Below are 144,179 nucleotides of genomic sequence, written 5' to 3'. Positions count from 1 at the left end.
CTACCTAGATCTCTTTTCATGGGGGCTCCCAATTCCCATCTAGGCTACAGGTACTTTGAGGTTCCAGGTGGGATTTTTTCCCCCATTTTTAAAATTGAAGCATAATTTATGTGTGGCAAAATGCACACATTTCAAGTGCACAGCCCAGTAATACATGCCTACGTGTTTACAGTTGTATACACCCATATAGTAAGTTATATCCTATTTCCGTCATCCCCCCAATTTTCCTCATGCCTTTTCCCAGTCGCTACCTTTCGCTCAACCACCAGTTTTGCCCATTTTAAACTTCATATAAGTGGAATCATATCATAGATGTTCTTTTGTGTTTGGCTTCTTTTGCTGATGTTTTTGAGATTCACCCATGTTGTCGCTTTTATCAATAGTTTGTTCTTTTTTTGTTTTCTTTTTTTATTGTGGTGCACTATTCCATTGTAAGAATGTACCACATTTGTTTATCCAGTCTCCTGCTGATGGGCATTTGGGTTGTTTCTAGTTTTTGCCTATTTTGAATAAATCTGCTATGAACAAGTCATTTCTCTTGGGTATATACCTAGAAGTGGAAATCCTGGGATATAGGGAAGGTGTATGTTTAACTTTATTAAAAACTGCCAAATAATTTTCAATGTGGTTGTACCATTTAAACTCCGTTGACAGTTCATGAGAGTTCTGAATGCTCCATCCACTTTCACACTTGGTTTTGTCAGTCTTTTAAATTTTAGCCATTCTTGTGGTTATATAGTGTATCTCACTGTGGTTTAATTTGCATTTCCCTAATGAGTAACAATTTTTGGGACCTTTTCATGTGCTATTGATTATTTGGATGTTTTCTTTCATGAAGTGCCTATTTAAGTCTTGCCCCCTGCTCCCTACTTTTATTTTTTTCTTCTGTTCTGGAAATTTCTTTATATATTCTGGATATGAGTTCCATCTATCTACTTACTTATCTATCTATCTATCTATCTATCTATCTCTTTATCTATCTATCTCTCTAGTCTATCTATCATATTTTCTCCCAATCTATAGCTTGTCTTTTTACTTTCACAATAGGCATTTTTTGATGAGCAGAAGTTTTTCATTTTGATGAAGTCCATTTTTTCTTTCATAGTTATTGCCTATGACATGTTTTAAAAATATTTATCTACCCTTAGGTTCAGGAATACATCTTCCTGTATTTTCTTTTAGATGCTTTATGGGTTTAGCTTTTACATTTAAATGTATGATCCATCTGTGAGGGACGGAGTTCAAGTTTCTTTTGTTTTTCTTTACAGACTGCTAGTTGCTCCATACTACTTACTGGAAAAAACAAAACAAAACAAAAAAACCTTCTTTCACCACTGAATTTAATCAATGCAGTTGTTGAAAATAAATTTACTATATAAGTGTAGATCTATACACTTACTATTAAGTGTCTCTTTCCCATCAGGTCCTGATAAGTCAAGAGAAAGGGGAAAAGGGACTTCCCTGGTGGTGCAATGGTTAAGAATCTGCCTGCCAATGCAGGGGACACTGGTTCGATCCCTGGTCCGGGAAGATCCCACATGCTGCGGAGCAACTAAGCCCACGCACCACAACTACTCAGCCTGTGCGCCGCAACTACTGAAGCCCGTGCGCTCTAGGGCCCGTATGCCACAACTACTGAAGCCCAGGTGCCTAGAGCCTGTGCTCCACAGCAAGAGAAGCCACCGCAATGAGAAGCCCGCGCACCGCAACGAAGAGTGGCCCCTGCTCGCTGCAGCTAGAGAAAGCCCACGCGCAGCAACGAAGACCCAACGCAGCCAAAAATAATAGATACATTAATAAAATTAAAAAAAAAAGAGAGAGAGAGAAAGGGGAAAAGGCAGCAAATTTCAGGTATCTTTCCAAGGAAATCTAGATCTATAGAGTAAGGCACATGGAAGGAAATGGTGCATGTTTGTTAAGTTTGTCCTTCCCTTGTCCCTAAGAACTATATTCCTATAATGCATATAGTTCTTCTGTTGGTAAAGGCATTAAATGCCAGGTTTGTAACCAGATTATGTGAATTTAGGGAGTGACCTAGCCTGTGACCGAGGCTCTCAGATTTTCATCCTTTCCCCAATCCCCTTTGCTGTTATTATACTCACCTACTTTCCCTGTCTCATCTATTAAAATTTACTCTTAGGAAAGAATCTGCAAATCTCTCACAAAAAGGTACAAATGACTAACAAAAATCTTTCATGGATGTTGACATTCTGGCTGGAGTAAGTGCTTTGAGATGAAGAAATACAATGGTGAAATTTTATATATGAGATGAGCAAATACATTTTGGGAAGTATTTGTAGTCTATTAATCTATTAATCACACCAGTTAGGTGATCACCTCCCCTTTTTACAGATAAAGCAGTGTTTCCTTGATTCAAAAACTTGTTCTGGCTTTGCTAAACCACAAATGCCTCTTCTACCTCCATCCTTCTCCAGGGACCCACCTTTATCCATTCCAACAACCTAAAGTTGGCGGAAGTTGCTCACAAGAGAGGAGGTAGTTTTATAATATGGGAAAAACATGTTGGATTGAACAATTCTAGAGAAGAGCTGAAAACTTCACAAAAAAGTATCTAACTGTCCCCATGTGTTTACATTTTCTTAAAGTTTCACTAGATTTTAAACTCTATTTAAATATACAATTTAGTGATTGGTGTCTGCATTAAATCTTCTTTAATATTTTTTTCATCTCTTTCTTAAGGTATAACTAGTGAATAAAATTGTAAGGTATTTAAAGTGTACATTGTGATGATTTGATATATATGTACATTATGAAAGGATTCCAGCGTCGAGTTAATTAACACCTCCATCACCTCAAATATTTACCTTTTTTGGGTGGGGGTAGTGAAAAACTTCAGTCTACTCTCTTAAAAAAATTCAACTATTCAATACAGAATTATCAACAATAGTCACCATATTTCTCATTAGATCTTCATACCTAGTCATCTCATAACTGACAGTCTGTACCCTTTTACCCTCCTCTCCTTACTTCCCCCATCCCCAGCCTCTAGCAACCACCATGCCACTCTCTGTTACTATGAGTTCAATTGGTTTTTTTCCCCTTAGATTCCACATATAAGTGATACCACGTGGTACTTGTCTTTCTCTGTCTGGCTTATTTCATTTAGTGAATTGCCTCTACGTTCATCCATGTTGTTACAAATGGCAGAATTTCCTTCTTTTTAAAGACTGAATAATGTTCCATATATCTCTATCTATCAATATATCATCTATCTCACATTTTCTTTATCTGTTCATTTGTTGATGAACACTTAGGTTGTTTCCATACCTTGAATGCTGTGACTAATACTGCAATAAATATGGCAGTATTCTTCGAGATAGTGATTTCATTTCCTTTGGCTATATACCCAGAAGTGGGATCGCTGGATCATATGGTCACTCTATTTTTAATTTTTTGAGGAACCTCCATACTGCTTTCCATAGTGGTTATACCAGTTTACATTCCCACCAGCAGTGTACAAGGGCTCCCTTTTCTCCACATTCTCCCCAGTATTTGTTATCTCTTGTCTTTTCCTCCCAGCTTTATTGAGAAATTGTTGACATATAACACTGTGTAAGTTTAAGGTATGCAAAGTGATGATTTGATGTATGTACATATTGTGAAATGATTACCACACAATAAGGTTTGTTAACACAACCATCACTTGACATAGCTGCCTTTGTGTGTGTGTGTTGAGAACATTTAAGATGTATTCTCTTAACAACTTTCAAGTATACAATTACAGTATTGTTAACTATAATCACCGTGCTGTACATTACATCCCCAGAACTTAGTCATCTTATAACTGGAAGTTTGTACCCTTTGACCACCTTCATCCATTTCACCCACGCTTGCCCCTGGCAATGGCTGATTTACTCATTGACTCTGTTTCTATGAGTTTGGTTTTTTAAAAATTTTGTTCTTTTTTTTTGTTTTTTTAGCTAGCATATATAAGTGAGGCCACAAAGTGCTTGTTTTTCTTTGTCTGACTTATTTCACCTAGCATAATGCCCTTGAGGCCCATCCACGTTGTCTCAAATAGCAGGTTTTCCTTCTTTTTTAAATGGCTGAATAACATACACACACACACACACACACACGCATACATACATATATATATATATGCTTTATACATACATAATGCTGTAATAAACATGGGGATGCAGATATCTTTTCAAGATAGTGATTTTGTTTTCTTCAGAAAAACCCAGAAGTGAAACTGCTGGATCATATGAATTAGAATTCAAGAATAAATCTTTCAGCAACCTGCAGCTTTTCTCACTTCAAAAGGGAGTGTAGCATCGATCATCTTCTCCTTCTCTGCAGGACAAAGGAACTGTGATCTCAGCAAACCCAGTGGCTTTTGGGAACTCTCAGAACAATGTAGAAAAGCTTGTATGACCTTTGCTCAGTAGCTTGGTTTCTGAGTTACATTGTGTTATTGCCCTTTGAGGGGACAGGGAAGGGAATTATAGGGGTTTACACACCCTGGATGCTCATCAAGTGACCTGGCAGAATTGGAGTTGGCTCAGTCAATTTTCATGACAAACGATAAATGCCAAGGTGGAGTAGTATTATGCAATCAATGTTACTACGCCTCTCCCTAGGGAGAAAATTCTGTCCTGCTGTATACTCTAGGATCATAGGCGTCTCCCAGCATGGCTTTGTGTCAGCTTACACCCTGGGAAAAATGGACTCATACATAAACTTAAGGCTGTGCTCTCGAAGGTTTCTTGTTATATGTTAATTTATGAGTTTGGCTTGGCATGGGCTAATTGTGCTGCCGGTTCAAGTTAGTAGTGCTTTCCACCATATGATCTGGGGGCCACCTACACCAGAATCCCCTGGGATGCTTGTTCAATGCAGATTCTGAGCCCCATCCCACACTTATTAAATTACAGTCTCTGGGGTGAGGCTTCGAATCTGCATTTTAAAAAAGCTCCCCAGGCAAGTCTTGTGTGCATTAAATTGAGAGACCTAGCAAATAACAATGTTGGTGTCCTAAGCTTACAGATGTAGTAGGGCAGTGAAAAGGAGGAAATCTGGAAGGCCAGTCCATTGCTACTTGGAAGCCATTTTTACAAAGAGAAAACAAATGAACACAGCTCAAGGAAAGAGCTAAAGCAGATGTTGGTAATGTGTTGTTCATATCAAGGTAAAGGCAAGTCAATTCTGGGTTTCATATTGTAGTCAGCTGGGGGCATGTAATGAGCCAGTCCTTAAAAGTGCTTGTCCTAGTCCAATGGCCATGGCCCCAGTCCTAGCTGAGGATTCTGTGACCAGGCAGGTTAATTTATTTTTGGCTGTGTTGGGTCTTCATTGCTGCACGCGGGCTTTCTCTAGTTGCGGTGAGCAGGGGCTACTCTTTGTTGAGGTGCGCGGGCTTCTCATTGTAGTGGCTTCTCTTGTTGCGGAGCACGGGCTCTAGGTGCCCGGGCTTCAGTAGTTGTGGCACGTGGGCTCAGTAGTTGTGGCTCATGGGCTCTAGAGTGAAGGCTCAGTAGCTGTGGCTCACGGGCTTAGTTGCTCCGTGGCATGTGGGATCTTCCAGGACCAGGGCTCGAACCCGTGTCCCCTGCATGGCAGGCGGATTCTTAACCACTGAGCTGCCAGGGAAGTCCCAGGTGGAGCTGTTTAATCAGCAGAGGACAGAAGATGATCATAGCCCCACTACATTGTTAATCAAAAGTCAAACTGATCAATATTTCTCTACAATCTATGGAATCCCTTTGCCTACTGTGTCATTTCCATTTTAACTTTTCTAGTGTTCCCTTTCCCCTGCACTGACTCAGCCACCCTGGGAAAGAAGGTAAGACAGAGTTAAACATTAAACCTTCTCTTATTTTACATCCATTGATATTTAGAAATACTGTATTCTTATAGAGGGCCTTCTAAAGACTGAAATGGAGCGTTAGCAACCCAAACCTAGCATTAAGCTGAATAAATGAGGTCTTGGCATAATATTATTGAGATCCTGGAAAGCTAACTTAAAGGCTCAATTGCACAGAAACCCAGGGGCAATATTGCTAGGAATTACTGAAATACACTGGCAGTTTATGACTTTACAAGGTCTCTCAAATTCACCCTTCCTTGATTTCACAGGTATCACTCCATCAAAACTGTCCTCATCCCCTTACTGGATTATTGCTGACGCTTCCTAGGTGGGTCTCGCCCTTCTAGTTCCTCCTGAAAATCAAACTCTTTCTCATTCACCATAAAAAATGTTGCTCCATAACTTGGGAATTTCCTGTCATCTATCAAATCCACCCTAAGTTCTTAAGAATCGCACTCAAGTACTCAAGATCCTTCTTGAGCCAGCCTCCTCCCTCGGAACTCCCCTCCAGGTGAGTCCTAGTGTCTCTCATACCCCTTCTTCATTCTCATTTTTGCCTCCACGTTCTTGCTCGTACAATGCCCCTTCACATGGATGTTATTCTTCCTCTCCTCCATCAGTTTATGTTCCGTACTGCTTTCAAAAACCACACCACCCAGAGCTTTCTGCTTCCCCTTAGCTTTTGGTTTGCACTATATATTCCTGTTCTCGCAGGTATTACACTTATATTTTGTTTATTTTCTCCACAATCTGATTGTAATCTCTTCCATGGCAGACCCTGTTGTCTTGGCTGCTACCCGTTGTATTTCCGAGGTTATCAAACACAGCATCTGCCTAGCAAATGTGTGAGAAAATTCATAAGTCTCGCCACTTTCATTTCGGGAGAAGGGGTCAACCATCCACCATAGACCTCTGGAGTCCTTGAAGGTCATTTGCTGAACATGTGTTGGTCAAGTTCTCCATTTTTCAGTGGAGGAAACTGAAGATCAGTTTGGGTTCACGGTGCTTGTTAATCATAGGACTGGGACTGGACTTAACTACCAGTTTAAATGATCTTAAAAACCACAAAGAAAGAGAAATTCAGTCAATCACTTTGCCGGCAGGCTGTAACACCTTCTGGTGTCTGTCTGCTTATTTGTGTCTCTCTCATGATAAAACATAGTTTCACATATATAAGAATGATAAGGGTCACATTCTTCTTCTTTTCTTGTTTCCCTTTCTTTCTTCTCTTCATACAGAGAAGCTGGGCTTACATTTTCCAGATAAGCTGAAAAATGTTTTCTGTATTTTCATACAGAAAATGGTTGGGCTCTAGAGAGACTGATAACTTAATGGCAAGAAAAGCAGGACACCCCTGGCAACTGTGGGTAGCCAGAGCCTTGGCGATCTCTGTCTTGGGCAGCAACTGAGGGCTAGCCAGGAAGCAGGTCAGAACTGATAAATCTGTGGAACAACTGAAGCAGGTTTCAAGACTGCAAAGGGAACCCTTGTTTGGCCCTGGTTATCATTCCTTACACATCTGGGTTTAAACAACATTCATCAACATTCATACAACAGCCTTCAATTTTCCATCTTGAACTGATTATCTATTCCACCCTGCAATATTCTAAAAAGGATTCCAATCAGCCTGCCCAGGTGCTTAAAACACATCAACAAGATAAACATGTACCATATGTAATTAAAGAAATAGGGAATGGAGGAGGGAAGAAAAATAAGGGTAAGAAGAAAAAAAATATGAAGCCAAGGTGAGGTTATTACACTAAATGCTAGCATCTCTAAGGTAGGGTTAGTTGCTGGAGACAAACTACAAATTTGGCTTTTAAGGTCCTTGGAGCCAAAGCGAAGAAGGAAACAGGATTACTTACACGATTCATGGAGATGAGAAAATAAGCTGAGAAAACCATAACTCAAAAAGACACATGTACCCCAATGTTCATTGCAGCACTATTTACAATAGCCAGGACATGGAAACAACCTAAATGCCCATTGACAGATGAATGGATAAAGGAGATGTGGTACATATATATAATGGAATATTACTCAGCCATAAAAAGAAATGAAATTGGGTCATTTGTAGAGATGTGGATGGACCTAGAGTTTGTCATACAGAACGAAGTAAGTCAGAAAGAGAAAAACAAATGTCGTATATTAACGCATATATTTGGAATCTAGAAAAATGGTACAGATGAATCTATTTGCAGGGCAGGAATAGAAACACAGATGTAGAGAACAGATGTGTGGACACAGTGGGGGAAGGGGAGGGTGGGATGAACTGGGAGATTAGGTTTGACATTAATACACTACCATGTGTAAAATAGCTAGCTAGTTGGAACCTGCTGTATAGCACAGGGAGCTCAGCTCAGTGCTCTGTGATGACCTAGATGGGTGGGATGGGGTGCGGAGGGAGGTCCAAGAGGGAGGGGATATATGTATACACATAGCTGATTCACTTCATTGTACAGCAGAAACTAACACAACATTGTAAAGCAGTTATACTCCAATAATAAAAAAAATATGAGTTTCTAATGATAAGCATATCTGTTTCCTGATAGCAAGGCCTGATAGACTTTTCTCCCATGGGCCTAGAAAGAGAAGTTATGTAAAGCAATGAGGGCTGTCTTCAACACATCCTTACGGTAATTGCAAGTTCCACAAGGCTTACGAATTCTGTTTCTTATATACGGATGGAAGGGCAATGCAGAAAAAAGCAATTTTGGACTTCCCTGGTGGTCCAGTGGTTAAGACTATGTGCTCCCAATGCAGAGGGCATGAGTTCGATTCCTGGTTGGGGAAAGTCCTGCATGCTGCATGGCGTGGCCAGAAAAAAGAAAAAGCAATTTAAAAAAAAAAAAAAAAATTTATTTATTTATTTTTGGCTGTGTTGGGTCTTCGTTTCTGTGTGAGGGCTTTCTCTAGTTGCGGCGAGCGGGGGCCACTCTTCATCGCGGTGCGCGGGCCTCTCACTATCGCGGTCTCTCTTGTTGCGGAGCACAGACTCCAGACGTGCAGGCTCAGTAGTTGTGGCTCACGGGCCCAGTTGCTCAGCAGCATGTGGGATCTTCCCAGACTAGGGCTCGAACCCGTGTCCCCTGCATCGGCAGGCAGATTCTCAACCACTGCGCCACCAGGGAAGCCCCGAAAAAGCAATTTTGAGAATCAAGTTGATCAGTGTAAAAATCCCTTGAGTTAGTTTAATCCAAAGATAAAATCAAAGAATCTAGAAAAATAGATCCATTGGATCTTCCCTGAAATAACAGCAATAGCTCCCCCCTGGTCTCCCCCTTCAACCATGCTCCTCTTTTTTTTTTTCGGCCGTGCCATGCTCAGCATGGGGGATCTTAGTTCCCTGACCAGGGATTGAACCCATGCTCCCTACATTGGAAACATGGAGTCTTAACCACTGGACCACCAGGGAAGTCCCAACCATGCTCCTCTTTAATCCATTCTTCGCACAACAGCCAAATATGAAACAGCAAATCTGATCATATTGTTTTCTTAATTAAAACCCTTCAGTAGCGTTCCATTGTCCTTAGGATACAGTTCTCCCTCTTTAACATAGCTCACAAGCACTTTCTGATTTGGTTCCTGATAAATTCTCCTAGAGTGGCTTTCTTGCCGCCTCTACTCATGCTGGAAACCTCTCCCAGTGCTTCCATTTGGCTGGCTGATTCTTCTTTATCCTTCAGGCCTGTTATGGGCTGAAGTGTGTCCCCCCTAAATTCATGTGGTGAAGTCCTAGCCCCCAGTATCTCAGAATGCAACTGTATTTGGAGACAGGGTCTTTAAAGAGGTAATTAAGTTAAAATGAGGTCATTAGGGTGGGCCTTAATCCAATATGGCTGGTGTCCTTATAAGAAGAGGAAATTAGCACACAAATATATAGAGGGAAAACCATGTGAAGAAAAGGGAGAAGATGGACATCTAGATGCCAAGGAGAGAAAACAAATTTCTATCGTTTAAGCCATCTGGTCTGTAGTACTTTGTATGGCAGCCCTAGCAAACTAACACAAGACCTAAGCCCTGGGGACACGATCTCCCCCAGCTCCCCCTCCCTCAACTTCCCCTCCCCTCACTGCCAACTGTATGCCTCTGCTAGGTACTCCTATGGCACTTTATGATTGTAATTTCTCTATCAGAGCTTTTACCACAGTGTATTGGAATTGCCTGTTTTGCTTTTTTTAGATTGTTTATTTTTCTTATTAGTTTTTTTTTTGGATTGTTTATTTTGCTTTTGTTTTTTGGTCTGCGCTTCTATCTAAACCATAGCTTCACAGGCAGGGACCATGTCTCTTTTGTTCCCTACATCATCCCCAGTGCCTAGCATAGTGTCTTACACATTCCAGGCATTCAATAAATAGTTGAATGAATGAATGAATTGAGGATGGTTAAAGTCCTACAAGTTAAACTAATGTTAATTAAAAGTCGCCTAGACCTAGAGGCTCAGGATGTAATTTTGAGGCTTTCTCTGAATATTCAGTGTCAGAGATCAGCTAAAAGAACATTAACCAGCACAAGTCATAGAAATCAACCCTCTTCTACCATTCTGGTTACACAATAACCCTGAAACCAAGCAGAAGACACTAGAGGATGACATTGTTGATTGAAACAAACCACCTGATATCTCCAAATGGAGCTAACTGATTCAGATAGAAGAAAAAAAAATAAAGTGCTTATAGGTGAAGTCAGGCCCAGATTCAGCAATGGCAAGCGGGTTCTTATCCTTCATATCCATCATTCTGCACTAGACATGCCTCAGCCAAGCGCCATTCCTCCTTCTGAATATCCCTGCTTGACCTCATCTGCTCTGCAAGCCTGTGCAAGAGGGTGGGGATGTCGAACAGCCAGAGCAGAGCTCTGAGGATGGAGTCAGGAGCTAGGAAGTCCAGGACAAGTAGTCAGACCAGATTTACCCACCAGGTTCTCGATGACTCACTTAACCTGTGATCCAGGACATTCATAACCTGTATGACATATTCTGATTACTTCCTGGTTCTGCAGTCAGCTGTGGGGAGACTGCAGTACAATTTCCTCTTTGGATCAGTAATTAGTGTACATATGGTTTGCAAAATACTTTTCTTAAGCACAGTAGTATATGAGAATTAAAAAAAAATAAGGAGCACATTTTCCATGGGATAGCCAAGAAATTTAATTAGTACAAAAGATTTCTTTGGTGAGCAAGGAAGCCCAGTCAGGGCTGAGATCATCTCAGGAGATGTTTCTTTTCTTTCTTATTCTCCTTTTTAAAGATCTCTGCTCTTTTTTATTTTCAAAAATCTTTTTATTGAGGTATAGCGTATACGTGGTACACAAATCATAAGCTCAATAAATGCTTAGTTTTTCAAGTAACATTATTTCTCTGATTATGAAAACAACATATGTGCATTGTAGAAATATTTAAAAATATGGAAAGGAAATAATTATCGTTAATAATCCCATCACACAGAGATCCCTTTTAACTTTCCAGCCTTTTGCTATAGACTCTATTCAAGTATGTCCTTCATAAAATTGTGACTGTATGGTTCATATTGCCTTTATTATTTTTATTGTGACTAGTTCCCTATATTATCACATATTCTTCTACAACTTGACATTTAACTGCTGCATAGAATTTTATCATGTGATCTTACTCTATTTAAACAATTCTCCATTATTGAGCATTTAGGTTGTTTCAATTTTTTGCCAATATAAATAATGCTGCATAAACATTGTTCAATATAAACTCCTGCCCACATATGTTTATTGATTAGAGGATGTTAGTGTATCAATTTCCTTAGTGAAGATGATCAGATGCCCTGATTTTTGGGGTTAGGTTTAGTTTATATTTTCAAGTCCCAGGATCCTTGGTATTACAGAAATACAGGGACAAAGTAGAGAGAATACTCAATTGAGAAAAATGGGGTTAAAAGTAGAAATTAAATTTGCCAACTTAGTTAAGTAAGTGGGTTGATGACACATACAAAATTGTGCAAGCAAGGCATCTAAGAGCCGATGTAAATACTGAAAAATAAAAGAATGGCCAGATAGTATTTCAGATATTTATCTGTATTTTTGCTCTTCTTATACATCTCCCCTGCCCATTCAAGCTAGTGGTCACCCTGTCCTCATTGTCTTAAGGAAGGGATGTTGCATGTCAGAAAGCAGAAGTCTGCTAGACTTTCTGGCTTCTGTTTCTAAGAGGTTACGTTCTAGAATAGGGAGAGGTAAACAAGGTGTTTGAAACCAAAGTGAGACTTGAAAATATTGTCCTGGCTAAGGGGAAGGGAAGTGATGAATGAACAGAGATCGTGGGGCCCTGGAGCAAAGGAGGGTGGTAGCAAAACCCTAAAGAGGAAGCAGCTTCAAGGTGCAGCCAGGCATGTGGGATGCTAGGCAGCCTTGCAAAGATCCCTGTGCCCAAGTGAGGGGTGGGAGCAGAGGGGCAGGCTGATTGGAATGGTGGACATCTCTGTTGAGACTTGGAACCAGATTGTGACCCGTATTCCCCCATCTTCGGCATCATGTAAGGTTCTGGAACAACAGCACAACCCAGAGGAAGTAAGGGAAACCCCCAAAGAGTTAAAGCTGTTTCTCTGTGAGATGAGAGCTCAAAATAGGAATAGAAATACAGAAAATCAAGTTATATTTCTTTGATATTTAGACTATGGTTTGAAATTTATATCCACTCATTTGTTTTTCTACTTTCTGTAGAAATTAATAAAATTTTCCAAAATGCTAACAAAAGTACTAATGAGAAACAGGGTCATTCTCAGCTACATGGCTTCAAATCCAGGCACATATTTTTATGGGGCATAAAGCTTTATGGGGCAGAATGGTAAGATATAATCCATACAACATCTGATAATATCATGGAGTTAAACGATATCTGACATTCCTTCACAGTATTTCAAAGGAATGAAGCAGTGATTTGGATATTTTAAGAATTAATTTATAGTAATCAGAAACTTTAGGGACTTGCCTTGTGGTCCAGTGGTTACGACTCTGTGCTCCCAGTGCAGGGGGCCCGGGTTCGATCCCTGGTCTGGGAAATAGATCCCGCATGCCGCAACGAAGATCCCGTGTGCCGCAACTAAGACCTGGCGCAGCCAAATAAATAAATATTAAAAAATAAAAAGCTTTAGAACTTTAAAGTATACTTTAGTTTTTATTAACTTTCAGTCATGTTAACGATGTCACGTTTTATAATTCAGTAAAGTCAAAGAGTGGCTTATCAGGGTCTCTAATGTTCTGACTTGATCTAATAGTCAAACTTGGAGTATTGAGAGCCTGAGCTCCACTCTCTCTGGCTATCCTGCAAAAATAACATTTCTCATAACCAGGTTTGTGATAAGGATTGGATAGAGAACATTGCAGGTAAGATTATCTGGTAAATTCCCAGTGGACAACTTCTCTTTGGAGTCTTTTAACCTGGTTTGATTGGCCAAATAACTCCTAGGGGACTTTAATTATTCAAACATAAGTGACCTAATGCTTTCCAGGGAGGAGATGTTGAGATGAGATAGGTACATAGATAGCTAGACTGGACAGATGGATATGATAGAGAGACAGACAAATAGAATGAATGGATAACAGCTTTTCTAGGCAGGTCTGAATTGAGTCCTAGCCCCTCCTTGGTACAGGTGAGCTGGGGTAAGTGGGTTAAACCTCAAGGCCTCATGTGCCCCAGGGTGCTAATGGTCTGCATGGACTTCACACGGTAAACAGGCTCACAGGAGAGATGATGTGACCCAAAGCTGCTCTGCTGGCTCACCTTGGGCACTCAGTATTCACGCCCCCAGGGCATCTTTCTGATGAGGCTCCTTAACGGGGAAAGACTTATTTATGAAGATGGGCCATTTTGTAATGTCCCATCCTTCCAGGAGAAGTTTTAAGGCTGCTCGTCACCAGGTAGGGGTTTAAAAGCAGCTAACTTCTTTCTCTCCTCTACAGTTTAAAGACATTTTATGCAGATGGACCGTAACTGTAGATCCCCTACGTTTTATTCTTGTAGCGATTGTAACCAGTTACGTGGTCATCAAGCTGATCAGATCTCGTCTCATGGTCTTAGGCGAACAGGGGAGACGGGCAAGTGCAGGAACCCTTGCTCCCTCTCATACTGTGGATTCTGACAACGTGGAAGAAAGGAAGGACTGAGAGGAAGTGAAGTCCAGGTCTTACCTGGAACCCGCTGGTCCACGGAGAAAGCTTAAGTTAGCCATCCTCCCTTACACAGGAGTTTGTGGAAGAGAGAGAGAGAAAGGGGAAAAGCCAGCAAATTTCAGGTATCTTTCCAAGGAAATCTAGATCTATAGAGTAAGGCACATGGAAGGAAATGGTGCATATTTGTTAAGTTTGTCCTTCCCTTGTCCCTAAGAACTATATTCCTATAATGCATATAGTTCTTCTGTTGGTAAAGGCATTAAATGCCAGGTTTGTAACCAGATTATGTGAATTTAGGGAGTGACCTAGCCTGTGACCAAGGCTCTCAGATTTTCATCCTTTCCCCAATCCCCTTTGCTGTTATTATACTCACCTACTTTCCCTGTCTCATCTATTAAAATTTACTCTTAGGAAAGAATCTGCAAATCTCTCACAAAAAGGTACAAATGACTAACAAAAATCTTTCATGGATGTTGACATTCTAGCTGGAGTAAGGGCTTTGAGATGAAGAAATACGATGGTGAAATTTTATATATGAGATGAGCAAATACATTTTGGGAAGTATTTGTAGTCTATTAATCTATTAATCACACCAGTTAGGTGATCACCTCTCCTTTTTACAGATAAAGCAGTGTTTCCTTGATTCAAAAACTTGTTCTGACTTTGCTAAACCACAAATGCCTCTTCTACCTCCATCCTTCTCCAGGGACCCACCTTTATCCATTCCAACAACCTAAAGTTGGCGGAAGTTGCTCACAAGAGAGGAGGTAGTTTTATAATATGGGAAAAACATGTTCGATTGAACAATTCTAGAGAAGAGCTGAAAACTTCACAAAAAAGTATCTAATTGTCCCCATGTGTTTACATTTTCTTAAATTTTCACTAGATTTTAAACTCTATTTAAATATACAATTTAGTGATTGGTGTCTGCATTAAATCTTCTTTAATATTTTTTTCATCTCTTTCTTGAGGTATAACTAGTGAATAAAATTGTAAGGTATTTAAAGTGTACATTGTGATGATTTGATATATATGTACATTATGAAAGGATTCCAGCGTCGAGTTAATTAACACCTCCATCACCTCAAATATTTACCTTTTTTGGGTGGGGGTAGTGAAAAACTTCAGTCTACTCTCTTAAAAAAATTCAACTATTCAATACAGAATTAGCAACAATAGTCACCATATTTCTCATTAGATCTTCATACCTAGTCATCTCATAACTGACAGTCTGTACCCTTTTACCCTCCTCTCCTTATTTCCCCCATCCCCAGCCTCTAGCAACCACCATGCCACTCTCTGTTACTATGAGTTCAATTGGTTTTTTTTCCCTTAGATTCCACGTATAAGTGATACCACGTGGTACTTGTCTTTCTCTGTCTGGCTTATTTCATTTAGTGAATTGCCTCTACATTCATCCATGTTGTTACAAATGGCAGAATTTCCTTCTTTTTAAAGACTGAATAATGTTCCATATATCTCTATCTATCAATATATCATCTATCTCACATTTTCTTTATCTGTTCATTTGTTGATGAACACTTAGGTTGTTTCCATACCTTGAATGCTGTGACTAATACTGCAATAAATATGGCAGTATTCTTCGAGATAGTGATTTCATTTCCTTTGGCTATATACCCAGAAGTGGGATCGCTGGATCATATGGTCACTCTATTTTTAATTTTTTGAGGAAACTCCATACTGCTTTCCATAGTGGTTATACCAGTTTACATTCCCACCAGCAGTGTACAAGGGCTCCCTTTTCTCCACATTCTCCCCAGTATTTGTTATCTCTTGTCTTTTCCTCCCAGCTTTATTGAGAAATTGTTGACATATAACACTGTGTAAATTTAAGGTATGCAAAGTGATGATTTGATGTATGTACATATTGTGAAATGATTACCACACAATAAGGTTTGTTAACACAACCATCACTTGACATAGCTGCCTTTGTGTGTGTGTGTTGAGAACATTTAAGATGTATTCTCTTAACAACTTTCAAGTATACAATTACAGTATTGTTAACTATAATCACCGTGCTGTACATTACATCCCCAGAACTTAGTCATCTTATAACTGGAAGTTTGTACCCTTTGACCACCTTCATCCATTTCACCCACGCTTGCCCCTGGCAATGGCTGATTTACTCATTGACTCTGTTTCTATGAGTTTGGTTTTTTAAAAATTTTGTTCTTTTTTTTTGTTTTTTTAGCTAGCATATATAAGTGAGGCCACAAAGTGCTTGTTTTTCTTTGTCTGACTTATTTCACCTAGCATAATGCCCTTGAGGCCCATCCACGTTGTCTCAAATAGCAGGTTTTCCTTCTTTTTTAAATGGCTGAATAACATACACACACACACACACACACGCATACATACATATATATATATATGCTTTATACATACATAATGCTGTAATAAACATGGGGATGCAGATATCTTTTCAAGATAGTGATTTTGTTTTCTTCAGAAAAACCCAGAAGTGAAACTGCTGGATCATATGAATTAGAATTCAAGAATAAATCTTTCAGCAACCTGCAGCTTTTCTCACTTCAAAAGGGAGTGTAGCATCGATCATCTTCTCCTTCTCTGCAGGACAAAGGAACTGTGATCTCAGCAAACCCAGTGGCTTTTGGGAACTCTCAGAACAATGTAGAAAAGCTTGTATGACCTTTGCTCAGTAGCTTGGTTTCTGAGTTACATTGTGTTATTGCCCTTTGAGGGGACAGGGAAGGGAATTATAGGGGTTTACACACCCTGGATACTCATCAAGTGACCTGGCAGAATTGGAGTTGGCTCAGTCAATTTTCATGACAAACGATAAATGCCAAGGTGGAGTAGTATTATGCAATCAATGTTACTACGCCTCTCCCTAGGGAGAAAATTCTGTCCTGCTGTATACTCTAGGATCATAGGCGTCTCCCAGCATGGCTTTGTGTCAGCTTACACCCTGGGAAAAATGGACTCATACATAAACTTAAGGCTGTGCTCTCGAAGGTTTCTTGTTATATGTTAATTTATGAGTTTGGCTTGGCATGGGCTAATTGTGCTGCCGGTTCAAGTTAGTAGTGCTTTCCACCATATGATCTGGGGGCCACCTACACCAGAATCCCCTGGGATGCTTGTTCAATGCAGATTCTGAGCCCCATCCCACACTTATTAAATTACAGTCTCTGGGGTGAGGCTTCGAATCTGCATTTTAAAAAAGCTCCCCAGGCAAGTCTTGTGTGCATTAAATTGAGAGACCTAGCAAATAACAATGTTGGTGTCCTAAGCTTACAGATGTAGTAGGGCAGTGAAAAGGAGGAAATCTGGAAGGCCAGTCCATTGCTACTTGGAAGCCATTTTTACAAAGAGAAAACAAATGAACACAGCTCAAGGAAAGAGCTAAAGCAGATGTTGGTAATGTGTTGTTCATATCAAGGTAAAGGCAAGTCAATTCTGGGTTTCATATTGTAGTCAGCTGGGGGCATGTAATGAGCCAGTCCTTAAAAGTGCTTGTCCTAGTCCAATGGCCATGGCCCCAGTCCTAGCTGAGGATTCTGTGACCAGGCAGGTTAATTTATTTTTGGCTGTGTTGGGTCTTCATTGCTGCACGCGGGCTTTCTCTAGTTGCGGTGAGCAGGGGCTACTCTTCGTTGAGGTGCGCGGGCTTCTCATTGTAGTGGCTTCTCTTGTTGCGGAGCACGGGCTCTAGGTGCCCGGGCTTCAGTAGTTGTGGCACGTGGGCTCAGTAGTTGTGGCTCACGGGCTCTAGAGGGAAGGCTCAGTAGCTGTGGCTCACGGGCTTAGTTGCTCCGTGGCATGTGGGATCTTCCAGGACCAGGGCTCGAACCCGTGCCCCCTGCACTGGCAGGCGGATTCTTAACCACTGAGCCGCCAGGGAAGTCCCAGGTGGAGCTATTTAATCAGCAGAGGACAGAAGATGATCATAGCCCCACTACATTGTTAATCAAAAGTCAAACTGATCAATATTTCTCTACAATCTATGGAATCCCTTTGCCTACTGTGTCATTTCCATTTTAACCTTTCTAGTGTTCCCTTTCCCCTGCACTGACTCAGCCACCCTGGGAAAGAAGGTAAGACAGAGTTAAACATTAAACCTTCTCTTATTTTACATCCATTGATATTTAGAAATACTGTATTCTTATAGAGGGCCTTCTAAAGACTGAAATGGAGCGTTAGCAACCCAAACCTAGCATTAAGCTGAATAAATGAGGTCTTGGCATAATATTATTGAGATCCTGGAAAGCTAACTTAAAGGCTCAATTGCACAGAAACCCAGGGGCAATATTGCTAGGAATTACTGAAATACACTGGCAGTTTATGACTTTACAAGGTCTCTCAAATTCACCCTTCCTTGATTTCACAGGTATCACTCCATCAAAACTGTCCTCATCCCCTTACTGGATTATTGCTGACGCTTCCTAGGTGGGTCTCGCCCTTCTAGTTCCTCCTGAAAATCAAACTCTTTCTCATTCACCATAAAAAATGTTGCTCCATAACTTGGGAATTTCCTGTCATCTATCAAATCCACCCTAAGTTCTTAAGAATCGCACTCAAGTACTCAAGATCCTTCTTGAGCCAGCCTCCTCCCTCGGAACTCCCCTCCAGGTGAGTCCTAGTGTCTCTCATACCCCTTCTTCATTCTCATTTTTGCCTCCACGTTCTTGCTCGTACAATGCCCCTTCACATGGATGTTATTCTTCCTCTCCTCCATCAGTTTATGTTCCGTACTGCTTTCAAAAACCACACCACCCAGAGCTTTCTGCTTCCCCTTAGCTTTTGGTTTGCACTATATATTCCTGTTCTCGCAGGTATTACACTTATATTTTGTTTATTTTCTCCACAATCTGATTGTAATCTCTTCCATGGCAGACCCTGTTGTCTTGGCTGCTACCCGTTGTATTTCCGAGGTTATCAAACACAGCATCTGCCTAGCAAATGTGTGAGAAAATTCATAAGTCTCGCCACTTTCATTTCGGGAGAAGGGGTCAACCATCCACCATAGACCTCTGGAGTCCTTGAAGGTCATTTGCTGAACATGTGTTGGTCAAGTTCTCCATTTTTCAGTGGAGGAAACTGAAGATCAGTTTGGGTTCACGGTGCTTGTTAATCATAGGACTGGGACTGGACTTAACTACCAGTTTAAATGATCTTAAAAACCACAAAGAAAGAGAAATTCAGTCAATCACTTTGCCGGCAGGCTGTAACACCTTCTGGTGTCTGTCTGCTTATTTGTGTCTCTCTCATGATAAAACATAGTTTCACATATATAAGAATGATAAGGGTCACATTCTTCTTCTTTTCTTGTTTCCCTTTCTTTCTTCTCTTCATACAGAGAAGCTGGGCTTACATTTTCCAGATAAGCTGAAAAATGTTTTCTGTATTTTCATACAGAAAATGGTTGGGCTCTAGAGAGACTGATAACTTAATGGCAAGAAAAGCAGGACACCCCTGGCAACTGTGGGTAGCCAGAGCCTTGGCGATCTCTGTCTTGGGCAGCAACTGAGGGCTAGCCAGGAAGCAGGTCAGAACTGATAAATCTGTGGAACAACTGAAGCAGGTTTCAAGACTGCAAAGGGAACCCTTGTTTGGCCCTGGTTATCATTCCTTACACATCTGGGTTTAAACAACATTCATCAACATTCATACAACTGCCTTCAATTTTCCATCTTGAACTGATTATCTATTCCACCCTGCAATATTCTAAAAAGGATTCCAATCAGCCTGCCCAGGTGCTTAAAACACATCAACAAGATAAACATGTACCATATGTAATTAAAGAAATAGGGAATGGAGGAGGGAAGAAAAATAAGGGTAAGAAGAAAAAAAATATGAAGCCAAGGTGAGGTTATTACACTAAATGCTAGCATCTCTAAGGTAGGGTTAGTTGCTGGAGACAAACTACAAATTTGGCTTTTAAGGTCCTTGGAGCCAAAGCGAAGAAGGAAACAGGATTACTTACACGATTCATGGAGATGAGAAAATAAGCTGAGAAAACCATAACTCAAAAAGACACATGTACCCCAATGTTCATTGCAGCACTATTTACAATAGCCAGGACATGGAAACAACCTAAATGCCCATTGACAGATTAATGGATAAAGGAGATGTGGTACATATATGTAATGGAATATTACTCAGCCATAAAAAGAAATGAAATTGGGTCATTTGTAGAGATGTGGATGGATCTAGAGTTTGTCATACAGAACGAAGTAAGTCAGAAAGAGAAAAACAAATGTCGTATATTAACGCATATATTTGGAATCTAGAAAAATGGTACAGATGAATCTATTTGCAGGGCAGGAATAGAAACACAGATGTAGAGAACAGATGTGTGGACACAGTGGGGGAAGGGGAGGGTGGGATGAACTGGGAGATTAGGTTTGACATTAATACACTACCATGTGTAAAATAGCTAGCTAGTTGGAACCTGCTGTATAGCACAGGGAGCTCAGCTCAGTGCTCTGTGATGACCTAGATGGGTGGGATGGGGTGGGGAGGGAGGTCCAAGAGGGAGGGGATATATGTATACACATAGCTGATTCACTTCATTGTACAGCAGAAACTAACACAACATTGTAAAGCAGTTATACTCCAATAATAAAAAAAAAAATGAGTTTCCAATGATAAGCATATCTGTTTCCTGATAGCAAGGCCTGATAGACTTTTCTCCCATGGGCCTAGAAAGAGAAGTTATGTAAAGCAATGAGGGCTGTCTTCAACACATCGTTACGGTAATTGCAAGTTCCACAAGGCTTACGAATTCTGTTTCTTATATACGGATGGAAGGGCAATGCAGAAAAAAGCAATTTTGGACTTCCCTGGTGGTCCAGTGGTTAAGACTATGTGCTCCCAATGCAGAGGGCATGAGTTCGATTCCTGGTTGGGGAAAGTCCTGCATGCTGCATGGCGTGGCCAGAAAAAAGAAAAAGCAATTTAAAAAAAAAAAAAAAAATTTATTTATTTATTTTTGGCTGTGTTGGGTCTTCGTTTCTGTGTGAGGGCTTTCTCTAGTTGCGGCGAGCGGGGGCCACTCTTCATCGCGGTGCACGGGCCTCTCACTATCGCGGCCTCTCTTGTTGCAGAGCACAGACTCCAGACGTGCAGGCTCAGTAGTTGTGGCTCACGGGCCCAGTTGCTCCGCGGCATGTGGGATCTTCCCAGACCAGGGCTCGAACCCGTGTCCCCTGCATCGGCAGGCAGATTCTCAACCGCTGCCCCACCAGGGAAGCCCCGAATAAGCAATTTTGAGAAGCAAAATAATCAGTGTAAAAATCCCTTGAGTTAGTTTAATCCAAAGATAAAATCAAAGAATCTAGAAAAATAGATCCATTGGATCTCCCCTGAAATAACAGCAATAGCTCCCCCCTGGTCTCCCCCTTCAACCATGCTCCTCTTTTTTTTTTTCGGCCGTGCCATGCTCAGCATGGGGGATCTTAGTTCCCTGACCAGGGATTGAACCCATGACCCCTACATTGGAAACATGGAGTCTTAACCACTGGACCACCAGGGAAGTCCCAACCATGCTCCTCTTTAATCCATTCTTCGCACAACAGCCAAATATGAAACAGCAAATCTGATCATATTGTTTCCTTAATTAAAACCCTTCAGTAGAGTTCCATTGTCCTTAGGATACAGTTCTCCCTCTTTAACATAGCTCACAAGCACTTTCTGATTTGGTTCCTGATAAATTCTCCTAGAGTGCCTTTCTTGCTGCCTCTACTCATGCTGGAAACCTCTCCCAGTGCTTCCATTTGGCTGGCTGATTCTTCTTTATCCTTCAGGCCTGTTATGGGCTGAAGTGTGTCCCCCCTAAATTCATGTGGTGAAGTCCTAGCCCCCAGTATCTCAGAATGCAACTGTATTTGGAGACAGGGTCTTTAAAGAGGTAATTAAGTTAAAATGAGGTCATTAGGGTGGGCCTTAATCCAATATGGCTGGTGTCCTTATAAGAAGAGGAAATTAGCACACAAATATATAGAGGGAAAACCATGTGAAGAAAAGGGAGAAGATGGACATCTAGATGCCAAGGAGAGAAAACAAATTTCTATCGTTTAAGCCATCTGGTCTGTAGTACTTTGTATGGCAGCCCTAGCAAACTAACACAAGACCTAAGCCCTGGGGACACGATCTCCCCCAACTCCCCCTCCCTCAACTTCCCCTCCCCTCACTGCCAACTGTATGCCTCTGCTAGGTACTCCTATGGCACTTTATGATTGTAATTTCTCTATCAGAGCTTTTACCACAGTGTATTGGAATTGCCTGTTTTGCTTTTTTTAGATTGTTTATTTTTCTTATTAGTTTTTTTTTTGGATTGTTTATTTTGCTTTTGTTTTTTGGTCTGCGCTTCTATCTAAACCATAGCTTCACAGGCAGGGACCATGTCTCTTTTGTTCCCTACATCATCCCCAGTGCCTAGCATAGTGTCTTACACATTCCAGGCATTCAATAAATAGTTGAATGAATGAATGAATTGAGGATGGTTAAAGTCCTACAAGTTAAACTAATGTTAATTAAAAGTCGCCTAGACCTAGAGGCTCAGGATGTAATTTTGAGGCTTTCTCTGAATATTCAGTGTCAGAGATCAGTTAAAAGAACATTAACCAGCACAAGTCATAGAAATCAACCCTCTTCTACCATTCTGGTTACACAATAACCCTGAAACCAAGCAGAAGACACTAGAGGATGACATTGTTGATTGAAACAAACCACCTGATATCTCCAAATGGAGCTAACTGATTCAGATAGAAGAAAAAAAAATAAAGTGCTTATAGGTGAAGTCAGGCCCAGATTCAGCAATGGCAAGCGGGTTCTTATCCTTCATATCCATCATTCTGCACTAGACATGCCTCAGCCAAGCGCCATTCCTCCTTCTGAATATCCCTGCTTGACCTCATCTGCTCTGCAAGCCTGTGCAAGAGGGTGGGGATGTCGAACAGCCAGAGCAGAGCTCTGAGGATGGAGTCAGGAGCTAGGAAGTCCAGGACAAGTAGTCAGACCAGATTTACCCACCAGGTTCTCGATGACTCACTTAACCTGTGATCCAGGACATTCATAACCTGTATGACATATTCTGATTACTTCCTGGTTCTGCAGTCAGCTGTGGGGAGACTGCAGTACAATTTCCTCTTTGGATCAGTAATTAGTGTACATATGGTTTGCAAAATACTTTTCTTAAGCACAGTAGTATATGAGAATTAAAAAAAAATAAGGAGCACATTTTCCATGGGATAGCCAAGAAATTTAATTAGTACAAAAGATTTCTTTGGTGAGCAAGGAAGCCCAGTCAGGGCTGAGATCATCTCAGGAGATGTTTCTTTTCTTTCTTATTCTCCTTTTTAAAGATCTCTGCTCTTTTTTATTTTCAAAAATCTTTTTATTGAGGTATAGCGTATACGTGGTACACAAATCATAAGCTCAATAAATGCTTAGTTTTTCAAATAACATTATTTCTCTGATTATGAAAACAACATATGTGCATTGTAGAAATATTTAAAAATATGGAAAGGAAATAATTATCGTTAATAATCCCATCACACAGAGATCCCTTTTAACTTTCCAGCCTTTTGCTATAGACTCTATTCAAGTATGTCCTTCATAAAATTGTGACTGTATGGTTCATATTGCCTTTATTATTTTTATTGTGACTAGTTCCCTATATTATCACATATTCTTCTACAACTTGACATTTAACAGCTGCATAGAATTTTATCATGTGATCTTACTCTATTTAAACAATTCTCCATTATTGAGCATTTAGGTTGTTTCAATTTTTTGCCAATATAAATAATGCTGCATAAACATTGTTCAATATAAACTCCTGCCCACATATGTTTATTGATTAGAGGATGTTAGTATATCAATTTCCTTAGTGAAGATGATCAGATGCCCTGATTTTTGGGGTTAGGTTTAGTTTATATTTTCAAGTCCCAGGATCCTTGGTATTACAGAAATACAGGGACAAAGTAGAGAGAATACTCAATTGAGAAAAATGGAGTTAAAAGTAGAAATTAAATTTGCCAACTTAGTTAAGTAAGTGGGTTGATGACACATACAAAATTGTGCAAGCAAGGCATCTAAGAGCCGATGTAAATACTGAAAAATAAAAGAATGGCCAGATAGTATTTCAGATATTTATCTGTATTTTTGCTCTTCTTATACATCTCCCCTGCCCATTCAAGCTAGTGGTCACCCTGTCCTCATTGTCTTAAGGAAGGGATGTTGCATGTCAGAAAGCAGAAGTCTGCTAGACTTTCTGGCTTCTGTTTCTAAGAGGTTACGTTCTAGAATAGGGAGAGGTAAACAAGGTGTTTGAAACCAAAGTGAGACTTGAAAATATTGTCCTGGCTAAGGGGAAGGGAAGTGATGAATGAACAGAGATCGTGGGGCCCTGGAGCAAAGGAGGGTGGTAGCAAAACCCTAAAGAGGAAGCAGCTTCAAGGTGCAGCCAGGCATGTGGGATGCTAGGCAGCCTTGCAAAGATCCCTGTGCCCAAGTGAGGGGTGGGAGCAGAGGGGCAGGCTGATTGGAATGGTGGACATCTCTGTTGAGACTTGGAACCAGATTGTGACCCGTATTCCCCCATCTTCGGCATCATGTAAGGTTCTGGAACAACAGCACAACCCAGAGGAAGTAAGGGAAACCCCCAAAGAGTTAAAGCTGTTTCTCTGTGAGATGAGAGCTCAAAATAGGAATAGAAATACAGAAAATCAAGTTATATTTCTTTGATATTTAGACTATGGTTTGAAATTTATATCCACTCATTTGTTTTTCTACTTTCTGTAGAAATTAATAAAATTTTCCAAAATGCTAACAAAAGTACTAATGAGAAACAGGGTCATTCTCAGCTACATGGCTTCAAATCCAGGCACATATTTTTATGGGGCATAAAGCTTTATGGGGCAGAATGGTAAGATATAATCCATACAACATCTGATAATATCATGGAGTTAAACGATATCTGACATTCCTTCACAGTATTTCAAAGGAATGAAGCAGTGATTTGGATATTTTAAGAATTAATTTATAGTAATCAGAAACTTTAGGGACTTGCCTTGTGGTCCAGTGGTTACGACTCTGTGCTCCCAGTGCAGGGGGCCCGGGTTCGATCCCTGGTCTGGGAAATAGATCCCGCATGCCGCAACGAAGATCCCGTGTGCCGCAACTAAGACCTGGCGCAGCCAAATAAATAAATATTAAAAAATAAAAAGCTTTAGAACTTTAAAGTATACTTTAGTTTTTATTAACTTTCAGTCATGTTAACGATGTCACGTTTTATAATTCAGTAAAGTCAAAGAGTGGCTTATCAGGGTCTCTAATGTTCTGACTTGATCTAATAGTCAAACTTGGAGTATTAAGAGCCTGAGCTCCACTCTCTCTGGCTATCCTGCAAAAATAACATTTCTCATAACCAGGTTTGTGATAAGGATTGGATAGAGAACATTGCAGGTAAGATTATCTGGTAAATTCCCAGTGGACAACTTCTCTTTGGAGTCTTTTAACCTGGTTTGATTGGCCAAATAACTCCTAGGGGACTTTAATTATTCAAACATAAGTGACCTAATGCTTTCCAAGGAGGAGATGTTGAGATGAGATAGGTACATAGATAGCTAGACTGGACAGATGGATATGATAGAGAGACAGACAAATAGAATGAATGGATAACAGCTTTTCTAGGCAGGTCTGAATTGAGTCCTAGCTCCTCCTTGGTACAGGTGAGCTGGGGTAAGTGGGTTAAACCTCAAGGCCTCATGTGCCCCAGGGTGCTAATGGTCTGCATAGACTTCACACTGGTAAACAGGCTCACACGAGAGATGATGTGACCCAAAGCTGCTCTGCTGGCTCACCTTGGGCACTCAGTATTCACGCCCCCAGGGCATCTTTCTGATGAGGCTCCTTAACGGGGAAAGACTTATTTACGAAGATGGGCCATTTTATAATGTCCCATCCTTCCAGGAGAAGTTTTAAGGCTGCTCATCACCAGGTAGGGGTTTAAAAGCAGCTAACTTCTTTCTCTCCTCTACAGTTTAAAGACATTTTATTGCAGATGGACCGTAACTGTAGATCTCCTACGTTTTATTCTTGTAGCGATTGTAACCAGTTACATGGTCATCAAGCTGATCAGATCTCGTCTCATGGTCTTAGGCGAACAGGGGAGACGGGCAAGTGCAGGAACCCTTGCTCCCTCTCATACTGTGGATTCTGACAACGTGGAAGAAAGGAAGGACTGAGAGGAAGTGAAGTCCAGGTCTTACCTGGAACCCGCTGGTCCACGGAGAAAGCTTAAGTTAGCCATCCTCCCTTACACAGGAGTTTGTGGAAAACTGGTGTTCTTTTCCAGCAGAAAGGAGAAGTGAGGCTTCTGGGGGGGGCTTTCCCACTGGGAGTTTTCAAGTCTAAGCAACTGTAAGGCATTGATTTTCAAATGCACGAGCACAAGCCTTAGAATCTCCTTGTGGTGAGTTGAGAGGAAGGACATGTAAAGTTGAAAACCCATATTTGTACATGTTTGGGAGACCAAAGTTAGCTACCTTTAAAATATCGTGAACTACAGGGACTTCCCTGATCGTCCAGTTGTTAAGACTCCGCGCTTCCAATGCAGGGGGCGCTGGTTTGATCCCTGATCCCGGAGCTAAGATCCCACATGCCATGCAGCCAAAAAGAAATTGTGAGCTACATATGATGTGACATCTTTCTAAATCTTCTCTAATGGGATGTGAGTAAATAAAGCTTGAGAAACTGCTTTAGGTTGTAAAAGAAGGTGTAAAAGAAGTATAACCCCAGTGCTAGTTAAGTAGGGAATCAACAGCAGTTCAATCAACAGAGACAGGGGGCTGGAAGGGAGCTCAGAGGCCATCCAGCCCGGGGTCAGCAAATTACAGTTGTAAAAAAAGAAAAAATCAAAAGAAGAATAATATTTCATGACATGTGAAAACTATGTAAAATTCAGATTTCCCACTGTCCATAACTAAAGTTTTACGGGGACACAGCCCTGCTTATTTTTTAATGTAATGTCTATTGCTGCTTTTGTGCTACCATGACATGGTTGAGCGGTTGTGACAATGTGTGGCCCACAAAGCCTAAAACATTTATTAACTGACACTTTACAGGAAATTTGCTGACCGCTGATCTAGCTTAGGGTTCAGGCGAAGAAAATGAGGCCCTGATAGGGTAACTAGCTAGCTCAGATGGCTAAACAGTAAGTGGGCTCTTAATATTATTCATGACATCTCTTTTCAGTCTATATCTTTTTAGTTATCATTACTATGTCAGCAGTTCTCTCCTCCCTTTGAACCTTTTCTAGCTCCAAAGATCTTTCCTAATGGAATGTTCTAGAATGTATCCATAACTGTTTTTAACAAAGACAGGATATGTTTTCTTTCCTTCTAATGCCCTTTTAAAGAATATTTGGGATTGTGCTAACCTTTCCAACTAAAGCACCTTGTGACCTGCATGAAATGTCTTTATAAATTAGTTTCCAAATCCACCCATTAAGGACTTTAAGACAATTAGGATCTGTTGCCACCAAGTGGCCAGTGGCACCTTGGTTATGCTTGCCAGCTGAGCTGTCAGAGAATTATCATAGTATCACAGGGTTTCATCGTTGGAGCCAACCTTAAATTCCAGCCCCTTAATAGTGAACATTGATTAAAGAGTTCATAATGCTGTCTAGTCAAGTGTTAGAAATAAAAATAGAGGGTTTTTTTTTTCTGTTTTGTTTTGTGTTTTAGAAAAGCATAGTCCTTAGTCCTTCCTTACTCACTTTTAAAGCCAGATGTAAAGAAATGCAAAATCACAAATACAATTTGGTGATATTTTGTCATTAATCATTGATAAAACTGACCCTGTTGTTAGGCTGTACCACAGCTTTCTAACTCATTAGGTTGTTTTCAATTAAGTACCACTCAGAGGTGTTTGAAACACCTGATATTTTTTAAAAGCCATTGCAGCTAGCTGGTATTTATTGTTTTTTTTTTAAAGTTTATATATATACATATATATTTTAATAAGTATTTTAATTAATTAATTTATTTATTTTATTTTTGGCTGTGTTGGGTCTTCGTTTCTGTGTGAGGGCTTTCTCTAGTTGCAGCAAGTGGGGGCCACTCTTCATGGCGGTGCGCGGGCCTCTCACTATCGCGGCTTCTCTTGTTGCGCAGCATAGGCTCCAGACGTGCACGCTCAGTAGTTGTGGCTCACGGGCTTAGTTGCTCCGCGGCATGTGGGATCCTCCCAGACCAGGGCTCGAAACTGTGTCCCCTGCATTGGCAGGCAGATTCTCAACCACTGCGCCACCAGGGAAGCCCTATTGTTTTATTAAAAGAGAAGTTGGTGGCCTCTAACTCTGCTTATAAACCATCAGGAGAAGAGCCTGCTCATCTTTACAGCCTTTTCCTTCTCTCACATTAGGGTGAATTGTGTGTTCATATCTTTTGCCTATTTTTATATTGGGTTTTTGGTCTTTGTTTTCTATGATTTCTAAAAATAATTTATATATTAGAGATACTGCCCATTATCTGTGATATATGTTGCAAATATTTTCCCCTCAGTTAGTGATTTATCAATATGACTTTACTTTTGGTATTTTTTTTTGTGATGTGACAATTTTTTATTTTTATGTTGTCAACTTTATCAGTATTTTACTGAATCTAGATTTCAAGTCATAGATAGAAAGCCTTTCCCCACATTCAGGTTAAAAAAAGAATTCACCATATATTTCTTCTAGTATTTTTATAATTTTATTTTTTACATTTAGAACTTCTGATGCATTTGGAGGTTAGTCCTGTGTATGGTTTGAGGTATAATCCAATTTGATCTTTTTTGGAATGGTTATCTGGTTGTCCTCCCATCATATATTTATTTGCCCCAGAAATTTTTATTTTTTATTATTTTAAATTTTATTTATTTTTGGCTGCGTTGGGTCTTTGTTGCTGTGTGCAGACTTTCTCTAGTTGCGGCGAGCGGGGGCTACTCTTCGTTGTGGTGTGCGGGTGTCTCATTGCGGTGGCTTCTCTTGTTGTGGAGCATGGGCTGTAGGCACGTGGGCTTCAGTAGTTGTGGCACGCGGGCTCAGTAGTTGTGGCTCGTGGGCTCTAGAGCGCAGGCTCAGTAGCTGTGGCGCACGGGCTTAGTTGCTCCGCGGCATGTGGGATCTCCCCGGATCAGGGCTCGAACTCGTGTCCCCTGCATTGGCAGGCAGATTCTAAACCATTGCGCCACCCGGGAAGCCCTGTATGATTCCATTTAAATGACATTTTGGAAGAGGCAAAACTTTTTCCTTTCTGGTTATAGACGGGGTGCCAGATCAGCCTGAAGCAATGCCTTCTTTCACTGGAGAAGCTGGTCCAGAGTCTGAAACTGCTAGTGTTAGAGGGTCTCCTGCAGAGGCGGGAGGGGTGGCTGTGGCTCACCACGGGGACAAGGACACTGGCAGCATAAGTTCTGGAAGTCTAACTAATTCTATTCTTATCTATGGACTGACAAGAATGCTATTCTTTAAATCCTTCCGATGTTCTCTTGTAGTAATATGTCCATAGGAAGCCGGGTAACATATTTCTTGCAATTTCCTTCTGCTTCTGGTTCCAGGTTGTGGAGACTCAGGGAATAATTTTTTGTGCCTGCCTTCTTTTACTTGTCCATAGTTTCCACTTCTTATTTTCAGGGTTTCACTTTTATTCCTTCTATTGACAAAATCAAGAAATGAAAATCTCTGACCTGCTGAGACCAAAATCCCCATTCCACCAGGTGACTTTCTTCAATTAGAGAGCAGTAACTTTCCACTGATTCATAGGATGACATTACTTTTTTCCCATCAGCTTTCTAACTGGAAACTCATTTAAACTATTTTACATATGATGGTACTTATCTTGCCACATTCTAACCACAAATCTGAATTGCTACAAATAATTTTAGAAAGAAAGTTCTATGCATAGAGGGCACTTTAAGCTAAAATGTAAAGTTTCTGAGCAGTAGCTTGACAAACATTTATAAAGTTTTAAAAAATAAATTCCTAACTTTTATCGTAAAATTTCTACACATTCAGAAAAATAGTGCAATAAACACCCCACAGCACCACTCAGAGTAAACAATTATTAATATTTTGCCATATATTTCAATATGTATCTATATTTTTTATGAAACATTTAAAAGTAAGTTGCAAATACTGTGATCATTTACCCCTAAACAGTTCAGCCAGCGTCTCCTAAAAATAAGGACATTCTCCTACATAACTATATCATCACCCCTAAAAAAATTAACAATACTTCCTTAATTTCATCTAATAACCAGCCCATATTCTCATTTCCCAAATTTCACTCAAATTCAAATTTCACACATTACTTTTGGTTGCTATTTAGAATTTTATAATCTACAAAGGCCTTTAAAAATGATACTGACTTTTCGAAGAGACCAGGACATTTGTCTGACTTTTCCTCGCAGTGTCATTTAACTCTAAGAGTAGATTGTCAAATTAATTTTATGACAACCAATTCCTATTACCATGTGAAAGTTTTCAGAAGCTGCAGTGGTTTGAAGCCACAAAAATCTTTTGGTCTGACTCATTCTTTCATGGCTCCTGAAGGTTTGCAGCCATAGAATGTTGAAGCCAGAAAGCCCACCCGCCACTGATGCGGTAGAAAAGGTAAGTGTAATAGTTTCCTATTGCTGCTGTAACAAGTTACTCCAAGTATAGTGGCTTCAAACAACACAAATTTGTTATCTTCCAATTCTGGAGGTCAGAAGTCCAAAAAGGGCTAAAATCAAGGTGTTGCATTCCTTTCTGGAGACCCTAGGGGAAACTCTGTTCTTGCTTTTCCCAGCTTACTAGAGGCCACCTACATTCCTTGGCTTATGGTCTCTTCCTATATCTTCATAGCCAGCAGCATAACATCTTCAAATCTCTCTTTAAAAAAAAAAATATAGTTTTAAAAAATTGAAGCATATAGTTGATTTACAATATTATATTAGTTTTAGGTATACAACATAGTGATTCAATACCTTTACAGATTATACTCCATTTAAAGTTATTATAAAATAATATCTTTATTCCCTGTGCTGTACAATATGTCCTTGTAGCTTATCTATGTTATACATAGTAGTATCTTCAAATCTCTGACTCTGACCCTGACTTTCCTGCTTCTCTCTTCCATTTATAAGGACTCGTGATTACATTGGGCCCACCTGAACAATCCAGAATACTCTCCCTATATCAAGATCAGCTGATTAGCAATTTTAATTGCATATACAACCTAATTCTCCCTCGCCATGTAACATAACATATTCACAGGTTCTGTGGATTAGGTCATAGACATCATTGGGGGCCATTATTCTGCCTATGACAGGAAGTGGCTTAATAAAGATTCATTACTTACAGGAGTCCCACTGCAATCTTATATGTTTGTTTGTTTTGCATTGGAATTTAGTAAAAGATGATGCTATGTTGAACCCTATGCAAGAGAATTTAATATAAGAGGCATTAGAAGGTTTTTATCACAAAATTACATTCCTATAACCAGGTGGAGCCATAATTTGGTTCTGGAGGATAGTGCTGGTTTGTGTATCTGATTTATCTGAAGTGAGATAGTTTCACTTGCTAGTTTTGTTTGATTTTGATAGGGAAGTTGTGTTTTCTTTGACTATAAGTAAGAGAATCCAAGTGGCGTAAATCCTATAGTTTGCTTCAACTCAACATCTTAAATTCTAGTTATCTTCTTCTATCACTTCAAGGTACAGTAAGAGTCCAAAACTGTAGGTTTGGGGCGGGGGTGGGTCACATGCACCTCCTCCTGGGTTATCTGTTAAAGTCAGATCTGAGGTGGGTCATGCTGTTGACACCCAGACTCGTATAGTGTCACGGCGTAACACTTTACTAAGAGTTGAGGTTCTGGAGCCTTGCTTGTTCAATATGATGGTTACAGTTGAGAAAGTCCAGGACAGAGATGTCAGGTGCCTTCATTAGCATGGGGGAGGGGAGGAGGGTCAAGAGACTGAAAAAAGAGGAGACGCTGAAGAATGCCAATAACTTTTTCTTTGTTTCATATTTGGTTTAAAGTTTACTTACCACATCTGTATAACGAAGTGATTTTTAAAGTTTTTCTTTGGATGTTTTATCTTCTACCTTATCTAAGGTCACTTAATATTGGCCAGGGTGTTGGGAAATGGGTTAATGCTCTCCATAGCCTATCCAATCAAGAATTCTGGTGGATTTAGCCTGCAAGTGATTTCTTCTAATCTACTGTCCATTGTATCTTGGCTTTATTAGTCCTTAAATCATAGCTGAAGTACCTCAGGTAAGGCTGTGTTTGTTCCTCTTCTCTTCCTGCCTCCCTCATTTCAATGAAGTTATGTAACTTTACAAATGAAAGAAGCAAACAATAAACTATTTTCCTCCCCTGTATTCCCTCCTCTTCTTTTCAATGAAACTTTATTCATGTTATTCTGTGTGGACATACTATTCTGTGTCCTGCCCTCCCCCTTACTATTATTTCTAAGCTTGATTACCTGCTTTGACTTAGTGCACTTGCCTGTCACATCTGATGTTTGTGGGTGGGCTCTCCTGCAATGGGATCATAGCATAATTTCCTCAGCCATCCCCTGGGTGTTGGGTGTCTGGACTCTTTCTTATCTGCATCTCGGGACCTCAGCAGTGTGTCTGTGCTCCCCTGGGTTCAGGCCTCCCCGCATGTGGCCCCAGTGGGGGCTCATGTAGTTGTAACACATGTACTAATTAATTTTGCTGCCTGTTGGCTTATTTCCCTGGGAGTATATTCGTAAAAGAAAAATTACTGGCACTAAAGCTAAGAGGGATCTGTTAAACCTATTGTCCGAGGACAATCCAGAAATCTTGAACCAGCCCACAGCTGGTTCATCTAAGGATAGGATCATAATAGATCATGTGAAGATCCAGGAAGACTTGTCTTTCATCAAGCTCCAACAAGGCCTTTCTGATATACTCCAGAGAATTGCTTTTTGAACCTTGTTGTAAAGGTCTTACACTAAAATTTTTTTGCTTTTCAACTAAAATTTTAGCTACTTGGCAGACTTTCAGGTTCTTTTTGTTTGTGTGTTTGATGGACTAACTTCTCTTGTGATGAATAGGGCCATTCAAATCACTGAAATCTTTTGTGTGATTTTTTGACTGGTGAATTGTTTTTTATCCTTTGGCTGGTTTTTAACATTAATTTTTTAATGGAAATTTTAAAAATATTTAAAAAATAGGAGTAGAAAAATGAAGCTCTATGTACCTATCACCCAGTTTCAACAACCATTAACTAACTTTCTGCTGTTCTTTCTTATCTTTCTCCCTACATCCTTATTTCCTCCCCCATTGTGGTATTTAAAACAAATTCCAGGCATCGTATGATCGCAACCATAAATACTTCAGTGTGCATCATATTTTGTTAAATGATCACAGTGTTGGCAACAAAGCAAATGTGGTAAAATGTTAATAATAAGTAAGTCTAGGTAGAAGTAAGTTTGAAATGATTTCTAAATAAAAAGTAAAAAAAAAAAAAAAAGAGCAAACAAAAAACATGACCATAATATCATCACATTTGATAATCCAAGAAACAGATTTTTCTTGTTTTACTATAAGTCACACTCCTGGAAAAAAACCAGAAAAAATATTAAAAAGGAAATAAGAATCACTCATAATTCTAACCCAGACATAATCACTATTAAACGATTATGTATCTTTCTCCAGGCTATTCAACAAACACAGACAGACAGACACACAAACTTTTGCATATCATTTAAAAAGTCCAATAGTGCTAATGAGCTTATAATCAAATTCCCATCCTCCCACCCCTCCAGTCCCACCCCCTGCAGTGCTGGCCCCTGCTTGCTCTCTCTTACCTGCCAGCAGCCTCTCTTTCATGGCAAAATGCCGGCTGCAGTTCTGTCTTCAGCACAGTATCTTTCTGTTCTATCTACCACAGCTGTTAAGATGAAAGGGAATCAAATTTTGCTTATTTTTTCTCAGCAGAGTGTGTTTTTCATTTTGTGTTTAACCTTTATTTATTTTTTAAAGATTTAATTTTATTTATTTTTGGCTGTGTTGGGTCTTTGTTGCTGCACACGGGCTTTCTCTAGCTGCGGTGAGCAGGGGCTACTCTTTGTTGAGGTGCGTGGGCTTCTCATTGTGGTGGCTTCTCTTGTTGTGGAGCATGGGCTCTAGGCGTGAGGGCTTCAGTAGTTGTGGCACATGGGCTTAGTTGCTCCGTGGCATGTGGGATCTTCCCGGACCAGGGATAGAACCTGTGTCCCCTGCATTGGCAGGCGGATTCTTATCCACTGCGCCACCAGGGAAGTCCCTGTGTTTGATCTTAAACATGCTTTGTTTGTGGGCAGTGGATACTGCAGACTGGCTCATTCATCATCCACCTTCTTCCAGCACGTTTTCCTGTACTCCAGAGGCTGAACAGCAAAGGCCACTTTTCCAGACTCTCTTGCACATAGAGTTCTGCATGTGACTGATGGGAGTCTTGGAAAGTTGATATTAATGGGGCTAAGCACAATGGCAGAGGACTTTGGTTCCTCCAGCTGCAATGAAGGTTCTAGTGTCCGGTTCCGTGGGTCACAGGTGCTGAGTGCAAGGCATGGGAGGTAGTAAGGTTTTTGCCAAAACGACCCCATGGAGGAATTAAGCATTTCTTCTGGTTGCATTGTTCCTGATTGTGTAGCATCCAAGCTTGGATCATTAGAAGTTTATAAGCTTCCTGAGAATTCCCTAGCAGTCCAGTGGTTAGGACTCTGTGCTTCTACTGCAGGGGCCCGGGTTCGATCCCTGGTTGGGGAACTAAGATCCTGCAAGCTGCGTGGCACGGCCAAAAAAAAAAAAGGTTTATAAGCTTTCTTATACCCTATAACAAATCCCCTTCTGCTTAAAGTAGCTAGGGTGGATTCCATTGTCTCTAACTAAGAAACTTGATAGATGAAACCATTGAATTCCATGGTACTTCTTTTTTTTTTTTTTTTTTGAGTATTCAAAAGCAAACCCTCTTAACTTCAGTCACTTGTAGTGTTAATGATTTTCCATAGCTTTCCCATGTTCCTGAAAGTGACTTTACATCAATTATTTTATTTGGAAAGTAACAATAATTGGTAATTATGACAGGTGATATTATATTCACTTTATATAAGAAACCGAGAAAAAGAAAGATTAAGCAACTCATCCAAGGACATATAGTCTATCTGCTATGCTGCTTAGAAGCTCACTCCTGGTTTTACTCTATTCCATATAGTGGAATAAATAAAACATGAGTAAATAAAACAAAAAATATTTCCGTAGAAGTCCTGGGACCAATTAGAGCTCTAGCAAAACTTTATAGGCGTGGCCACTGACCTAATAGGGTGATTCTTATTTAATATGGTATGCTCATCTGTTTAAAACTTCATTACATGGTATAAGTATAGTTACTCCAGCTTTCTTTCGATTTCCACTTGCATGGAATACCTTTTTCCATGAAATCTCTGCTTATAATTTGAATATTTTCAGAGATAGAAACAAAACATTTAAAGAAAATCGGGAAGTTTTGAGCAATAACCACATCTTTGGGCTGATGTCAAGGAGAACAGCCACATTCTTCAAAAAACATTTCCTGATGGTTTTGTCAGGAATCAAATCCTGTACCAACCCTGAGAATTATTCTCTGGCTTTGATCTCTTACTTATTTTCACTATGCTCTCAGGCATTTGCCCTCCATGCCCTGGGTACTCAGTCCTAGAGTTAATTGCTTATATTAGTTCTAGCCTCCTACCCTAGCTAGTTACTCAGACAGCCAGTATCCAAATTTCAGAGGGAGGTAGCTTGTGATATATTTCTATTTCTACTCCCTTCCTCCAATCCAGCTCTTACTATATAAACAGGTACCCCTACCTCCACTCCAAACTCCCTCCACTCCAGTGCGGGACTTGGGGGAGGGAGGGATGTGGTGGTCATTCCAACAGAAAAGAAGGTGCTCTTAGCCCCGCTTGATGCTTGGGTCACAGTTGTCCCTCCAGTTCCTAGATGCACTTTCATGATGGTTCTTCCCAGTTTCCTGCCCCTGCCTGGCCTTCTTTGAGTAGTTCACTTCTCTTACCACCGGCTGAGCAGTTCCCATCAAGGCTAAAATTCTCCGTATCCTCGGAATGCACCTTTATTTCCATGGCTGGTCCTATCCTGTATGTATATCTCTGATCCGTACCTCTCTTTCTTTCTTCCTTTCTTTCTTCCTTCCTTCCTTTCTTTCTTTAATTTATTTTGGCTGTGTTGGGTCTTTGTTGCTGCGCGCGGGCTCTCTCTAGTTGCAGTGAGCGGGGCCTACACTTCGTTGCGGTGTGCAGGCTTCTCATTGTGGTGGCTTCTCTTATTGTGGAGCACGGGCTCTAGGTGCATGGGCTTCAGTAGTTGTGGCATGCAGGCTTCAGTAGTTGTGGCTCGCGGGCTCCAGAGCGCAGGCTCAGTAGTTGTGGCTCGTGGTCTCTAGAGCACAGGCTCAGTAGTTGTGGCGCACAGGCTTAGTTGCTCCGTGGCATGTGGGATCTTCCCGGCCCAGGGCTCGAACCCATGTCCCCTGCATTGGCAGGCAGATTCTTAATCACTGCACCACCAGGGAAGCTGCTACCTCACTTCTTGCACAACAGCAAAATTCATTCAAAGTTCTTGTCCAGGGACACCTAAATGTCCATTGACAGATGAATGGATAAAGAAGTTGTGACACATATATACAATGCAATATTACTCAGCCATAAAAAGGAACAAAATTGAGTTATGTGTAATGAAGTGGATGGACCTAGAGTCTGTCATACAGAGTGAAGTAAAAGTCAGAGAAAAACAAAGACCTTATGCTAACGCATATATATGGAATCTAAAAAAGCGGTACTGATGAACCTAGCTGCAGGGCAGGAATAAAGACACAGACGTAGAGAACGGACTTGAGGACATGGGTGTGGGGGGAAGGGGAAGCTGGGACAAAGTGAGAGTAGCACTGACATATATACACTACCAAATGTAAAATGGATGGCTAGTGGAAGCTGCTGCATAGCACAGGAAGATCAGCTCGATGCTTTGTGATGACCTAGAGGGGTGGGATAGGGAGGGTGGGAAGGAGGATCAAGAGGGAGGGGATATGGGGATGTATGTATACATATAGCTGATTCACTTTGCTGTACAGCAGAAACTAACACAATATTGTAAAGCAATTATAGTCCAGTAAAGATATATTTATAAAAAAAAAGTTCTTGACCAATCTCTAGTATTTTTCCATGATTAGTGACAGGAAATACAGGGTCTCCTGGAGGCAAGTGATCTCACTATAACAACTTCTTTCCACTTACCCCAATTCCAGCCAACTTTGGGAGATGCCTTTGTCTCCAGCGGACTCCTGAAATAACTAGCCAGGCTCAGAGCAATGCAGGCCGCCTCCTCCAGTGATTAACCAGCGCCCCTTACCGATGTTCCCTTGCTCTTCCAGCACTAACGAGTTCAAATGCAGGAGATCAGCAGAGGGAAGTTCTGGCTCCATGCAGAGCCAGCCCACAGCTTATATGGCTTTAGCCAGGCCAAGAGGAGAAATAATGTTGTCCTGAAATGCAACTTCTGGAGTCAGAAGTAGGGCAGTCCTAATTGCCCCCAAATAGAAACTAACGCAATTCAACAAGTTTTGATGATCATAGGGACTTTCAGGGTGAAATGTTATATGTTGATCATTACCCCTAAGTTCCAATGTAAATTCTTAGAATCTGCTAAGAAACTCATTTGAGTGAAAATCCTTCATAACTATATAATTCATTTTTATTTTCAAAAGAAAGATTGTCTCCCATTGCCAACGGACTCTAAAGAATCTTTCCAAAAACTTTTTTTTTTAATATTTACTTAATTTATTTATTTGGCTGCGTTGAGTCTTCATTGCGGCACATGGGATCTTCCTTGTGGCATGTGGGATCTTTTGTTGCACTGTGGACTTCTCTCTAGTTGTGGCGTGCGGGTCTTTTTCCTCTTCTCTAGTTGTTGCGCACGGGTTCCAGAGCGTGTGGGCTCTGTAGTTTGTGGCAGGCAGGCTCTCTAGTTGAGGCGCACGAGCTTAGTAGTTGTGGCGCGCGGGCTTAGTTGCCCCATGGCATGTGGGCTCTTAGTTCCCCGAAGAGGGATCCAACCCTCATCCCCTGCATCGGAAGGCAGATTCCTAACCACTGGACCACCAGGGAAGTCCCTCCAAAAACTTCTGACTTCCTTTATACAAGAGAAAAACAAACTGCTTTTTTGAAGCTATTATTTTTCAGGTTTCTGCTACTAACAGAAAATAGACTGGGAGAACACGGCCATTAGTTGTCTAAAACCAAAGCCCAGAAAGACTCGGAACACAAGGTTTATACTTCCCCAAGCAGATAGGAGGAAGGGAACTGTGGAGGAGAGAGAGGGAGCTAGCTGGAGGGGAGAGCGCTATAGCAGGAGCAGGTGTAGCTCTCTGAGAAAGGCTGTGGCCTGTTGCCCTGAGCTGCTGAAGCTCAGGAAAGGAGATGACAGTGAAAACGCTGTATATATTAGTTCCCTGTTGCTCCTGTAAAAAATTACCACAAACTTAGTGGCTCAAAACAACATCTATTTCTTAGGTTTTATTTGTTTATGTATCTAGGTTTATTACAGTTCTGGAGATCATAAGTCCATAAAAGGTCTCACTGGGCTAAAATCAAGGTGTTGGCAGGGCTGGTCCCTTCTGGAAGCTGTGGGGGAGAGCCGGTTTTCTGGCCTTTTCCAGCTTCTAGAAGCCACCTGCATTCCTTGGCTTATGGCTCCCTTCCATATTCAAAGGCAGCAACAGTCAGCGGAGTCTTTCTTTCATGGTATCACTCTGACGCCGCTGCTTCTGCTTCCCTCTTTTACGGAGATGTAGTTACATTGGGTCCGCCTGGATAATTCAAAATAATCTCCCTATCTCAACGTCAGCTGATTAGCAACCTTAATTCAATCTGCAACCTTAATTCACCTTGCCATGTAACTTAACACAACCATAGATAGGTTCTAGGGATTAGGGCGTGGGCATCTTTGGGGGACCATTATTCACCCTTCCACAAAGGCTTGTACAGGTTTGGCGATAAGCACCCTGTTCCTCCTCTGGCGCTTTGGAAGCTTGTTAGCCTCTGTGACTTCTCCATCCCGTCATGGGGAGGCCGCCGTCAAGCAGACATGGCAGTGGAGGGGCCAGGAGGGAGGGGCCTGAGAGCTGCCTGGTCATTCCCAGGCCCCAGGGCTGTCTCATGAGAGATCTGGCAGGCCCGGGAGGGGCCTCGTAGTTGGGACAAAGTGATGCAGCAGTGAAAATCACTGTGGCTCCCACGACTCGGGATACATGGGGATGCGATGCCTCAGAGGATGCCAGTGTGGAGGCATAACAATTACTGAGGGTCAGATAAGAATGTTCTCAGAGATGTCAACAGGAGCTGCAGATGTTTGGGGAACACCGCCTCCTTACGCTACAAAAACCTTCCTGTAAGCGGGAAGGAGGAAACCTCTGAACAGATCCCCAGAAATCTAAATTGGTTCAGAAAGCTCTGAAGTTACTGAGAAAAACCCAGTTTGACTAAGATGAAGCTTCTGTCATTAGGCTGAATGGGAATTTGAGAAAGAAACTAGGTTGTTACAGAAAAATAATGAAGGTTCATATTTGACACCCTGGTTGTGCGCTGAGAGTTGTGCCTGCTACGTGTGACTGAGGACAGTGATGCCGTCTCCCTTTCTGACAAGGACGTGGGGAGAGATGACTTCATCTGCAAGCACTTGGTGAAGTGAAGCTCATTGTAAATGGTGTGTGTTTCCCCCGACGAGCCTCTTCCTCCAGCTCAGCCACGAGGGTTAGCTGTTTGTCAAAGCTGGGAAGTGTGAGCTTGAGTGTGCGGCACTCTGCAGAGCAAAGTAGCTGTTTCCACATAGTTGTTTTGACCAATAAAACAAAAACCCAGCCATCAAATTTTCAGCCATTTCTTAAAAAGTCCAAGTAAAATGTTAAATATAAATCTTCACTCAGCTCTGGGCCTTGCTCAGGCGTAACCAGGGTGGGAGCGGCAGGCTGGGCCTGGCTTGAGGGAGAAGGTGCCTCACCAGGTCTTCCTGTGTGACACCTTCTCCGTGTCTCACAGCGGTGCTCCCACATGGCGCCCTCTAATGCCTTTTCATCCAGACTGACAACCATCATTTCCACAAGTCACTTTAAAAATCGTGGAAAGGTGGCCCTTTGGAGAAAAATGGTCAGAGGAAGAAGTCATCAGGACCTGTACACTTCGTGGCCTCACACAGATTTGATTGCTCTACCTGACCTTGGCTTAAGGGCAGCATTTAGAGTGACCTGGGAAACTAATGCCGGAATGGAATGGTCTCCCCTTGGTGCTAGAGATCTGGGTCTGGCACCACAGAGGTGGAGGTAGCATGGGGCGCTTGGGGGAGTGACCTTCTGGCTTCACCATGAGCAGTGTTGCTCAGGACCACTTGAACTGGGCCCTAGAGTTCTAGGGCTTAGTATGGAGGAAGTTATTGGGCTCAGTGAGCTTGTTGTTAAAATCTGAATGGTAAATAAATGTGTTGTTTTGTATTTTAAACACGTGAAAAAAATTACAATAACAGGAATAATATTAACTAATATTTATTGACTGCTTATTATGGGCTAGGCACCATGCTAAAGTACTTTACATACATTTATCTCATTTAATCCACATAAGAGCTCTGAGGGAAAAGAATGATTATTACCCCCATTTTAGACACAAAGAAGCTGGGGCCGAGTGAGGTCAAGGTTCCCTGCCTATGGTCACGCAACTTGTCAGTGACCAATCCAGTGCTTGAACCCAGGTCTCTCTAGCTCCGGAGCCTGACTGTTCAGCAGCATGCCGTTCAACATTCAATCCTGTAACTACCCATGGGCAGACTCCCACTGCTGGAGGGAACGTAGGTGCAGCATTTGGGGGGTAGAGTGCCAGGGTAATACCCCATGAGAGCTCTCTCAGAATCATATTTTCTTACCCCAGCAACTGGTAGGAGGCCAGTGACCTGGGAGCTTATTCTTCACGGGGGAAGGCATGGATTTGGCTTTAGGAAGCCTTTGGGGCAGGGAAGCAGGGAGCTTCTGGATCCCTGGGGCCCTGAAAGGACTCACATAGGGCTTAGCTCATGGGGGTGCGGGTGGTGGGATGGGCAAGGAAAATGGAGCTCAATAATACTGCCTTATATAAACCAGACTGGGGCATTTTTTCCCAGTTTATATTGTCCACGGACTATTACAACAGAAGGATTTTCTTAAGGATAAAGCTACATATGGCAATATTAATTACAGCTACAGCTCATTGGATTCATGCAGTCCCTTCCCAACAATCTGAGGTGATTCTTGTGATCATGGAATCTAAACATGACATCACTAACCCATTCTGGACAAAACCAGATGTCCTGGTACAGGAGGGATGCTAACCTTCTCGATGTCACATGATAGCAGCAGCAAGTAAGAGTCTAAATATTTTATGGTTTTCATAAATAGGAGGGGACACATTCACCTTACAGTTTTGGACATTTCAAGTTCTTTCCATCGTCAAGGTGTTGGGCAGTGCTGGTGACATTCTGTCTTTCAGACTCAACTCTAGTGGTGGTCAATCTGATGTTCTGTCACTCTGCACAGTTTTGTCTCTGGACCAGGCTGTCTGCAAAGTTCAGGACAGACGTTTCAATATTAAAACCAAAAACCAAAACCCAAAAAACAGGGGGAGTAGGTGGGTAATTTAAAGCCTTGGTTTCATCTCTGGGCTGTTGAGCAGGATAGAACAGAGGAGGAGAACAGAGGCAGGGACATGAACAGCGAACCTGACTATGGGGATCTCAGCGCTCTGACAAATCCAACCACAGAAGCACACAGCTCTCCTCTTTCTAATTTTAAAGGGAACATTAGTAAATTCACTGTCGTTTGTGGCAGTGCAACTAAGTTCCAGGCATTTGGGGTGTCTTATTCCTCCTTCCTGGAGGAAAGGAGTCTGGGGCGATTCCTCATCCCTGTCGGAGACCGTGATCCCAGGAAACCTCTCTGGAATTCCGCCTGGACTGGCCTTCTCCTTCCGTTTTAGGAACGCAGCATGTTTTCTGTGACAGTGCTGCCTCCACCGCTGATGACAAAGCTCCGTGAATTAGACACTACAAGTGCTGGGGACATCTCTTCCGGGTCCTCCATCTCTGGCTGGTGGTCCCCACCCACAGGCCCCTGCAGGTCTGTCTCCTGGGCGGTCAGTTCCGAGTCTGTCTCCCCGCACTGCAGCGGGAGTAACGCCTGGTGCCTGGTCAGGGCGTCGTTGTTCTTCTGGGCCTCCAGGGAGTTCTGGTGCGTGGAATTCCTGTGAGCCATGGCGCTCTTCTGCGGCTCGTCAAAGCTCAGCGAGAAGGTGACTGTGCCACTGCCGAAAATGACCTTCTGCTTGCATCTGGGTTGCTGCTGCGATTGCTGCTGCGGCTGCGGGGTCGAGGGCGGCCGCGGCTGCGGCTGCTGCGCGCACTGGGTCAGGGCCAGCGGCTGCTGCTGCTTCTGCCTCTCGGGCTGCGGGAAGGGGTCCTCGCTGTTGCTCTTGCTGCTGATGGAGGAGGAGGGGGTGGATCCCGTGGAGCCCCCAAGGCTGCTGGACCGCTGGCGGGAGACATTGCTGCGGCGCAGCGTGGCGCGGGCCGCCACCTTGAAGGCGTGAGCCGCGGTGCTGCAGCGCACCTCCTCGATGGTGTTACGGGACGGCTTGAAGAGGATGATGTAGACCTTGTTGAAGAAGATGCAGGCCAGCAAGCCAAAGCTGGCCGCCAGGATAGCGATCACCTCCACGGCAGAGACAAACTTGCCGTAGGTGCTGGCGTAGGCGGGAATGAACGAGATCCAGACGATGAAGAAGATGAGCATGCTGAAGGTGATGAACTTGGCTTCGTTGAAGTTCTCCGGCAGCTTCCGGGACTTGAAGGCGAAGAAGAAGCAGATGGCAGCCAGCAGGCAGGTGTAGCCGATCAGGAAGCCCAGTGCCATGAGCGAGCCCTCGTGGCAGGTGATGAAGATGATCTCATCCTCCAGCTCGTGGTTGCGGTAGCTCGAGGGGGGCGCGGTGTTGAGCCAGATGGCACAGATGACGATCTGCATGAAGGTGCAGAGGAAGACCAACAGGAACTGCAGGTTGAGCCCCCACCACTTGCGGTGGAAGCTGGTGGGAATCTTGGCCTCAAACACCAGGAGGACGCGGTTGGTTTTCACCAGGATGCACGAGATGCAGAGCACGAAGCTGATACCAAAGGCCGGCTGGCGCAGGCGACAGGTCCAGTCCTGGGGCTCCCCTATGAAGAACAGGGAGCTGGAGAAACAGCAGAGCAGGGAGAAGAGGAGGAGGTAGGAGAGCTCTCGGTTGGTGGCCTTGACAATGGGCGTGTTGCGGAACTTGATGAAGACGCCCAGCACGAAGGCAGTGAGGAAAATGCCCAGCACAGCAAAGAGGGTGAGTGCGATCCCAAAGGGCTCAGTCCAAGACAGAAACTCAATCTCCTTGGCAATGCAGGAAGTGTGGTTCTCATTGGACCAGAAGTCATCAGGGCACTTGTCACAGGCACTCGCGTCTGTAAAACGTCCCAGTAAAGGGTTAGTACTATGTGGCGAAGACTGAAATTTGTGAGTGTGAATGTGGTGGTGAGGGCACTTTAAATTTCCTTTATTGATGAAATAATTGTGATTTTTACGTTATCAAATAATGTATTGAACCCTGACTTATGCTTAATAATATACTTAATATCATGTGTCTTTGATGGTTCTATTATTTTTTTCCTTTGTACATAAGGGGGCTACTTGTTTCCTTTAACACTCCTTGCTGATGGTTTGTAGCAGAGAATGATTAGTCTTGCTGGGTAGGTGGCTGCCCTGCACGCTAAGGGTCTGGCACTGTCCACCAAATTTTACAGTGCTTCACGCTCAGCCTGACTCATTTTGGACATAAGGATGGGCTTTGTAGACATGCCAGAGCAGACTTCTTAGATCAAGGCAAAGTATTCCACGCATGTGACCTGTGCCTTCCTCATCCACGGCTTTCTAGTGAGGGAGTCTACAGACTCATTTGACCAACAAATGTTTATTAAGTCTCTGCTATGTCTCACGCAGTGTGCAGTTTTGGGGAGTGAAAGGAGCATGGGCTTTGCAGTCAGAGATCTGGATGGGAATCCTGGCCCTGCCATTTATTAGCTGTGTGACTTTCATCAGGCTACTTAAACATTCTGAGCCTCAGTTTCATCATCTGTGAAATGGAGGCAATAATAACCCCATTATTGTGGTGAGGATGAAATGAGTTAAAAACAATGATAAAATAATAATAGTTCATATTTATAGAGTGCTTCCAATATGCTAATCAAGGTTTTTATTTAACAAATATTTATCCATAATTTACCATGTGCTTTACCAATACTAACTCAATTAATCCCCCAAACTCTATAAGATAGGTTTATTATTATTCCTACTTTATAGATGAAGAAACTGAGGCACAGGAAAAACATAAGTAAGACAGTAAGTACAGTGCCAGTCACTCAGCAGGCAATCTATCATGGCCTATTAACTCTGGAGACTGGAACAGACAGAACTTTGTCTATTCAGGATCATTGAGCTATAAGAAAAAGAAAACAATATTGGAGAGCAGTATCGAAGTAAGAGAAAGATGTGTAACAGGTGTGTTTGTAAGCTTTTATGGTATTACAGAGACTAACATTCCTCTTCTTACCCCCTCAGTGCCCAGCCCAGCGTGATGCTCAGACACACCTTGTTAAATGAGAAACCGTGCTAAGCACCATCTCAGCCCAGCCCTTCCAGGGACTTCGCTGATCCCAGGGCCCCAGAGTGAACTGAGCTCTGCATGGTGTCCACGAGGGGCTGCTCCTTTACCTGTCTCATCACTATACTCCCCATCGGGACACTCCACGCACTCAAAGCAGCAGGTGGGTTCCCCCTCAATGATTCCTTTCCTGGTCCCTGCCAGGCAGTCTCGGCTGCAGTTGGAGAAAGGCACCTGGAGGACAGAGATCACAACAGTGAGGGGCTGCAGCCGCAGGATCAGTCTTCCAGCTCCACTGATACGTGTAAGATGGAGGGGCTGGGCACTAGGACCAGTGCGGCAGACTCAGGCCCAATCCAGGCATAGGAAGATCCAGAGGTCTTTGTTCCTGTTACCTATGAAAGGGAGGGATGCCTATGGGCAAGTGCAGGCGTGCGCGCACACACACGCGCACACACACACGCACACACACACCTCAGTGGGATTCTAGAAAGATTAATTGTTGGGGGTCTACACAGTGACAAAATCCTCCTTAAACAGTCTTCCCTTCCATCGTCTCCAAGTCCCGTAATGAGACATCTGTTTACTTTCCATAGAAGTAAAAGTTTGAAACAAACTAAAAGACACAGGGACATGGACCTACACACAGAGGGAGAGTCACAAGGGGAGATGCTGAGACGAAGGGAAATTTATTTGAAAATGAGACTTTGAACTTTGTAGTGAATTGCAATTCCTGCAATTTTCTTTTAGGCTTTATAGGGTGATTTCTGAGATCCTTGCAACAGCTCAGTGAGGCAGGCAAGACAGGCATGGAGGAGTCGGAAGTAAATGGATCAGAAAAACATATCAGGTAATTACTAACCAAAAGAAAGCTTCAGTAGCTACATTAACTTCAGATAACATAGATTTTATTTTATTTATTTATTTCCGTAGTGGACTTCAGGTGCACAGAACTTGATTAATCATAATCCTTGTTTCTTTCCATCATTACTTGTTCATGTTTGAACCACTTTGGTGAGTCATTTTTAATGACTACCATCCAAGACAAAAACTAGGACTAGGGCAGTAACCTACATCTAACTATACACTCCCCTTTCCACTTACTTCCTCCTCACCACATAGTCATACCTGAGATGACCATCGTCCTGTGTTCACCACAGGCAAGTAGTACTAAACTCTCAAGGAATAGAGCAACCTAATTTTGTACAAACTCTATCAGAGATCAGGAAAATAATTTTTTTTTTTTTTTTAAAAAGGAGTACCCTCCAACTCAGTCGTGTAAGGCCAGTATAATAACCCTGATTCCAAAACAAGACAAGGACAGCATGAAAAAGAAAAAAAAAAATTACAGGCCCATCTCACTTATTAAGTTGTCTTCAGAAGCAGAGCTGAGTTGAGGATTTGTGTCCAAGTGATTTATAAAGAAAGTTCTCCCAAGGGAACCAGGAAGAGACTAGAGGAAGTAGGACATAGAAGGGAGGAGAACAAGCAAGGGTGTGATCCCGAGCAAAGTCTTCTGCCTGATCCCCCAGGGGAGCTCTGGACTGTAGGTTATACCCCAGAGCTGTCCTGATCTGAAGAAAAGGGCTAGGGCTTTCACACTTCCACACCACTCACAGGTTAAGGGAAATGTAAATTCCTAGGCTCTTCTGAGGTTCTCCTTTGCCTCTCTGAGCCTGTGAGGAAAATGGGTTCCATTAGCCTGCAGCCAGTCTTCTGAAAAAGAGCATCAAGTTCTGGTTATTGGAAGTAAAATTGTACAGAAGTCCTGGAGATACATGCAAAGTGTAAGGAATCTGAAAGGATCTGGAAAGAGTACAACTACTTTCTACTACTCGAAAATAGATGAAAAAAACTAAAACTCAAAGGATATGAAAAAGAAAATATACCATGATCATGCTGAGTTTATGCCAGGAATGTAAACAAGTTTAATATTAGAAAATCTGTGTCATTCACTGCAATAATAAATTAACACAGAAAAATATGATCATCAATGGATGAAAAGTATTTGATGAAATTTAACACAAACTAGTGATAAAAACAATGAAAGAGAGTAGGAAGAAATACCTTTACTTTGAAAAAAACCCCCAAAATTCTTAAAAATCATTCTATTCTAATACACAATATTAAAAGCATTTACTTTAAAACAAGGGTGCTCAGTATCACCACTATTATTATATATTGCACTGGAGTTCCTAGCTGGTGGAAAAAAACAAGAAAAATAAGGGCAAACATATTGGAAAAGGCTAAATAAAACTGTTATTTTAAATAAAACTGCAGATGATATGATTGTCCACATTAGAAACAATTGGAGAGCAGCCCCACGCTAAAATGCCCAGAGTGCCGCTGTTCTTACCTGAGTTTCATTAGTTTTTCTTAAAAAAAAACCTTCACCTTTTGATGTATGCTATTGGTTGATTTCTAGGTTCTTAAATGGTTGTTTTTGACAGTTTTGCCCAATTTACCATTGCTTCACCATTTCAGAAGTCCTGCTTCTATCTCATTCTCTGATCATGCCAGGTAACTGAGTACTTACTCTAGAAACTTATTGGGTATTTACTACCTAACAGTCTATGTGTATCAGAGATAATAGATGTATCATAAGAATGAAGTATACTTTGCAAAAGCATATGTTTCTTGAAGGTGGGGAGTAAGTCTTCCTCATTTTTGTAGCCCCAGTTACAAAGCCTTGAATAATGCTTGATATGTGGTAGGGCTCATACTATTTCCAAAATATCTCTATAATAAGACTGTCCCTGCCCCCACGACTGCTTGAACTGGAGACATCTTACAAAGTTAAACACATGGAAAGCAACAAAATAATTATCATTGCTTCCAGCAAAAAAGAAATAACTGGCTTAACAAGGAATTTCAAAACACTTGAACAGAAGATGATTGGCACTATTTTCTAATGAAAGAGGAATAGAAATGGCTGTATCAGACCTGATGATTGCTAAGACTCTCAGGACCCTGGTTCGAAGGAAAGGAAAGGAAAGGAAAGGATAAACTACATCTACAAACATTACAACGTTGTAATGTTTGGCTATCATTATGTTCCTGTAAATTCACTGCAAACTCTACTGGATCACGATATATATTTTATACATTGGTGGTCCAAGTCTGTTGATATTTTATTTAGGATGTGAGCACATCTATGTTTATAAATTGGCCTATAATTGTCTTTTCTTATACTGTTATTGTCTGTTTCTGGTGTTAAGATTATATCAGCCTCATAAAATGAGTTTAGTAGCTTTCCCTCTTGGCTTCTGTTAGGCTGTGAGTGGCAAAAACCTCAAAATAACAAAATAAAAATGGTTCAATCTACACCAATTAGAGACAATCAATAATGTGCATCAATGGAGGTAAAATATAACCTGGATGAGTCAACAGCAGGGAAGACTTGATAATATAGCTGATCAATTTAGACTTCAGTCAGTTGAAACTTGTGATAATTTAGACAAGAGTATAATTAGTGGGCAGAGGGATATAACCTCTGGAACCCCAAAAGCTCTGTCTGGAAAAGGTTATGGCATGTTTATAATTGAGAATCCACCGTCTGAGGTAGAAGCTAAAAAAGACTTGCACACTGTGGACGATATTTGCTATCTATAGGAGACCTTCTCATGGGTAACTTATCCTATATATTGGGAAACAGTGAAATTGTAGTATTTCATCAGAAACCCATCAACCTAAGAAGCATTTGGTAAAAAGATGAAGTTGAATTTTTGGTCATGTTATAAAAAGTGGTTCAAGACACTCAAAGGTGATAATAAAAAGGCAAATGCAAAGAGAAATGTAGTGGGTCTCATCCAGGCTTCCTGGGAGAGTTAAAGGGGATGCCCGGTCCAGGGTCTGTTCCTACAGAGGATCTGGGTCCTCAGCAGCCTACTATATTCTAGGACACAACCATCATAGAATGGTTATTATTTCAGCATATCATGTGTCTTTTCCTTAAGTGCATATTCATTGGGTAATGTGCTTCTGGTTATTAATCAAGCTTCTAGATGCAGTGATACTCATGGAAAAGGGTCCTGATCATGGTCACAAGCATCCTCCTATTTGTTACAGGTCTCCCATAGCAGGAGAATAAATTGTCCTTTTGACTTATACGTCAGTCCTGAGCTATCTGGATGACAGGGAACTACCTCTTTGTGAATTGTCCATGCCCTGCCTTGAGTGATGTTTTGCTATGGTTGGGGAAAGTTTTAGCCAAGGAAACTATTATTAGCCAAGGAGTCAGATTTGTAAAGAATAAAATTGTTTCAATATAATAAGTATGGGGCTCAGGTTCTGAAGATTCTCTTCTGTACACTAAACACTCATGGATTTCACAGGGAGCCCTGGCAATGCAGTTAGTGAGTTGAGGGAAGTGGACTCATGATTCTGGAAGTCCAGTGGTGAAGTCCAAGGCCCTCCCAAAGCCCAGCGCAGTTTCTGCCTGTGGTGGAGGCATCTGGTATCCTGATGCACAACACATACCTCCCTTGAGAATCCACTCCATAGGATTTTCTCCTCATTGATGAAGAGCCTTTCTCCTTTCTTGGCATAGACATTGTAATATCCAACTTCCTTAAACACTATGGAGCCATCCTCTGGGGAGAGGTGCCAATTGATGATGGAATAGTTCCCTGCCAGGTCTCCACATTCATCGAAAGTTACCTGCTCCCCCATATTGTTGGTAAAGTTTAGGTGCCGTAGGTGCTTCAGGACCTAAAGAACAGAGATGAATATTCTGAATATAAGCCACAGGCTGCCATGTATGGTTATGTAGGTTGAGCGCTACACAGGACAGTAAACTATCTTGTTCAAACAAAATGGAAGGAACATGACTTGAAGAAGAGAGGCCTTTTTGCAATCCACACTAAGGTACTTATATGTGTTAATGGCAGCCCTGGTAACCCATGAACTTTATTTGATACTCAACTTTATTTGATACTCAAATTGTAACTGGGGTAGGAAACACTTTCTTGAAGTCAGGAAAGGAAAAGGAATACATCTCACCATGGCCAGTGGCCAAATCAAGACTTTTGCAGGTACACCATCACCTGGTGGTGTCCAAGAGTGGGGCAGGGTTTGTAAGCCAGAGCCATCCCTGGTGTCTTCTGAGATGGGCTTTGGAAAGAGTAAGTACTCTTACGCTCTGCACCATCTTTCCCTATGCTACTGCTTCTGTAGAAGTATCTTGTTGCCAAAGATCACAGAGAGAGGGTGGAAGGAAGAAAGAAACAAGGCTGTGAGTGGAGTCTTGGCCATCATTGTTGTAATAATCATGGCCAATCCTTTACTTTTTACAGGGTTTTATGGGTCACAAAGCCCTTGTACAAAAAAAGTAATGATAATAATTACTAAACCTTACTAGTCATTTTATTACCTTTGAGGCACAATGCTAAATACTTTATATTCCTTATCTAATCTTCACAACAAATAGTACTATTACCCCCACTTTATTGATGGAGAAACCGAGGCACAGAAAATAGAAGTATCTAGTCCAGGGTCACACAACTAGCAAGTGGTGCCAAGCCTGCGTTTGTAGTGGCTCTGCTCCACTGCAGCATCATTAGGCTCCTGCCTCTGCTTCCTGTGTGCCCCTGACTTTGGTCAAGAGGGAGCAGTGGGCACTTTGCAGCTTATCTTTCACGCGGGACCTGCCCAGGGCCAGGGGGTCATTGAGGCACCAAGAGAGAGTGAAACACACACGGTCCAGACTGTGAGAGTAGGGTTGCTCACTTCCACTGTACCTCACGACTCATGGGGCTTTCTCACTCTCTGGCTCTGGGTGCGTTTCCTCACCTGCAGGATGAGAGGGCTGGGCCAGAGAGGCTGCAGGAATCTCCCGGTTCTAGTATGAACTTCTCTCTGTTCTATGGTTTGGCGTACCCCATGAGTACATTTAGAGGTCCCTCTCCCTTTTAGCATAGCTTTTTTATTTTTTTGGCCGCGCTTCGCGGGATCTTACTTCCCCAACCACGGATCGAACCTGCGCCCCCTGCAGTGGAAGTGCAGAGTCCTAACCCCTGGACCTCCAGGGAATTCCCTAGCATAACTTTTAAGGTACCTAAAAAAACAACATCTGATCTGACACTGGGAAAACTTTGGGCTCAGCACCTATTATCCACGTGTGTGACAAAGGGAGGCACCTTTCATGTTCCACTCCACTCCAGAGATGACACAGCTTTTAAACAATTTATATCTGTATTGACTTTATTTTAAAGTAAGCATTTATTGTAAGGAAAATCAAATGAAGAAAAGGAGCCACCTGAATTTGCTCATAAACAGCCCTGGGATGAGTTTGGGGATAGAGTCTGTGGCCGGCCACATGTGTGCACGGGCACAGCACCCTGGGTGCCTGTGTGATTACTGCTGTGTGTGGTTACTCCTTTAGTGCTCTCACTGCTGCCCTGGCAGATGCTGGCTGCCCTGATTTTTGTCCCAGGCCTGTGGGGGGAAGGGGACCCCTTACTCCCTGCTGCCTGGCTCTTCTGTTCTGCAACCAGAGCTGCTGAGTCATCCTCAAAAAAGATGGAGAATGAATCCTACCAAGGATTCATGCCACCCATGTTCTCCCAAGCCTTCCTCAGGGGTCATCAATCTTACTTTTTTCCCTTCATTTTTACTGAGCCCTTAAAACATTCCTCAGAGAGGTGGTGCCACTGACATACTCCTTTCGTATACCTCCAACCCTCCTCCCTTTGTCCCCTTGCTCTTGGGATGATCTCCTCCTATGCGGTGGGGCACATCCTTTTGTCTCTACCCTAACACACCCCTGTCCTGATACATCTCCTTCTCTTAGAGGAACACACGTTCCTTCTGCTCTATGAGGCTGACCCCTCTTGTAGTACTGAGAACCTCATTCTTCCCACCTACTCTGGAACTTTTCTGACATGAACAATCCACCCTTCTCCATTCCATAACTATGCCCCTCCTACTTCCTACTGGGGACCTACCATGGTTCAGATGAAATATGCTTCAACCTTCTCTAGGTAGCTTCCTAAGCCTTCCATACTTTGGTACCATGTAACTACCACTACTTGTTAATGCAAATGTTTTATCCTCATCATATCCTTTCCACATGTCATGTTAACTCTGCCTTTGCCCTGATGTGTATAAAAGATGAGAAGAGTGGAGAGGTAGGGGACTACCTCTTATTTACACTTCCTATGTGCCAGACATTGTACTAATGCTTTGCACATACTATTTCATCTAATCCTCATAACAAATCTATGGATAGGAACTATTAATATCTTCATTTTATAGATGAGGAAACTGAGGCATGGAGAGATCAAGAAACTTGCCAAAGTCATAAGCTAGAAAGTTCTCCAGCTGTGATTCAAACATGTGCTTTTTGCTACACCCTCCTGCCTCCAATATAAATTGTTGAGAGTGTTGATGGCAGGTATTTGTTAGTAATAGTTCCTCATTAAATATATTTTTAAAAAGCATCATTCTTGTTTGAAGAATACTTTAAAAAGCATATGCAGCAGTAAAGCTAGAGTAGTTAGCATAAATTTTCTTCCTCCTATCTAGGTTTCAATTCCTAGGTTCTTATTCTCCAGGCAACAAGCTCCCTCTCTCCTTTTCTCAGTCTACAGCTTCTCTGCAGTGAAACTCTCCAGACAACCGTGGGTGAATTGGAAGGGGAACTGGAATAAGATCATTTCATAATTAAATGGTCATATCTTCCACATTAGATTGGACAGAAAAGTGACTCAAAGATCATCACTGGCTATAATTCTTCTGCATTGCTATTGGCACAGGCTAGCGATTTCTACCATAACCTACCTTGAAAGAAAAGGGAACCAATCAAAATCATTTAAAATTTTTCTATTAAAAAACTCATTGTAAATACAAGGTTAGATTTGTATACTGTTAGAATCAATCAACAAACAAATATTTATAGGTTATCCACTGTGTGTTCTGAACTGGGCTGCAGTAGTATAGGATGTAATAGTAATAAAGTTCTCATGGAGTTTACCTATGGATTAGGGTGATAAGATATAAGACATTGGATGATAGAGCCAACAGTGCAAGATAAAATACAGTTAATGTCTAACTTATGGGGTATCAACTCTAAGTACAGAGAAACTCAGGGGAGATGGACATTAAAAAGGGCTGAAATGGTCAACACAGGCTTGAGGCATGGTAGGAATTTGTAGTGGCAAAGGACAAGGGGAAGAAAGGTGTTAAAGACAGTGGGCACAACATGGGAAAACAAGTATCTATATTATGGAGGCAGTGAAGAGACCAACTTCTCAAAATTTATGTAAGTGCTAGAGAACAAGGGAAAATAAAGTTGAGAGGCAAAGAGCAGTCAAGGCAAAGAGGTTAGATTTCATATCAAAAGGCATAGGATCAGGTAATAGCAAGTGTTGATAAGAATGTAGAGAAATTGGAATCTTACGTACACTGCTGATGGAGACGTAAAATGGTGCAGTCACTTTTGAAAATAGTCTGGCACTTTCTCAAAAAGTTAAACATAGAGTTTCCACTCAACCCAGCAATTCCACTCTTATGTATATACCCAAGAAAAATGAAAACATAAGTCCACACAACAACTGTACATGAATGTTCATAGCAGCATCATTCATAATATCCAAAAAGTGGAAACAACTTAAATGCCCATCAATTGGATGAATGGATAAACAAAATGTGTCATACAATGGGACACTATTCAGCCATAAAAAGAAATGTAGTACTGATACATTCTACAACATGGATGAGCCTTGAAAACATGCTAAATGACAGAAGCCAGTCACAAAAGACCACATACTTTATGATTCCATTTGTACGAAATGTCCAGAAATGTCCAAATATATAGATACAGAAAGATTTGTAGTTATTTAAGAATTGGGTCATACCAGTCAGAATGGCCATCATCAAAAAATCTAAAAACAATAAATGCTGGAGAGGGTGTGGAGAAAGGGGAACCCTCCTGCACTGTTGGTGGGAATGTAAATCAATACAGCCACTATGGAGAACAGTATGGAGGTTCCTTAAAAAACTAAAAGTAGAACTACCATGTGACCCAGCAATCCCACTATTGGGCATATACCCAGAAAAAACCATAATTCAAAAAGACACATGCACCCCAATGTTCATTGCAGCACTATTTACAATAGCCAGGATATGGAAGCAACCTAAATGCCCATCGACAGATGAATGGATAAAGAAGATGTGGTATATATATACAATGGAATATTACTCAGCCATAAAAAGGAATGAAATTGGGTCATTTGTAGAGATGTGGATGGACCTAGAGACTGTCATACAGAGTGAAGTAAGTCAGAAAGAGAAAAACAAACATCGTATATTAACACATTGTATGTGAAATCTAGACAAATGGTATAGATGATCTTATTTTCAAAGCAGAAATAGAGACACAGACGTAGAGAACAAACATATGGGTACCAAGGGGGAAAGGGGGGATGGGATGAACTGGGAGATTGGGATTGACATATATACACTACTATGTATAAAATAGGTAACTAATGAGAACCTACTGTATAGCACAGGGAACTCTACTTGGTGCTCTGTGGTGACCTAAATGGGAAGGAAATCCAAAAAAGAGGGGATGTATGTATACATATAGCTGATTCACTTTGCTGTACAGTAGAAATTAACACAACATTGTAAAGCAACTATACTCCAGCAAAAATTAATTAAAAAACCAGATGAATGGATAAAGAAGATATAGTATACACACACAATGGACTACTACGCAGCCATAAAAAAGAACAAAATTTTGCCATTTGCAGCAACTTGGATGGACTTGGAGGGCATTATGCTAAGTGAAATATGTCAGACAGAGAAAGACAAACACTGTATGATATCACTTATATGTGGAATCTAAAATATATAACAAACTAGTGACTATAACAAAAAGAAACAGATTCACAGAAATAGAGAACTAGTGGTTACCAGTGGGGAGAAGGAAGGGAGGAGTGGCACTATAGGGGTAGGGGAGTTAGGGGTACAAACTATTAGCTATAAAATAAGCTACAAAGACATATTGTACAGCACAGGGAATATAGTCAATATTTTATAATAACTATAAATGGGAATATAACCTTTAAAAATTGTGAATCACTGTATTGTACACATGTAACTTAAATAATATTGTACAGCAACTATGCTTCAATTAAAAAAATAAAATAAATTAAAAAAAAGAATTGGGGGAATGAGGTGGTAGGGAGTGACAGCTTTGATATGGTGAAATGTTCTAAAATTGATTGTGGTTATGGCTGCACAACTCTGTGAATATACTAAAAACCATTGAATCGTACACTTTAATGGGTGAACTGTATATAGTATATGAATTATATCTCAGTAAAGCTGTTGCAAAAAAGAAAGTATAGAAAGGGATTTAAAATATACAAATATGACTTCATTGGTGGAGCTGACGTTCAGCTGCAGGTAGAGACCTTGATACCAAGGTGACCTCTAGGATGCTTGGTGCTGAGAGTTTACTAATGAGACCTGGTAACCCTAGCCACAAATGGGACAGGAGATAAAGACAGGCAGAAGGTAAGAGTTAGTAGTGCAAACATCTTATCCAGAAAAGAAAGCACCCTGGAATCTTTGTGGCTAGAAAATTTATACCTACAGTTTATTAGACCGAGCTCCTCTAAAGCAGATGCTTTCTTATTCCTTTCTGTATTCCTAATGATTTGTAGAGGGCCTGAATTTTAATGGCTACTCAAACTATGTGTGTTAAACGTTTTAGTTAATAGAGTAAACATTAAATCAACACTGTTAGGTTTGTCAAATGGTGCCCAGAATGAGGTTTTCACCAGTCTGAGGATAGATGAGAAAAACAAGGTCAACGTGAGATCCGTATTAGTTAAAGAGTAAATAGGCAGAAGGACCATAAAAATTAAGGCTTTTATATAATTGGTTGCAATTTAAACCTATATATTAAAAAGCAGAATACTTACATTTATACTATGGGATTAAGGGCCAACACAATTTCTCCTTTTGAGGTATAAATGTAACCTAAGTTCTTGGTTTCTGATTTAAAAAGAAAAATCAAACTTCTAGATTCAAACAAACAAGCAGGCAAACAAGCAAACAGGGAAATACTAGAATTTGTTTTAAGATGTGCTAGAAGATTTTACTTAAGTGTGATAGGATAGATATATCCTATCACACTTAAGTAAATCACAGTTTTCATAGGATAAAATAACTTTCTCTTCACGAAGGAAAAAGAGGCATCTTGGGTTTTTCTGAGGAAATATTTCCTTTGTGGTCTTTTTAGAAAGCTCGAGCTAAATATTATATTTTGCATGTCATGTTTTTGGTTATAGGCATAATTTAGTTCTCAGTAACCATTCAAAACACGGAATAAACTGATTATAAAACCTCCACCACTTTCTTGAGGGAAAAGAGAGTTGGAATCACCATAGTGTAATAATGTTGGAGTAACAGCTGGGAGTTGCCTGAGGAGAAGGGTAAGTCCCAAACACAACTGTTCCATATAAGAATGTGACAGGAGGATGCCGGATGAAGGATGAAGGGAGCAACCAACACCTAAAATGTAGTACTGGAAGTCTCTTAATATAGAGAGAACCAGAATTATTCAATTAGCTATGATAAAGTAATTCAGACTAATTGCATGAGGGATGAGGCTTCCTTTTTTTTTATATAAAAAAGGCCAAAATATTATTTAAAAAAATAGTTTATTATGTATAGGCAGTATCCTAAGCACAGTATGCATATTAACTAATGTCATCCTCATAAAAACCTCATGAGTTTCAGATAGATATCTATTCTTCAGGAGAGGAAAGTGAGGCACAAGCACATTAAGTGACTACTCAAGGCCATAAAGCTGTTACGTTAGGTAGCAACTGGGATTTAAATCCAGTTAGTCTGGCTCTAGAGTCCAAACTCTCAACCATTACACTCTATACTTAGATTATACAGCCCATCTACTAGGTTGTCTACCTCTAGTTACAACAGGTGGACCAGCGTAAAATTTAGGTTGAGAAGATGGACATATTTTAAAAATGGGATGGTAGAGACATATATAATGCTTGTGGCAACCCAAGAGGCAGTAATAGGAAAAGTGGTCCAAACTGAAAGGCATTCAGATCCCCGTGCAAGCCCCCTTCCCTGGGGGCTTTCCATTGTTTTCCATTTTTAATCAGTTTTATTGAGGTACAGTTTACATAGGATAAAATGCACCCATTTTAAGAGTGTAGTTCTGAGTCTTGGCAAATGTATTTGCCTGTGTAACCACCACTACTGTCACCCCAAAAGGTTCCCTAATGTCCCTTTCAAGTCAATCCTCACCCCATTTGCAGCCCTAGGCCACTGCTTGTTTTCTTTCTACCATTAGAGATAGAATATCATATAAATTGCACAATACTGTTTGTACTTTTTTTTCAGTCCAGATTTTTTCACTCAGCATGATGTTTTTGTGATTTACCTGTGTTGTTGTGTGTAATTGCCTTTGCATTTGACATTTCCTTCAAGGAATAGATCCTTTTCACACATCTTATTCATCCTTAAAGGCCTATTCAGATGATATCTTTTACTTTCTTCCTTATTTCAAATCCTAACCTGCATATTACCGTAGTGTTTCATCCTCACAGCAGGTATGCAAGTAAGATCACATGAGTGTTGCATTTTTCTAGTCAAAATTTGCACCTTGTCCATTAATAATCAATTATCTGTTTACTAAGTCATGTCTTTAAGTCATCTCTTTAGGCATCTTTAAGATTTCTTTTGGCATGTTGACTTGCATGTTTTGCACTCGAGCACCTAATTTTCTGCATCATACCTTGCATAACAGGGAAGGTGGAGATGGGAACAATTTCACCCTTAAAAGCAATGATAGGGAATCTTTAAATTGATAACCACTGAACCACAAAAAAGCAACATAAGCTAAAAAATAATTTAGATATTTCCCCCAGAGAAAACACTCTTCTTTTAGAATTTTATTTATTTTTATTTTTTTTTATTTTTGGCTGCACTGTGCGGCTTGTGGGATCTTAGTTCCCCAACCAGGGATTGAACCTGGGCCCTCAGCAGTGAAAGTGCAGAGTCCTAACCACTGGACCGCCAAGGAACTCTCTTTTTTTTTTTTTTGTGTGCTTATTTTTGAGAATTTTAAAAGAAGGAACTAATAGTTCCATTAAAAAAGAAAATACACAATTTTGTCGATACTTGAGATTATAATTCTGTATAATATACTTCTAAATTATTTTATTTGGGGAGAAATATAAGGAGAAAGAGAAAATAAATGAAGGGGAAGAGAAAGGAAAAAAGCTAAAAGAAAGACTTAAACATAGAATATAACATACAGACAGAGACTGACAGGCTCAAAAAGAAAACCAAATACCGAGAAAGACATACTAAAAGAGGGACAGATGCGCGTAACACGCGTCACTTAGATGGTCATGTATTATCTATTATGTGGTAATATTTCCATCTTGTGGCCTTTTAGGGTATTTCCTCTAAAGGGTTTTAAAGTCAAATTATTGCTCATTATAAGCATAAATGGGAATCACCTCTTGGTATGTACTCTAAAGGTCAATTGAATTAAGCCAAAGACTAGAAACTAGAATATCCAGAGCTTACATATGGCATCACTTTTTAGCACAGAGGGAAAATGGGATGGAATGCACGAAGCACCCCATTCACATAGATAATGAGGGACAGTTCACAGAGATAAGGAGCCTATTGCTTCTTGGCCACTTCCTGTGGTAAGTGTAGGGAAGTCCAGGACCAATTGCTTTCTCTAACCTCAGTCATATTTTCTTATCTCCCCTCCATCTCCTCTGGCTCTCACCTCAATTCATCCCCTTCCCCCAAACTTCCTGGACAGATCAATTCCATTTGACTTCTGTTATCACCATGGTTCTTTCATCATGCATGCCTTTTTTTTTTTTTGGTGGGGGCCGCGCTGCACAGCTTGCAGGATCGTAGTTCCCCAACCAGGAATTGAACCTGGGTCCCGGCAGTGAAAGCGCCAAGTCCTAACCAAGTCCTAACCAGTGGACCACCAGGGAATTCCCAGGCATGCCTATTTTTTGACTAGTGAGTGGTTGGTTTAAGGTGGGGGAAAGTAGGAAGCATGCCTTGTGCACAATTGTCCTGAGACAGGGAAGCAGGTGGTTCCTTACCTGCTTATTTACATGATGTTCCATTCAAATTTGATTATTAGGCATGTGACCCAGGTTCATCTAATCAGAGTCTAGAATACCCTGGCCAGAGTCATTTGATTCAAGGCTGGGTTACTGGGTAGAATAATTCTCTGCAAAGGACTCTATGTCATGTTGTCAGGTCAAATCAACTAGATTGCTACTCATTCATTCATTCATTCATTCACTTATTCTACGCATATTCAGGTGTCAGGTGTTCTGGACACAGTGCTGAACAATACAGACATAGTTCCTGCTCATATGAACTCAGAGTATTGCAGAGGAATCAGAGGGAAGAGAGAGCTGAGGAACGGTGTGAGGAGGGCTTGGGGTCTCTGTGGAGGTCAGGAGGGAATTGGGTGTTGTGTGCTCTTAAGTTACCTGTTGGTGTTACTTTAAAGGCATATGACTTGATTGATAAATTTTAGGGGGAGAAAAGATCAGCAAAAGAAAAAGATTGTGATTGACCTTATTTAATCAGAAGTTTAGTTGATAAGAATCTATTCTGGTTAACCGAAGAGCTGTGGAAGATTAACTTGGGTACACATAAACGGCAAAAGCGAGGAAGCAAGCACGGTCACCAAGTGTGTGTGGGGGAGTATGATCTGAGAAGACTTCCAGGAGAAAGTGAATTTTGAAAAAGAGTTAAAAGTTCGTGGTGGACAATGATAGAGGAGACAAAACTTGATAGCTCTTCAGGTAAAAGTACTGTGCCCAAAACTAGTAAGTGCTTGTGGGGAGGCGCCAGGCAGATTGGCTTATAAGAGAACTGAAAGAAGGTGGGGCTGGAATTCCAGGCTGAGATACTTGGATTAGATTGTATAGATTGTATGAGTGATAGGTTTCCATGGAGGTGTTAGTAATGAGAGGGAAGAATTGTTGGTCCATCTCCGGATAGACAGAGACATGCGCAAGAGCTTAAATTCCAGAATGCCCACCCAACCGCCTGGTTTCCTGAGGCTTAAAGGAGACTTACAGCAAGCACACAGGACACTTTGGGCAATGCCCACATGTTGCTCCTCCCCAGAGCTCTGACCCTATTTTCCTATCTGTCTCCTCTCCTGGGTGAATTGTGCCAGACCGTGTGTGAACCAGGAGGACACGAATTTACCTGTCCGAGGGTCAGCTGAGGTGTCTGTGTAGTGGCTACTTTTAATTTGGGCCACTTTGCTACTCTTTCCTCCTCCTTTTGGTAAGAGCATTCTGATTGCCCTTTGGGGATCCAACCCCCCTCTTACTCTCAGTCTAAGTAGTTTGGGAGAACTCCACTCCTAGCTTCAGGGATGGACTTGTGATCTCAGGCTGTCTAATCAATGTGGTTTCTGGGACTTTTCCAAGAAATCCTGGGAAGTAAGGAGAGCCTAGCAGTAAGGATTTTATGAGCCTGAAGCTGCTGCAGAGGCTGAAAACTGCTAAGCCCAAGGAAAAGGAACAAAGAGATGAAGATGAGAGCATCTAGTTGTACCTGGGGTATTTCTGAGATTTTTCAGTATTGTGAGCTAATAATGTTCCTTATTTTGTTTAAGCCAGTTTGGTTTGAATTTTCTATTGCATGCAGCTGAAAGTCCCACCCTTGACTATAGCCTAATTCTTGGCTTTTTTTCTCATATGCCCATGCTTTGACCTTGGCCATCTGGATTTTACTTCCTTGTCTGGGAGAGGAGTCCCTGAAGAGCAGAACTGTCAGACTACCTACTGGAAGCCTCTTTTCCCTTCAATCCCACCCTGGGATTTTTCTTTAGGCTTTTTTTCCCCCATAGGCTTTTCAAGAGGGAGAGGAAGAAGGAGAGGGAGACATGGAAGGGAAGAGAGAAAGACACTAGTATTTACTAAAAGACTGTCCCTTTATTCCTCTTTCTTAAAACTCCACTCCATAGCATCATGGCTCCTGAAGTCTTTTTGGTCTTTGACCTTCATTAGAGCTTCCTTTCTTTGCCAGGCAGTGTGTGGGGTGCAATGCGAGGAAGGAAACTTTCAGTCCCTCATAAAGATTAGAAACTTTAGCCAACAATGATGCCTGACTGAGACGTCCCACACACGAGAAGTGCTAAGAACTTGTAGGTCCTTTTGGCTCATTCTACCAGCCTAGACAGTCACTCCTCATCCCATGAGAATCTCTAAAGTGACTGACATAGGATGTACGTTCTTGTTTTCTAGGCATCTTTTCCCAAGGGTTTGTGGTGGTTGGGTTCTGTATGCAAAGCTGGTTTCATTATCATGTTTTACTCAGTTGATTGATTAATTTGAGGCATATTGAAATCCTACTTAAAATAATCACCACCTGTTTAGAGTTTGAAAATTTATAAATTGCTTTTACACGTATCATCTTATTTCCTCTTCAAAAGAAACTTGGTTGGAAAGTAGGCTGGGTATTATGGTCATTTTACAGATGAAGAGACTGACTTGAGCAGAGCAGTGTCTTTCCTGAGATGATGCAGCCAGTAAGTGGGGGAGCCATAGCTGAAGCTGGAGGCTGTCATTCAACCCATATTCAGGGATTCACACCCTCCCCTCACGCCCCACCCCCCATCATGCACTCTGATAGCTCAGTCTGGGACTGAGGAAAATATAAAAGGAGCGTAAAACACGGTCTTATTGAAAAATCAAGGTACATATGCAAGACATGAGCAGCTCCGTGGGATATAAGTTGGGCCAGATTTTTATCTTCAGAAGCTCTATGAAATAAAAAAGGTTATGATGTCTCTCCTGCGTATAATTGAAAAATACAAAACAAGTCTAAACTAAAGCGTAGGGATTCCACTTAAGTTTTGATTATTTTTTATGACAACTACTTCAGTGCTTCTTTTTGAAATATCCAATATCCTTTTAAGAAGAGTTTTTTCTGTGCCCTTGATTTGCTTGTGTCCTAAGCTTAGTTGACTTATGGGGGGGGGGGGTCCAGCACATTATATTTTGAGTAATACAATGGCAAAAGTGGTGGCTAAACATAGTGACACTAGTTTTATGGTTTTATGCCCCTTGGTATATGGAATATAATAGGTACTCAAGAAATACTTGTTATGTACAAGGGAAAAATATATTTAATTTAAGCACTATAAAAACACTCCACTCAGTACTAAATCTGTCCCAGGATATTTAAAAACATTTAGGGACCATACTCCTGATATTTTGAACCACTAGACTAAAGAATAGTTGAGCTCAAGGGTTCAAACAGAGAATCAAATTAAATTACTAACAATTTTGCAGAAGTCAGTTGCTCAGATGTTTGAAAAGGCAAGTTGAATCCCAAGCTACATCTAGTGACCTCATTTAGATATTGGCTTTTTGAGGTAACCACTTTAATCTGTCTTGCTTGGATCAGTCTAACTCCACTTTATTACACAGTGAACTGCTATCTAAGTGAAGGATGTACCTGCCAAGCTTCAACCTTCTTGATATCTGCACAGGAACCGTTGGTGAAGAGCCCTCTCCCAGGTATGCAGGTGTATATATCTTGCAGGGCATGAGCAATGGAGTAGACGGCTAAGTAGACATTGTAGGATATCCGTAAATGTGTATAATCCATGTAAGGGGTCTCGACACTACTGATGTTCTCATCCCCTGTACAGAGAGGTTGGAAGGCAGTGGAGCTGTTGCTTATCCTGCCACCACCTTCTTCGTGACCTCTCAGGAAGGTGTCCACGGGTAATGGTCCTTTAGCACCTTCTTGGAGGTGGCAGTTAAATGTTTCTTCCCAAAACTCCTTGGCAAAACCATTGTGGACAGACTTCCTGGGGTGAACTTTCTGCAGGAATTCCCGGAAACCTGGGATCTGCCCAGCCTTCAAAGCGAATCCAATGGTGCCTCCGACCACATGGAAGTATTCAGGCATGGCGATCAAGGAAGAGCTGGCCCAAGCCTCGCTGGCCAGCCAGATCCTGCCCGTGATATTTCGCCGGACGATTTCCTTGATGAGGGGTTCCAGGTCTGGGCCACTGGAGAAGACAACAATGACTTTGGCTGTGGAATTCTGGATCACCTCCACCACTTGCTGGATCTCTTCCTCATCAGAGTACTGGGAGATGAGTTCGCTGAAGTCGATGCAGATGTCCCTCTCCTCAGCTTCCTCTCGGAACTTCTCGATCCCTGGCCGACCATAGTCATCATCAGCTGCAATTGTGCCCACCCAGTTCCAGCGGAAGTACTCGATGATGTCAGCCATGGCGGTGGCCTGGTGTTCATCATTGGGGATGGTACGCAGGAAGGACTTGAACTGATTTTTGTTGCTGAGGAGTCTGCTGGAAGAGGCATAGCTGACCTGGAAGGAACACAGAATGAGTGAGTGATCGAGGTGCCAGGTGAGCCTCCAGACTGTGTGGAGGAGGCTTTTTGAGCATTCACTAATCTAATATATCAAACGCTGGTCACTGCAGACAGGATGAAGGAGTGAAGACGACCAGAATCTATTCCTCTCCAGTGTGAGCACTCAAGCATCTGTCAGTCTATCAAGGGCATTCTAATTCCCAGCAGGTGATCCTTCACAATGCTACCTTCAAAAATGGGTCTGATCATAAAGTCAACCCAACAACAATAGGATCTACTTATCCTTTATGCACTGTTCCATAGTTTCTCCTAACTTCCTCTGTGCTGCCTCATTGGCTACAATATATCCATGTACATATCTTCTGCCTGTGGGGTCCAGCTTCTCATTTGAACATTTTAGCTTCCCCTTTACTATAATGAACACTTTGTCCATGACTTACTTCTGGAAGGAATCAGGTTCCCTTTGGGTTATGAACCTAAGGCTCTTTAGAGAAGCCTCTGGGGTTCCCCTTTCTTATTCTGCCTAGTTTCTCTCTTCCAGTCTCCAGCTATTCCCTCTCTCCCCTCCCCTATCTCCCCACCTCCTCCACGCCAGCAGTACTTTAGATAAAAGTACCCTCAATTGCAGTCATTTCTAAGAACTGTTTATCATTTAGGCTCAATTAGCCATTTAGGTTCATTAGGCTCAATTCCCCTTCATCACAATAATGATGATGTACACCATTAAATATAGTCACAAAAACATCCTTTCCTCTCCTGGCTTCTCAGTGAGTTCAACCACCACCGGCAGCCTTTTCCTCTGTGCAATTTCAGGTGGTGGTCGAGGCCTCTTGACAGGCTTTTGATGTGGGTCTCCAAAACCTAGAGAAGCTGAAAAGGAACCCTGGAGAAGCTGTCTTGATGTGTTTCCACTTTCTACGACATAGCCAGTACTATATTTGAGCATGGATGTGGGTCACCAAGGGTAGAAAGCCTTACCTTTTGTGGTAAAAGATCCTTGCCTGAAGAAGCATCCAAATATCATGTAAAGCATTCGTTAGTGCAGAGCTTCCCAATTTCTTTTCAAGTTGTGGCAAACATAGAAGGTGGGGTGAATGGAGGAGGCTGACCAGCCCTGGTGGGTGTGTTCTGACCACCCTAGACCCCACCCACCATCCCAGACCTGGAGAGGGTCAGTATCTCAGCCTATCTGCAGCACTCCTGTGTGTCTTGGCTTACCAGTTAGGAAGTTCCAAGTTATTGAACCATTTCTTCTGAAGGACAAAGTATTTTTATTTTAATTTAATTTGAGGTTTATTCATATTTCATCCCTGCATTCTTTCAGCATTTTTGCCATTAGCAGTCTTGTCTTTCAACTTTTTTTTTAATTTTTGAATTTTATTTATTTTTTTATACAGCAGGTTCTTATTAGTTATCCATTTTATACATATTAGTGTATATATGTCAATCCCAATCTCCCAATTCATCCCACCACCACCCCCCCCCCACCACTTTCCCCCCTTGGTGTCCATACGTTTGTTCTCTGTGAAGGACAAAGCATTTTTACACTGAATGGAATTTCTTCTCGGTAATAAAGGAATGTTTAATATCTCTTGTTCTCCAGTTTTCTAGAGAGATTTAAAACTTCTTAAGAAAACCATGTTGAAGAAATTTGGGGGAATGCCTTTTTAATATTTTTCACTGATTGAAACAATTAGTTTTCAATGTTCAGTGCTTTAAAATGAATTCTTTCTATATATTTCTTCTTATTAATGAATAGTTTCTACATCAAAAACATAAAAGACATTGATACATGAAAGACCTGGTCCAACTTTGCTAATGAGCAGGCATTATTTTTCTGACAGGAGCTTTGATTTTGAGAGTTATAATATGAAAGTGATTTTTTTCCTTTTATTAAAATAAGCTCCTTCTTGCTCTACTGTGACACCTCATGAGGCAGGTAGTTAGACTAAGTAATTGTTGAGATGTCATTGTTTTTAGAGAGCTCTATTAGCAGACCCAAACAACAAGCTTCTTGATCAGGTTTTTGCAAATGAAAAGTCTACTCAGGCCTTTTGTAAATTCATTCATTATTGCTTACTTCTTGATACTCTTTTGAAAAATGGGCCAAAAAGGGTTTTAAAGATATAAAAATTACAAACAAACATATCCTCCGTGGATATGTTTCTCTTAAAGAATGCATTTATAATATTTTTCCACTTTTTAAAAGGTGAACTATAAAAGTGGGGATAAATACCAACTCATTACCCACTCCCCCCTAAAAAACCCCTTAAAAACACACAAAATTTTTTTATTGTAAGAGGGGAGAGTTTCATGAATGATTCAGAAAACTTCTAACCACAACTTGTTCTAGCTGGTCTGCTTATTCCATCCACTTGGTGGCGTGAGTGGCATAAGAAGTTCAACAGGGGCCGCTGCCTTCACCCAACAGGGCAGTGGTTCCCAGCTCTGCTGCACATTAGACTCATCTAGGGAGCTTTCAGAACTCCTGACGCCCAGGCTGCATCTCATATCAGTTAAACCAGGATCTCTGGGGGCTGAGTCCCAGGCATCGGTATTTTTAAAGCTCTTGAAGTGAGTCCCAGGCATCAGTATTTTTAAAGCTCTTGAAGTGACTCCAACATGCAGCCATGACAGAGAACCACTGCTGCAGATACACTTACATTGGTTTGACTGATAATCATTATAGTCTTCTCAGCACTTTTATAATTCAAGTTCAACTTAACCTTATATTTCATCCAAACCACAATGAATTAAAACCCTCCCCTTTGTGTTCTTTATTTACTTGATGGCAATTACATCTTATGTCTGTTGGCTATGACAACCTGCTTTAACTGTGTATTTAAAATACTACTGTGCAATATGCCAAATATAAAGATGCATATTTGCATCTTGCCCAACACATTTACTCTTGTGGGCTTTGTCAGATCATTTTGGCACAAAGATTACAGAGCCAGGGTTTCCCCAGGGGAAACACCTTTAATTCCCTGAAGTAAGAATTCGCGAAATGATGACGAGACTTTTTCAGTTGCCACATGTATAAAAAGGGATAATGGCTATCACCAAGGAAACAGAGACCTCCCAGCATAGAAATGTGAATTTATCAAATCAAACAAATTTTAAATACTAGACACTGAAGAAAATAATTTAAAGCGTGATATATAATTAAATTTAAAAATTGATATATGAGATGCAACACAATTGAGCTGATTCTCCCATCCATGGACATTTAGGTTGTTTCCAATTTTTCACTACTATAAAATGATGTCACAGATCTATAAATATTAATATGAAAAAAAGGTTTGCTCTATAGTGTTAATGGGAAAAAAAGCAGGTTATAAAATGGCATTTAGAATCTGCTGTCTTTTTTTGGTGAAAAACATATGCAACTTTGAACAGATGTTTATTAAAGCACTTATTTCAGTGAATTGTTAGTATCTGAAAATGCAGACGTCTATTTCCCTGTCTAGGCTGAGTTCCTGCAGGGTGGAAACTGCTTATTCATATACACTCTACAAGTATTTGTTGAATGAAATAGAATATTTTCCATTTCTAGAATGTGCAAGATAATGATTAAGTTCCGATTTTGTGAGAAAATATGCTCTGCTTTCCTCTGAGCTAAACTTTCAACCAGGGGAGAGAGAGGCAGAGACTTTTAAGGGACTAGGATTTGGGGCAGATATTTTGGGTTTGAAAGGTCAGATTTACATCATTTGGTCTCATTCCTTTTAGTAAAGGCAGAAGAATGGCCATTTACTGAAGGAATGGAGTGGAAAATAAATAACTGAACCCTCTGGAAAAAAAGACAAAGTTTTATACAAGGTATGTTTAAAAGAATTTTGGAAGAATTGTGAAGGCCCAGTTGACATTGTTGACTCTGGGGTCTCAAAAATCCCCAGTGGTCATGATACAGATAATTAAAAGATCTTTTGTGCCAAAGTAAAGCCAGAGAAGGGAAAATAGCAAACTGTATGGACACTGGGTGTGGCATCCTCCCAGCCTGCTTTCCTGGCCCCTGCCCACATCGCCCCATCTGAGATGGCACAGGTACCTGGGGGATGTAGAAGAGCCCCAGCAGGTTCGCCACCGCTGTGGAGATGCCTGAGCCAGTTGCTCCCACCACCGCGATAGTAGAGGGGATGTGCTCTGAGCAGTTGCAGAACTCATCAAGGTTCAAAGAATCGATTTTGTTCTGGGCCACAAAACTCAGGGTGGCTTCCAGGGCTTTAGAAACAGTGTTGCAAGTGTCGAATATCCTGTATCCCAGGGTCATGTTGGGCAGAAGGGCCGGGCTGCTGTTTATTTCCTCTATGGCAAATATCATAGCTTGTAGCCAGCGAAATCCTCGGAAATTATACCTGGAAGAAAGAAATGGTAGAAAGCAAGAGGCTTTCTGGTCAACTTCTTTAGAGTACAGACTGGGCAAAGCTGGTTTGAACCTGGTTCCATTACTCTGGTTTCATGACGTTGTGTTTTTTGAGACTCAAAGTCCTCTCTGTAAAATGGGGATAACACCTACTTCAGAGGGTGGCTGTGAACATGAGATAATTATGCAAAATTCTCAGCATGGTGCCTCACACAGAGTTAGGGACCAATAATAACAAGGATTGTGGTTAGTAATAGAATGAATCATTTGTATCTGCCTCATCCAACAAAGAATTTGAAATAACTGATATGAGGTACTTTAGTAAAAGTAATACAGAGATTAAAAAAAAAAAAGGACCAGGGAAAATATAAATAGATTAGGAGTTGAATACATAAGAAGCTAAAAATAACTTCAGATTTGCAGAGTCACAAATTTAAACTGACATTCCTGGAGGTTGAAGAGGAAAGGGAAATGAGTGATATCATCTTCATAAACAAACAAGCAAATAAATATTATGCATAGGAAGGCTGTTCACAAACAGTGGTCACTTCTGGGTGGTAGAATGATGAGTTTTAAAATTGTGTGCTTTTGTCTTTATACTTTCTATTTTAAAAAATGAGCATGCATTGCTTTTCAAAGCACATTATTTTAAATAAAAATCAAGCAAATTAACAAAGAGAAACAGGGTCAGTGGCACAGTTTTCACTCTTCCAGGACACAGCACATAGTGAGAGCTTGATAAATGTTCTGAATCAGTGTATCAGCGCCCAGAGAAGAAAACCTAACTCTGCAGGTTCTCTCTTTGTATTGTGGGTTTCATGACTTGAACTCAAAGGCAGGGGGAAAGAAATACAAGCTGTTATACTTCACTGTATCAGTTAGGTTCCTAAAGGTCCTGGTCTAACTTTTAATGTGACATTTTCTCTTAGTCATTTTCTTCATGTTTCCTTCATTTATTTATTTTTTTTAAGCCTGCAAAGTTATGAAGATCTATTACAGAATTTTTCATTACCTAAAACATCTATACTGCTAAACTGATTTTCCTATCTTTCTTTAATACAATTAGAATATATATATATTATTTCAGAACAAGCTCTTGCTTGATCTCAGGTATGTATGTGGCCCCTGCACAGCTCTGTCCAGCAAGGGAACAACAAAAAGGATATTTGTCCACATGGGTTATGTGAAGGATATAAACAGCATCAGTGAAATTCTACACTTAGTTTTTCTGCACTCATAAAAAAATGTGAAAATGGTATCTAATTTGTGAGCCCTCATTAGAACACGAGCAGAAATCCAGTTTTGTTGGAATGATTCCAGTTTTCATTTTCATTTTCTAGCTATCAGGAAGACCAAGGGAAAGTGCTGGATCCCTTCTGGAAGTTGCAAATCTCAAGAGAAAGTGCTCTTCTCTCTCAGAAGATGGGTCAGGACTTGAAGTGCAGTAATGGTCTCTGATGTCCAGATTAAGGGAGGTGATATACAGCCCTCTGTACTCTGCAGAAGTCAGATACTATTTGAAGGAATTGTACCTAGTGTTAGATGCCATATTCTAAGAGTCATGATAAATTAGGGAACATCAGAGAGAGGGCATCCAGAATGGTGAGGGTCTGAAAATCACGTCATGAAAAAATTATTTAGAAAACTATTTGGTCTGGAAAAGAAATGATTCAAGGGGGCATGTTAGCTGTCTTCAAATGGCCGAAGAGAGAGTCCAGTGAGAGAGTTAAGATGGATTCTGTGTTCCTCTATCTATGTAGATGGATTCTGTGTTAGCAGGGGGATTTCAGTTTTCTATAAGAATTTCTAATGGGAGTGATTCCAAATGCTACGGACTGCATTTTGAAGATGCCCAGGTCATGCCAGCCACTGAAGTTTCTTTCAGCTTTAAAATCCTTAAAAAAAATAAGAGTGAGGCAGCCAACACTCAGGTATTATGACCACTGGGGCACTTAAGGTCATTAGGAGATTTTACTACTCAGGTTTGCAAAACCTACAATAAATTTCTTTCTAGGTACTTGGTCTTCCATTAAGTAACACAGCCTCCAGGTGAACAATGATGACTCAGTTACCAAGTGACCAAGCACGGCTCCAACAGGCCATGGATTTTTCTATTCAGTATTTTTGACATTTTATTTTTGGAAAAATTTCTTTTAAAAAAATGAGGGGGGAATAATAAGCTTCAGCATGGTTACCAATCACCATTTTTGAAAAGAGAGAACCAACTTTGAAAAAATTATTTCTGGTTTGGTACAGCTTTTCTCCAACCACCAGGAGGAGAAGAGACTCTCCAAGGTGGCTCCTGACCTTACCTGATACATTCCACAGACTCCGGCCTCGACTTTAGATCTTGATCTTTGGCTGCTACTCCAAAATGAATAGGAAAGAGCCCCCCAAGGATAATGTCCCCTTTCTTCTGGGCTCGCTGGTCAGGCCCATAGGCAGAAGTGCACCAGGTAAAAGCCAAGAAGATCCAACAGCAGCTATAAAATGCCATAGTTCTGCTTTCTCTCCAGGGGGAGGGACAAGGGTGCTGGTGGTCTGGGGGCCCCTGAGAACTTTCCCCCTTGGTGCAACTTACTCCCTGCGGTGGAGGCACATGTCTACAGAATTAGTAACAGAATGGAACCGTGGTGTTTGAGTTTCCACTTCTGCCCTCTCCATTGCAGACTAGTGAGGTGGGTGGTTCTTGAGTCTTCAGAAACCACATCATGCAGAGACCGCCTGTAGTACTTTCTAAAAACAAAAGAGAAACAAAATGAATTCAACTAAGCCTAAATCCCATGTTGTTATGATGACTGAAACAGAAGTGGCTCAGAATTTCCATTTAGAGAGGCTGAGGGGTAGCAGGTGGGGAGGGCATGGCTTAGCGCCTCATTTTTATAGCACTTCATGTAAGATACAGAAAATTTCAATTGCCCATATCAGAGAAGGACGATGTTCATTTTAAAGAGGCCACTGATAAGCTAAGGCCTTCACTGATGTTGCCACTGGATTTTAATCCCTTCATTCTTCCGTGTGAATAATGCACAGAATTGGCCTAGTGGTAGCAGTTCCTTGTATTATAATACTATTAATGCTATTTTATTCAGCATATATGTTTGTATGGAAAATACAGAATGAGTCATATTTAAGTTTAAATCTGACTCCAAATCAAACAAAAATGTCAGAGAAGGCCACTTATTTTTATTTATTATTGTACTCCCCCCCCCTTTCAGGGCCTCCTCATCCCAGATTTCTGGTTCCGTTTATAATATGATACTCTATAAACCTTTGAAGAATAGTTCTTGTAAAGGATGCAGATAAATCAAGGGTTGGATTATGTTGTACCAAACTCTACAGCTGGATCTAGGGAATGGTCCTTCTGCTTTAGCATGATTATCCTAGTAGGAACTCTCTGCTCTTCTCACTCCACACTCTATCTCACCCACGCTGTGGGTCAATTACTAATTACCAGTTACATGCAAATGCTGACTAACTACACAGCCTCTCCTGAGGTTCAGGCCCAAGCACTGAACTGTCGACTGGACATCTCCACCTGGATGTCCCACAGGTGCTTCCAACTTGACAGACTCTAAACTCACCTTCCTCCCAACCTTGTTCCTCCTTCACTGTCTTCTTCCTCAGCAAACGACATGCCATCCACAAAGACACAAAATAAGGAATCCTCCTTACCTCCTCCCTCTTCTCATCATCATCCTTCATATTCAAACAACCACCAAGTCCTGTAGACTCTACTTCCTAAATCTCTTTGGAATCCATCCACACCTTCCCATTTCCAAGGCCATCTTAAGTACCCTGGCATTTCTTATTTGGGTTTATGCAACTATTTCCTAACTGGTCTTCCTGCCTTCAGTCTTGTCCCTTTGCAATCCACCTCTGCAAGTATTTGGATGCCATGGAACAAGTGGTTTGAAGCACAGACTCTGGAGTTAAACCTGGCTTTGAATCACAGTTCCACTATTACCTAACATATGACTTTGGGAAAGTCACTTAACCTCTGATCTCAATAAAATAATGCATGGAGAGCCATTAGCACAGTGTAACTAGTAAACTCACAGGAAATGCCAGCTGTAATGAATACCTTTCCAGCCTCACTCTTGCTAGTCTTCCCTTTGAACTCCATACTGCATGCACACTGAATTTCCTTTAGATCCTCAAGTTAGGCCTTTTTAAAAATTCGCAGACCTCACACATGCTGTTCCACCTCCTTGGTCCCTCTGGAAAACATCTACTTGTCTTTTAGCTTTCAGACATCCATAACTGTGGGAGCATGGCTTGGTCAGCTGTGGGGTCGTTGTGTGAATGGAGAAAAGAACTCCTATGGGCCAGATACAACCTTGTACCAAGATGTCCAGCTTGGGGAGTGGAGCACAGGTTGGATTTCTACCCACACTAACCCCTCAGTTGTGCAGTGAGCAACTTTGAGGACTCCTTAAGGAGGCCTGCCCTGGACTCTCAGATTAGGTAGGTCCACCTGTTATAGTCTTTTATATCTTGGATCTTGGAGTTCCCCTCTTGGAAGACTGATCACACTTTGTTATAATTAGATGCATAAATGTCTGATTCCAGACCCCAAGCTCTTAACCATTGTCATATGCTGCCCCTGCCCCTTAGGAAGGGGGCTCTTTCTCCAACAGCGTTACAAGCAGAGGGTGCTGGGCCCCAAATGGAAGGAGCATCCCAGCAGACACTCAACAGTCACAGAACTGTTGAAATAACATCTGAACATCCATGACTGTCCTAGTTCTCTGACTCCAGTCCTGCTCTTAGATTTTTGGCTTCATTTCTTGACCTTGGTCATATATTCATTCATACATTTAATAAGTACACGTGCTAAGGACTGGAAATATAAAGGTACCACACACATCACGTTCCCTGCCCTCAGGAGCTCCCCAGCCAGTGGGCAGAATTTACCTCAACATTCAGAAGTGAAAAAAATATATATAGTAACTTTGTTTCCAATGACTAAATTCAACTTTGCTCCCCAGTACTTAGCACAATGTCTGAAATAGTAACTGTTGAATAAATGCTGGTTGAATGCATGCACAAGAAAAGAAAAAACTTTGGGAGGAGACAGAAACTAGCATTTATTGAACCAAGCATAGTGTCAGGTCCTTTAAACATCCAATGTATTTTAAACTTCACAATGGTAAAGAGGGCAATACAAACTCCACTTTTGAGATGGGGGACTGGATTACTCAAGTGAGAAATTCTGGCACTTGAATTAAGAAGGCCTCAAGAACTCAGAATATTAAGGAGTCCTGTGTGGTGTACTGAATTAGGAAAGGGAACATTATAACTGGCTAGGGGAAGTCACTGAGACCTGTTAGATTTTTCCTGTGAAAGATTAACTACTTGGAGAAGTTTATTAACTTCATTAGTCCATTCAAGAGAAAATTCATGGCAAGAAGTAATAGATGAAGGAGAGATTTCGGGTCAATTTGTAGCAATTAACTCCTCGAGTCTAATGTAGTCTCCAAACCACCCTTTTTAGTCCAATTACCAGGGTCTAATTTGCTTTCAAAGCTAAGAATCATTCTAGATCCTCCCTGCCCCTTTCCTCCCATCTCCAATTACGTTGTCTTGTTCATTCTACCATCTCTCTCCACTCTGCCTTCCCTTTTCCATTCTTGTTGCCACTACCTTTGCCAGACTCCCATCGCCCCCACCAACTTCCTTATCGCAAAAGCTTTCTTTTCTTTCTACCTCACTCCTCCTACCCACTAGATATCGACAATCACAGCAGTACCAAGCATGACCCTAGCACAATGGATTAATTATTGGGTTCATCATTGTGACTTCAGCTTGCAACAATTAGAATACAAAAGTTCTTGAATAATCACTAACATTTCAGTTTTAGGATCTATGGTAGAGATTTTAAATTGTATCTCTTGTACCATACTCCTTTTATGGCACAGTAAAATAGTTTTTAGCTGGACAAGGTTGTCCAGAATGAAGACTACTTTCTCCAACTTCTGGAGAAATTTTTTATAATTATATGTGGTTATATGACTATGTTTTGGCCAGTGGGATGTAAGCTGAAGTGCCCTGAGGCAGCTTCTAGGAAACTTTGCTTAAGAGACAGTTGGCGTTTGTTCTTTCATCTGCCTTCCTCCATTCTGCTGCATGGAGGTGGGTGTGACAGCTGGAGCCCATATTGAACCATGAGCATATCCCAGGGAATGATGGTGCCATGAGCTGAGGATTTCATGGAGCAGAAGCTCTATATCAGACTGTTCCTGGACTTTTACATGACAGAGAAAACAAGTTTCTAGCTTGTTGAAGCCACTGTTATATTTTTCTCACTGCAGTTATATTAACAGTATCTATCCAAGAGTCACAAATAAACTCATTTGTTCTCTTTACTGTAAGTTCATTTCATTTAAATCATATATAATCATGTTTACCCTCCTGCAAAAAGTATCGCAAATACAAGCTGAAGCTAGTATTTGTTCTTTATCTCAATGGCAGATATGTTTGGAAGAAGAAATGACCCGTGGAACAGCTGGTTTTACATTTAGAATGTCCTTGAAATCACGAGGAGTGTTTCAGTACTGACAGGTGATTGATTGATCATTGAGCTCCTCATCCAAGAGACTTGGAATGGGAGGTCAGAGCAGACTGGTCTATGGTTCCACAGGTTCATGAACTTCTAAATTCATGCAACTATTTATTCACTCAAGAAACATTGATTGAGCTCCTCTGTTTGCTAGACACTAGGGAGTGCAAGGTACTGAGGAAAGAAAGTTGAGACTGTTGCCTTCAATGTGCTCATGGTTTAAAAGGAGACAGGAAGATGTGTTATAATTACAGTGATACAGAAGCTAGGAAGAGGCATGAACTAAGCATTGAGAAAGTACAAAGGGAGGAGTGACATTCTTTCTGGTGACTGCCAGGAGAGTGAATTAACTCAAGGTGGGGACGGAAGCTTCATGAGGGTAGGGCCCATCTCTTTTTCTCATTGTAGCCTGGCACCAAGCACAGTGCCTAGAGCTTAGTAGATTCTCCACAGATATTTGCTGAATGAATGAATAAAGCATAACCAGTAAAAAGCAGGGGCTGGTTGGGCAATTCTAGGACAGAACAGGGAAGGGGTCACCCCACAAGACTGAAGGTTCCCAAGGGCAGGGGCCTCATCATGCTCACAGTTGCATCCCCAGCATGGAACAAGGAACCTGGTACTGAATGGATGCTCAAAAAAATCTGTTGACCTTGCATTTGTCCAAAAAGTTGGATGGCTCATCCAAGTTCCAGAGTTAAGGACAAATTAACACAGGATAGCAAGGCAAGGTTAGGGTCAACACAGTAATACTTCAGTGCTCATCAAAGTAAAAACCCTGGCTCTTGCCCCTTGGCTTTAACATTTCTGGAAATTGTGTAACTCTAGAGCAGAATGATTTTGCCCACATTTCAACTAGAGAAAAGAGAGGCATAGATCTTCTGAACATAAAACCACTCTTGTAAATTAGAAGCACAGCAAGCTCAGAAGCTACAACTTCTCAATTCCTAGGCTGCAGAAATAAAAATTCTAGGTTGCCTAGAAAAAAGGTGGAAACCAAAATTGATTTCCAATAGAGATCATTTATCATTTATCTTCGTAGGGTGAGTACACTGATTTGTCTCCGGTTTACTGTACTGTGATCTTTGCCCTCTTTCGTCACTCTGATCATAAAGAATACTAACAGTAAAGCGTGAAGCCACCACTGCAGAAAGGTGAAACGTGTATGTTTTAATGAGGGTGAACAGGGAAAAACCTGAGAAAGTTCAACCAATAATCACAAAACCCCACGTAGCTGGCTCTGGTTACAGCTTTCTTTACCTCTTGCTGAGGACACATCCACAACGTGGGTTATTCTGTGCACCTGGTACACATTTGCCAAAGAATTAGGGACATCTCATCTGTCATCACAAATGTGACCATCCTCAGTTCTGTGTCAGACTTCATTCTTTCTCTATTAAAGCAAGGGGCATCTTGTTTTACAATGAGGGCCCTCTTTCAGCACTGGGGGAGCACAAACTGCCAGGTCACACTTGGCTGCCTCCCTCCAGCCCTGCTTGCTGCCCGCCCGCCAGCTGCACAGAGTCTTACCCTCCATCTCCCTGACGACAGGTGTGACTTTTGGAGAGTCCATGCCTCATTTAGCTCTGGTAATGGCTTAACTGAGTCGGAAAAATGCAAGGACAGGAGCGTGATAAAAACCAGCTGAGTTGGGTCCCCGTTAGTCATTGGAAAAAGCTATCAGGGAAGGGAGGTGAAAGGATGAACGAGAATGGGGAGGAGCAGCACGGGGGGCGCCGAGCAAAGTGGGGCAAAGAGCTGAGACAAAGCAAATAAAGAAGACAAATAGGAGAGGAAACGAACATTCATTAATGTTGTACTATGAGCTCCTTGACGCAGGGCCTGGTCTGTCCCTTTCGTGGCCTGGGACCTGGAGGGGCTCCGTAAAGGACTGAATATGTGTGGAGTGCCCATGGCATGATACACTGTCTTAGAAGTTTATGAAACTATTGCAAGAAGAAAGAAAGTGACAGAAGAAGAAAAAAGAAACAGAATGGGAGTTGAGGGGGGTGAACAATTAAGGTTAAAAAATGACAAGAAATGCTCATTTCTCCGGTCCAGAATCTTGTGAGTTGAAAGTAAGTGGACACTGGCTTTGGGCGTTAACATTACTAATGCAGGGTGGTCCAGGACTGAGTGAGTTCCTTGGGACATGGGACACGAGTTACGAAATTCCTTGGCCTGGAACATTTCCCTTAAGTAAGCTCTGCTGATGGATATGTGGATACCCACAGACTTAATGAAACAGTTCAGGTGAAAAGCAAAGACATGCAAGTCATGTTTTTATAAAGAAAAATGCCAGAGCCTCAAGTCCTACGTGAAAGCAATGTTTCTGTGGAATAACATCCTCAGTATTTCCTTTCAAAATCGCAAGGAACCCTGACTACCCAGGCTGGCGTTTTTCAGCCTGGTGTCCCAAGACGTGCCACCACAAGGTATTCTCATGTAAGGTAAGTTTGGGAATTGATGTGTACTCTGTGCCAAAGGGCACATTCATCTCCCAAAGGCTCTGATAAGTCCTGCAGTAAAGAAAACTGCTTAACTTTAACCCAGTCATTCCCTAATTTATTTCCTCCTGGGACACTTTTCTCCCTGCAGGACACTTGTTACAATGCTGTGAAATTCAGGCTTGGGAAGTGCTCACCTAGTGGAAAGCATAAAACCCTTCACCTGAGCCTCTCCCAGTCTCTCTGGATGCATTTTTGAATGGAGAGGTATGTCTGCCTCTCACTGGACCTAACATTTTTTGTAACCCCAGCTATGAAATTCCAAAGGGTAGTACCAGAAAGAAGGAAGGACTGAGGTGGGTTAGGTGAATGCTGATGCATTCTGCCATCATTCTCTGGTCTCAGGCATATATGCCCTCTCTCTTCTCCTGAGGGAGTTTCTGCTATACTCAATAAGTTTGCACACTGAGCCCTTCTCTCTCCTACTTGTAGCTCTTCTGGCCTCGCATTGTGTCCCCCTACAAGGACCATCGGAACATGCAGTGGAGCACTGGCAAACCAGCTCTCTGAAGGCAAAAAGAAAAAACAAACAAAAACAAGCCCCCAAATGCCCTGATTTGTAGTGTTTGCTGAATACTCCCACCATGGCTAATTTCAAGCTACCAATGGTTTAACAGCCAACTTGCAAAAATCCTTGATATTTAACCATTGGCTCTTGAGAACCGGTAGAACCTATTGCAGCATACCACTGGGACACATCTCTAAGTAAATGGAATCCTGGTCTTTGGAAAAACTGCCCAAATTACTTTATAGGCATTGTGAATCTTTTATCTCCTCCTGTTTCCGTCTCTGCTCCAACTGTTAGGAAGCTGCAAGCCAAATTTGTGGCCCAGCTCTAGCTAAGATAGAAACCAAAAGTGTGCATTTTTGTGTTCTAATATTACTTATAGTATTACTTTTTATTTCTTACTGCTCTTATTTCACTCCAATTTCCTCACCATGTTAAATCTTTCATTTTTATAAACAGTGATAGGGATATAAACACACACACAAACAAACAAATGCATAAATCTAGAGTTCTGCTGCAGGCAATTGTGTCCCCAGGTGAAACTCCCTGTGTAATTAGGAGGAAGGGGCCTGGGAAAGTCACTTTTGCCTCATTAACTGAGTGGGTAGATTTAAACAGACCATTTGGGACACCAGGTCATTAGTTTAAAATACAGAATTTTAGAGGTAAAAGGGACCTGGAAAGTTTATCTGGTTCACCCTGAAGGCTTCTGACACATTGATGTTTGGATTGTGGTGGCCAATTTTATCATAGTAGGAATTGGAACTCAGAACTCATTGAAAAAACTGTGTGAGGTTTAGTGATGAAAAGGAAGTCATTTTCTTTTTTCTTTTTTTTCTGATTTGTCAGAGCACCCTAGTGTGTTGTAGTATTATTTTAGGTCTTCAGAAGATTAAACTTACTTTCAATTATAGCCTAAAATCTATTATGGGAATTCTCGTAGTTTTAATGGACCTCAGGTGCACAAATTGGATTAATCATAATCCTTGGTTGGTGACATATCCTTATCATTGGCCCATGCCTGGTCCTTTTTTATTTCTTTATTATTATTATTATTATTTAAATTTTTTCTGTTCTTATATCTTTCCCATTTTTTCATCAGAGTTTTGGTCCTTTTCCCCTCAAATTTTAAGAGTTCTTTATATATTATGGATTAGCCCTTTATCTGTGATACATGCTGTAAATGTTTTCTTCTAATTTGGCAGCTCTTCTTTGACTTTACCTTACTATGCAATTTTTAAAAACATTATTATGTAGTCAAATTTATGAATTATTTCTTTTATTGCCACTGGATTTTGAGTCAGTGTTAGAAAGCTTCTCCTTACACTGAGTTTATGAGGAATTCACCATATTTTCTAGTTTATTAAATTATTTTCTATCTTTTTTTTTATTACATTTAGTTTCCTAATCAGTGTGGAGTTTATTTTTGTGTATGGTGTGAGGTATGGATCTAATTTTATCTTTTTTCCAAGTGGCTGCCTCGTTGTGCCAGCAACGTTTATTAAAAAGCCCATCTTTGCTTCCATGATTTAAGATGCCACGTTTATTATTTCCATATTTACTCAGATCTAGTTCAGGTCCTTCTATTCTATTCTACTGGTCTGTACAGCTATTCTTGTGGCAGTACTACCCCGTTTTCATTATGGGAACTTATAGTATGGTTTAATACCTGGTGGACTAGCCCACCTTTTTAGCTTTTATTTCTTAGTGTGTTCCTGGCTATTCCTGCAGGTTTCTTTTTCCTTATGAACTTGAGCATGAACTTGTCTAGGTCCCTAGATATTTTTATTGGAATTGTGTTACACCTTTATGATGAGGAATCTTCCTAAGAACAGAAATGCCTTTCCTTTTGTTCAAGTCTAATTTTGTGTCTTTCGAGAGTGTTTCATCTTTTAGGTTTTGCACATTTTTGTCAAGTTTATTCCTAAGTATTTAATCACCTTTGTTATTATTATAAATGGGGCTTTCTTACCATTATCTCCTCTAGCTGGTCATTGTTTGTGTCTATGAAAGCTATTGAGTTTTGTATGTTAATTACATATCCTGATACCTTACTGAGTTCTTTTATCATTTAAACTAGCTTTATTGTTCATTGATTCTCTAGTATTTTCTACAAATATTATTTCTTTTTTAATTGAGATAAAATTGACATATAACATTATATTAGTTTCAGGTTTACAACATAATGATTCGACATTTGTATATATTGTGAAATGGTCACACAATAAGTTTAGTTAACACCGTACATAGTCAAAAGCTTCTTTTTCTTGTGATGAAACTTTTAAGATCTGCTTTCTTATCAACTTTCAAATATACAGTACAGTATTATTAACTATAGTCACCATGCTGTACATTACATCCCCATGACTTATTTATTTTATAACTGGAAGATTGTACCTTTTTACCAACTTTGCCCACTTTTATTTCTCTATTTCTAAGTTATTTTTAATAATGAATAAGCACCTGTGAATCTACCATCCAAAACAAAGAACGTCAGTAGTACCCTATGTTCCCCTCTTGCATTCTGTTCTCCTGCCTCCCTCCCACCAAAGAAGCCATCATCCTGAGCCACGTGTTCATCATTTCTTTGCTTTCCTCCCCACCCCCCATAACACCTGCTTAAAAATTTTTTTTAATTGTAATGAAGACTCGGAGGATACACATCAAAATGATAAGAATGATTAGATCTCAGTGATGGAATTATGTATTTCTTCCTTGTTTTGTTCTTTGAAAAAAAAGTATTATTTTAAAATCAGAAGATGTTATTGTAAAATGTTATTTAAAATGATGGCAATATAAATAGACATAAACATTAAACAAGAAGGAAAAATTGTAAAAAAAGAGATTTTACTGTCTACTCATACTATAGATACTCTGAAATATATATTGAAAAATATGCTTATGGATGCTTCTTACTTCTTCATATCCTCCATCCTTTTTTTCCCCTTACTTTTACCTCACCTTTTCTATCCCTCTCTCTCTTAAAATAAACTTTTAATTGACATATAAGACATCAGACCTGTGCACAAATCATAAGAGAATTTTCACAATGTAAACACATCCATGTAGGCAGCATCCAGATCCAGAAAAAACCCAAAATCCCTGAGGCCTCACTCATGACTCTTCCCAGTCACTACCCTTTACCCAAGGTAACCAGCAGCCTGACCTCTATCATTACGAATCAGTGTCCCATGTTTTCGAACTTTGGATAAATGGAATTACATAATATATACTTTTTTGTGTCTGCCTTCTTTTGTCCAAAATTATGTTGCAAGATTCATCTGTATTGTTGTGTGTAACCATAGTTTGTTTTTCTCACTGTTATATAGAATTCTATATGATTATATCAAACATTATCCACCTCCCTGTTAATGAACTGTTTGGGGTTTTAATGAATGGTGCTTCTATGAACATTCTTGAACATGTCTTTTGGTGAAATATGTTGAGTACATACCTCGAAGTGGAAATGCTGGGTCATAGAGTTTGTGTATGTTTAGCCCCAGTAGATACTGCCAAAAAGTTTTTTACATGGTTGTAACTAGTTTATCTTCCCATCAGCAGTATATAAGAATTTCCATTAATCCATCCTTGCCCACCCTTGGTATTGCCAGTCTTTTTGATTGTAGTCATCTCTTGCTTTCCTTTTATATAGATATATTGTATCTACCTGTATTCCTAAAAAGTATTTTAAAAATTTTTAGTTGTTTTAAACTTTATACAAGTGTATCATGCTGTAATCTTTCGAGACATTTTTCACTTAATATTATATTAATAAGATTTGCCTATGTTACTCTGTTTTACTATAGTTCATCATTTGATTGCTGTATAATAGTCCACTGTGTGAATATATCACACTTTATGCATGCACTTTCCCACTGATGGGTATTTGGCCTGTTTCAATGACATGGCAATTCTTTCCTTCAAGTTTGCTCCAGGACTGTTCGGGAATCATGCAAGAGCTCTATGAACTTCTAAAGGCACTTAAAATGGATAACTGCTATTAGCTTCTTGCACATTTGCAAGGTCAAAATGACATGCCCCAGTGTTTTAATCATGCTGTTTTAAAGAAGATTTTTTTCCTCAAAGTTAATGAAAATCACATATATTGGGTTGGCCAAAAAGTTCTTTCAGGTTTTTCCATAACATCTTACAGAAAAACCTGAATGAACTTTTTGGCCAGCCCAATATTTTAAAAATTAGGGCCATTTCCTCTTGCTTACTTTACCACTGCAATGAAAGACCAGAGGCAGAAAACTCTCATTCACTTAAAGGTAGAATAGAGTGGTCTTCATTTTTTTCCAGGCTTAACAACCCAAATTTCTTTCAAATGTTTCTGCTTAGGGCTATTTCATATTTTCTAGAGATATATGCTAATATCCCATGGACTTTCTCTAACTCCTTTATGTAATTTTTTAGAGTATGCTAACAAAAATTGGTACCATGTTTGAGACTGACCTAAGGTTGGGAGGCATCATGTCCCAGCCCTTCCATGACTTTGTTTTGTTGCCTTTTGCCCGTAACTCCATAATTTGGCTGACTCACATCCACATTCTGGTCATTTAGGTCCTCTTCATTTTTCTAATATACATTTGCTTGAACAGTCCTATCCAAACTTATATTTGTATTTTTTAAATCCCCAAATATATCACAGTGCAATTGTTGAATTTGCATTTTATTACTGAAGAACTATAGCCCCCTGTTAAATTCATTTTGGATTTTGTTCCCATTTTTGAAGGACCATGTCTCCCTGTCAGAAAATGTCAGCAAAAAATTTAAGGATTTATCAACTGGCCTCTCCAGCTTAGCGCAGGAGAATCGTGAGCCATCATTTAAAAAATAAATCCTGCAATATGCCACCTTCCATTGCCCCTATGAGAAGATGCTCCATTGCTAATGACATCTGCAGCTGTTCTGGAGGAAGCCTGTCTCAAAGTAATAAGCCTTCCCCAAATAAATCCCATGTATGTTTCTATAAGCCTGACTTTGAAGCTGGATTATCCAACATACCCTCACACATGGTGGAAACCCAACCAATTGATTTTCTGTAATGTGGTACCCCTCAGATAGAAATGTGACGGTATAAAGAGCCTCATATCTGTCAGGCTGGGTACAGGGCAAAGTGAGGTCCCTGCATCAGCAGCAGTACCTGGGAACTTGTTAGAAATGCGAGTTCTTGGTCCTACCCCAAACTACTGAATTAGAAATTCTGGGGGTGGGACCAAGCAACCTGTGTTTTAACAAGCCCTCTGGATGAATCTAATGTACACTCAATTTTGAGAACCACTGCACTAGCTCGGGTTAGTAGTCTGGTCTTGGCACTGAAAAATCTGTTTCCTAAAAATGATCTTCACAATGAACGTTTTTTTTTTTTTTCCCTAATACTATGACTCTCCTTCCCCCACCCCACCCCTGAGCATAACCTAGCAAAACAGAAATGCATAGGAACACAACAGTTTCCTGTCAATGTCAATTCATTCTTCAGATTCCTTGAAATTTTTCTCATGCAATAATTGCTAACATTTTATGACACTAGTTTTCCAGGAAACACTGTTCAGAAATCATTGCTCCATTGCTAGGGTAACTTTCTGAATCTATAATCAGTATGCATATTCTGTGAACTACAGAAAATGCCCATTTACCATAGACCAGCCACTTCTTGCCTTTTCTCCCAGAGAAATGGAGGGAATTTACCTATCTGGTTACCATTCTCTTCTACCTTTCCCTGGCAGATGCTTTACCCCAAGCCTTCTGGAGGCTCTACCACTATAATTTTTTTTTATAGTAGAGTAAGAAAAGGATTCTGAAATCTTGGGGCCTCTATATAAACGTACAGTCTGATTGCAAGTAAAGAATACAACGGGCTACAGTAAAAATGCTGAGGTGTTGCAAGGAGGTGGAGGATTAATTTGATGATCTTATTCCAACGTCGTCTTTCCTGCGATCGCTATCTGGACATGCGGGTGTGCTTGAAAGGACAGCGTGCAGCCAGGAGCCCTTCACACCCCTAAACCAGAGAAAGGTCCTGGAGTCTGAAGCTGCTATTGCATCATTATCTAAAATGTTAGAAGAGAATATAGAGAAGACTGACATGAAAAAGTGTATAAAGCTAAGATAGTTCAGAGTTCTTATACATATATAGTATTCTCGGGGGGGGGGTGGGAGGCAGAGAGGGTATATGAATCTAGCTGAGATTCAGCTGATGAAAACTATGGCTGCTCGTCCCAGAAAAATGCACATCTGCACATGATTCTAAATGTCTCAGGGGTTTCATGTACCTGAAAAACAAGGTTATGTGACTTGCCCACAGAGGTAGAGCTAGAATAGAAGGCTTGTTTCCTCATTCCTCATGTAGTATCCTTTCCCTTATGACAAAATGTTTATTCCATCATGAGCGGCAACAGGGCATAACCTTTGAAGGTACGGGCTCTGGATGAACCTGGGGTTCAAATCTCTGCTTCGACAACCACTAGTTGGTGACTTGGGGCAAGTTGTTTAATTTCTGTGACTTTGTTTCCTCATCTGTATAACAATACAGGAATAACAATAGCAGGTTTGCTTATATTAAAATACTTGTAAGAACTTGGCATAGAGCCTAGCACATAGTAAATGCTCAAGACACTTAGTTCTTAATGTGATGAGGATAGTGACGCCCCACTTGAATTGAGCAGAACTGTCAGTTTGCCACCTCCCTCTGGTCCTAGAACACACCTGGTTTAGTTCACCTGCAGCATGGCTACCTTCAAACAGCAAGTGTATGATGATGAGACAGGACTGCTTCAGAAAGCCAGGCAGGCCACCCGACAGCTAAATTAGAGAAATGGAACCCTCCCAGATGCAGTTAGCATCCTGTCCACAGGGTGGATGAGATTAGCTGTGTGACACACTCTTACATGGGATCATGATCAAAACATTTGCTGACATCTCTAAGGTGACACAGGCCAGATGGCGACATTCAGAAAGCTGCAGAAAGTCTGAACTGACGGCAAGCAGAACAAGCAAGGAAAGTCTGCTGTAGATTCCACAGGGAGGGATGGGTTTCAGGTTCCAAATGTGCAAACCCAACAATTTGACAGGTCAATGCGACAACTTGGAAGCCTGCCAGTGAAGAAACCAAGAGAAAGCCCTCGGGCTTAAGAAACCTGGTAGAGGAGACCGTGGCCTAGAAGCGGTCTGGAGACCGTGGTTCTAGTCTTGGCTTTGCCACTGCCCCTTGGGACCAGCTGCTGCCCTTTTCTGGGCGTTGGTCTTTTCATCTGTAAGTGGGCCGGAGTTGAGCAGCGCGGGTTTCGTGGGTTCTGCGAGGACCTGTCTATGCAGGCGGAGCCTCAGTGACGGCTGGGCTTAGAAGTGGCCACTCTTCCTGTCCCCTCCCCTCGGCTCGTGGGTGAGAGGGTCTCCCTCCTCCTTCCTACCCACCGCCCATCTCCTGGGGGCTCAGCCACCGTCCTGCGGCCAGGGGCGCCGTTCGGGGAAAGAAGGGTTCTCCCCGGACGCGGGCTCCTTTCTCCGCCGTCAGCAGCCAGCCGGCCTTTCCGCCTGCGCGTCCATGCCCACATCCGCCGCGGGGCTGGCTGTGCTGGAGCAGAAAGATTGAAGATCGATTTTCAGCCCCAACCCGGCCGTGGCGTCAGCAGGGAAGAGAGATTGTTTTGACTTGTGATGCATGGGGCTAGAGGAGGGGCCCTCTGGCCTCGGGCGCCGGCTCCACGGCGCGCGGATGCTGCCTTTGACCCTTCCTGGTCCAGGCCGGCCATTCCTCCGAAGGGCCGCCCCTGCGCGCCTCTGCTGGGCTCGGAGCATCCCGGCCCAGGGTCCTAGCTCCTCCAGGGGTTATTGATAACTTAAGACCAGCGACATACTCGAAGCAGAATGAATACGTAATTAGAATCCAGTAATGCCTGGGCCAGAAGGCATCTCGGAATACTTTTAGCTTAAATCTCCCATTTACAAAAGGGTAAACTGAGGCTCAGAGAGGGGAAGCAGCTTGCCAAGGTCACATGGCCAGCCTCTAGCAGTGCTAGGAGTAGGATGTGAATGTCTCTCACTCCATAGAGCTTACTTAGGTAAGGAATGGAAGATTTTCAAAAATTTTTTAGTGTACAAACTTTTTACAAAAGAAAATAAAACAATGGAAATGATGAAATAATTCATATTTTAAGGCATGACAGGAAAAATTTAAACATAAAAATTTTCTCTGCCCATTTTGGCCTCCCCCCTTCTCTCTATTGTGCATTATGCCTTAACTAGACCTCCCCAATGGCAGAAATACCTGCTCAGCTATAAAAGTTAAGTTTTCTTCTTCTGGTGCCAGCCCTGTAGCTCCCCAGAAGATAACATTCCTTTCTCAATCCCGTAAGGATGACCTTACAGGTCACAATGTAAGGTCACAATGACTTGCATGTGCAGACATCTTTGGTGAACGTTATGTACAAATGCCAACGTATTATTTCCTTAAAGATATCAATTGGTGCAGACTGGTCAGCTGACCTGGGAAGATACTGGGCCGCACCTAATGGAAGTTCTTAGCTTAAATACTTATTTATGACCTTATTAATGTTACTAGCTATATTACTTGTATTCTGCCTATTTTATAAGATTACTGTTTCTTGCATTACCAAATGTGTGACTGAGCCTCCGATAAAATTAACAACTAGGTGACTTGAAACAATTGACCAAATATATAGTCCTATAAGTTCAATGATTTTAACAGTGTAACTCCAGATACGGGAAGAAGCAATAAGAGGGAAGCATTTCCTGGACCATAAGAGACTAGTAAGACAGGCAATCCAGAGGCTTTTGGCCACTGTTAACAGGGCTTAGTCCAATAACAGCACATTGAGTGGCCTATCAACAAAATCCTCACCTGACCTGGGAATGAGCATTCCTAGTGCCCTGGAACAAATTGGTCGTGAAATGCCTCCCAAATCTTGGTCGAAATTAAGACTGAAAGGGAAGGGATTATAAAATAATGTTGCCTGACCTCTTGTTCTATATGAATCAAGTCATTCGCCACTGCAGTCGCTGACCTACAGTACATCCTAAAAGGAACTCAGAGCAATAGCACAGGGAGATCAGCTCAGTGCTTTGTGACCACCTAGAGGGGTAGGATAGGGAGGGTGGGAGGGAGACGCAAGAGGGAGGGCATATGGGGATATATGTATACGTATAGCTGATTCTCTTTGTTATACAGCAGAAACTAACACAACATTGTAAAGTAATTATACTCCAATAAAGATGTTTAAAAAAAAAAAAAAAAAAGATCAGGAAGAGGGACTCTGCCCTGGGAAAACTGACAGAACTGGCCCTCAGATAGATATTTTCGGGAGAAATTTTTTATGAACCTAGATTCTTGCATCTTCCCATACTTAGAAAAGCACTAAAACCGTTAACTAAGATGTCTGGTCCTCACGACCAGCAGCAACCTTCTACCAAGACATATGCTTGGTTGCACATACCCTCTTCATCAAAATCACATATATTCTGACCTCCCCCCTTACTTCTTCAGAACAGTTCTCAGAGCTCTCTGAGAGACTGACTCCCAGGTTATAATCCTCAGTTTGGCTTGAATAAAATTTTCTATTTCTTTCTTAGATTGACTATTGGCTAATTTGTTTTTGTCAACAGAAAGATCCATCCCACTGGAACATTTACATATTATGTCCAAATGATACGGAATTTTAAATTTGGAAAGGATATTAGAGGTCTACTGGCTCACTCCCTCACTTCAGTCATGGACTGCTTAGTGGCAGAGAAGAGCAGAGACTCCCACAGACCCTGCCACTGCTCCAGCTGTTATTAAATAAGGAAACTCATCTTAATAGAAATGCAAATAAAATCCATACACACAATCCAGTAAGAAAGTAAAAAATTTTGCTTCTAGTGTGTGTCCTGATCTTGAGGGTAGGGTGGAGTGGGAGGGAAAAGTATGGAGGCTGGTAAAAAGTGTTTAGCAGACTTAAAAATGTATATTTAAAATTTAAGACTGTTAACCATAAAATATACACTTAGTATAGAGTATCTTTATAGTGTTGTGGGATCACTAAAATTTAAGCTCAAGGAGTTTGTCTATCTTGTAGGGACGTGATTGCACACAGGCAGGGCTGTGTAAATCAATTGTGGTAACCCTAAGGATCTGAGGGTTAAGTCATTCATAATAAAATGCTAAATATGCGGTTGAGAATGGCGGAAAAGATAAATCAGCGAGTATCTGAGGGATGTATTTGAAAGGAGTGGGATGTTGGGGGATGGAAGGTGGGGACAGGAAGCACAGGAGGGGGTGGCACAGTGGTGGTTCTGTTCTTAGGGGATAACCTTTGCCTCACAGTGTTGTTTTAGCACACGTAAAAGTGTTAGTCCTCAATAAACAGACACAGCTCTGGCTGTGTTCTACTCAGACCCTTCCCCTCTTCAAAGTTACCAGCCCTTCAGTCCCTCGGGTTTTCAGGGTCTTGATTCCAGCCAGAGACAGATGGGTCTGTGTAAGTAGAGCACAAGAGGTGTGACCTCAATCTGAGGAGCTCAGATTCCTTCCTTTTCTCTGCATCTGGCAACACTATTCATAACAGCAAATAATGGAATTCCATGCCCAACAAGTGAGGACTGGCATGCAAAGATGGTACCGTCTCACAACAGAAGACTGTGCAGTCCTAAAAAACACACGGTAAAACTACCTAAAGACATGGGACAATACTTATGATATGCTGTTAAATAAAGTTAAAAAACAAATTTACAGAACAGAATGTACAGTGAAACTAATCTGTTCTGAAAATATGAATAGACAAAGGAAGAAAAGATGGAGGAGTATTAACATCCCTGTGAGCTAAACAGGGAAGAGATTACTAGTGTTAGTCCCATGATGCTGAAAACAAACAACAGCAAAAACAAAATTACTTGAGGTTCACGGGGATTAAGCAATTTACTTGCCCAACATTACGTAACTGGTAATTGACAAAGCCTCAGCGGGAACCAGATTTCACATTCCTGATTCAATGTTCTTCCACTGGACCATTCTAAGCCACTCCTTCTCCAGATTGCTGGTGTCCCTCATAGGTATAACATTTCAGGAAGGACATGTTACTTTAACGTAGCCATACTGACATGGCCACAGGGTCATTTAGATGCCTTTAGAAAGACATCCTCCCTGCTTCCTGAATCTCTCATCGGCAAGTCGTGTGGGCAAGCTGCCAGGCACTTTATGCACACACTCTCTGCACCTAGGCTATCAGAGCTGGAGGGGACCCTGGGAAATACTTAGCATATGAGAAAATGAAGGGTCAAGACAAAGTGAATTGTCTTTACCCCCAGCTGGGAACGGACACTCCTAAGGGCCTTGTCCAGTCCCCATTATCTCACTTTGTAGAATCTACTCTGAAATAATGCTGTTGTCTTTTAGAGGCTATCCCAGAAGAAGACCAATCCCACCTCAAACCTGAAAGAAAGGGGCCGGCAGTTCTCCTTTTCTGGTAGAATTCTTAGTTGATGTGCCTGGGTCAGGAGGAAGGGGATTAATAGATGTGGATGCAGGTATCTTGTGTGGAGAATGTGCTAGCTTAATGGGATCTCAAAGGAAGTAGGAGAAGATGAGAGCTAATAGACAAATAAGAGAGAGGTGAGTAAAAGGTAAAAGGTATCTGCCATAGCTGTTCATTAAACCCTCCCAACGATCTCCACAGATGTTTTCCCCGCTCACAGGATGAATTTTGTGACACTCAGAGATGTGAAGCAATGTGGCCAAGTCACACTGTAATAAATGATGGAGAAAGAATTTAAACCTAGGGTGGATTGTTCCCAGAAGACTTCACTGGTGTACTGGAGATTTTTGTTGTTGTTTTTATTGTTACAGTCTTTCTAGCTGTAATAGATCAGTAAAGAGTCTACATCTTTAATAAAAGATTTGAGTTTAAATGGCTTAATAAAAACTGCAGAATTAGAGCCTCTTCCATACCAATTAGGTTCATTCTTAATATCTGTTGAATGAAAGATTAATAAATTCAGAGCTTCCTCCAAACCTCTGTAGATCCTTGCTCTACCCCATTGTGGACCATCCAGGTGAAGATCTGCTATGGGCAGGGAGAGGCTGGGGCTGGGGCTGGGGCGGGGGCTGGGACAAGAAAGACTTTAACACCAAATGGTGAGGAGTGATGATTCTCCAAGGAAGGCAGTAAGGGGAAAAGAAAATGAATGATAGCCTTAAAGTGGAATTTCACAAAGTGTTCTTGGTCAAATATATATGGAAACACAGTGTCAAATAAAAGTAAACATGTCTCTTTACTGCAGGATTTATACAGAGTCTAATGTGCATTGTATAATCTCCAAGAAAAGGACATAGTAAATAAAGTTGAAAGTTAAGACAAAATAATGTCATTTTGTTAATTTTCTTCTTATTTTTTCTCTTCCCTGGATCTCAAGTTCAAAGTGCTGTAAGTCCTTGATGTTCTATGATTTATTTAATTCGTTTGTGGTTAACTGTGATTCCCTGATGATGATGAACAGGGATGCTGTTCTGTGTTTCTCTAGAAATTTTCAGTCTATGTCACACTGGATTAGTTGGAAATAATCAGTACTATCTGACACGTCACTGGCTTCTGGCTTATTGTCATAAGTTGCCAAACTTTCTGCGTGTTGTTTGGTACTTAGCATTGGCTGGGATTGAGATTGGGAGAAGAACAGGAAGGAGTGGTCAGATGCAGGCAAGCTCTGGGAGGAGGTAAATTGCTGCTCCTTGTGATTGACACCAGAATGGACCATCCTTATTTGTCGTCTGCCTTGGAATCAGGTGTCACTTTTCTTTCTCTCTTTTATAAAAGCATTTTTACTGAAGTAAAACTAACATACAACAAAGTTCACAAATCATAAAAGTACAACTTGATGAATTTTTACAAATGTATAACATCCATGTAACCGCCAATCAGATCAAGACATAGAGCATTCCCAGCACCCCGGAAGACTCCCTCATCCCCCCTCCTAGTCAATTACACCCCCAACTACTGTTCTGATTTCTATTACTTGAGATTAGTTTTGCTTATCTTTAACTTCATATGTAACTCAGAGCATGGCGATGCTTGTTACCCTGCAGGTTAATGCACCTTAGTGTAGCCATTACTCACCCCCCAGCTGCCACATGTGTTCATCATGGTTGACACAACGTGTGTGTACACCTATGTGCGTGCAGGTATACCAGCATGGGAGCACTGGAATGAAACTTGTCACAGACTTCTGAATATTTTACCTTATGTGCAAAATGCTGTTGAAATGGCAGAGAAACAGAATGGAATCATGAAGCCAATTATGTTCCCAGCAAGGGTACCAAAAGGCCTTATGCTCTAGATCAAACCAAGACTGGGAGGCAGGGACTCCTCCTGTCTAAATCACAAAGAAATAAAGAACATTGAGATCACACTATTTGCTACTCTACAATAGATCTCAAATGTCTGACTCATCCTCCAAATGTCTCATCAAACTGGTGTGATAGGCGGCACATCTCCATCCTTCTAACCTTTAACTGGCAGCTTTGCCACTCTAACCTCCATGGTTGGCCCAGCCCTGACCCAGGTTTTGAACCAGTTCCCACTTCTGGTGCCAGGAAGGCAGCTCTTCCTGTTGAGACCTAGCTCAACAGATTTCCCCTTCACTCTGGGCTGCTGTGACTTTGGCGACCCCAGTCTTGGTGAACTCTGATCCCAGTTACCCTGGTGCCAGGTTTGAGTCTCTGATCCCTGATCCAGGCTGGGTCTCCCTAATGCCAACAACCTGCTCTTCTGGAGCTTGGACTATTGCAGCCCCATCCTTGCCTGGACTCAGGAAATGAGCCCTATATTGTTTCTATAGGTAGGTTACACCAGGCTGTCAACCTCTGCAAATGTGCAAATGAATCATGTCACCACCGCTTTAGGGGCCATTTGGATCTTAAGTGAAGCCAGTTAGATTTATCTACGAAATACAACTATCCACCTCACATCTGTCTACCTCTCCCTGGTTCACCGACACCCCACCTAGTCCAAGCCATCATCTTCTATCTCCTGAATGACAGGTTCCTAACTTGTCTCCTTCCTCTCACGCTTCCTTCTAAATAATCCATTCCCCACCCCCCCACCCCATCCCCATTTTTCACATAGCAATTAGAGTAATCTTTTAAATACCGACTGATCTGCCTCTCCTAAATGATCTAAATCTAAATGATCTGCCTCTCCAGCTCCATTTTGTACAATTCTCCCTTTGCTCATTATATTCAGCCATCCTAGACCCTTACCTGTTCCTGGAACACACCAAGCTCTTTGGCCTTGCTGTTACCTCTACCTGAAATGCTCTTCTTCTGTCTGCCTCCTTCTCATCCTTCAGGTCTGACCTCAAATGCCTTTCCTGACTAATATATCAAAAGTTGCCCTCACCTAGTCTCTGACATTCCTGTATATTTTAAATTCGTAGCACTTATCTGTAGTCACACACTCTGTAACACGGAATTGTAATTTGCAAAGGCAAGCATGTAATTGTTTATCTGTTTACTTACTTATTATCAACTCTCTAAGCTCCAAACCTAGATTGTAACCCCTTGAGGGCAGGGACCTGCCTGTCTTGTTCATAGCTGAATTTTCAGTACTTAGCATATGTTGGAATTTAATACGGGTGCAATAAATATTTGCTGAATGAACAGACTATTCACCCTCCCCTTTCCTACCATCCAATTCATCAGGAGATCCTATAGACTTTTGCTTCTTAAATAGCGCTTGATTCTTCCCACTTCTTTCCAGCTTCACCACTATCACCTAGGTCAAGCTACCATCAGCCCTCATGTGGCATGCTGTGATGGCCTCTCACACTGTCGCCGTGCATTCACTTGGGCTCCCCTCCCCTCCAATCCATGCTTCTTTTTGCAGTGGGAGTGATCTTTGAATACAGGAATTTGGTCATTTCATGTTCTTGCTTAAGTCACTTCAATGGCTTCCTTTGCTGTGAGGGTCAAGACCACAATTGTTATCATGGTCTACAAAGCCCTGCCTTTTTCAGTCACTGCCTGCCCCCAACCTCATTTTCTGCTCCACACCCATCATTCTCACTACTCCAAGATGTGACTATGTCCTGTTCTTTCCAGCCTCTGGGCCTTTGCATCTGTCATTCCTTTCACTGGGAATCTGCTTCTCCTCACTCTTTGCTACATTTGTCCTGCTCATTATTTGGATCTCAGCACACCTGTCATGTACTTAAGGAAAATTCCCCTGAATCTTCCCTACCCATTCCCCATTCATCCACACAAGATTGGGTCTACTCAGCTACATGACATTATAGAATTATACTTTCCCATCATTGCACTTAAGTTCTAATAGAATATTCATTTCCGTAATTGTTTACTGCTTGTCTCCTTCACTATACAGTAAGCTTCATGGGGATGAGAGCTGTTTGGTTCTCTGTTGTATCTCCAGTGGACACACAATGCCTTAGATGTAGTAAACACTCAATAAATATATGATGAATAAAAATTAAAAAGCAGACATTCCAATGGTGAAATTATATCTATAAATTATGTATGAGTAGTAGTAGCTCATTATCGCTGAGGTACTCTTTCATGTGTCAAAAGTCACTGACAACATATACACTGACATCTTTCTAACTTACAGAGTCAATAGATTCCAATCTTCGTGTTAATAATAACACCAAAGATAATAGCTAACATTTATTGAGCACTCTTTATGTGCCAGACTGTACTAGTACCTGAAATTTAGCCCACCCAACCACCTATTAGGATGGTACAGTTTTACTCCCATTTTCCTAGATGAGATAACTGTAGTTTTAAATCTTTCTTCCCTTTTTAAATGCATCATGGGAACTCAGATTCCCTTGTTCTGTGAAAGATGATTTGATGAGTTTCAAATGTCAAAAGAACTTTCAGGTAAATAGTAAATTGATCAGATCCTTTTAAAATTCCAAGATAGATACCCCAAACTGAGATCATTCACACCTGCCCCCCACCCCAGGCTGCTGAAAGCTAGAAATGCCAGTGGTGATCAGTCAAACTGTGTCCCACTGGCCTTCTCTGATTTCCCTTGCCCACGCCTGGGTATTGGAAAAGTCAGGTAAAATGATCATAAGGTCAAGGGCAAAGCAGCCTCGAAGGGCTAATAAACCTGCAGCCCGAGGAGAGCAAAAGGGAAGAGAATGGTCCTACCCACTTATGCTTTGATGATGTGGCCACGGAGTGACTCTGTTTGTAGGAGGTGCACCTACAAAGAAACAAGATTAATTTGACAAACATACTTAAATAATAGTGCCTTACATTTGTATAGGGCTTGACAGTTTGCGAAAGAGCTTTCCTGTCCATGACCTAATTTGATTCTCATAACAGCTCATGAAAAGTGGACATTATGAACGTCCCATTAAATATGAGCAAACAGAAGCTCTGCGAGGGTAAAGACCTGATCGAAGCCACAGCCCTCAAGTTAGGGCACAAGCCTGGCTCGGTTCCAGAGTTTATGGTTCCCTAGGTTTCTGCCACCCCAGGCACATGTCCTTCAGAGACAGCCCCTCAGAGAGCAGCTCTTGTTGATGCTCAGAACACTTCTGATATGAGTACCCCTCTTGGAGCCAATTTCTGAGCTGTCCAAGAAAATCAATTACACCTGACTTGGCAACAAAATCTTGTTACTTAGCTTAATCATTACCTTCACCAGACTTAGCTGGCTCCTGGCAACTTGGACCTATTTCTGAAAATCAAATCCTCCTTCAAAGGTGGAAACTTTGTGAAAACTGAAGATATTCAAAAGAATGGGAAATACAGAGAAATGCCTGTAATAATGTTCACCAAATATTAATGATGAACTTTCAGGTGTCTATAAAAAATCTTTTAATATTTGTTCTTTTCTACATTACTTGAAATTGCTATAATAAACCATGTTTCATTTTAATGAGAAACAATAGAAAGAGATTTCTTAAATAAACAAAAATGTTGGAAGCAAATATGCCAAAATATTAAGAGTATCTAATTCTGAGTTGTAGATGTAGATGGTTGTCATTTGTGTGCATGTGTATGTTTTCCTTTACCCAGTTCCCCAACAATCTTTTGAGCAACGGAAGCACCACGGAATAAATGGAAAGCCTTTCAAAAGGCTTTTCTTAAAAGAAGACCACACTCATTTGGCTGTGCACACACCAGTGTGTAAATAAATTAATAAGTTATTTTATGCTTCATTCGTAGTCCAACTGTCCAGTTGTGCCCTTTGTTCCCACCTGGAGGCAGAGGTAATCATAATATGGCCCACCTTACTCATATGTGCAGGCAAGGCTCTTTATCCATTTGTTAGATGGTGCAGCATCCATATTTGAGAAAGTAGCAAAGGCAAGGATAAACCTACTTCCTCCTTTCTTCTACCCTCCCCCTTACCGGTCCAGAAAACTCTGGTTTATGTCCTTTCAGTGACAAAGATTAGTCTCTTGGTGATGCATTCCACATTCCTGAGGTTAATAAATGACTCTGAAGAAAAGCAAGTCATTTATCATGGGCTTTTGTGTGACCCTCAGTCCAGTCAATGAAAAAACACTGTGCTATGGGCACTTTCAAATAAGGAATTGGTTTTACTGCCTCGTTGCCACGTGTCCCGTTAGGGCAAATGGTCTTTTTTTGGTCATTTTCGTTCCAAAGACTCCTTAGCAGCCAAGAAAAATTTTATTTGGCTAAATTTTAGCCATTAGAGTCTAGACCGTAAAGCATTCCTATACAGTCCAAGTACAAAGTGAACGACAACAGAGCTTACTTGAATAGTGGTACACCTCTCCCTGTTGGGCTAGAGCTGGGACTCAGATGTGGCATTAGATGCTCCTGATGTGCCCAGCCCAGCACCCCCACCTCCCACCCACCCCACCATCTCCTGGAGGTTTATAAACATTCTGAACTAAGAGAGAATAAGAAGGTTGTGTCTCCATGCTCTTGTCTGAGACACACAAATGGGAAACTGGAGAACTGGGTTTTCTTCCAGCTCTGAAACTGCTTGTTCACCACTCCTCTCCCACTTAAGATACCATAAAGCTTCTATGGCATATTTTAGAGAGGTTCAGAAGGAAGCTTTGTTTCCTTTTTTTCTCTTTTTTTAGAAGACAGCACAAAATACAGACTTTAATGGGTGAAATGGATATTCTCCATTAAAGAATCTTCAAACGGATATTGTAGGTAGAAAAAAAGAACAGAGTCATAAAGTAGAATCAACAAACCTAAAAGAGCAAATGACAGACTCTGGAACAGAGACCAGAGGGACAAAGGGATAAGGAAATAGTATACAAAACAACAAAAATGCAAAAATGCAGGCACTTCTAAAAGTCACCTTGGAGTTTTCCAGAAGAGGGGATGACACAGGATCAAGTGTTGAGGAGCTAAATGTGGGCAGACAATGCACTGATATAGGTCCTGGACAACAGGCGGAATCTGGTCAAGAGGAACAACCACATGGGAGAAATGAGAAAGACAACTTCAAGTGGAGGTCTTGCACCTCTTAGAAACTACAGGTGAAATAGTCAGGAGCCACCCTGAGCAAGTCATCCTAGATTATCCTTGACCTTTCCTTGCTATGGTCGTCAAAATGGCAAATAGGGAATAAGTGATTTCAGTAATTCAGATAGGTGTTTATGAAACTGGCTTAGTAACTATTTGTAAATAGTTAGAAAAAAAGACAAAAGAGTCTATGATGCCTCATAAAGACAATACATGAGCCTCAGGGTCAGGTGATTACTAAAAGCAATGTATCATTAGCAAGGACCAGGGGGACCAAGAACCCTATCAATCTCAGTCTTGGCCTAGACTTCATATGCAGTATGGTGTCCAAGTATGTGTACTTCAGACTCAGAGACGGGGACCCAGACAAGCTGGCTTATGTTCAGAGAAGGCGAGCAGGACAGTGAAAGCTTGGAAATGAAGCCATGGGGAGGAAACAATTGTGGGAACTAACCCTGAGAGTCTGCCTGGAGAAAAGAACTCTTAGTTGGGACATGGTTTGGATCCTCGAGATGCTAAAAGAAGTCTCAGATTTTTTTCTAGGTGGGTACGGAGAATAGGGCTGGACAGACAGGCAGAAATTCCATGGTGATAGATTTTGGTGTGATGTAAGGAAGAATTTTCTAACCTCAGAATTGTACAGCAATGCACTAGGCTTCCAACACAGCACAAGAAAAATTTCCCATTACAACAAGTAGGGCTAGTCAACAATGGAAATAATGCCTCCCAAAGTGAAAGTGAAAACATTTTCAGAAAAAAGCTAGATGATCAGGTGTAAGGGAAGCAGAGAGGACATCGCGCCAGGGTAAGTGCGGACATGAGAAGTGTAGGTCCAACTAGAGGAACCTGCAATTCTAAGAATAACCTTGAATTTATATTGCACTTTTCTTTTTTTTTTTTAAGATTTTTTGATGGGAACCATTTTTTAAAGTCTTTACTGAATTTGTTACAATACTGTTTCTGTTTTATGTTTTGGTTTTTTGGACCCGAGGCATGTGGGATCTTAGCTCCCTGACCAGGGATAGAACCTGCACCCCCTGCATTGGAAGGTGAGGTCTTAACCACTAGACAGCCAGGGAAGTCCCTGCACTTTTCTTTCTTGGAACTTAAAGTGCCTTTACCTCTAGTCTCACAAGATTCAGTGAATCACAGAACAATGAAGCAACTTGCTTAAAAATTGTTTGCAGCCAATTTGGGATCAAAACCCTTCCTAGGAGCTCCCAGTTCGGGCCTCGTATGAGCCCCAGCAGTGATGCTGACCACAGGGGCAGCACAGCCCTTCTGTGGGCCTGTCAATCAGCGGCCACCAGGCTCTGGGCCTCTAGGAAACACTAGGGGCCACAGAGAGCTGCAGGTTAAAGCAATGGGTTTTGTTGTTGTTTGTTAGTGGGGGGTGCTTTGCAAAAGTAGATTTAATATTCTTAATTTAAAAATCATAACATTTATTTTGACAGTTCAAATAACATTAAAGGAGAATGATTTAGGGACTTCCCTGGTGGTCCAGTGGCTAAGACTCTGAGCTCCCAATGCAGGGAGCCCGGGTTCTATCCCTGGTCAGGGAACTAGATCCCACATGCCGCAACTAAGAGTTCACATGCCACAACTAAAGGTCCCGCACGCCACAACTAAAGATCCTGAATGCCACAACTAAAAAAAACAAAAGATTCCACATGCCGCTACTAAAAGATCCCGCATGCTGCAACGAATATCCCGTGTGCCTCAACAAAGACCCGGCGCAGCCATATAAATAAATAAATAAATTTTTTTTTTTTTTTAAAAGGAGAGTGATTAAAAATATTTTTTAAGGCATAGCTTTTAAATAATTGAAAAACATTAGTTTAAGAGGGCTTTTTTGATAGCTTTTTTAAAATGCTTGCATTTTTTTCCTCAATGTCTTAAAAATATAAAAGGTATGAAATGTTCCCTTTTAACACATAGGTACTATTTCAGTTTCTCTTTGGACGTTGGGCATAAGGCCTCACTGCCTTTCACTCTGTGATCATAGCAAGAAGAATCTGGGCCCCAGTGAGCCGGTGGGATCTGATGTATCAGTCTGAGAAGCTGAGTTTTATCATTAAAATTAAGTTGAAAACATTAAAATAAAAAACACCAAAACCCTTCCTAGGAATATAATTCACAGTGGTTTCTATGCACTTATACCTATGAAGCTACTTGAGTTTACCCAGAGGCAAGATACTACATAAATCCAAGGCAAGCTTTTCAGATTTTATACAGCAAATACGGGGATACTGATTTTTATGTTTTAATATGTCAACAAATTGAATCAAGCAGTCCTAATGACAAATTTGTAAAATAAAATAAATGAATGAATGCAGTTACTCTGGTTGACTTTTGGCAAGTCACTCCTGCTGTCTGGGCCCTGCTGGACCAGTGATGATCACCTCTTCAGATCTTTCCAGCTCTGACATGTTGTACACTATCAAAGCCAGAGGCAGCTTTAAGACATGGTGCCCCAGAGAGCCAGCTAGTCCTTGACAGGGAGGTGGCTGGCAGCAGGTATGCAAGGGGAGTGGAGAACTCATGCCCTTCTTATTTTTATCAGTTGCTTATTCACACTGTTGATGAGTAACTCAGATTCGAAAGCACCATATGATTCCAGTTCTCTGTGTAGAGTTAGCCTTTGGCTCTCTCTGGCACCTCTGGTATTGCCTTCCCTCCAGCAGGGCAAAGCCCCAACCTCCTCTTCTTCGAGTGATTCTCCCTGTCCCACTCCTGCCACCTCGCAGGCCCTGAGCCCAAGTCAAAGCGTCTATGGCAGGAATTGCAGCTCCTCAAGTGATGAACGTGACTTTAAGCCTTGTTTGCTTATAGTACGTCCCCTTTTTTTTCCACTTTAAGAATAAATCCAATTCATTGTGTGATGAATTGGGAGATTGGGATTGACATATATACACTAATATTTATAAAATGGATAACTAAGAAGAACCTGCTGTATAAAAAAATAAGTAAAATTCTAAAAATCAAAAAAAAAAAAAAAGAATAAATCCAGTTTATCTGCTTAACAGGAAATTTGCATTAAGTCTGTCATTTCCTGGGGCTTGGGTTTCTGTTTTATACAGCACTTATTGTCTCACTAGGCAGAGGCCTGTCTCTATGTGGAACAGATCTTTACAAGGAACCATGGCTTAAATGGCCATTCTGTTACTTCTCCTTCCCAAAGTTACACAGGTCTCTTATCATTCCCCTCAGTGTTCTTTGTGGGATGCAAACTGAATGATCAGCCCTACCTGATGTATTTGCTTATTCATGGTCTCCTTTCATACTTTCCCATGAGTTCCTCTCATTGTTCATTGCCCCAAATCTCCCATTTCCTCCTGCATTTCCCTCTCCTTCCATTTTCCCATGTTTGGAGGTAGCCATCTGTCATCCTCCAGGGGTGCTACTCATGGTAGCTGCTGTCACTCTCTTGAGTTTTCCTCCTTCCTTCTCAGGCACTTGAATAATTTTGTTTCCTTGTCTCTGTTCTGCCCAGTGTTGGGATGTTTTAAAGAGACAGTATTAGGACAGTGTTTTTCAAAGTGTGATTCCAAAACCAGCAGCATCCGCATTACCCGGGAACTTCTTAGAAATGCAAATTCTCAGGCCCCAACTTAGACCTTTCAAGTCATAAACTCTGGGGTGGGACCCAACAATGTGTAATTCTGATACCCACCCACGGCATTATAAGGTGGTTTTGTCTGGGGACTCAGAACTACTCAAATCCTGCCCTCAAGGTTTCAGAGGAAAATGCAAGTACAGAGAATATTATCTGGGCTTTGCCCCCCAACCCCAGTGTCAAACTCTAGTAACTGAGGGTGAACCACACGGAGGATCCTCTTTCTCCACTACGTTAGCCTAAATAATCTAGACTAAGGCAAGCAATTGTGCCCCTTTCTCCAAGGCTAATCTTGAGTTGAGCTCTTTCCAATTAAGTATGAGAAAAGTGTACTCCAAAATACACAGAAACTTGGTGCTACAGGTGCTGAAAACAACATGTAATGATAAAATGTTAAAAGCCTTCCCTTCAAAATCAGGAAGAAGACAAGGATACCCCATCACCACTTCTCTTTAACATTTTCCCAGAGGTTTTAGCCAGTTTGGTAACATAATGAAAAGATATCATAAGTATAAGGTTTAGAAAAAAAATAAAATTATCATTAATTATAGACAACATGATAACCTTAGAATCTACATTCAAATAATTAGAATAAATAAGAGAAATTAGCAAAGTTACCAGACATATACTATATAAGTCAACTGCATTTCTATTAATCATCAATAACAGAAATATATACTTTGTAAACAGATACTATTTATAATAGAAAAAAAGTAAGTTTCTCAAAAATAGAATGAACTAAAGATGTGTAAGAACTGTACGGAAAAATTTCAAACATTATTGAAAAACTTTTTGAAAAAACTGAAATAAATGGAGATCTCTACTGTGTTCATGGATAGTAAGACTCAATATTGTTATGATGTCATTCTCCCCAAACTGATTTATAAATTCACTGCAGTCCTAATAAAAATCTCAACAGGTGTGTGTGTGTGTGTGCATGTGTGTACTTGACAGCAGGTGTGTGTGTTGCATGTGCACAACTTGACAAACTTCTTCTAAAATTATATGGATGACCAACAGGCTGAGAATAGTCAATACTCCTGAAGAAGAACATGGAAGGAAGGCTCACCCTACCAGCTGCCAAAACAATACTACGCTGGAATAATCAAAACAGTTGATAATGGCAGAGAAGACAGATATTACAGAACAGAGAGCCCAGAAGCAGATTCACGCATACATGGAACCGTGATAGTTGACAGATGGCATCTGTACTGGTAGGAGAAAGGGCAGACTATGCAATAACCGTATTGGGACAACTGGTGGGAAAGAAATGAATTGGACCTGTACTCAGATCATACACAAAAATCAACTGCAAATGGCTTGAAGGTTTAAATGTGATAGACAAAATTTTTTAAAATTTAGGAGAAAATATAGAACGTCTTTATAACCCCGAATATGGAAAGATTTCTTAAACAAGTAAAAAAAGCACAAACAACAAAAGAACAGATGATAAATTCAACTATATTAAACTAAGAACTACCATTCATAAAAAGACCCTATTAAGTGAAAAGATAAGTTGCAAAAAGGAAGAGGATAGTTGTAACAATATAACTGAAAAAGGAGTGGTGTCCAGAATATATAGCATTCCTATTGTAAGAAAAATAGAAACCTCCCAATGGAAAAACAATGGGCAAAAGACATCAACAGACATTTCACAGAGGAAAAAACTGAGTAGACAAGGAAAGAAACATATACACATTTGTAAACAAATTAAAACCACAACAATTTGGCAACAACTCAACTCTTGGAAATGATGTGAATAAATGAGAAGTTGCATACGCTAATGATGGAAGTTTGAATTCGTAAAATCACTTTGTAAATCCATTTCACATTATCTAGTAAACATGAAGATGTCCATACTCTTAAGCCCAGCCCTTCTTCCCCTAGGTAGAATGCACTAGAGATTTTTGCACATATGCCAAGGAGTCATGTACAAAAATATTTATAACAACATTTTTTTTTTACAACAGCAGGAAACTGCAAATACTAGTTGCTGGTCGACAGGAGAATATATAAATTTTAGAACGCTTGTACAATGAAATTCTATACAGCAGTGAAAATGAATGAGCCACAGCTATAGTCATTAACATGGATTACTCTCACAAATAAAATATTTTAAAAAATGTACATTGAAGAAGAATGCAAAGAACATGACTCCATTTGTACAAAATTCAAAACAATGCAAATTAAACAATGCATTGTTTAGGGATACATAGATGTTTCTCATATAAGGTAATATATGTATTTTAAAAAAAAACCTCTCTCATCCTACAAAACCATGCATTAAAAGTAACAGACTTAAAAGCTTTTGCACAGCAAAGGAAACCATAAGCAAGACGAAAAGACAACCCTCAGAATGGGAGAAAATATTTGCAAATGAAGCAACTGACAAAGGATTATTCTCCAAAATTTACAAGAAGCTCATGCAGTTCAATATCAAAAAAAAAAAAAAAAACCCAATCCAAAAATGGGCAGAAGACCTAAATAAATATTCCTCCAAAGAAGATATACAGATTGCCAACAAACACATGAAAGAATGCTCAACATCATTAATCATTAGAGAAATGTAAATCAAAATTACAGTGAGATATCACCTCACACCAGTCAGCATGGCCATCATCAAAAAATCTACAAACAACAAATGCTGGAGAGGGTGTGGAGAAAAGGGAACCCTCTTGCACTGTTGGTGGGAATGTAAATTGACACAGCCACTATGGAGAACAGTATGGAGGTTCCTTAAAAAACTAAAAATAGAACTACCATACGACCCAGCAATCCCACTACTGGGCATATACCCTGAGAAAACCATAATTCAAAAAGAGTCATGTACCACAATGTTCATTGCAGCTCTATTTACAATAGCCAGGACATGGAAGCAACCTAAGTGTCCATCGACAGAGGCATGGATAAAGAAGATGTGGCACATACATACAATGGAATATTACTCAGCCATAAAAAGAAACGAAATTGAGTTATTTGTAGTGAGGTGGATGGACCTAGAGTCTGTCATACAGAGTGAAATAAGTCAGAAAGAGAAAAACAAATACCATATGCTAACACATATATATGGAATCTAAAAAAAAAAATGGTCATGAAGAACCTAGGGGCAGGACAGGAATAAAGACGCAGACCTACTAGAGAATGGACTTGAGGACACGGGGAGGGGGAAGGGTAAGCTGGGACAAAGTGAGAGAGTGGCATGGACATATATACACTACCAAATGTAAAACCGATGGCTAGTGGGAAGCAGCCACATAGCACAGAGAGATCATCTCGGTGCTTTGTGACCACCTAGAGGGTTGGGATAGGGAGGGTGGGAAGGAGGGAGATGCAAGAGGGAAGAGATATGGGGATATATGTATATGTATAGCTGATTCATTTTGTTATAAAGCAGAAACTAACACACCATTGTAAAGCAATTATACTCCAATAAAGATGTTAAAAAAAAAATAAAAGTAACAGATTATGGACTGTTTTCCTATGGAAAAAATGAAAAAAAATGCTATATCACTTTGTAAACTGAATATTAATAAAACCAATAAAAACCCTAATAAACAGAATATTAATAAAATCAATAAAACCCCTAATAAACACATTAGTATAATCACAACATACATTGCACTCTTAATAAATAAATAATACTGCAAATATGAGAAAAGAGGAAGATAGCTTCTTAGGAGAAGGTTTAAGAAAGGTTGAGGAAGCTGCCTTAGGACAAAACGCCTGACGATCAAGGCATGTGTAGCAAGCACTTCCCACACAGGGTATGAGGCCAAAGTGAGCCAAGAGAACAACTTGGAGTGGATGAGCTTTGGAACAGAGATTCACAGCTTGCTGCATTCAGCTGTGTCAGTGCACTCTGTGTCAGCTGCTGCTCCTTGGTGATGCACATTTACATGTGGGTAAAAATACTGTATAAGCAATGTGACTCCTGTGTATATTGACACAATTCCCTTATTTACTGATTGCATATGAACCAATGTGCATTACAGTAACACCAAGTTGTAGCATAATGAACTGAACATATGTATCTCATAAAACTATAAGGCAAGGGAATGTGAAATACAAATTTGGGAGTGGTTACCTCTTTGGAAAAAGGAGTAGGACTTGACTAGAGGCACATACGGGCTCCAAAGAATTAATTTTCTTAAGCTGAATTATAAGTACACAGGTATCCATTTTATTATTATTCTTTAAACTGTAATATAACTGATCTCTGATATGAATGACAGATTTCATAATAAGAAGCCAGGCAAAGGATGTTTGATGTTTTCATTGTAAACAGCAGGAAAATATAAAATAAACAATCAAAAATTGAAGTTATTTATGTAATTTACTAAGAAAAATACTAAGATTTTTCTTTGTTTAAAAACAAAACTTGCTAACTGTAAAATATGCAAGCAATGTAGAAAAGTATAAAGAAGAAATCAAAAGAAACAGAAAATTAAAAATCATCCAAAAAGTTCATCATCAAGAGACTTCCTTTTGCTGACTCTATACAGACGTACATGTATAATTTTACAGAAATGGGATCCTCTTATACATTCCGGTCTGCAACCTAGTTTATTTATTGCTATAAATACAGAATAATCATATTCAATGACTTTATAGTAGTATATATGAGTCAAAATGTACATAGCCAATCATCTACTGCTGGGCATTTAAGATATTTCTTATTTTTTTACTATTACAAACAACATTTCAATTAAGCTAGTTTCAAATACTTCTTTAACACTTGCCAGAGATCTTCTTAGGATTCATTCCCAGAGGTGGAAATTAATGCTCTGTCAGGAACTCTTTTTTTGGTTAGTCAGGGATAATATATACATATATCTTATAGAGAGAATGCTAATTAATGTTTTGTTTTAGTATTTTATTTTTCTGAGGTTAAGTTGTTCCTTCTACAACTGATTAGGTCCTAAAGAAAAAGGCACGAGTCAGAAAACTCCACACCCCTCTCAGGACAGTGTGTGGTGGAACTTTTTTTTTTTCCATTAAAGAATTGAATTTATTCATTTTTTTTTTTTTTTGGAAGTTGGTTTTAAAATACCTGAAACAATGCTTCAGGGAAGGCCCAGATCAAAGGCTGAAATGGTCAGACCAAGGATTACCAGCTAAATGGAGAATATGCAATAAGTCCCCTATCCATGAACGAGTTCCGTTCCGAGAGCGTATTCGTAAGTCCAACAAAGTTAGCCTAGGTACCCAACTAACACAATCAGCTATATAATACTGTACTGTACTAGGTTTATAATACTTTTCACACAAATAATACATAAAAAGCAAACACAAAACATAAAGAAAACATTTTTAATCTTACAGCACAGTATCTTGAAAAGTACAGTAGTACAGTACAACAGCTGGCATACAGGGGCTGGCATGGAGTGAACAGGCAAGAAGAGTTACTGACTGGAGGAGGGAGAGGAGGTGGGAGATGGTAGAGCTGAAGGATCATCAGCAATAGGGGACCGAGGGCAAGATGCAATTTCACTCACTCCTGACGTTGATGGAACACATGTTCACATCTTTGAAAGTTCGCAACTTGAAGGTTCGTATGTAGGGGACTTACTGTAAATAGATAAGAGCAGACAGGTGGGCCTGATAGAAACAGAAAAGGGGAATACAAAGGGGTTGATGAAGCAAGCAGCAGAGAGATGATGAGAGTGGTGAGAGCAGAAAGAAAAGCTGAGGCAAGAATGAGGGTACTTTGCAAAGACGCCTTGAGGCCTGAAAGAAGGAGAGGCAGTGTGATGAGTGCAGGAGATCAGTGTGAGTCAATGGCACAGGCAACTGGGAGGTGACCTGGTCAGGACACCAAAGCATACTGGGCTAATGAGAAAAAAACGAATGAAAACCTACGCTAAAAAAAAAAAAAAAAAGAAACTGCAAAGATAAACTCAGTGTCTGGAGAAATGCTTGTTTGTGGGGGAAATTATAAATATAAAATGGGAGCACTAGTAAATGTGAACAAAGACTGCATGTTCAAACAACATGCAGCCATTTTTCCAATTAAAAAGTAAATAAATAAATACAAAATTTAAAAAAACCCTCAATGTCAATTTAAAAAGTAATTATTACATATGAAAAAAGATACAAGAAGAAAATAAAAATCAGTCTTAATTCTATCTCCTTTATCTCACGACTCTTCACAGTTTTTATATATGCTACATATCTGAAATCCTATAGTATGTTATTTATTACATCATGAACACATTCCTATGCCACCAAATATTCTTTTTTCTAAATAATTTATAATGACTGCTTGGTATTTCACTGTTTCTATGTATCATACTTAATTTAGCCAATTCCTTTCTGTTGGACATGGAGCCTGTTTCAAATTTTTCATATTATGAATATTGCTGCCCCGAACTTCCTTAGGGTTAAGTCTTTACACATACTAATGATTATTCCTTAGCATAAGTTCAGGCATGGAAATTGTTAGATTAAAGGATAAGAACATTTTTAAAGCTTTTAATATGTATTGCCAAATTGCCCTCCAGAAAGGGTGTACCCATTTATACTATCACAGTGATGTATGTGAGAGCTTCTGGCAAAATCATTGTATTTTTTGAAGCATGGAAGAAAGCTCCCAGAAACTAAATTTTGACTATGAGCTTTGGAATTATGCGACATAGGTTTGTATCTAGCCTGTTCCACTTACTGGCCATAAGACCTCAGGCAATTCAGTTAACCTCCTAAACCTCAGTTTCCCCATCATATTGGGATAATACCTAACTAAAGTTTTTGACAGGATTAAACAAAACAAGGTATAAAAATGCTTAGCACCATGCCTAATACATTGGAAACACAAAAGAAACAGTAAAGGGCAGTCCTCAGAAAGACTTTTTTCCCTAGGGTTTCACTCTGAAAGCGTCCAAGAAAACGGAATGAGGCCCCAAGGGGAAGGAATTGAGGCCCCAGGAGACACTGAAGGACAGTATCAGGATCACCACCAAGCTGGCTCATAACCATGGGTCACAAAAAGCCACCTGAATGGGAAAACTAATTGAATCTAAAATCATGTACTAGTGCAGGTGTCAGTTTAGCAGTGTAGCTCCACGAGACGGACACAACCAATACTTTCATTTAATGGACAGGGAGGAAATGAAAGCAACACGGAAATCTCACCCTTTTGCTACGAGGCCCAGTTGCTCTGAAGACCCCTTACAAGTTTTGGGAAAATTACAAAAGGAAGCTTACAAGGCCTCAGATGTGTAAGCTATCAAAGTGGGTTGATAATACCAACCAAGCAATATCAGGAATGATGACCTCAGAAGGAGGAAGGGAGAAATGAAGGGAGGGAGAAGAGGAGGAAGAGGAGGGGAAAGGGGAGAGGAGGAGAAAGGAGAAAAGAACCAAAGTGTACAGACCAGGTGAATGTGTCCCACTGTACTGGCCCTAGGAGGTTTCATTAGGGGGGAAGTAACTCCGAAAATGTACAAGTTAGGAGTGGGCAAGTGAGAACTTCTTGACATATACTTGAATGAAGACAAGGATGGAGAGTGAAATTCTTGTTGTACTGTGAAGTAAAACAAAGGAAATGGGATTTGAGGAAATATGAAAGGAGGGGAGGGGTGTCTGGAAACCCTCAAGAAGAACCAAGGGTTAAAGGGCACTGCAGGTACTTTGCTGCCCAGTGCACGGCCGCATGGAAACCTTCCTTCTCATGATACTGTGGAACAACAGGGCAAACACCAGCAAACCACCCACAACTACACTGCAGGGAAGGGGATTAAGAAGGGTTCATCCTGGCCTATTTTTCACCTTCTCATTGATGTGGCTTGATTTTACCAAATTAGGAAAGGACAAGGTAGAGACTGGGGGGCTAGGAAAGGAGAAGAGTAGGAAGGGGGATAAGGGAGGCAATCAGTCCCCACCATGGCTATTCCGAGGGCGACTGAGAGATGCAAGGGATGAGCCCTTCCTTCAAGGAATTCCAAGTCCAGTTAGGAAGACAAAATCCCTTGGTATGAAAATGCAAACACATATGATAAGTGGCCAGATAAGAACAAAAGATGCAGAGGGTTGTGGGCTATGGGCAGGGTATAGCTAGGAAAGCTTCCTGGCATAGAAGGCCTGGATGGGATCTGGACAGATTCTGAGGTGAGGGGTGTTCCATATTGGGGAGCTAAGCAGCTGGGAGAGGACTGAGAAGGCATGTCACTGGAGACTTGGTGACATGTACCACTGTGTGAAAGAGGTAGGACAGTAAAATGGAAAGTAAATTGTTCTTCCCACTTACTGGGAGTCCTAGTACTTCAGTTTTCTCACCTCTAAAACTAGGATAATAATGCCCTCTTTTCAGGGTTGTTGAAAGGGTGAAAAAATGATATGAATAGAGCACTAACACAGTTACTGGTACATGACAAGTGCTTTGGAAAGTGATAGATAAGTTTAGTATGTTACTACTCCTGGACATAAAAGCACAGCATAGAAATAAGAGGACAGGAGAATGAGAATATAAAAAGCAAGTTGAAGATTTCCAGAAATGTAAATGTTCACATTAAAAAGGGACAACGTAAGGGGTGTTAAAAATTAAGGCATAAATGTAAAATAGCTAGCTAGTGGGAAGCAGCCACATAGCACAGGGAGATCAGCTCGGTGCTTTGTGACCACCTAGAGGGGTGGGATAGGGAGGATGGGAGGGAGACGCAAGAGGGAGGAGATATGGGGATATATGTATATGTATAGCTGATTCACTTTGTTATAAAGCAGAAACTAACACACCATTGTAAAGCAATTATACTTCAATCAAGATGTTAAAAAAAATTAGTTAATTAATAAAAAAAAAAAAAATTAAGGCGTGACAAGACCTGAATAGGATCTTACTGTAAGTTGAAGGGAGTTTTGCCCTAACTCATGGATTGTGCAAGAATGAACTGCTGTTGGGTTTGACTGATTGTAGATGGGTTGTGGTGTGGTGTATCTGAAGGCTACTGAATGCAACTTACAATGCTTAATGAAAATGTTTATTCTTTTAGTATATAAAAAAAATTAAGGTGTGGCTTACAGCAGGGCTACCTAATGTGTGGTCCATGGGTCAGCATCACCAGCATCACCTTGGGAGCTGCAAAACGGCGGACTTCTCTCCACACCTACTTAACCAGAATTTCTGGGGGTGGAGCTCAGCAATCTGCAGGTTAATAATATCCCCATCTTAAAGTATGAAAGCCCTGGACTGGAGGATGTGGAAAAGTTTCTTGGCCAAGAGATTAGCTCAAAGTAGATATACCTGATTCCAGTTAGCTTTGCCCTCAAAATTAATCTTTTCACATGTGCAAGAGGGTTATTAATTTCTAAAGAGAACCTTAGAGATTCTACAAGGAAAGTGAAACTATGAAAAAGAGTTAAGATTCAATCTTAATTATAATAGTAGAAAATAGTCACAGTAAGTGGGATAAAGTTATGTTAGTTTATGTTGTTCAATCATGTTCTCCTGATAATAAAGTTCTAAAAAACCTTTACGTTTTTAGAGCTTTGAGGATTTTAGAATTGTAAACCTATATCAATTCATTTAAGTCACAAAACTACCCTGTTGGGGTAGGTACTCTGGTCATCCCCAGTGTATAGATGAGGAAAGTGAGACGTGGAGAGGTGTCTAAGCTTAAAGGGCTAATAAGTGGCAGAGCCAGGATTTGAAGCGAGGCGGTGACACTCCAGGTCCATGCTTCTAGCTGCTAGTCTGTGCTGCTTCACCCCCACCATAAATGACTTACCCATTCCCTGACTATTGGGCACAGTGGCTGTTTCTAGTGTTTCAGGTTCATTAATAAACACTGTGAAGAACATATTTGGGTATAAGTTTTTAACCATATTTCTGATGATTTCTTTAGGATAGAGTTCCAGAAATTGAAATCCTTGGTCAAGGGTGATCAACAATTTTAAGGCAATTGTTTTCCAGACAATATGTTAAGAGGGTAGCCATTTCCTTACTCCACCTTCATTATCTTTAAAGTCTTAGTATCCTTGATCAACAAACTGGTATACCATTCTAAAAATTCTTACTTTTGTCGAGTCAAAATATTTGTATATGTTCACCAACCATGTGCTTTTCCTCATTTGAAAAGTGTTATAGCCTTTGCCTATTTTTTTGAAGCCATGATTTTAAATCCTATGAGCTCTTTAGATATTGAAACTTTTAACCATCTGGCATACTTGCTGCAATATTTTTTAGTTTATTTTCCTTTTAATTTAATTATGACTTTTTATACATAAGTATTTTAAATGTTTTAAATGCTTATGTAATACAATCTATCAAAAATTTCCTTTATGATTCTCTGTTACTTTCTCACTTTGAAAGAACTTCTGCATTCTCATAAAAAATATCCTCTGCTTTCCTCCCCACACCCCAAAATAGAAACTTTCCAAACTTCAAGTTTTAACTCGAAGTTACTATTTGAGGATATTTACAGTAAGATTCATTTTTTCAGAGAGCTAAACAAGTTATGTGTGTTCATTTTTTTCAGGTGGATATTCCTTGAGTTCCACAAAACCTGTATAGGATCGAGAGTCAGATAGTGGGAAGAGCAGAGGGCTAGAGACAGAGTCAGGAGCATTAACCAGGTCTGTCATTTATATCATTTATAGCTGTGCTTTCTCTGGCAAGTCACTCTACCTTTCAGTGGGCTGGTTTCCTCATTTGTAAAAGATGACACCTAGCCTGCCCATATCCCTTATGAGTGCTTTGTCAGTCACTTACTGCCATACCAGCCTGTGTATTAGACTTGTTCATTCAGTATGCTCCTCCAATGTACCAGGCACTATGCTGGATTCTGGGGTTTCAGTGTTAAATAAGACATGCTGTCTGTGCCTGATGACCTCGAACAATGTGTATTAGCTCAATGAGTTCTTGAACAATCAATGAGGTAGATAATATGAATAACCCCAGTTTATAGATAAGGAAAGTAGGGCATAGAGTGATTGAACAACTTGCCCAAGGTCACACAATTGGTAAGCTGTAGAGATGGGACATAAGCCCAGGTAATCTAACTACAGAGCCCAGACTTTTAACCAATGTACTGCACTGCCTCTCCTAAGATAAGGCTGAAAATTGGCTGACAATGGCACAGAGCCAAACTTTATTTGGAATATTTTCATTTTTAAGAGTGCAGAAAGAAAAGGTCACTTGGCCTCCTCACTACCTTCCTCTCCTGATCACTTAGCACAAAAGGTGCCCTGTGGACGTAAGGATGAGCAGACCTGGATCCTGACCTGAAGGTGCTCATGATCTGATGGACTTGTGGTCTGAAGCTGTGGTGGAGAACCTCAGCCTGAGGGTTCCCCTCTCGCCAGCTCTTTCAGATCAACTGGCACCCCTTCCTCTCCCTGGCCACCCTCTTCCGCAAGGGCTACCAGACTGGAGATCTGGGTACCACAGCTGGCGTCTCTGAGTGAACGGTGCCAACATAATGCCTGACATGCAGTTGGAACTCAACTGATGCTTGTTGAACTAAACTATGTCAAATTATAGAACATTTAGAGAGACTCTGAGGATATGATCATTCTTTCAACCATCAACTTCTATTATGAGGAGAAAAACAAAACTTTTTCTCCCCTAAGTACAAACAGTTCACACTTATTAGGGGGAAAAATTACAATCTCTTTGAGCCTGCTTCTTTCCTTCTACATGAAAAACAACAATTTAAACAAGAAACATGCATGTTAGGAACTCCACCAACAAAGAAACATGGGTGAAAGAAGTCAAATAATTCCATTTTTCTATTTGATAGTAATTTTGCTTGTGTGTATTGAAAGATTTGTTGAAAGAAGAATATCTAAAATTAGCTTCCTCTCTGCAGGTATCATATTACCTTTGCCCTCATCACTGATAAGCATTCCCTGAGGGTGGAGGAAAACAGGTTTCCAACCCGGTTCCCCGGGGGGCGGGGGGGTGGGAGGGGGGTGATCAATCATAGATGAGAAATACATAAAAGCCAATTAATTCAGTTTACTTAACCTAAGGAACCTTTATCCTTCCTGCTTTTTCCATGTAAGGATAAACCTCAGAGACGAGCAGGGGCAAAGGATACGGGCCAGGTAAGCAGCTACCATATGCCAAGCACTGTGTTAAGCACTTTCCATTTAAACCTCACAACTACCCTTTGCAGGAAACATTACCTCAGATTTATAGATATCAAAGGGATATCCACCAGTAAAAACTGAGGCTCACAGAGCTTAGATATATTGCCCAAGGTCACAGAGATGGAATGTCCTTTTTTTTTTTTACTTTTATTTGCATTTATTTTTTGTGGCATTTATTCCCGGGCCATAAGTTTTTGTTTCTTCAGTTTCTTCTGGCATATCTTTTTCTTCTGTGCAACGTCCTCTTCTGGTTTAGGAACAAACTGTTATTTTTCAGTAAGGATCATCTCAATGTGGCAGAGAGAGTTCATGTATGGGTTGATCCAACCATGATCTCTGTAAGTCCTGTGCCGCATCTTGGGGGCTTTGTTCACCTGGATGCGCTCAATGACCAGAGAATCTACATCTAAGCCCTTAAGTTCAGCATTACTCTCTGCATTTTTGAGCATGTGCAGTAAAAATTCAGCACTCTTTTTGGGCCACCGACCCTGCGTCCAGCCCCACTGTTTGGCCTGGGCACACCTACCAACTCCACCATTGTAACGACGGAACGGCACACATTGCTTCTTTGAAGTGACATCCTTCACATACTTGGTGGCTTTTCGGATATGCATACCCTTAATGGCCTGGGCAGTTTCATGAGTGTTCTTAAAGTGAACATGAAGATTTGAACATCTTGACTTGCATGGTTTTGCGGGGTTTTCTGGGTCAGGTGAATAGCGAACCATTTTTAGAGGTCACCTCAGGCTGCTTATTGGAAAAGGGAAAGTCCACTTTTAATCAAATTCTAGACTGTCCATGGCAGAAGCAGACCTTTTTTCCCCCTCGTTTCACATTTTGCCACCTCACTCATTGGCCCTGCCTAATTTAAGGTCTGTTCATTTCTGTGGCTTCAAGTAATTAGACAGTTGTTCAAGCAACTGAATCCAAGAGAACCACATTCAATCAACATTTCCCAGGATCCACATTTGGCGGGTACAGGCATAAAGCTCCCAGCAACTTTTCAGCAGACACTATCACATATGTCTGGATTATTTTCTGTCTTATGAATGGACAAATGTGGTTACCAAGACTACACTGTATTATAAAGTAGGGACCACCTAAATCCCCTAATTCTCACTGACTTTAATAAAGGCACCTCGGCCAGAGGTTATTGGATTGTGGGAGGACACTTGAGAAAAAAGAAGGAAAAATTCAGTCATGCTAGTGTCAGGCAAGAATTGAACCAAAAGTACCAGGCATGAGTGAGGGTTATATGTGCCACATTATGACAATGGCAAATGGATGAAGTCTAACGTTCGTCCACTTTGAATAAAAGCCTCCCAGAAATGAGAGAGAGAGAGAGAGAAAGAGAGAGAGACAGGATGAATGAATGAATGAAATTTGTTATGGATGAACTAGACCTTCCTGATCCTATTGAATGTTATGAGATGGAAGTTGTCAAGGGGTCTCCTAAATTAGAAAGACAGCTTTTTTTTTTGGTACCAATCATTGAGTCCTCAGTATATAAGCACTTCCTAAATATCTGATCCCCAGTTCTGCTTGACACCTGGCTTCCTTTTGTTTATCCTAAGAACACTTGGATGACAGTACCAAAGGATGACAGACCAGAATCCCACTTGTCACAGCTAATAAGTAATTGAGTTCTGTGGTATTTACCTTGCAGACATCTCAAGCACTTGTCTCCTTTTCTCCATGCCCATGGCCACCATGGTTCAGGCCATCATCACCATCATCTGAATGGTTATAATCTCTTTAAATGGTTGCTCTCCTCCAAACTTACCTCCCTTTAACCCAGTATCCACATGCAGCCAGAATGACAGCGTTCTAAACAAAAATGCTCACTAAGTCACTTCTCTACGTAAAACCCTCCAGTGGCTCCCTTTGCCCCAGGATAAAAAATGAAAATAACAGTCAACAACAAGTGGGTGCATAATGTGCCAGGTACTCCATGACTTAATTCAGTTCTTGCAGCAACTTTATGAGAGAGATACAACCTTCATTACCATTACTTAGTGAGGCTAAGTGACTTGACCAAGGCCCCACAGCTAGAAAATGGCAGAACCATGACTCATACCTGGGACTGCCTGACCTTAGAGCACATACTTTAATCACAATGCTATCGGTGTGATGGCATGCAGGTTCTGTGACCTGGCCTGCCCGCCACTCCAGCCTCATCTCTTCATGAGACCCTCTTTGCTCTTTATGCTTCAGCTCTTTGAGGCACTTGCAGGTCCTGGACCTTGACACTGTTTCATGCGTGTCTTTGTTTGTTTTGGCACATGGATCCCTCTTCTATAATGCCTTCTCCCCTTTGTCTATCTTGTGGTATGTCTCATCTTTCAAGATTCAGCTCAAGTGTTAACTCCTCCATGAACCTTTTCTGGACCCCTCCTCTCCTTTTCTAGTAGAATTGACCACTCCCCTTCCTTGTGCATCACTGTACCTTAGTTATGCTTCCATTCTAGCAACCACTATGCTTTCCTACCCTTACATAGATAAGTATGACTCTCCTCTTACACTTCTGTGAATTCCTTAAATGCTGGGACTGAATCTTACTAATCCATTTTACCCACAGTATCTAACAGAGTGCTAGGCATATTAAAGGTTCACTGTAAATATTGTTGAATGAGTAAAAATATTTGCACATGAAATATGATGCTTGGTCAAAACTCACCATGCCACTATATTGTGAGATTTATGTTAATTTTACTTACAGCGTCAATGCAATTAGTAATTTTTTTCTTTACCTAAGGACTGTATATGAAACTCTGAAGAGGTACATGCAGCTTTAGGGTAACTAAAACTAGAGCAGTGGATAGGGGTGGAGAGAAGACACTGTAGCTGACCTGCCACACCTGTTTTCACCTGGGAAAGTATTCAGTGACAACAATGAGCTATCACCATACAAGCCAAATTTGGTATGGGAGTTATGTACATATCTACCTTAGCAGTGGAAATATGGATGATTCACATTTGAACCACAATGCACAAATTTTATTGTGCACAATAAACTAAACTGACAAGAATAAAATTAATCTAAACATTTAATTTAGAAGCAAGAACAACAATAATGGAAAACCATGACCAACTCAGGGCAGTACAAACAATGCTGTGATAACAAAGCATCCTTCCCCCCAGTTCCAGAAATTCCAACTCTACATGTGTGCATATGCAGTATTGCAAACACTACACCTGGCTTCTTGATTACTGGTAGCCAAATGGAATTCCTAACTGATACATTCTGGTCCTACCTCAAAGCCATATGTATCCCCAACATTCCCACCTACCCTTGAATCTCAGCTCAAGGGAAACCTCCTTGAGAAAGCCTTCCCTGATCTCAGAGGACAGTCTGTATACACCCTCAAAGACCTTTATTTCTTTCCTTTAGAAAGCTTATCTTAGGGACTTTCCTGGTGGCACAGTGGTTAAGAATCCGCCTTCCAACTCAGGGGACGCGGGTCTGATACCTGGTCAGGGAACTAGATCCCACATGCATGCAGCAACTAAGAGTTTGCATGCCACTAAGCAGGCTGTGAGCCGCAACTAAGACCTGGCGCAATCAAATAAATAAATAAAATAAAATAACAATGAAAAAAAGAAGGAAAGCTTAAAAAAAAAGAAAGCTTATCTTAGTTTGTAATTACATATTCAATACTTAGTTATTTTACTAATGGTGGCCTCCCCAAAGCATCTGTAAACTCCAGGAGATCAGAGACCTTGCCTGGTTTTATTCATCATTTTTCTCCCAGTGATTGGTACATAGCCAGGCATTCTGCAAACATTTTGAATGAACGAATGAATGATGAATGATTCCTTCACGTCTTACTTACTCATTATTGCCTTGTTCTAAGAATTATACCCGATTCCTTACCAGTCTCAAGCTGGTACTGAGTCCATCCCTCTTCATTATTCCCCTACCCTACCACAAGGCTCAGTCCTTATTTTCCAATCCTCTCCTCTCCCAATCCTTCATTTAAAAAGGTTCTTAGAAGTGGCAGCTTCTAACCAACCTGAACTTCCTGAACTGTGTGGGATCCAGGTCAAGGTCATGCAACATGAAAAAATGAACACAGCAAAGGAAAACGTAGCGACTGGAGTAGCTATTAGGTTATTTTAAGCAGTCTACACAACTCCTAAAAAACCCTATTAATTCAGGAAAAATAATTTAAACCACTTCTATTTATCACATAGACAAAAGTGGGTTGATTTGCTGATTTTTTTCCCCACTTCTCAGTATGTTTTGGCCTTGCATAGAAAAAGTCTTGGAAAGTAGTTGATTGTGTTGGTTGATGGCAAGAAGTAAGCTGCATGTGTGGTCTGCTAGCCAAATTATCTGGAGGTTGTTCCTAAATGACAGGGCCCCGCTTCCAGGATTCTTCTCCTCTTAAGGGTCTTGGCCTGCTCCTCTCTTTCTAATCCCCTGATCCCCTCTAACTCCTTCTTCTATATCTTCCCCTCCCCCCTTGTCTACCACAAAGGTATGTCCCTGAGCCCCTTCACAAATATAAAACATCCACCCTATGAGATTGTTACTGATGAAAAATCCTATGCCTGTTACTTTGCTGGTCCTAGGTGAAGGCAGCAGAGATAATGGGAGGTATGATTGGCAAAGTTCTGCTTTCAGGAGTAGGAACTAGTGAAGTGTTAATTTCTGGAAATCTAGAACACTTTAGGAAATTTCCTTCATTAATTTTCCTCAGTACCAGACTCTACTTAAACTGCATTTGCAAAGTCCAGTTTAAGGGAAAGAACAGGTAGTACAGAATTCGTCAGGGGCTCTTCCCCAAAGCTCCTTTCTTTGAATCTCTGGGAGAGTTAAGACAAGTAAAAGAAATGTCCGCTCAGGAGTGGGCTCCCTACCCCAAGGGCCACCCGGGTGAAAGACTTTTGAAGAGAGCAGGGGTGGGACCAGTGAGGAACGCTGGAGATTAAGGGATGCGGCCAGTGGCGGTGACGTCATTTTCTTTTGGTACTTTCATTAGGCAGGAGGTGAGATAACGAATCAAAGGGAGGGGACGGAAGAAGTAGAGTTGAAAAAGATATGGGTAAAAAACAAGGAAGGTATAAATAGACACAAATGCAAGTATAGGAATATCCCTAGAAGTTAAACTTGCATTATTTGATTTTTAAAAAAATCATCTATTTAAACTATAATTTATTGATTAAAAAATAATATAAGATTCCATCAAACTGGTACTTCTTTTTTCTCCCCAAGGAATATAGCGGCTGGTGATAAAGCCCCGGGACTGACACCTTAGTTTGGTGTCACTGAGACAAGGTCCCCAAGGCAGCTGGAGGCTTGGGCCAAGGATCCTGCTAGGGGACTCATGGCCCAGAAGGATGGGTGCTGACGCTGTAGCCTTCCTTATGCACACACGCTAGAAAACTGCCCGTTCCCTTGTTAACACACGGAAAGGGAATACTTTCTGATTGTGTCACAGGCAGAAACAAGGCGGAGGCACAAGACGCTACCCAGAAGCCGCGTCTTGGTGCGCATTCCCGTTCATCCGCGAGGGCGACCCACTGCCCCTTCTGAGGACCGGTGAGCCCTTGGTCCGGTAAGGTGGACCCTGACTTCCCCCACGCCCCACGCCCAGTGTTCCGAGGCCTGAGCTGCGCCAGCGTGCGCCCTTCGCTTAGCCCCCAGCCCGCGGCCCCCAGACCCGTCACTGCCCCTCCCCCACTGGGGCCCTTTCTGACCGCCCTCGCGGCCGGTGGTCCAGGTTACCTGGCGCCCCAGCCCGGGCTGCCTCACCGCGAGCAGCGCCAGCCCGTCGGCCGTGGGTTTCCACAAGGCGCGCTCAAGACGGCGCGCGGGGTCGGTTCCCGAAGCCAAGGTCACGGTCTCGGAGAGGCGCTCGTCCTCGGGTATGTCCAAAGCAGCCCCCGCAGACCCTCTGGGCGGCAGCCGCTGCCCCGGCCTCGGAGCTCCGCCCCTCTCCCGCTCCCGCCCCCTCGGGGTCCCCGACTGCCGAGTCCGGTTCCCCTCGGAGCCGCTCGCAGGCTGCTCTTCAACCCTGCACCCCGGACAGCTCCGGCTCCCTCACCGGCTTCCCAGGTCGTGCTGAGCTGACTCCGCTGGAGCCAGGCACCGAGGGCCACGCGTCGGGTCTGGTTCTCGGGGCGGCGGGCCCCGCGCTCGCGTCCTCTCCTGTTCTTTCCGGTGCCGCGCTGGGAGGTCCCGGACCCCAGATCCTGCTCCCGAGGTTGGAGAGACCCCCACTTTCCTCCTCCTCCTTGGAGATGGAAAGAGGCTTAAGAGGTTGGGGGCCTACGACTCCTCCAGCGTTCTCTGTGCTCTGTGCTAAGAGTGGGAAACTTTTTTTTCCGATAAAAGGCCAGAAAGTCACGGTAAAATAAATACAAATCGCGTACCAAAATTCTTACTCATTCTGCAAGACTCAGGTCAGGTGCTGCCTACGTTGCGAGATCTCCTCGGTGCTTGCAAACAGCTCCCTCCTTCCACTCTCTTGCGCGAAAGGGCGCTTCGGTCCTCCCTGGTCAGAGGCAGACACCTGTTGCGTGTCGTTTCCTCTGCCCGACCTGACCGTGCGCTCCTCGAAGACCGCGACTCGGCCTGCCCTGCTCATCCCTGTACCCAGTCCCTGGCACGGCACCTGCCACCTATCAGGGGATCGAATACTTTAGGAATAAGTGGAAAATTGATTTCCTTTGTAAACAGCCAGTTATTTCTTTTTATCCTCAAATAACACATACTCCTTTGGGTGAGCAATTTGCTAGTCTCTATAAAGAGCCACAAAAGTTGTTATCCTCTTTGATGCATTAATTCCATTCTTGGGGAAATTTCCAGAACAAAATAATACTTATGTGCAGATGTTCGTAGCAGGATCTTTTATTACAGAAAACAATAATTTAAAAAACCACAAAAAGAAAAACAAAACAAAACAAAACAAAAAAAACCCCACAAAAAGCAAAGAAACAAAGTCAAACTGTCAACAATAGGAAATTGGTAAAATAAATTATGGTAGGGTAACTTAATTAGATATTATACAATCGTTAAAATGAGAAACATCAAGGCAAGAGTGCCTCAAAATGTTTTTAGAACAAGGAGGGAGTATTTATTTACTTATAAAGCAAAAAAAAAAAAAAAAAAGGAAAATATGAAGCAATGTGATAAAGTGTTTACAAAATAATATTAAGCCAAAAGAGTAAGAAATTGCATAGTTACCATGCTTAACAACTTCAAGTGAAAATGCAGATTTCTTCTCAGTAAAATGGGGTTAACACCTACCTTAAGGGGTTCTTGGAGCATTAAATAAGTTATTGGAGATAAGTGCCTGATACCTAATGGGTACTCAGCAAAAAGTTTCCATTTGCCTACTCCAGAAGAACAGGTACATCTAGAATCACAAATACATCCTCATCCTAGCCCAGTTCTGCTGGTTTGACCTCCTTCTCTTCAAATGTAGGGTAAGAGAAGGAGTTGAACAAATGTTGAAGCACCAGGTTAAAGTGAAGGCGAGAATCTAGTTAATAAGAATAAATGCCTAGTCCTCCCTCAGGCCCAAATGCCCAGCAATACAAGTTAACAATGGGGGATTTGGCTCAGCAGCAGTCCATATCAAAATATCTTAGAGATTTTAGTTGGCTACCAGCACAGCCTGGTCAGTGCCCAAAGGCTGAGTTAATTCAGCCCAAAAGCTGAATGACACTGCAATCTTAGCCCGAATTTATACTCTTCAATCATCAACTTACAATTGGAGCAAAATAGTCAAATGTCTTTAAGAAAACATAACTCTGAAGAGCTATTGTTACTTCCATGTTGAAGATGAAGAAACTGGTTAAGGTGTATAGGATTGGGCAGCTAGGAAGTGGCAGAGCAATGACCTGAATCTGATCAGGTTGACCACTGCCAAGCTGCTTTGCCAGTGGGTCCCAGTGTGTACATCTCTCACTAGAAGTATAGGCAATGCTTTTGAGTGATACACAGACAGTGTTAAATAACAGTGGATCACATGGTGAAAAAAGTTATGCTCTCTTCAATTCTCTTGAACCTATGGATGTTAAGAAAGAAGTATCATTTTTGTGGTGCTTAGTCCTTACACCTCTCAACACTTGCTTATCTCCTGTTCTAACAAAGCGAGAGCCTGCCTCAGGATCAGCACTCTTGCCAGGCAACAGTTCCTGAGTAGAATTTAACATCATCACTTTCTCTTCCTTCTGATATTATTCCTTATGCTGTTAATTTCTAATTGGTGTGGGTTTTTCATTTACAAGGTGATGTAGTTTCCATTTAAGGCAAAATTACTTGGCTAAGAAAATTGGGTAATTTGAAAGGGAGATATTAAGGAGCTAATAGGACCAGTGATACTTAGATATGGTAAAAAGGACAAAATGTGGAGGTGGTACACAGGTGCTTGATATTTGGGAAATACTGCCCTACACTCTGTTTTGATCAGTGGGTGCAAGGTATGGTGAGGCGGGTTTCAGTTCAAAATGAATGAGAACTTTCTGACAATCAGAGCTGTCTAGGAAGATGAAAAAGGGCTGCCTTGGGGGTGTTAACCACATTTCCTTCACTCTGGGGGTTGAAGCAGAGGTTAGATGCCTGTTTGTCATGAATGATGCCATGAGAGGTCAAACACCAGATAGACTAGAAGCTTTATAGTTCCTGCGAACCAGAATCTGAGATTTTTGAAAGCAGAGCTTCCCAGGGATCTGACCACCTGAAAGACTGGATTTTGGAGTAAGTTACATTAACTTCCTTTGAGGACAAATCCCAAAGAAGAGTTCCAAGTGAGCTTTAGCAATAGCAGCACCACTGTGACAACTGTATGATTTATGGAGCACTTGAAAATGTTAGGATGCTTGTTTACAATTCAATTATTTACTCTCTAATTACACTTTCTTTTGAGTAGCCTGTATTCATAACCATCCCCAAGGGCCAAGAGGGTGGAGTTGCTCCTTCCTTCCACACATCAGCATCTCCCAGCTCCAGGCTTTTGTGGTGTCTGCTTACCCCAAAGCAGCTGCTTCTGCTGTTCATTGTAACCCATTTTGACTGGAATAAAAATACGTGTGTGGTGAAAAAGGTAAACAGCAGTTAAAAAGTTACTTTGGTGTAGGAAATTTACTTTGCAACCATTTAGCCTAAAATTTATGATGTATAGACCACGTTCTGACTGCCTTAAAGTTCTAGAATACTTTGCACATGAGCTATCTTAGAGGTCACCTAGGTCCATCGCCTCAAAGGGCAGAGATCCTCTTAGGAGCTTGTTTGGCAGGTGAGCTGGAGGGAGAAGAGCATTCAGAAGGCCCCATGAAGGAATAACTGCTTCCACTTGGATAACTGCATCAAGGGAAAGCTCCTCTAACTGTCAGACAGCTCTTTGGGTTAGGAGGTTCTTTCCTGAGGCATTTGTGATACCTTTCTTTCCCTCACACTCCATATCCAGTCCATCTGCAAGTCTTGCTGGCTCTGATTTCCAAATACATCCAGAATCATCCTCTTTTCTCCACCTTCACCACTACCAGTTTCTCTAAGCCAGCATGATCTTACTCTTAGAAAACCTCCTAACTGGTCCTGCATCCACCCTTGCGGATATCTCTGTAGTCCATTCTTCACACAGCAACTGGATTGATAGATTTGAAACAACTTGGATATGTAATTTCTCTGCTCAAAACCTTGTCTGTAATGGCTTCCTATCTCTCTCAGAGTAAAACCTAGTAAAGTCCATGCCCCATGGAGACCAGCATTATCTGGCCCCTCGCTATTTCTATGACGTCATCTCCTACAATCTTTCTTGGCTCCACACACACTGGTTCGTTTATTGGTTTTTGGATGTGCCCAGCATATGCTGCTTTGGGGTCTCTGCATTTACTTTTCTCAGTCTGGAGCACTCTTCTCCCTAACTTCTTTTGCTCTCAATTCTAAGTGTTACCTTTTCAGAGAGACCTTCCTTTGGGATTCCTGTCCTCTAATAGCATAGCCTCTCTTTCACCCCTCTTCATCACTGTTTATTTATCCTGCTTTACTATGTTTTAAAGATGTTGTAAACTTTACTGATGGTTTGAGAGCAGTAAATTTGGGGTGTGTGTGTGTGATGGGGTCATAGAGAGGTTAGAGCAAATCACGGCACAGAAAACAACTTAAAAATGAATATTAAATACTCTGTTCTTTAAAAACACTTAAGGAATCCAGCTACTGTGAATTTCTCATTGGCTGTCTTTCCTCCATGGTTCCCAGTCTCCTGTTTCATTGCTGTCGGGTTTTCTCACACTCTCACTTGTAGCCCAAGTGCTCTTTTTATTCTAACCCCGCTCAGGATACTCTTAAAAAACTCAAATGGGGCCTATGTCTTTTGTTCATTTTTGTTTTCATTAACTAATTTCATTTAAGTATAACATATGTTTAGAAACATGTACAGTTTGACCAGCGTTTATACCATTTTCCATCCTGTAAACCCTCCAGAGAGTAACCACTAGCCTGACTTCTAACACCATAGATTATTTATATTTATACCAATGGAATCATTCAGTAAATACTCGTTTACGTCTAGCTTCTTTCACCCAATAATTTGTGAGATTCAACCATACTGTGCAGTAGTTTGTTGCTTTTTCATTTCTGTGTCCTATTGCAATGTGTGACCATGTCACAGTTTATTGATTCATTTTACTATTGATGGGCATTTGAATTGCTCTCAGTTTTCAGCTATTATTAATAATGCTGCTGTGAAATTCTTGTATATGTCTCGGTGTACATGTGCTTGCATTTCTGTTGGGCAATATGTAGGAGTAGAATTACTTGGTTAAAAGATATGCATATGTTTAGCACTAGAAGATATTGCCAAAGAATTTTCCAGAGTGGTCATACCAATTTATATTTCCACCAGTAGTAAATGAGAATTCTTACTTATCTCCTTACCAACACTTGGTATAGTCTTTTAAAAAAATACTACTCTTGCGTGTGTAAAGTGATGTCTCATTGTAGTTTTAATTTGCATTTCCCAGATGACCAGTGAAGTTGAGTGCCTTTTCATATGTTTATTGACTGTTTAGATATTCTCTTTAATGAAGTGTCTGTTTATGTCTCTCTCCCCCTTCCCGTTTTAAAAATTAGGTTATCTCTCTTTTTCCTTACCAATATATGTTTTTTTCTGATATGCTAGGCTTGTATTTAGGTTTTTTTTTTGTCAATTACTGATATTGAAAGTACCTTTTCCAATTCTGTGGTTTGCCTTTTCACTCTTTTTTTAAATTGAAGTATAGTTGATTTACAATATTGTGTTAGTTTCAGGTGAACAGCCTTTTCACTCTCTTGATAGTGCCTTTTCATGAAGAGAAGTTCTCATTTTTAATGTAGTCCAATTTATCTGTATTTTCCTTTATGGTTAATGTGTTTTGGTCCTGCTTAAGAAATCTTTGCCTACACCAAGTCATGAATATATTCTCCAGTGTTATCTTCTAGAAGGCTTTTTGTTTTGTCTTTTACATTAAGATCTGCAATCCTACTGGAATTGATTTTTGTATGGGTCAACTTTCATTTTTTTCCCAATGAATTTCCTATTGACTTGGCACCATTTATTGAAAAGATCAACTTTTCTCTGCTGTTCTGTGTGTCACCATTGCTTTGAAGTACCCATATATGTGTGGTTCTGTTTATGAACTCTCAACTGTGTCTGGTTAGTCTATTTATCTATTCTTTTGCCAAAATACCATACTGTCTTATTTATTGTGGCTTAATAGTAAGTAGTGAAATCTGGTACAGTAAGTTCTCTAACTTTATTCTTCTTTAAGATCATCTTGGCTACTCTTGGACCTTTGCATTTCCATATACATTTTTAGAATCAGCTTGTCAACACACACACACACACTCATGAATTTTTCATTGGGATTATGTTAAATCTCTAGAACAATTTTGGAGAAAATTGACATCCTGAAAATATTTAGACTACTAATCCACAAACACAGGATATCCTTCCACTTATTTAAGTCTTCTTTAATTTCTCTCACCAATAATTTACAGTTTTTTGTGTATAAGTCATGCACATATTTTGCTGGATTATTCCTAGGTATTTGATGCTTTTTGATGCAATTGTATTTGACATCCTTTTAAAATTGTATTCTTAATTGTTTGTTGCTGATACCTTGTTATATTTATCTTCTTAGGATACATCACCTCATCACCTGATATACTATATATTTATGTGTTATTGTCTATCTCTCTTCCAAAATGTAAACTATGTGAGAATAGATAATTTTGTCCATTTTGATCACTTCTTTATGCCCAGTGCCTTAACCAGTTCCTGACACATAATAGACTTCATATATATTTATTGAATTGGATTGACTTATATTGAGCTGAAATCTTCTTGCAACTCATACTTCCTTCCTCCAGAACAATACAGAATAAGTCTCCTTCTTGTATACTGTGGGTTGTCATCTATCCCCCAGCACTATTCCTTTCCCAAAGCCAAGCACTTCAGTTCTTTCAGCAGTTCCTCATGAGGCAGGTTTTAGAATTCTCTCATTATATTGTCTGCTTCCCCTTAGTACATGCTCTGGTTTGCCAATATTCCCTTTCAATCTGGGCTCCCAGAATTGATCTGATCAATGTGTATGGTAAATTTGAATATTAATTGCCTGAGCTGGATCATTTTTATTTGCTGTGTCACAATATTGATGCATAGTAAGATTGTGGTCAAACAATATCCCCCAGCCTGTATTTTTGAAATAAAGTTTAATTATTTTAATATATATGAAGGAGTATTGCCAGAAGTACTTACACCCTGAAGCTAAAAAAGTTTAAGCTTCAGGGTCTTTTATTTGTATGGCCCCTGTGAATGTAGGGAGATGTTGGGAGTTGGATAAAGAGATCTAGCTCCAAGCCTGGGGTGATTTCTTTACCATGCTGATAAATATTCACTTTTGTATTTTATTTCTTTATTTTTTTTGTATTTATAATTTTTTTAAATTAAAGAGGCCCCTCCAAATTCTGTAGGCTTCAGGCCCCACAATTCTTGGATCTGCTCCTGCTAAATTTTAACCTAGCATTAAACTCATTGAGATCATTTTGAGTCTTGATCCTGTCATCAATCATATTATTAAACCCTTGTGTATCTAGAAAATTTGATAAGCAGGTCCTCTTATACATTATTTAAGTAACTTAAAACCTACAAACCTAGATAGGGTTAAAGACCAGGCCCTGCAGGTCTTCACTTATTTACATCTTTGGGTAAATACCAATCTCTTTATCAACTCTTTGTAGATACACTTGGTCAATCAGCTGCAGAATTGCTGGCTATATTATCATCTAGCTCTTATTTAACCATACAAGTAACATTACTATCACGAGAGACTTGCCCAACTCAAGGAATCTAATAAAACCCTTCCTGTTGTAATCCTAGTAATTCTGTAAAAAAAGAAATGACATTTGCTTGTTTCAACTTGTATTATTGAACCGAATGACCCTTCATTCTAAATACTAAAAAAAAAAGTTTAATTTTTAAAAAATTTTGTCTAGAATCCACACCTACCTTATTTGTCTTTTGTGTCCAGAATCCATTTGTTGCCCCTTATTTGAAAATAAGGAGAGTATTTGCCTTCTTTATCCATTCTTTACGGTTTCTCAGTGTGGCATACAGGGACTTTTAGATCATACCTTTAACGTTTTCTACCTCATTAGAATGAGGTTTTTGGAATCTGAGGATTCAAACCCGTTCATAGGGGTTAGGTATCTTTATTATCTCTCCACCTACCTCAGACTTTCTTTCCGATTTTAATTCTCCCCTTTTCTGTTGGAAGGCCACTTTGACTGATTGAGAAGATAGAGGCAAAACAGATCTAGAATAGTTTTGCGTTTTCTGCACCGGTAAACAGCTACCTAGGCGTACGGTTGGAGGAAACTTGGTTTTCCTCTCTTTGCCCCAGTCCCAACACAGTGTCCTCCCTGAGCTACCATCCTTTAGGAATGTTAGGATTGCTCAGCTTTTCGTATTTACCAGGTTCTATTGTCCTAACCCAACTTCTTGCCACAGTTTTTCATGACTCAGCCCTGATAGCCTGGTTATAAATTATTTTTGAGCTAGCTATTAAATTCCTTTTCCATAGAGAGTTTTAATCTCACAGGGAAAAAGAGACAACACTCATGCAAGTATAAGAGAATTAAAAAAAAACAAAACCCACACAATGAAGTCTTTTGTTTAGCAGAACTGGCAAAAGTCCTGGGACAGACAGACACTACTCTTCAAAGGGGTGTAATTTGCAATTTGAGACAGCTCTCTGGACCCGAGCTGTTGATCGTCACCCTTCTCCAGCTTCTATACACATAAGAACATTCCTTCACCTTCCTAACTCCAGGTACCAGTCTTGATATCATCTGTAACAATACAGGGGCCAGCTGGGCCAGTGGTAGGTGTGCTGCAGAGAACATACACCCTCTCCTGACCTCTGCTTCTCTTTCCTCCCGCTGATTCCACCTTTGCTTTTGTCTTTTCTCTCAAGTCTCCTCCTTTTCCAGCTTGGAGGAGAAGGGGGAGGAGTTGGAGCAGCTCCCAGGTACTGGAGAGAAGATGGAGCTGAGCCAAAGAAGCAATTTGCAAGTTTTCTTCATCCAGTTTTATGGTGGCAACAAAGGAGAGCTAGGAGATAACTTTTTAAAAACCATTAGAGGAAAAAAAAGTGAACAAAGAAAACTTGATCAAGCAACAAAAAGCAGGAAATAGAAAAACAAGACCCAACAAGAAAGCATAATAAATGGAGAACATAAAAGAACATGACTGGAATAGATCCAACACATCACTAATCATAATAAATTATTAAAAGGCAGAAAATCTCAAGTATAGTTTTAAAAGCATCCAGCTATATGCTGTTTCAAAAGACACACCAAAAATAAAATGACACGAGGATATTTAAAATTATAGGAATAAAAATATACCTGATAAATGCTTACAAAAACAATAGTAGTAACAGAAAAGGCTGAATTAAAAGCTAAAAACATCAAATGGAAAAAAATTTACACTGGTAGAAAGTATGATCCATCTAGAAGATAGGACAGTTGTCAATTCTTTATGCATCTATCAAGTTAGTTTTGAAATAGATCTTGTGGGTATTTTTTTACAACCTTAGGTATAAAAATTAAAATGAAACAAATTTTTCTGTAAGTGAACTTAAATTTTGTTTCAACTGTTCATGCTGCTAGATGGCAGAAATGTAATCTTATTTGGTTCAGGCGAATCTCAGTTGGTTCAGATTTTCCATATTCCATTTATTCTACCTGACAAATTCTTTGAGTTGAATTTGTGTTCCAGGGGACATACTTAATGTCAGGGGGGCATCATTTTCTGTCTGTTCTTAGCATCTGCTGAAATGCTTGTTCCTGATAGGTCTCTAATCATTGGTCCATGTGAATCAGTGAGGCAGTATTCTTCTTGTCCTCATTTCAAGACCTCTTCAGGTCCGACCCTCTCTTGGTTACTTCTATGCCCCTCTTGGGAAAATTTGGAAACCTCTACAACACTGTATGAAATATTTGCCTAGTCAGTGAATGCAGCCACCTCTACTCTACTGCTCCCATTCCATATTTCATGATAGAGAACTCTGAGTATTTGCCACTTCTTCAAGCTTCACTCAGGAAGCAACGTGCAGGTCCTCTATGCTCTTAGATCTTTCAACCCTGTCTGGAGTTTTTAGTGTGTCCTCTAACCAAAGTAAGTTAGCCCAGAGTGAGGAGGGGAGAGGGAGCTGGTCACTTTCTCAAGGAGGCACACCAGTCTCCAACTCTCTTAATTCCTTTCCAGTCTCCTGATCCTAGCCCAAGGAATACTGATCTAGTCTGAGAGAGTAAAAGCTAGCTATTATAACATCAGGAATTCTTGCAAATTTGTTTTATGGCTTTGGGCTTCTAATCCATCATGATTTAGACCTTTGAAACCCAGGCATGTGCAACTCAAAAGCTTTTGACTGATATCGGACTTTATTTTCTTCTGTTTTTGTGTAGCAGCCTTCCTCCCTCAAAGAAATGAATGATTCAAGGTCTAGCTTGAATGGGGGAAGAAACACCAGGAAAAAAGACATTACCAAGAGCAAAAAGCACATCAGCTGATACACCAAAAATTATCTTGAAACATATAAAAGAATATGTATTAGAAGCACAAAGATAATTGTCAAATTGACATTCATAGAGGGAGAATTGACCCCCTTTTTTTTTTAAAGATACCTTTTTAAAGAAATTAAAAGATCAAGTAGATTAAAAAATGAATAAGAACATACGCTATGTGAGTAGTACAATTGAGGTTAAACACACACATGTGTATGCATAAAACTTTGTGGTCCATAGAGAATATTAATTCCTTTCGCTCACTTCTAGAATATATTTTTTAAATTGTCCATGTATTAGATCACAAAGAAAATCTCAACAAATTCTCCAAAGTAGACGTCATAAAAGCCACATTTCTTAATTATAATAAAATAATGAAATACACAGACATTTAAACTCTCTACAGTTGGATTTTTTTAAATCTTTATTTAATTGAGGTAGAGTTGATTTACAATTTTGTGTTATTTTCAGGTGTACAGCAAGGTGATTCAGTTATACATACAGTATTCAGTTATACATACATATATATATATATTTTTTCAGATTCTTTTCCCTTATATGTTATTATAAAATATTGAGTATAGTTCCCTGTGCTATACAGTACGTCCTTGTTGGTTATCTATTTTATATTTATTAGTGTCTACAGTTGGATATTAACAAAAATTATTCTAAATAACACTTAGATTAAAGAAGTAAAAACTGACATTATAGATTGCTTAGCAATAAGTAGAACATATAAAAACCTGTTGAATTTAGCCAAAGCATTATTCAGAGAAAGATGTATAGTGTTAAATTTTCTCCTTGGGAAAAAAATAAAGACTAAACATAAAGTACCTAAACATTTAAGTCCATAAAAGGACAGTAAATTGTCTAAAAGTGTAGAAGACAGGAATTAATAGACCTTAAAGACAGAAATTAATGAAATACAAACATACAAAAAAAATCCAGTGCTTCAATTAAATCAGATACTATTTTTTCTTGGGGAAAACCAATAAAATAGATAAATGTTGTCAATCAAAAAAACAAAAAAAATCATAAAGTCATTAGAAACAAACAAGTACACAGAACTACAATGGTTGAAAGGAAATTCATTATATCAATATATTAGACAATATGGATAAAAATGGAAAAATTAATAAGAAATCATAAATGATCAAAATTTAATCAAGCCCTTGACTTCTGGAATGACAGAGTAAGGACTTCTGAAAATCTCCATAAAAGCAATTAATTAGAACACTGGCAAAAATGGACAGACCAAGTTTTTCAGAACTCTGGAAATTCACTAAAGTCTTACAACAATCAGAGGAGTGTTTATTCAAGAAAATCTGCTGAAGCTTACTTGGAATGGCAAATCTTGTGGCATTTTACCTTGCCTTAATTCTATCTCCCTCTCCCCAGTTGTGTGGTAGCCTTGAAAGCCAAGAGTAATGCAGTTATGGTAGCTGTGAAAACCAGCAGGCTAGAAGCTACTGAGTGAACAAAAAGAGTTTGGAGCTCCCCAAAGCCCCATCCCCAGAGAATAATCACCATTTTACCTGCCTAGAAACTTGTTTAAAAGCTCCATTCTCAGGGCTTGCCTTTATTAGACCTCACTCAGAGCTCACCGCATGCAAACTGCCCTGCCTTCTGGGTATTCCTTGGAAACAAGCAGCAGTAATTAACATCACAGCTGCCTGATGTGGCATTATCAGTGAGCCTAACGAGAAGTTGAAAAACTTGATAAAACATGGGGAATAAGATGTCCATAGGGAACTTTAAAAAGCTGTGACATATTCCTTGGACTCTAATGTGCAGGGCTGTGTGGGAAAGATCTGAAAAGGCTCTAACTTCTCACTTCTGGCCTTGAGATTCTGTGCAAACAGGAAGTGGAGGCTAAAACAGAGTTGTAAACTGCCTGTGGGAGCATTGAAGGCATATCCCAACACACAGAGCCTTTCAGCAAAGGCTGAGGCTATTGGTCCCAGGCATTTAAGGAAATCCCTGTCCAATCATTAGCTGACCACTAAACTAACTAAGCAGAGATTTCAGTGGCTTCACACCACAAAGAATATAGACTTTACAGAATTAGTCCAGGAATGTTACCAAGCAAACAAACAATAAATAACAACAACAGACTTTGCAAGAAGCAGGATCTGATTTCCATAATTGATACACTATGTTATTTTATTTTTTTAAAAGTATTTGTTTATTTATTTACTTATGGCTGTGTTGGGTCTTCGTTTCTGTGCGAGGGCTTTCGCTAGTTGTGGCAAGCGGGGGCCACTCTTCATCACGGTGCGCGGGCCTCTCACTGTCACGGCCTCTCTTGTTGCGGAGCACAGGCTCCAGATGCGCAGGCTCGGTAATTGTGGCTCACGGGCCTAGTTGCTCCGCGGCATGTGGGATCCTCCCAGACCAGGGCTCGAACCCGTGTCCCCTGCATTGGCAGGCAGATTCTCAACCACTGCGCCACCAGGGAAGCCCCACTATGTTATTTTAAATGTCCAGCTCTCAACAAAAAAATTACAAGACATGCAAAGAAACAGGAAAGTATGGTCCATACAAAAGAAAAAAGCAGTCAATAGAAATTGTCCCTGAAGAAGCCCAGACATTGGACTTAATTAGACAAAGACTTTAAATCAGCTATTTTATATGTGGTAAGAGAACTAAAGGAACCGATGTCTAAATAATTAAAGGAAACTTTGAGAACTATGTCTCATCAAATAGAGAATATCAATAAAGAAATAAATTATGAAAAGAAACAAATAGAAATTCTGTCACTGAAAGGTAAAATAATTGAAATAAAGTTTTTACTGGACGGATTCAACAGCATATTTAAACTGGCAGAAGAAAGAATCAGCAAACTCAAAGACAGATTAATTGAAATTATTCAGTTCAAGAGAAAAAAAAGAATAAAGAAAAAATAAACAGAGTCTCACAGACCTGTGGGATAATATCAGGAATATCAATATACACATAATGGGAGTCTCAGAGGAGAGAAGAGACAGAAAAGGGCATAAAGGATTGTTTGAAGAAATAATGGTGGGAAACATCTCAAATTTGATTTAAAAAAAAAAAACTATTAATATGCACATTCAAGAAGCTCAATGCATCAAAGTAGAAAAACTCAGATAAACCATATCTAGACATCATAATCAAACTGGCAAAAGGCAAAGACAAAGAGAAAATAACTAGAGAAAAGCAACTCATCACATACAAAGGATCCTAAATGAGATCAAATGCTGATAGAATTCTCAGAAACTATACAGGCCTTCAGGCCCCACATGATAAGGCAGAGGGATGGCATGTTCAAGTACTGAAAGAAAAAAAATGTCTAACAAGAATTCTATAATCAGCAAAATCGTACTTCAAGACCAAAAGAGAAATTAAGACATTCTCAGATGGACAAAAAGTGAGAGACTGGCCCTACAAGAAATATTAACTGTTATACTTTAGGTTCAAATGAAAGGGCACTAGACGACAACTCAAATCCACATAAAGAAATAAAGAGCAACAGTAAAGGTAATTACAGAGATAATAATAAGAGAGGATATAAATGTATTTTTGTTTGTAATACTTTTCTTCTCCTATCTAATTTATTATTATTTTTTTCTACCAAGGAAAAAAATAATGGTTTTTTTTTTCTTCTCCTTTCTAGTTTAAAAGATAACCACATAAAGAATAATTATAATGTTGTGTTGGTGAGCTTTGAAGGAATTTTATACACTATTGAAATTAAGTTGGTACTAATCTAAATTAGATTGTTTTAAGTTAGGATGTTAACTGCAATCACTAAGAAAATAACTAAAAAATATATAGTAAAATAAACAAAAAGGGACTTAAGGTGTTATACTAGAAAATATTTTATCCGATAAAAGGCAGTAATGGAGGAATAGAGGAACAAAAAGACCTAAGCTTCACACATAAAACAAACAACAAAATGGCAGACATAAATCCTACTTTTGCAGTAATGTAAGTAAATGTAAATGGATTAAAAACCTCAATCAAAAGGCAGAAATTGGCAGAATGAATTAAAAAAACATGATCCAACTATATACTGTAATAAGAGACACAAGATTCAAAGACACACTTAGGTTTAAATTAAAGGGATGGAAAAAAATGTACCTTGCAAACAGTATCCAAAACAGAATTGGAGCAGCTGTACTAATACCAGACAAATATGCTTTAGGACAAAACTTATGACTAGAGATAAAGAATGTTATTTTTTAGTGATAAAAGAGTCAATCTATCAGAAAGACATAACAATTCTAAACATATATGTACATAACAAGAGACCTGCAAGATACATGAAGCAAAGACTGACAGAATTGAAGAGAGAAAGAGACAACTCAACAATAATAGTTGGAGATTTCAGTACTCCAGTTTCATCAGCTGAAACAACTAGAACAACTAGGAAGAAGATCAACAAGGAAATAGTATAACTTGAGCAACAGTATAAACCAATTAGACCTAAACAGATAACTGTTTAGAACACTCTACCCCTAAACAGCAGAATATGCAGTCTTCTCAAGTACACATGGGTCATTCTCTAGGATAGATTGTGCTATAGACTAAATGTTTGTATCTCCCCCAAATTCATATATTGAAACTTAATCCCTAATGTGATATTATTTTCAGGTGGGGCTTTTGGGAGGTGATTAGGTCATGAGTGCTGAGCCCCATAAAAGAGGCCCAGAGAGCTCCCTTGCCTCCTTCCCCATGTGAGGACACAGAAAAAAGACAGTCATCTCTAAACCAGGAAGCAAGCCCTCACTAGACACTAAATCTGCTGGTGTCTTGATATTGGAGTTCCCAGCCTACAGAACTGTGAGAAATAAATTTCTGTTGTTTACAAGCCGTGCAGTTTATGGTATTTTTTTTTTAATAGTAGCCTGTATGAACTAAGACAGACCATATGTTAGGCCATAAAACATACCTCAATTAATTTAAAAAGATTGAAATCACACAAAGTATGTTTTCTGACCATGATGGAATGAAGTTAGAAGTTAATTACATTAAAAATACAGGAAATTCACAAATATGTGGAAATTAAACAGCATTACCCCTAAATAACCAATATATCAAAGAAGAAATCATAAGATAGATTAGAAAATTCTTTGAGATGAATAAAAATGAACAACATACCAAAACGTATGAGATGCAGGCAAAGCAGTGCTTAGAGAGAAATGTATAGCTGTAAGCAACTCTATGGGAAAGGAAGAAAGATCCCAAATCAATAATCTAGTTTTCTACAATACCTTCCATAAGAAACAACCCACAAAAGCAGGCAAACTAAATCTAGAGCAAGCAGAAGAAAGGAAAAAAGGACTGGAGTGGAAATAAGTGAAACAGAGGCTAGAAAACTAATAAAATCAGTAAAACAAAAATTTGATTCTTTGAAAAGATCAACAAAATTAACAAACCTTTAGCTAGATTAACTAGGAAGAAGAGAGAAGACACAAATTATTAAAATAAAGAATGAAAGAGGGGGCATTATTACTGACTTTACAGAAATAAAAAGATTATAAGAGAATATTATAAAAAATTATATGCCAACAAATTAGAAAACCCGGGTGAAATGTATAAGTTCCTAGAAAGACACCTACCAAGACTGACTCAGAAAGAAATAAAAATTGGAATAGATCTATAATAAGTAGATATTGAATTAGTAATCAAAATTCTTCCTACAAAGAAATGTCCAGGCTCACATGGCTTCACAGATGTATTACACCAAACATTTAAATAAGAATTAACACCAGTGTTTCACCAACTCTTCCCAAATATAGAAGAGGAGAAAAAACTCCCTAACTCATTGTATAAAGTCAATGTTACTCTGATATCAAAACCATTGAAAGAAATCACACAAAAAGAAAACTACAGACCAATATCCCTTATGAATATGGAAACAAAAATTCTCAACAAAATACTGGCAAAGCAATGTGGGGTTAACATCTGAAAATCAATTATTGTAATACACCACATTAATAAAGTAAAGGACAATGTTCATCTCAATAGATGCAGAAAAATTATTTGACAAAACCCAAAACCCTTTTATGAAGATAAAAACACGAAAAAACTGGGAATAGAAGAGGATTTCCTTAACCTGAAAAAGGGTATTTTTGAAAAATCTACAACTATCTTCACACGTAAAAGCAAAAGACTAGATGCTTTCTCCTTCAGATAAGGAACAAGACAAGTATGTCTGCTCTCACTACTTCTACTCAACATTGTTCTGAAGGTTCTAGTAAGAATAGTTAGGCAAAAAAAATAAAAAAGCATTCAGATTGGAAAGAAAGAAGTAAAACTATCTTCATGACATGGTCTTCTATATAGAAAATATTAAGAAATCTACAAAAAACTATAAGACCAAATAAATGAGTTCAACAAGTTTGAAGAATAGATGATCAATATAAAAATCAAGTTCCTATACACAATGAACAATCTGAAAATGCAATTAAGAACAAAATTCCATTTACAATAGTATTTAAAAAATGAAATACTTAGCAATAAATTTAACAAAACAAATAGAAGATCTGTACTTTGAAAATGATAAAACATAGTTGAGAGAAATTTAAGAAAACCTAAATAAATAGAAAAACATATCATATTCATGAATCAGAGGAGCTAATATTATTAAGATGACAATACTCCCTAAATTGGTCTACAGATTCAATGTAATTCCTATCAGAATCTCACCTGAACTTTTGGGTAGAAATTGGTGAGTTGATTCTAAAATTCATATAGAATTGCAAGGCACTCAGAATTGTCAAAACAATCTTGAAAAAGAACAAAGTTAAGAACTCACATTTCTTGATTTCAAAGCTACTATAAAGCTACAATCATCAAGATTATGTGGTACTGGTATAAGGATAGACATATAGATCAATGGAATAGAATGGAGAGTCCAGAAATAAACCCATGAATCTGTGGTTAACTGATTTTCAACAAGGGTGCCAAGACCATTCACTGGGAGAAAGAATAGTCTTGTCAACAAATGATGCTGAGAAAACAGGATGGCCACATGCAGAAGAATGAAGGTGGATTCTTACTTCAGCTCACATACGAAGATTAACTTAAATAGATCATAGACCTAAATATAAGAGCTAAAACCAAAAAGCTCTTAGAAAAAAACACAGGAGTAAATGGAACACATGAAAAGATGCTCAATATCATCAGTCATTTGGGAAATGAAAATCAAAACCACAATGAAATACAACTTTATTCTCACTAAGATGGCTATAATAAAAAATGGACATTAACAAGTGTTGACAAGGAGTTGAGGAAATTAGGATTCCCATAAATTGGTGGTGGGAATGTAAAATGGTATAATCACTTTGGAAAACAGTTTGGCAGTTCCTAAAAGTGTTATAAATAGAGTTATCATATCACCCAGTAATTGCAGATATATATAGGTATAAGTATATATGCCTATATCTATACCCAAGAGAATTGAAATCATACCTCCACCAAAAACTTGTACACAAATATTCATGGCAGTATTATCGTAATAGCCAAAAGTGGAAACACCCCAAAATCCATCAACTAATGAATGGATAAACAAAATGTGGTATATCCGTATAACAGAATATAATCTGGCCATAAAGAGAAGTAAAGTTCTGATAACATTCTACAACATAGATGGACATTAAAATCATTACACAAAGTGAAAGAAGACAGACACAAATGGCCACGTATGATTCAACTTAAATGAAATGTCCAGGATAGGTAAATTCACAGAGACAGAAAATAGATTAGTAGTTGCTAGGAGCTAGGGGGAGGAAAGGAATGGGGAGTGACTGTTAATGGGTATGAAGTTTCTATAAGTAATGATAAAAATCTTCTGCAATTAGACAGTGGTGATCAATGCACAACTCTATTAAGACACTGAATACCACTGAATAATGCACTTTAAAAGGATGAACCTTATGATACGTGAATTGTATCTCAATAAAGCTGTTATTAAAATTTAATCAAGACAAAGTGAAAAATTTGAAAATACCAATAAAAATAAATTGAAAAGTAGTCCAGTAAATAAATGAATGGAGAGTAATGCCATTTTATGCATAGAAAGATTTACTATTATAGCAAGGTACTATTCCTCCCCACATTAGTATATGAATTCAGTGTAGTCTCAAAGAAATTAATTGTTTAAAAACAATGCTCTTCAGATGATTCTAAAGTTCATCAGGAAAAGTTAATACACAAGAATTACCCATAAAATTTTAAAACAGGAAAAATATCAAGGAGTAACTTGCTCTAGCAGAACAAAACCTATTATGAAGGTAATAATTAGAGAGTATAACACTAGATCCAAGGGAATTCCCTGGTGGTCCAGTGGTTAGAACTTGGCGCTTTCACTGCCAGGGCCCAGGTTCAGGGAACTAAGATTCCCTCAAGCCACGTGACCCAAAACAAAAAAAAGCTAGATCCAAGAAGACTCTGAATTTATTTTGTGATAAACGGACAATTGCTAATTTTTTTTGAAAAATAAAATGAAATCACACTTTATACAAAACTAAATTCCATATAGGTTAAATAGCTAACTATAAAAAACAGAAATATTAGAATAAATCTTCTGAGAATATTTTTATAATCTTGGATGGGTAAGACCCTTCTAAAATAGGTAAAAAACACAGGTGTTCAAAAGGGAAAGACAGATGGATCTGACTACATACAAATTAAAATCTTCTGTACAATAAAAAGCATTAAAAACAAAGAAGGAAGGAAATATTTGCAATATATGTAATAGGCAATATATTTTTGTAATATTTAGAGGTCTTCTACAATCAGTAAGTAAAATATGAACAATCTAATAGAATAATGGTCAAGGTGTGTGAACAGGAAATTCACAGATGAAAAAAATACACGTGGCTGATAATATGAAAAGACAGCCTCTCTAGCATTTGTGGAAATGTTAAGTTAAAATAATAATAAGATATCTTTGACCATCAGATTGACCAAAATAGTTTTATGATGAATTTTATAATACCCATGTTTGCAGAAATGTGGAGGAATGAGTATTTTCATACATGGTTGATGAGAGTTTAAGTGGTATAGCCTATTTGGAAGGTAATTTGGCATTATCTACCAAAAGTTCAAATATGCATATCTTTTGACTTAGCAATTATACCTCTAAGAATACCAATCAGTCTTAAGAACATCTCCCTCCAGAGAATAAGTGGAAGTTAATAGAGAGCTTCTTTTGTGTAAAGAAAATGGGATTCCCCTAGTATTGATGGAAGTAGAAACTACTTTACCAATATTAACAAGAGTTCAAAAATTTCATATCATCTGAACTGGTAAATTCCATTGCTGGCAATTGATCATGAGGAAATTATCATAGCTATGAAAAAGCTTTATACATAAAGGTATTCATAGCATCATCCTTAATAGCTAAAATTTTGAATTTATTTAAAAGTCCAAAATAGGGAAATGTTAAGTAATCCATGGTAAAGCTGCTCGGTAGACTATTATGACACCACTGAAAATTATATTCATGAAGATAATATTAACATAGAAAGTGCTACTGAGATTATATTTTGCAAAAATAGTCAAGGTACTAGATTTTCATGAATTATCATCACAGATGTGTTAAACAAGTACATGCCTATCACTTGGAAAGCCCCTTTCCATATAACAGCCCCAAGGCCTTCTAGCCCCATCTACCTGTTTTCCCTTCCCTGTCTCCTCGACTGCAGGGTTTCTCCTGTGTCTGTCTCTCTCTTAGTCTGTCCACACTGCAGCCAGCCTCTCTACTGTGTCCTGGCTTCTACCCTGTCTTTCAGCATCTGTAGCTGTGGTCCTGTCTCCCCCTGCTTCACCCCACACAGGCACCACCTTTCTTCCTTTATTCCCCAACTCTTCATGAATACAAGGTGGCTGTCTACATTAGGCTCTGATTGAGGAATTAGGGATAACAGAGAGGAATTTGAAAACAGCACTGGAAAGAGCATCAACATGAATGTACATTACTGTTGCGAGAAGTGGTTGTACTCTTCCCTTAGTGGAATTCTTGTGTCAACTATTAAAATAGTAATGTGTTTTCTTCTCCTAGTGAATAAAAAATATGCATCTTTGAACTGAGGAAATATATGGTGGTTTCAATCACACATGCCTCTTGTGGTTGATGGGGCTGCCAAGAGCTCTGTATTCTGAGACTGGAGCGAGTTTCAGCGAGAAGGATCCGCGCTGCATCTGTGGTGGCCCAGGGCTGGCCATCTTAGTAAGGTTAGTGTTAATAGTTTGTGATTAAATAGGCTTATATGCTGAACCCATTTCCACAGGTAAGAGAGGAAATCAAATTCTCTCGCCTCAGATTAGGGACAGCTTGTGCTGTCCCAGAACCACATTAGACAAAATAAAACAAAACTGTGCTTTCCTGTGAAATGGTGCTGCCCTCATATCCATATGCTGGAAGAAAGATGACTCATGTGGCTCTGTGCCCTGGTCAGCCATGTCCACAGGCTGTAGCCGGTAGTCAAGGACAAGGCAGGAAATGACCTTGAGTTGCTCACCACAATTTGCTGCTGGAGAGGTAAGCGGCTGGTGTCTTCAGGATATTTAAAGGGTCTGCAATCTTATTAAGCTCCTGTTAATAAGCACAACTTCCTTATTTATCAGGATAATACGGTCTGGGATTAGAGAGAGAGCCTGGTCTTTAGCTTTCAGGAAATAAACTTTTCTTTCAGTCTTACCCCACAGCTGTGAACCCAAGATTAATCATTTTACTCTTTAAGTATTGTCCTTAACTGCGATGTACCAAGCTCATATCTGAGTGTTTAATTCTATCTCAGTTCTCGATTTTTAAAATTATTGTCAGCTGATTACTAAGAAAACCATAATTAGAAATATCAAACTTGCTTTCCAAGTAGTGGTTCAGGCTACTTTGAGAAGGAAAATTCTGGCCTTATTTTTCTTTGTGGTAGAAGAAAATCTCCTTGAGTTTCAGATGATCTATTGATTGGGTCCATCAGAATTTCCACCAGAATATCTAGGATGATCCTTACCCTTCCAGGTGGAGATGTGCAGACTGTCTCTCTACTTCTCTGAGCAAATCTCTTCTTACTCCATGTCACAGACTGGTTTGGGACTGAGTGCAGTTCAGAGGGAGCTCCTTCTGGGCCCCCATGAGCAGAGTTCCCTGCAGAGCTAAAGCTTCCATTAAACAATCAGGGAAGCAGCCAGAGGTGGTGCCCTTGCAGGCAGGCCCGGACTCCATCCTCTGACAGTTCATGATTTGGCGTGGGGTGATGATGAAGCAGATGACAGAACAGAGAGGATAGTTCCTGCTGCTCCACTGGGAAAGTTAAAACATGTGAGCTGACTGAAGACCACCAGGGCGTGGGATAGAGCTCTGGTTAGGAAAGAAAGCTCCAGATCCAGGTGTGGGGCTTGGGACAGGGTCAGTGTCCAACTAGCATCATACAACCTTATGTGTTGAGCAGGTGGTTGGCAAAGCCTCTGGCCAGCTTGAGCTTTCCTTTTAGCTAAACTTGACTAAGAGTGTACAATATACATTACCCAGTGCTTTTAATTTATTCATTTAGGCAAAGAATATCCATATTGCTCTCTGCTTTTGTGACTAGGTCTGCCTAGGAAGTTGGAAGGTAAATAAGTCCAGCAAGGCACTTGAGCAGGTCAATGGAGGAAGGCTCTTCTTTTCCATCCCTGAGGGCCTTAGCTAGGCTCAGCTGTCTTTGAATGCCCCTGAGTCACTCTTTGTAGACTTATCACCAGGACTCTGAAAGCCTCTGTGGGGTCACAGGGACCACCTACTCATTTATCTCAGAGATGCAGCCTCACTATTTCAGAGAGGCCCCAGTAATAAAAGCACAGCTAATCAAACAATAAAACATTTATTGGGTACCTAATATGTGCTCAGCACTGAGCTGGGTGCTGAAAAAATTAAATATTATAAAAGTGTAATGCCTTTCGTATATTAAATATTTAAAAACCCCTAGGATTCTTAATAAAACTGGGGGGGGGGGGAACCATAGGAGACCCATTATTATTCACATTCTATGCATGAGGAAACTGAGCCCAGGCTGAGTAAGGTTAAACAACCTGCCCAAGACCATGCAGCTGGTGGAGCAGAGATTTGATTGGAAATGCCAGGCCCTGAGTTCAGGGAAGACACTGGAAGGCACTTTCCTGTCATTTTAGGACTTCTAAAGTCCTGAAACCCTGAGGCTATAATGGCTTGTTTCCCAGATGATGATGACAGAGAAAATGTGGATTCATTGACTGCATGTTCTATTTTCTGTTTTTTTCATAGTCCATATATTTAGGTTTGGTTTTGTGACAAGATCTCCCCTATTATTGTGAGGGCCTTTCTCAAGGTGTAGGAGGCATTTACATGCCACTGCTTCAAACAGTACTCAAAATGTACTTTTATTTACCACACTATCTGTTTGTTCATCTAAGCACAGAGTATTTTATCTGGATCAGGTTCATCTGACAACTCCAGAGTGATTTTTCCACCCCTACATGCTCCAAATCCCTTACGCTAGGAGTTTTATTTTTCTGTCACCTGTTTGTTGGCTCAGTTTTCTCAGAACTTTGTTTCTCAGAGCAAGAGTGACCCAGGCCATGCTAAGTCAGCAGGGCAGCCAGAGAGAGGGAAGCAGAGTCAAATTAGAGTCTATCCCTGTTAGGGAGGAATGGTGTCAGGCAAAATAATAGCCACAGGGATCAGACAATTAGAATAAATCATGATGGGAGCTGTTGTGGAGGTGAGCCAGGCACAGTGGAAGCTCTAACACTCATTCTCTCTCACAGCACCTTGTTTTTCTCTTGCATCATATTTACTACAATATGAAACGAATGTGCTTGTTTAATTGCTTGTTTAATGTATGTTCTTTCCACTAGACTGTGAGCTCCATGAGAGCAGGGGTCTTGTGTGCTATTCACCACTGTATATCCAAGGCCTAGCACTGTGCCTGGCACATGGAAAGTACTCAGTAAGTATTAATTGAATACGTGAATGAATGCATGGCAACCATTACATCCCGAGAAGGACCAGGGATTATATCTCATAGTAGGTACAATGTCAAAATGTTTAACATCAAATTACATATAGGTAAAGATATATTTAGTGAATTACAAGATAGGACAGAAAAAAATGTCTAGAGGAAAAAAACTGGGGGAATACAAATGAAAAGTTAAGAGACAAGGAGGATAGTATGGGAAGGTCTAAATCAATTCATCAGAGTGCAGTAGGAGAGGAAAGAGAAATTTGGAGAAACAATATATGAAGAGATAATGGATAACTCACTGAAAATGAAAAAGACACAGCAATATACCAACTTAAGAAGCTAACAAACATAAATAAAAAGAAATCCATACCTAGGCACATCATAATGAAACATCAGAAAGACAAAGACAAAGAGACTATCTATCTTAAAAGAAGCCAGAGGGGGAAAAATACAGACTGCTTTCAAAGGTGTGACAGCTTGTCAGTTGACTTCTCAACTTAACAAGGAAAGCTAGAAGACAGTGAAGTAGTATCTTCAATGCACTGGGAAAATAATTGCCAAAATAGAATTTTATATCTGTCAAGAATAAGGGTAAATAAACAAAAACTGAGAGAGTTTTTCAACAGCAGAGCATCACTAAAAGAAATTCTAATGTTTGAAGTGATGGTTTGACTGGAGTGTACTTATCTCCAAACTCCTTAAGTTGTATATGTTAAATATGTACAACATTTTGTATATTAATTATATCTCAATAAAGTGGTTTTAGAAAGAAAAAAATTCTAAAACATGTACTTCAGATAGACAGAAAATTATCCTACAGGGAAGATCTGCAATGTAAGAAGAAATAAAGGACGGGCTTCCCTGGCGGTCCAGTGGTTAAGAATCCGTGCTTCCACTGCAGGGGGACCAGGTTTGATCCCTGGCCGGGGAGGTAAGATCCTGCATGCCGCGTGGTGTGGCCAAAAAAAAGAAAAAAAAAAAGAAATAAAAGGACAATAAACTAATAAATATGTGGGTAAATTGACTATATAAAACAATAATGACATCTTGTGGTATAAAAAACATAAGATATTAAAATGCATCATAAAAACAATAAATGCTGGAGAGGGTGTGGAGAAAGGGAAACCCTCCTACACTGTTGGTGGGAGTGTAAATTGGTACAGCCACTATGGAGAACAGTATGGAGGTTCCTCAAAAAACTAAAAATAGAACTGCCATATGATCCAGCAGTCCCAATCCTGGGCATATATCCAGAAAAGATGAAAACCATAATTCAAAAAGATACATGCACCCCAATGTTCATTGCAGCACTATTTACAATAGCCAGGACATGGAAGCAACCTAAATATCCATCAGCAGAGGAATGGATAAAGAAGATGTGGTACATATATACAATGGAATATTACTCAGCCATAAAAAGGAATGAAATAGTGCTATTTGCAGAGACATGGATAGACCTAGAGACTGTCATACAGAGTAAAGTAAGTCAGAAAGAGAAAAACAAATATCATATAATATCACTTATATGTGGAATCTAGAAAAGTGGTACAGATGAACTTATTTGCAAAGCAGAAATAGAGACACAGATGTAGAGAACAAACTTACGGATACCAAGGGGAGAAGGGGGAGTGGGATGAATTGGGAGATTGGGATTGACATATATACACTACTATGTATAAGATAGATAACTAATGAGAACCTACTGTATAGCACAGGGAACTCTACTCAGTGCTCTGTGGTGACCTAAATGGGAAGGAAATAAAAGAGGGGATATATGTTCACTTTGTATACAAAGTGAATGTATAACCAATTCACTTTGCTGTACAGTAGAAACTAACACAACATTGTAAAGCAACTATACTCCAGTAAAAATTAATTTTAAAAAAATAAAATGCATAATAAAAACAACATGTAAGTTGGAAGGGGTTTAAATGGTATTAAAAGTGTTCTGTGGGCTTTGTATTGTCCAAGAGGAGATAGTGATTAACTGTACACTTTGGTAAGTTTGGCTGTTGTAATTTCTATAGTAATCATTAAAATAATGGAAAAAAAATTGTTTAATTTCACACCTAGTAGAGGAAAAAACTAGAATGTTGGGAAATAATCTAAAAGAAGGCAAGAAATGATAGAAAAATATACACAGAAAAGGTGGGACAAATAAAAATCACAAAATAAAATGATATAAACTGAAATATATCAACAATTACAATAAATATAATAATTGATAAACTGGATTTATCAAAACTAAAAATAAATGTTTAGACACATCTAAAATATAAGGAAACTGAGAGGTTAAAAGTTAAAGGACAGAAAAAGATACAGTATACAGATACTAACCAAGAAAAGCTGGTATGTTAATTAACATCACGCAAAGAAGACTTCAAGGCAAAAAGAATTACTGTTAATGAGAATCATTCTATAACAATAAAGGGCTTGATTCACAGGAAGACATTACAATTTCAAATTTATAATGCACCTAATTATATAGCCTCAAAATATACAAAGCAAAAATTGACAGAATTACAAAGAGAAATAGAAAAATGGACAACTATAGTGGGAGATTTTAAGTTTCTCTCAGTAATTGATAGAACAACAATCCCCCCTAAAATTCAATAAGGATTTAAATGATTTAATTAACATGATTGAGAGATTTTTACATAATGAACTTGTATAGAACACTGTACCCAACAACTACAGAAAGTACTTCCATTTCAAGCCCAAACAGAACATATTAAAGAATTTGACCACATGCTGAGCCATAAAGAAGTCACAACAAAACCAAAGGTTGGAAATTATGCAGATCATGTTCTCTGACCACAACGTAATTAAGCTAAAATTGGTAAAAGCAAAAAGAAACAAAAAAACTAAAAAATCCCTAAATATTTAGATAAGAAACACATTTATAAATGACCCATGTGGTCAAATTCAGAAAATATTTTGAACTGAACAATAATGAAAATGCTTCATAGCATATTTTGGGGATACAGTTAAGACAGATTTTAAAGGGAACTTTATAGCCTTAGGTAGATCAGAAAAGAAGAACGAAAAGACAACTTATGGAATGGGAGAAAATATCTGCAAACAATGTGACTGACAAGGGGTTAATATACAAAATATACAAACAGCTCATACAATTCAATATCAAAATAAACAAACCACCCAATCAAAAAATGGGCAGACTTAAATAGACACCTCTCCAAGGAAGACATACAGATGGCCAACAGGCACATGAAAAGATGCTCAACATTGCTAATTATTAGAGAAATGCAAATCAAAATCACAGTGAGGTATTGCCTCACACCTGTCAGAATGGCTATCATCAAAAAGTCTATAAATAATAAATGCTGGAGAGGGTGTGGAGAAAAGGGAACCTTCCTACACTGTTGGTGGGAATGTAAACTGGTGCAGCCACTATGGAAAATAGTATGGAGGTTCCTTAAAAAACTAAACTAGAGCTACCATATGATCCAGGAAGCCCACTCCTGGGCATATACCCAGAAAAGATGAAAACTCTAATTTGGAAAGATACACACACCTCAATGTTCATAGCAGCACTATTTACAATAGCCAAGGCATGGAAACAACCCAGGTGCCCATCAACAGACAATTGGTTTAAGAAGATGTAAGATTATATATATATATATATATATGTGTGTGTGTGTGTGTGTGTGTGTGTGTGTGTGTGTGTATGTGTATATATATATATAAAATGGAATATATATAATGGACTATTACTCAGCCATAAAAAAAGAATGAAATATTGCCATTTGCAGCAACATGGATGGACCTAGAGAATATCATACTAAGTGAACTAAGTAAGGCAGAGAAAGACAAATATCACATGATATCACTTATACGTGGAATCTAAAAATTAATACAAATGAATCTATATACAGAA

At 40.3% G+C, this 144,179-nt stretch overlaps 2 protein-coding genes, 1 long non-coding RNA gene and 1 other non-coding gene across 8 annotated transcripts; 2 read left to right on the top strand and 2 right to left on the bottom strand.

Moving 5' to 3' along the window:
- The first annotated feature begins 34,697 nt into the window (after positions 1-34,697).
- On the top strand, positions 34,698-34,769 carry TRNAR-UCU (transfer RNA arginine (anticodon UCU)). Its single transcript has one exon. It is a non-coding gene; the product is annotated as a tRNA-Arg (tRNA).
- A 5,805-nt stretch (positions 34,770-40,574) lies between these two features.
- Positions 40,575-117,864, bottom strand: CASR (calcium sensing receptor). 5 transcript variants are annotated; one of them, XM_061194240.1, is made up of 7 exons: positions 117,647-117,864; positions 70,104-70,258; positions 67,208-67,514; positions 62,267-63,151; positions 49,235-49,465; positions 44,866-44,989; positions 40,575-43,559 (listed from the first exon to the last, which is right to left on the bottom strand). In XM_061194240.1, the coding sequence occupies exons 2-7, from the start codon at positions 70,184-70,186 to the stop codon at positions 42,046-42,048; spliced, it is 3,144 nt and encodes a 1,047-aa protein (XP_061050223.1). In that variant the 5' UTR covers positions 70,187-70,258; positions 117,647-117,864; the 3' UTR covers positions 40,575-42,045. The 5 variants fall into 5 exon arrangements, with proteins under 5 accessions (XP_061050223.1, XP_061050221.1, XP_061050220.1 ...); XM_061194238.1 differs by lacking the exon at positions 117,647-117,864 and adding an exon at positions 117,319-117,621; XM_061194237.1 differs by lacking the exon at positions 117,647-117,864 and adding an exon at positions 117,000-117,246.
- Positions 111,535-111,996, bottom strand: LOC133093363 (large ribosomal subunit protein uL22-like). Its single transcript, XM_061193155.1, has one exon. It carries the CDS (start codon positions 111,994-111,996, stop codon positions 111,535-111,537), a length of 462 nt encoding a protein of 153 aa, XP_061049138.1.
- On the top strand, positions 116,678-140,221 carry LOC133093953 (uncharacterized). Its single transcript, XR_009701338.1, has 3 exons — positions 116,678-116,813; positions 137,362-137,534; positions 140,175-140,221. It is a non-coding gene; the product is annotated as an uncharacterized LOC133093953 (long non-coding RNA).
- Positions 140,222-144,179: the final 3,958 nt, after the last annotated feature.

This window comes from Eubalaena glacialis, chromosome 6 (assembly GCF_028564815.1).
Source record: "Eubalaena glacialis isolate mEubGla1 chromosome 6, mEubGla1.1.hap2.+ XY, whole genome shotgun sequence".
Classification (NCBI taxonomy): Eukaryota; Metazoa; Chordata; class Mammalia; order Artiodactyla; family Balaenidae; genus Eubalaena; species Eubalaena glacialis.
The sequence above is the reverse complement of the archived record's forward strand: the minus strand, read 5'-3'. Positions and strand labels throughout refer to the sequence as shown.

Coding starts and splice junctions, on each gene's coding strand:
- CASR (XM_061194236.1), bottom strand. CDS start 70,019: ATGGCATTTTATAGCTGCTGTTGGATCTTCTTGGCTTTTACCTGGTGC. Junction 67,515..69,834: donor GAGTCTGTGGAATGTATCAG/GTAAGGTCAGGA, acceptor TCTTTCTTCCAG/GTATAATTTCCGAGGATTTC. Junction 49,466..62,266: donor AGAAGGTTGAAGCTTGGCAG/GTACATCCTTCA, acceptor TCTGTTCTTTAG/GTCCTGAAGCACCTACGGCA.
- LOC133093363 (XM_061193155.1), bottom strand. CDS start 111,996: ATGGTTCGCTATTCACCTGACCCAGAAAACCCCGCAAAACCATGCAAG.